Below are 118,050 nucleotides of genomic sequence, written 5' to 3'. Positions count from 1 at the left end.
AAGTCATCTCTTACGGGGGCTTGCTTCAGATCATTGCATGTTCAAGCTTCAGTGCTCTCATTAAATATAAATGAGAATAAACATATTTTAGTTGATGCCAAGCTCATATCATCTCTGATTAGGTTGTTTGCTCAACTGGAAAGAGAGTAGATAAGAAAATTTGGTGATTCCAAGTATCTTCCAACTTAATGATGCTATGATGTATGGTCTACGTCCCTAGCTTCTTAATAATATCACAGGTAAACATTTTTCATAATGATTCTGGATCTTCATCTTGATTATGGAAAGACTGTTCCTAATGTTAATAACAGCTGACAATTATTGAGCATTTTCCATATGGCAGGCTGTGTGTTAAGCGTGGCGCAAATATTACATATAATACCAATAACGGGTTGAAGCCCTCACCTATCTCCATTTTACAGTTGGAGAAACTGAGATTCATAGACATTAAGTTCTTCAAAGTGACTCAGCTAACGAGTGGCTGAGTTTCCACTGAAGGCAGGGCTGTTCTCTATCCTGGATGTAGGTCAGAATCACCTGGGGGCTTTCAAAACCATGCTGACATCCAGACCCCACCACAAAGGACTTAAATCAGAAAATCTAGAGATGGTGCCTGGGCAACAGTGTTTTCTAAAAGCTCTTCGGATGACAACCAGGATTGAGAAGCTCTGAATCCTGTACCATTGAATACTGTGCAATGATTTCTCTCACTTAACCAGCTTATGGACATTGGCTTAAATAGCTAATAACCCCTTTGAACATCAGTCTTGGCTGTAAAATAGGGGTTCTCTCATCCCCACGTCGTGAGAATTACATGAGACAGTTGCCTAAAGGGGTTAGTTCTGAACCTGGCACTTGCAGGCTCTCATCTCCTGGGAGTTCCCACCTGCCTCCCTAATCATCTGCTGTCAGTGGTTTCTGCTTACTGCTCTCTGTAGGCCTGGCCCCAGCAATCCCTTCACTCTCTTATTAGTTGGCCACTTCCAAGTCACTGTAGGCTGGAGAACCAGATAACCAGGAATATATATATATTTTCTGATTAAATGGAACATGTCACATAAAATGACAATATATTATTCATTCTAGTCATTTTGGGGACAGACCTATTTCTCATATAAATCCAGATCCAACTCTGTATTATCTAATCTATTTAAGCCTCAGTTTGCTCAACTGGAAACAGCATAGATAAGCTGGTAGTTCTAAGTATCTTCCAATTCAATATAAAACCTCTGTGTTAAAGGAAAACAGGCTCTGAGTCAGGGCTTATGAGTTTTTTCTAAAATAACCTGGCTTGTGTACAAGGATTTGGCTTATTGGAAGGCTCAGAGGCATTTCTCCCCTTCTGGGCCAGAGTACATAGTCACCAAATCCTAGAATGTCATAGAAAAGCAGAGATCTGGTGTAACTCCTACTATTAGAGATGAGAACACTGAGAGCCAGAGATAAAGTGTGACTGACTCAAGGTTGCACAGTGAGCATTATCAGAATCAGGGCTAAAAGCTACTCTTAGAAGTCTTCGTACTGTTACCGAGGTTTGTTTGTTCATCTGTCCATCCATCCAGCCGCCAGCCAGCCAGCCAGCCCTTCATTCATTCAACAAATGCTTATTGAAGGCCAACTATGTGCTGGGCACTCTGCTAGGCACTGCATTGCAGGGGTGCATAGGATAGTGTGCCTGCCCTCCTGGAGCATATGTTAAGGGTGATAAGACCAACTGCCATCATTGCCATCTGTTTTTTCCAGCAGTCTGCGTTTTACAGCCCTCGACTCTTGAACAGAACCATCTGACCTTCCTTGCTTACTCTTTCTCTTTACTTCTATCTATTCTTCTGCTTCTTTTCCTTTATTTCTTCATAGCCCTTCCAGGACTAATCAGGCTTGCTGGATTCCTCTAGCTTCCCAGCAGTAAGTGTCCAGACCCCTTCTAAGAATATTCCTACTCATGACTTTACAGGGCACATATTCTCCTGAAAGGTGGTTCCTTAATTGGGTCCCAGGGATTGGGCCAAATAGTTTACTGGGTAAGAAAAACATTAGAACTTTTGAAATAAAAATAAACCTTCTCCTCCTAAAAATTTAAAATTCTAATTTTAGCATGTATGTTATGTTACATTACTGAGATCACTGTAGAAATCAAAGAGGAAATCAAAAAATACCTAGAAACAAATGACAATGAAAACATGACGATCCAAAACCTGTGGGACGCAGCAAAAGCAGTTCTAAGAGGGAAGTTCATAACAATTCAAGGTCACCTCAATAAACAAGAAAAAGATCAAATAAACAATCTAACCTTACACCTAAAGCAACTAGAAAAAGAAGAGCAAAGAAAACCCACAATTAGTAGAAGGAAAGAAATCATAAAGATCAGGGCAGAAATAAATGAAATAGAAACAAAGAAAACAATAGCAAATATCGATAAAACTAAAAGCTGGTTCTTTGAGAAGATAAACAAAATTGATAAACCTTTAGCCAGACTCATCAAGAAAAGAAGGAGAGGTTGCAAATCAATAAAATTAGAAATGAAAAAGGAGAGATTACAATTGACACCGCAGAAATACAAAACATCATAAGAGACTACTACAAGCAACTCTATGCCAATAAAACCTGGAACCTGGAAGAAATGGACAAATTCTTAGAAAGGTATAACCTTCCAAGACTGAACCAGGAAGAAATAGAAAATATGAACCAAATGTAAAATAGATAGCTAGTGGGAAGCAGCTGCATAGCACAGGGAGATTAGCTCAGTGCTTTGTGACAACCTAAAGGGGTGGGATTGGGAGGGTGGGATAGGGAGGGTAGGAGGGAGACGCAAGAAGGAAGGGATATAGGGATATATGTATACGTATAGCTGATTCACTTTGTTATACAGCAGAAACCAAGACACCATTGTAAAGCAATTATACTCCAATAAAGATGTTAAGAAATAAAAAATAAAAACAAAAGTAACCAAAAAAATAGAAACTAACACAACATTGTAAAGCATTTATACTCCAATAAAGATGTGAAAAAAAATGAAAAGTGACGTAAAAAATGTACAGATAAACTGCAAAAAAAATTTTTTATGACATTCACTTTACCTCTTCCACATTGCATGTGCAAGGACATTATCTATCTGTCTATCTATCTATCATCTATCATCTATCTTTCTATTTTTATATAAGGACTAATGGACTCTTTTTAAATCCATGAACTTTAATACATTCCAATCATTATTCCTTTTGTAAATTTTAACAATTATGGCCAAAGAAAGCCCTTTTGAGCTGACTTCTTGTTCTTTTGATATATCCACATCAAACTTTGAGCACATCCTTAATTCCTGGCACAAAAAGATGTCCCAGATTCACTTTTTCTGCCTCTACCCTGAAATCAGGTACTTGGTTAATGTTAATAAAAAATTGTATTAAGAAACTAAGATCTTGGAGTGATCAGAAAGTCCCCAAGGACTTGAATGTATCTATGTATCCAGAAAATTCCTTATGGTCCCAATCTGTCCTGGGAAGATCACAATATGTTGAACAAATGACAAAGTTATTTTAGGCCAGTAAATGTTCATAGAGGGTAAGTCCAGAAAAATAGGACTAACTTATAGGATGGGATCCTCTTGACTCCTTTATCCTTTTGTTTGGTACTTTTTGTTTTAGTTAATTTTTGTTTTTATTTTTCAATATTATATTTCATTTGGTTTTCTTTTTACTTTTTAAATTTCTTATTTATTGCACAATTTTACTTTCCATTTACAGTTATTACAAAATATTGGCTTTATTCCTCATGTTGTACAATACATCCTTGCCTATCTTACACCCAACAGTTTGTACTTGCCACTTCCTCCCTATATTGCCCCTCCCACCTCCCACTGGTAACCACTAATTTGTGCTCTATATCTGTGAATCTGCTGCTTTTCTGTTATATTCACTAGTTTGTTGTATTTTTTAGATTCCAAATATAAGTGATATACAGTATTTGTCTTTGTCTGACTTATTTCACTTAGCATAATGCCCTCTAAGTCCATCTATGTTATTGCAAATAACCTACATGATGGATACTTAGGTTGCTTTCATTTCTTGGCAATTGTAAATAGTGCTGCTATGATCATTGAGGTGCATGTATGTTTTTGAATTAGTGTTTTTGTTTTTTTCAGGTATATACCCAGGAGTGGAATTGCTTGGTCATATGATAGTTCTATTTTTTTCAGAAACCTCCATACTGTTTTCCTCAGTGGCTGCACCAATTTACATTCCCACCAACAGTGTACAAGGGTTCCCTTTTCTCCACATCTTCGCCAATATTTGTTATTTGTGTTCTTTTTGATGATAGCCATTCTGGCAGGTATGAGGTAGTATCTCATTTTGGTTTTGATTTGCATTTCCCTGATGATTAGCAATGTTGAGCATCTTTTCATATGTCTGTTGGCCATCTGCATTTCCTCTTTGGAAAAATGTCTATTCAGTTCTTCTGCCCATATTTTAATTGGGCTGGTTTTTTTTTGGATGTTGAGTTGTTTGAGCTGTTTACATATGTTGGATATTAATCCCTTATCAGTCATATCATTTGCAAATATTTTCTTCCATTCAGTAAGTTGTCTTTTCATTTTGTTGATTGTTTCCTTTGCTGTTCAAAAGCTTTTAAGTTTAATTAGGTCCCATTTGTTTATTTTTGCTTTTATTTCCTTTAGGAGATGGATTCAAAAAAATATTGTTGCAATTTATGTCAAAGAGTGTTCTGCCTGTGTTTTCCTCTAGGAGTTTTATAGTATCCAGTCTTACAATTAGGTTTTTAATCCATTTAAAGTTTATTTTTATATATGGTGTTAGAGAATGTTCTAATATCATTGTTTTACAAGTAGCCATCCAGTTTTCCCAGCACCACTTTTTGAAGAGATTGTCTTTTCTCCATTGTATATTCTTGCCTCCTTTGTTGTAGATTAATTGACCATAAGAGTCTGGGTTTATTTCTGGGTTCTCTATCCTGTTCCATTGATCTGTGTCTGTTTTTGTGCCAGTACCATACTGTTTTGATGACTCTAGCTTTGTAGTATAGTCTGAAGTCAGGGAGCATGATTTCTCCAGTTCTCTTCTTTCTGAAGATTGTTTTGGCTATTCAGTGTCTGTTGTGTTTCCATACAAATTTTTATATTATTTGTTCTAGTTCTGTGAAAAATACCATTTTTGTTGTTGTTGTTTTTTAATAAATTTACTTATTTATTTATTTATTTATGGCTGTGTTGGGTCTTTGTTGCTGTGCACGGTCTTTCTGTAGTTGCAGCAAGCAGGGGCTATTCTTCGTTGTGATGCGCGTGCTTCTTATTGCAGTGGCTTCTCTTGTTATAGAGCACAGGCTCTAGGCATGCAGGCTTCAGTAGTTGTGGCATGCGAGCTCAGTAGTTGTGGTGCGCTGACTTAGTTGCTCTGTGGCATGCGGGATCTTCCCGGACAAGGGCTCGAACCCATGTCCCCTGCATTGGCAGGTGGATTCTTAACCACTGCGCCACCAGGGAAGTCCCCTGCCATTGGTATTTTGATAGGGATTGTATTGAGTCTGTAAATTGCCTTGTGTAGTATGGTCATTTTAACAATATTGATTCCTCCAATCCAAGAATATGGCATATCTTTCCATGTGTTTGTGCCATCTACAATTTCTCTTATCAGTGTCTTACATTTTTCAGAGTACAGGTCGTTTGTCTCCTTAGGTAAGTTTGTTCCCAAGTATTTTATTCTTTTTGATGCATCTTGTTTGGTATTTTTACATGTAATAAAGAGAAAGTCAAATGTCAGAGTTGGAAAAGCCACTTAAACTTTACAAGAGAAAACTGATAATCAAAGAAGATAAGAGACTAGCCCTAAGTTACATAGCAAGTGAGTGGGAAATCAGGGTACTCTGCACCTTTCTCATGGGTTTGTTATGAAGAGTAAGAAAGTGCATTTAGCTCAATGCATGACAAAGTGGAAGAATCAATAAATGTTGGCTGCTAAAAAATACTTTTGTGTAGCAGGACCATAAACAGTAATGAGGGTAATTACCACAAAATGAAGATAAGGCATCCTTTATTGTTTAATTTCTCTCAGTGTTAAGTAAAATCTGAGATTCTTATACTATATAAGGCAAGGGGTAGCACTAACAATGCCTGATTTGGGACATTCTGGCCAACATTTGGGGTCTGGAACTAGATTTAATACGAGCTAGAAAAAAAAGAATATATTCATTTAGCCTGTGGCAGAAGGTGAAGTTTTCAGGGAATTTAGAACAAAGAGAGGTGGGAGCAGATGAGAGACCTAGATGCAGCATCAAGGGAGAATAGGGGCGTTTTAGAGAGTTACTGCATAGAGTTTAAGACACACAAGCAAAAAAAACTTGAATGAAATCACAGTGCTATTTTGTGTCCTTTTTTATACAGTTAACATATTTTTTAAAACATTTCCTCTCTGTAAAACATTATTTGAAAAGCACAACTTTAAACAGGTGCAAATTTTCCATGCCAAGGAGGTGTCATCCTTTATTTAGCAATACCCCTGTCATTGGTTAGGTGATTCCCAAATTGTTTCTATTATTAATACAAAAGTAATGAAATCCTTTTAAATAAGTATTAATCTACTTTATTTCTGTGGGAAAATGCCTTGAATGGGAAATACAGGTCAAATAATTGGACTGTTTTTAGTTATGACACCTTTTATCAAATTGCCTTTGAGAATTTATGCTCATTAATTTTATTAAAAATTTAATGATTACAAAGTCAAAAGAGCGAATGAGAACTTTTCTAATATTCTTGATTCATATTTCCATACATCTGCTACTAGATTGCTTTGCAGAATTCACTAGATCTTACTAGCAGATTCAATGGCTGACAACAGCCTTTCCCAGAGTTTGTAATGGGGCTGAGTGTCTAGTAGGTGCTAATGGGGTGATTCTGGATTCATTTCTGTTGACAGCATCGATTCCTGAATCTGAGCAGATCTTAGAGAAATAAACAAAGAGGGCTTATCTGTTTATGTAGGTAGATACCTCCTGATCAACATTTCCTGTAGTATTGATACATTAATCAAATACTCAAAAAATACAGAACAATTTTAGATGAATATAGAAGAAACTGTGAGTGGGTCTTAAGGGTCTATGGGGAACCCCTTTTACTCTCTACTTTCTACCTTATTTTACTGTTTGAAAATTTATCAGTAGGAAGTGTTACTTTTATCACAATAATTTTAAAGAACAATTACAAAAAATACCCCCCAAAAACTAGGAGAACATGACGTTCTCACCTATCTGAAATCCTTATGGCCTTCAAAAGGATAAAGAATCCAAAGGCATTGAGCAAATAATCAGACAGGTTTAAAACTGGCCTTTTGCTCCTCCCCCATTTCCCTCCATATATATGCCCAGGAGTGGGATTGCTGGATAATATAATAGTTCTCTATCTAGTTTTTTAAGGACCTACTGTATAGCACAGGGAACTCTACTCAATACTCTGTAATGACCTACATGGGAAAAGAATCTAAAGAAGAGTGGATATATGTATATGTATAACTGATTCACTTTGCTGTACACCTAAAACTAACATAAAATTGTAAATCAACTATACTCCAATAAAAATTGTAAAAAAAACTGGCTTTTGAAACCACTCCCTTTTAATTCTATATTGTGGGTATCTCCTGGACAAGATGACAAATACATTCAGCTAACATGTATGGAGTTCCTGCTATTGGCTATCTGTTTTCCATGTGTTATTTTATTTCTTATTCACAACAGACAGGTAGATATTTTCATTCCCATCTTACAGATGAGGAAATTGAAGACCTGAGTGAGAGGTTAAGAAACTTATTCTGGATTATATAGTTAGCAAGAGACTGAGGTGGGATTTGATCCCTGGTCTGTATAAATCCACAGTGCTCTGCTAGCTTTACCATAAGTAATTTGGTATGGATAGTGTTAAATAATCATAGCTTGTGTGCTTAGGTGAGGTAGGGTCTGTCAATTATTTTAGTTGGTTGTAAGATACTTATTTTGCTCCTTCTTGGCCTTAGTATTTCCAACCTGGTAAAGGGAATTCCGCTCAGAAATTATGGAATAGTTTTTAAAAAATTTATTTTATATTGAAGTATTGTTGATTAACAATGTTGTGTTAGTTTCAGGTGTACAGAAAAGTGGTTCAGTTACACATATACATGTATCTATTCTTTTTCAAATTCTTTTCCCATTTAGGTTATTACAGAGTATTGAGCAGAGTTCCCTGTGCTATACTGTAGGTCGTTATTGGTTATCTATTTTAAATATAGCAGTGTGTACATGTCAATCCCAAACTCACAATCTATCCGTCCCTGCCTTTTTTAGAAAGACATTTTAAAATCCTGAAGGGAGAAATGTATAGACATAATGTTTATTTACTCAGTGAATATTTATCAAGCTTTTACAAGCTAGATGTTGGGGGTACCAATAAGAACAAAACACTAACTCTCAAATGTCTTGGTTCAGTGTGAGAAACATTGTAGGGTATTATGGGTGCACAGAAAAGATAGCATTCAAAAATGTCCTTGAGAATTCAAGGAAGCCTTGGTGGAGGTGACACAAAGCTGAGTTTTGAAGAATGTAAAGGCCCCAGAACAGACTTTTTGGAAATGGAGATTCTTAAATGAAAGATTTTCCCTGAAAAGCTAACACTGAGACACAGTTGCTGCCTTCTAGTTTGTATTCTAGGCTAATCTGTCTTCTTAGAGAAAGCCCCAAGGTCAGGGACTTCCCCCACATAGAGATGAAGGACAAGGAAATGCCTTTATCTTTTCACCATTCAGTATGTTAACATATGGTCTTTATTATGTTAAGGTATGTTCCCTCTATACCCACTTTGTTGAGATTTTTTACCATAAATAAATGTTGAATTTTGTCAAAAGCCTTTTCTGCATCTCTCGAGATGATCATATGATTTTTATCCTTCATTTTGTTAATGCAGTATATAACCTTGATTATTTTGCTGATTTGAACAACCCTTGCATCTATGGAATAAATTCTACTTGATCATGGTGTATTACCCTTGTAATGTATTATTGAATTGGGTTTGCTAATATTTTGTTGAGGATTTTTGCATCTATGTTCATCAGGGATATTGGCCTGGAATTTTCAATTTTTGTATTGTCTTTATCTGGTTTTGGTAACAGTGTAATGTTAGTAATAGAATGAGTTTGGAAGCATTCTTTCTTCAATTTTGGGGAATAGGTTAAAGATAGGCATTAACTCTTTTTTAAATGTTTGGTAGAATTTACCTGTGAAGCTGTCTGGTCCTGGACTTTTGATTTTTGGGAGTCTTTTGATTACTGATTCAATTTCATTACTGTTAATTGGTCTGTTCAGATTTTCTGTTTCTTCCTGATTCAGTATTGGGAGATTGTATGTTTCTAGGAATTCATCAGTTTCGTCTATGTTGCCCATTTTATTGGCATATGATTGTTTTTGGTAATCTCTTATGATCCTTTATATTTCTGTGGTGTCAGTTTTAATTTCTCCTCTTTCTCTTCTGATTTTACTTATTTGAGTTTTCTGTCTTTTTTTCCTTGGTGAGTCTTGCTAAAGGTTTATCAATTTTGTTTATATTTGCAAAGATCCAGCTCTTAGTTTCCTAGACCTTTTCTAATTTTTTATTGTTTATTTCATTTAGTTCATTCTGATCTTTATTATTTGCTTCTTTATACTAACTTCAGGTTTTGTTTGTTCTTCTTTTTCTAGTTTCTTTAGGTGTAAGGTTAGATTGCTCATTTAACATTTTCTTGTTTCCTCAGGTAGGCTTGTATTGCTGTAAACGTCCCTTTTGGAACTGCCTTTGCTGCATCCCATAGGTTTTGAAACCTCATGTTTCCATTTTCATTTGTCTTAAATTATTTTCGATTTCTTCAGTAATCAGTGGGTTGTTTAACAGCATGTTGTTAACCTCCACGTGTTTATGTTTTTTTTCAGTTTTTTATTTTAGTTGATTTCTAGTCTCATAGCATTGTGGTCTGAAAAGATGCTTGATATGGTTTCAGTTTTCTTAAATTCACCAAGTCTTGTTTTGTGGCCTAACACATTATCTATCCTGGAGAATGTTCCCTGTGCACTTGAAAAGAATATGTATTCTGCCACTTTTGGATGGAATGTTCTATGTATATCTATTGATTCCATCTGATGAAATGTGTCATCTAAGGCCAATCCTTCCTTATTGATTTTCTGTCTGAACTATCTGTCCATTGATGTAAGTGGGGTGTTAAAGTCCCTACTATTATTGTATTACTGTCAATTTCTCCCTTTATGTCTGTTAATATTTGCTTTATGTATTTAGGTGCTCCAATGTTGGGTGCATATATATTTCCAAGTGTTATATCTTTTTCTTGGATTTTCCCTTTATCATTATGTAGTGCTCTTCTTTGTCTCTTGTTATAGTCTTTATTTTTTATTTTATTTTTAAAAATATACTTTTAATGAAGTGAATTTTCTCACCTCTATCCCTCTAAGTCTTCCACCCAAGCAACCACTGGTAATAATTTGATATACATCTTTCTGAATTTTTCCATGGCTGCACAGATAGCTATACTTAATATCTATAAATATAAAATAGTTTTTGATTCACACATACAAGAAAGGGCTTATGTCCATATTTTTGGCTAGACACATTGTATTAGTTTCCAAGGCTGTCGTAACGAAGTACCAAAGGCCAGGTGGGTTAAAACAATAGAAATTAATTTTCTCACAGTTTTGGAGGCTAGAAGTCCAAAATCAAGGTGTTTTAGGGCTCTTCTCCTTCTCAAAGGCTCTAGGGAAGAATCCTTCTTTGCCTCTTCCAGGTTCTGGTGGCTGCCATCAATCCTTGGCATTCCTTAGCTGTGGTAGCATAACTCCAGTCCCCATCTCTGCAGGGCCATCTTCCCACTGTGTGTATAGTCTTTATTTTAAGGCTATTTGTCTGATATAAGTATTACTACCCCAGCTTTCTTTTCATTTCCACATGCATGTAATATCTTTTTCTATTCCCTCACTTTCCATCTGTGTGTGTCTTTAGATCTGAATTGAGTCTCTTGTAGGCAGCATATACATGAGGCTTGTTTTTTTATTCATTAAGCCCCTCTATGTCTTTTGATTGGAGCTGCAGGCATGCTAATATGTGTGGCTGACTCCCTGTGCAGCTGGCTGTAAGGCCCTACAGCAACTGTTGCAAGTGTTTTGCTGTATGGGGCCAGAAAATATGGCTAACACTGCTTTGGGGGTACAGTGGTGCCAGCCAAGGGTTCCTCCTGACACTGGGGGGGCTCAGGAGGCTGCTTTGAATGGGCTTCAGTGCCGGCCAAGGGTGCCCACCAGGTCTTGTGGGGTGGGGAGGGTGCTGCTTTATATGAGCACCATCTGAGTTGGGTCCTCAGGTGAACCCAGGGTGGGACAAGCAGTGCTAGTAAGTTAGATAAGGAGAGTGAAAAATGGTGCCTGCTAGCACCAGGTCAGTTAGGTAGACGGTGAGCCAAAAAAAAAGCTGGCATCCATCAGCTCCTCTGTACCCAGCGAAATTTCCAATAGGTCCCTGCCCTTTGGGCACACACCCTAAAATTACTTGATGAATCTTTTTTTCACATGTGACCAATTAGTTTTCAAACTGCTGCCTCTGCACTGGGACTTGAAGTAAGTGCGTTTTTGCATGCACACTTTAAGAATGGATTCTTGGTTTCCTACAGCCCTCCATTTTTCTCAGATGTAATCCCCACTCATTTTCAAAGCCAGACATTATGAAGGCTCACCTTCCTGATGCAGGTTCCTCGGGCTGGAGAGTCTGATGTGGGGTTTGGAGCCCTTGACCCTCAGGGAAGCCCTCTGAGGTTGTGATATCCCTCCTACCTATGAGTCACAGCATCCAGGGGTGTAGATCCCAGCCAGACCGAGTCTCTGCCCATTCTACCCGTCTCAGTGTGGCTTTTTCTTTTTATCTTTAGTTGTGGAAAATCTTTTCTGCTAGCCTTTGGGTCATTGTCAGAGATAGTTTCTCTAGGTGTAGTTGTAATTTTGGTGTGTCTGTGGGAGGAACTGAGGTCAGGATCTTCCTACTCTGTCATCTTGTTCTGCCCTCTTATATAACTTGTTTGTTATTCTTTAAATGAGAAATCTTCTGAGACCTGAGCCACAGATATAATAAAACGCTCTTTGGAGGAACTGAAAATGAAGGCTTAAGGAGTCTTTGAGTCTTTGAGTGAGAGTCAGACAATGGCATGGAAAGAGTAAAAGAGGTAACAGAAGATCATGCTGGTACCTTGATAAAGTCTGGATTTTATTTAAGGTACAACTGGTTACCCACCAGTGAAAAGTTTTAAGTAACTGAGCAGCATGATCTGATCTGAGAGTTTCAAAGATCATTCATCTGGATATTGTTTAGAAATAAATTAGAGAAGAATGAAATCAGAGAGACCAGTAAGGAAGCTTTTGCAGTAGTCCATGTGAACGGTGATGATGGATTGCATAAGAGGAGTAACAGTGGAAACGGAGAGATTGTGCAACTGAATTTATTTTTCAAGATTCTTCTCTGATATACTGCTTTTCTAACCAGGCAAAAAAAGTTGAATTTTAAAAAGCCAGGTCTTTGGTCCACGTAATCATTTCCCCATACTCCTACAATACCCAAAGCTTAATCCCATCAGAATCCTCATTAGGTTGTATCATATATAATTGCCATTTTTTTGGACGTCAAGCCAGTCAAATATAATTAGTTTTTTATGGCTCAGTGCAATAAATAAACTTAATTCAGTTGAACATGCACTTGTTGAGTGCCTATTCTGTGCAGCCTTATGCTGATTCCTACTATGTTGTATGTCTACTTTAATCATCTGACTTTCACACAGGGACACTTACTAAGGGGCAGAGACCACAACTTTTATATCTGCATTTCTAACCACCTGTACAGTGACTGGCAGATTTTATCAGGAAGAGCATTCTTTGTAGGAAAGAAGCAAGCCTGAAAAGGTTGGAGTCCTTGGCCAAGCCAGAAGAAAATGTGAAAGAATCAGCAAAGATAGTAGCTTTGGGATGGATTTTCTGGTTCAAAATGTTACTGTCCTCATGGTTGGTAATTGACTGAAGAGACAGAGAAAGGACTGGAAAGTTTAGAAATAATTCTCTAACTCCTACCAAAACCTAAGGGGGCATTGGTCTCATGCCTTGAGCCAAAGTCCTAAGAATATGCAGGAAATAGTTCTAAAGTTGGAATTTAGCTGTCCCAGTGGTGTGATGTTGTGTTTTTTAAGATTGGCTCATGCTTTGGAACATTATTCAGTAAGAATGAGGTTGGATTCTGGTTTACAGACTCCATGGTGGGGACTGGGCTGAATGACAGGTATAGCCAGTAAAAGTCTTTTATGGAACCAAATAGAATTGGTACCTCATAATGGGAGAATACAACTATGTATAAGCAGCATGCGGTTTTGTGGGGAATGGAATTCCTTCTGCTAATCCTATGATATCTACCATGACCTTGTCAGCAACCTAATGCATGGGATCTTTGAACTTACTCCTTTGCACCCTGGGCCAAGTCCAAATCACGATCTTTGTGGTATGATGATAAACAAAATGGGCTCTCCTCTCACAGGTAAAATAAACACATCCAGGAGTAACACATTTGTTTGAAATAATGGTGATAGTGATTTGATAATGGTAACAATAGTAAAACATTTATTAAGCACCCAAGGTGTGTCAGCACTATTCTAAACACTTCACATGCATTAGAAAAGTTAATCCTCACAACAATCCTATGAGACAAGTACAGAAAGCTTTAGTAACTTGCCCATATTTACATAGCTCATAGTGGTAGGGCTGGGAAATCACTTACTCAGTGACTAATCTTTTAGCCATAGTTACACTTCTCAACCGTGAAACTTCCTTCTCCTGCACAGATCTTAACTTTGTTTTTATAGTATGCTTTGTTTGGGAGTCTTTTCACTTTACTTACCCTGGAAACTTCTATGTATCCAGTAAGACCCATTGAAGGAAATATGTGACGATTTCTCTAACTCTCTTGTGTTTTCTTGGTACTTAGTATATTTTGTTATCACACTAATTTATCATTATGTGTCTATGTGTTTGCCTCCATCACTAAGCTCTGAGCTCCAAGAGGAACTACAGGATTCTGTCTTCTTCTTATCCTCAGGACCAGGACCAGGTCAATGCCTAATAAATATTTTATGAGTGAATAATGAAAGAATGACTATAATAGTTTCATTATCTGAGCAGAGCCAAAATTCAGACAGTAAGCAGCCCAGATGAATGGCACAGCATTCATGTGCTGAAGTGCATGAATTGTCCTCAGAGAAGTGTTGTCGAAATGTATCAGATTGTCTATCCATCATCTCTTTCTAATGGAATTGCCCCAACCTCTGATGATGTAGTTCTGTTGGAGCAACTATGTCTCTTTAATGTGACCTTTATCCTCTGAGCCATAGTGGCTGATTCAGGAGAGCCACCCAGCCCCAGCTGAGCCAGTGAACTTCTTTTGGCATTGGCTATTATCTTGAATGGAGGACATGTAAGTTTAAGAGCTGATGACAACTGTTACTTTCCACCATTTGGACCAGGAAACCCAAAGGCTTGTCTGTAGCAAGTGTGAAAAGTGAGGAAATACGAGGAAAAAAAGGTCAAGTTTATAAATTCAGGAAATTTTCCTGGATAGAACTCTTGTCATACTCCAGTGACTGAGAGCAATAGACTTCATGAGAAAATGGCTATTTATATTATGTTCACTATTATATTCTCAGGTCTAGCAGAGTAGGCATTTAAAAATTATTTGTTTAATGGACAAATAAGCTGGGTCCTGAGAAAATGAAATACCTGGAGGAAGGAAAGGAATAGCAGGTCCCAATTACCTTGATCCTGGAAGTTCTTATATCTCATGTAGGATTATAATTGATTGCCATAGCTGATTCCATCATCTTAACTTAGAATCTTCTGCTCTGAAAAATATTGCCAGAGTTTATTTGAGTGGATTAGATAATCATGAGTTACCTGGAGAGCTTTTGTAAATTCTGGGTATCAGCCTGTGGAATTTCTGATTCAGTTAGTCTGGGATGGGGTTCCAGATTGTGCATTTTCTGAAAGTTCCCCAGGTGATTCTACTGAACAACTTTAGAGTTTTTAGAGTTTCATGAATTCCCACACCATGTGGTTTTAGAGTTTCATGAATTCCCACACCATGTGGTTCACTCATCTCCCAGTTCTAGCTAGACTTCTTATTGCATTAAATGTATTTTAGATAACATGAATTTGCCATTCATTCAGGGGCCACTGGTTAAGTATTAAATATATGTAAAGGACAGCACAAACTGATTGCTTGCTCTACTTTTAAAATTTACTGGTAAAAAAGCAGTTACTACCTTCCTTCAATGGAGGAAAGAGCAATCCTTACTTTAGGTGCAGAAGTTTCATGGTACCATCTCATTAGAACGGAAGACAAATCCCTCCTTTATATGTGAAGTCGTGAATCTGTAATATGAGAAGGTCAGGGAATGTGGATTTTTTTTTAAAACTGTTTTTATTATCATAAGATGGAGTCATTTATCCTGACCCTTTTTGCTTGCTTTTCAGAGAGACAGGGCACAGACTTAATCCAAGATAAACTGGAAGCTGAAACTCTGACTGTAAAGGTAAATTGCACCATTGTGAATTATGAACTTGTGTCTGTATTTAGAGATCCTGAAAATCATGGGACTGGTGACTGCCTATTCAAATGGGTGATGGCTAAACTGTGATAAAGCAAATATTAATCCAGACATCTGGGGTTCTAATCCTCATTACTGATTAGCTGAATGCATCACAAAACCGTTTCCCTTTTCAGGGTCTCCGTAGCCTCGTCTCACACTGAGTGATTGCATTAAAGTTGTTCTCAAAAACAAGGACTTGGGTATCCCAAAGAATACTGAATTAGAAGTCAATAGCTATTATTTTGGCTGATCATTGGGAGTCAAGATGTTCAAAACCACAAACAAAAAACTTGAGTACCAAAATTGCATGGCAGAACTTGATAATAAGGTGGTCATCCTAATAGATATATGTAATATTTAAAAATATTTGAATGAAAAAATTTTTCATAGAGTAGTTGAGGACGCCAAGTTAAGAAATGCTGCATTAGATAATATCTGAGATTCCTTCCAGCTCCTAGATAGAAAGAAGCCATGTCTGTTTTCCTTGTTCTGATAAGTTAGTTCTTCAGTGTTCTTCCTTCTGATTCTGCTCTGTATCACATATGGGATTGAGTCTTCAGATAACATGAGGTTTCATAATAAACGCTCATCTCCTGAGAACATATGTGCCGAACATCCTACTGGGCATTCTTAGATGATACACAAGAAAGGGAGAGTGAGTGATCTCTGCTCACAGTTGTTTACCATCTGCTACCCTCTTGCATATTCTGCGCTAGACTATGTATGCAGTCACAAAGAGGTCACTGTGCCTTTGCTTGTGCACACCATCCTGCCTTTCTAGGCGACTCCTATTCATTCTTCAAAACTCAGTGTAAGCAGCACTTTTATTTTTTCATGCTCAACTTTGATAGAGCTGAAACTCCTTCTCTGTGTTCTCACTGTCCCTTCAGCACGGTGAGATTACTGCTATTGTCACATCTTTTTTGTGTTGTTGGCACCACCGTTGTCTCTTTCCTCCACTAGATCGTCAGTTGTTTAAAGGCAGGGATCATGTCTTTTTCACTTATGCATTTTTCAAACTGGGCACTAACTAGCGTTCAGTATTTGCTTACAGAGTAAATGCATGGTTCAATGGATAACTAAGACCCAGAGATGTTCAGACTCTACTCTGTCATATATTCTCTGTGATCGAGGGGCAGAGGGGATGGGTGCACGGCCCACTTAAAATAACCCCCAGCTCCCACCTCATCTGAGAAGTGCCAAGCCTTGTGACACATTTCAGTGTTACCCCTGATTGTTCTTTCATTCTTTCTCACCTTTATTAAAAGTGTCCTTAGGTCTTTAATTATAGGTGCACTCATTTTTTTTTTTTGATGTGCTGTTTACCTTCTTGTGTCATTTGCATAGTCTTTAAATCTGATGATAATTGCAAAGCCTGCTAAATAAATTCTCATGAAGGGCAAAAGGTGACTTCTGAAGGCCTAAGAAACTCTTCAGGTGACAAAATAAAGACCTAAACCTTGGTTTTCTAAGAAGCGTTTGCTGTTGCAAGTGGCGGTTTCATGCCTGTACATTCAGCACGGCAGTTGATTTTCTGATTCTTGTAGTTGTGGTTTTTACCTTTTATTGCATAACTACTCTGTTCCATAACGTTAATAGCAATTTCTTAATCAGTCTTAACATTTGACCCTTAGCCCCGTTTCACAGGCGAGATTCAGAATAGATAGCAACCTGCTCAAAGTCACACAGCTGGGAAGTGACTGGGTGAGGATTTGGACTTTGTTGTAGCTGGCTTCAGAGCTGAAGCTCTTTCTGTTTTGACGCAGTGTCATTGAACTATGCCTAATTTTATTAGATGTCAGTTTATTGTCAAGCGGCATCCTAATGACCCTCCATTTCCCCCCTCAGCTTGGGCAGAGCCATTGGATATTTTATAAAGGAATCTTTCTTCAATTTCTGACCTCTGTGGAAAACAATATGGAGGTTCCTCAAAAAAGTAAAAATAGAACTATCACACCAATCAGCAATTCTACTCCTGGGTATATATCCAAAGAAAACAAAAACGCTAATTCAAAGAAGATACATGCACCCCAATGCTCATTGCAGCATTATTTTTAATAGCCAAGATATGGAAGCAACCTACATGCCCACTGAGAGAGAGATGAATGGATAAAGATGTGGCATATATTGGGAGTTTTATAATCACAATTTCAATTTCAGTACTTGTGATTGGTCTGTTCATATTTTCTATTTCTTCCTGGTTCAGTCTTGGGAGATTGTACCTTTCTAAGAATTTGTCCAGTTCTTCCAGGTTGTCCATTTTATTGGCATAGAGTTGTTTGTAGTAGTCTCTTATGATTTCTGTGGTGCCCGTTGTAACTTCTCCTTTTTCATTTCTAATTTTATTGTTTGAGCCCTCTCCCTTTTTTTCTTGATGAGTCTGGCTAAATGTTTATCAATTTTGTTTATCTTCTCAAAGAACCACCTTTTAGTTTCATTGATCTTTTCTATTGTTTTCTTCGTTTCTATTTATTTCTGCTCTGATCTTTATGATTTCTTCTCTTCTGCTAACTTCGGGTTTTGTTAGTTTTTCTTTCTCTAGTTGCTTTGGGTGTAATGTTATGTTGTTTATTTGAGATTTTTCTTGTTTCCTGAGATAAGATATTGTATTGCTATAAACTTCCCTCTTAGAACTGCTTTTGCTGCATCCCATAGGTTTTGTATCATTGTGCTTTCGTTTTCATTTGTCTCTAGGTAATGTTTTTATTTCCTCTTTGATTTCTTCAGTGATCCATTGGTTGTTTAGTAACATATTATTTAGCCTCCATGTGTTTGTGTTTTTTACAGTTTTTTTCTTGTAGTTGATTTCTAATCTCACAGCATAGTGGTCAGAAAAGATGCTTGATATGATTTCAATTTTCTTAAATTTACTGAGGTTTGCTTTGTGACCCAGCATATGGTCAGTCCTGGAGAATGTTCCACGTGCACATGAGAAGAACGTACATTCTGCTGCTTTAGGATGGAATATTCTATAAACATCAATTAAGTCTATCTGGTCTAATATGTCATTTAAGGCCTGTGTTTCCTTATTGATTTTCTGTCTGGATAATCTGTCCATTGATGAGAGTGGGGTATTGAAGTCCCCCACTGTTATTGTGTTACTGTTGATTTCTCCTTTTATGACTGTTAGTATTTGCCTTATATATTGGGGTGTTCCTATGTTGGGTGCATATATATTTACAATTGTTATATCTTCGTCTTGGATTGATCCCTTGATCATTATGTAGTGTCCTTCTTTGTCTCTTTTAATAGTCTTTATTTTAAAGTCTATTTTGTCTGATATGAGAATTGCTACTCCAGCTTTCTTTTGATTTCCATTTGCATGGAATATCTTTTTCCATCCCCTCACTTTCAGTCTGCATGTGTCCCTAGATCTGAAGTGGGTCTCTTGTAGACAGCATATATATGGGTCTTGTTTTTGTATCCATTCAGCCAGTCTGTATCTTTTGGTTGGAGCATTTAATCGTTTACGTTTAAGGTAATTATTGATATGTATGTTCTTATTGCCATTGTGTTAATTGTTTTGGATTTGTTTTTGTAGGTCTTTTTTCTTCTCTTCCTCTTTTGTTCTCTTCTCTTGTGATTTGATGACTAACTTTAGTGTTGTGTTTGGATTCCTTTTTCTTTTTTGTGTATGTATCTGTTGTAGATTTTCAGTTTGCAGTTACCATGAGGTTTTGATATAGCAGTCTATATATAAACAAGATTGTTTTAAGTTGCTGGTCTTTTCATTTCAAATGCATTTCCAATATCCTGCATTTGTGCTCTCCTCTTCTCACAATTGCTGGTTCTGATATCATAGTTGTGTGCAGATGATTTCCTACATTTACTGTATGTTTGCCTTTACTGCTGAGCTTTTCCATTCATAATTTTCTTGTTTCTAGTTGTGACCTTTTCTTTTCCACTTAGAGAAGTTCTTTTAGCTTTTGTTGCAAAGCTGGTTTGGTGGTGCGGAATTCTCTTAGCTTTTGCTGGTCTGTAAAGCTTTTGATTTCTCTGTTGAATCTGAATGAGAGCCTTGCTGGGTAGAGTACTCTGGGTTGTAGGTTCTTCCTTTTCAACACTTTAAGTATATCGTGCAACTCCCTTCAGCCTGCAGAGTTTCTTCTGAGAAATCAGCTGGTAACCTTATGGGAGTTCCCTTGTATGTTATTTGTTGCTTTTCCCTTGTTGCTTTTAATATTATTTCTTTGTCTTTAATTTTTGTCAGTTTGGTTACTTTGTGTCTCAGCATTTTCCTCCTTGGGTTTATCCTGCCTGGTACTCTCTGTGCTTCCTAGACTTGGGTGACTGTTTCCTTTCCCATGTTAGGGAAGTTTTCAGCTATTATCTCTTCAAATATTTTCTCAGGTCCTTTCTCTCTTCTCCTCTGAGACCCCTATAATGCAAATATTGGTGTGTTTAATGTTGTCCCAGAGGTCTCTTAGACTGTCTTCATTTCTTTTCATTCTTTTTTCTTTATTCTCTTGCATCACAGTGATTTCCACCATTCTGTCTTCCAGGTCATTTATCTGTTCTGCCTCAGTTATTCTGCTGTTGATTCCTTCTAGTGTATTTTTCATTTCAATTATTGTATTATTCATCTCTGTTTGTTTGTTCTTTAGTTCTTCTAGGTTTTTGTGAAACATTTCTTGCATCCTCTCAATCCTTGCCTCCATTCTTTTTCTGAGCTCCTGGATCATCTTCAGTATCATTATTCTGAATTCTTTTTCTGGTAGGTTGCCTATCTCCACTTCACTTAGTTGTTCTTCTGGGGTTTTATCTTGTTCCTTCAACTGGAACATATTCTTCTGCCATCTCATTTTGTCTAATTTTCTGTGGTTGTGGTTTCTGTTCTGCAGGATTCTAGTTCTTCTTGCTTCTGCTCTCTGCCCTCTGGTGAATGATACTGTCTAAGAGGCTTGTGCAGGCTTCCTGGTGGGAGGGACTGGATCCTGCCTGCTGGTGGGTGGAGCTGGGTCTTGTCCCTCTGGTGGACAGGGCCATGCTCAGGAAGACTTTAAGCCACTTGCATGCTGATGGGTGGGGCTGTGTTCCCACCCTATTTGTTGTTTGGCCTGAGGCATTCCAGCACGGGCGCCTACAGACTGTTTGGTGGGCTAATGGTGGCCTCCAGAAGGGCTCATGTCAATGAGTACTTCCCAGAACTGCTGCTGCCACTGTCTTTGTCCCCACAGTGAGCTACAGCCACCCCCAGCCTCTGCAGGAGACCCTCCAATACTAGCAGGCATGTCTTGCCCAGTCCCTTATGGGGTCACTGCTTTTTTCCACTGGGTCCTGGTGCACATGAGACCTTCTGTGAGCCCTCCAAGAGTAGAGTTTCTGTTTCCCCCAGTCCTGTGGAATTCCTGCGATCAAACCCTGCTGACCTTCAAAGTCAGAGTCCCTGGGGGCTCCTCCTCCTTTTGTCAGACCCTCAGTTTGGGAAGCTTGACATGGGGCTCAGAATTTTCACTCCTGTGGGAGAACTTCTGTGGTATAATTATTTTCTAGTTTGTGGGTTGCCCACCCAGTGGGTATGGGATTTTATTTTATCATGATTGTGCCACTCCTACCATCTTGTTGTGGCTTCTTCTTTGCCTTTGGATGTAGGGCATCTTTTTTGGTAGGTTCCAATGTTTCTTTGTCTATAGTTGTCCAGTGGTTGGTTGTGATTATGGTGTTCTTGTAAGAAGGGGTGAGCTCATGTCATTCTACTCTGCCATCTTCGGCTAATCTCAGATTAGCATTGTAAAGTTCTTCATTGCCTTACAGTAATGCAATGGAAGAACTCTCAGACGTCTGAAATAAGGTCCCAGAGTGACACCCCACTGTATGCCTCATAATTTCTTATCATTAGCTAAACTCTAAGTTTTTTTTTTTTTTCTACTTACTTGTTTGACATTTTGTGTCTCCTTCATTATAAACACCAGGGGAAGAAGGCATTGTCTGATTCTATCACAGAATCCCAAGAACCCAGAAACATGCCTCATGTCTAAGACATATCTTTTGAATGAAATGGATGTACCCAATGAAACATGTGTAGAGGAAGCTCAGTTGAGTTTTAGCTGTTTTCATCATTGCCTACATAGCAGGGATCAGGCTATGTTGGGCGTTGTCTCCCCACTTCAATTATCCAAATACTAGTTTGCAAGCATCTATTTATTTTTTTAACTTTAACAGCAAGACTTACCTCATAGATAGCATTTGGAGTTAAGAATTAAATAAAATTAAAAGCCTTTCTAAAAGAAAGGCCACTTTCCTGCTCCCTAGATTGACCTTTCACATTTAGTTAGACTTTTGGTGTTTTTCCAGCCTCATTATGATCTCACTCTGATTTTGTTTCACAACAGACAGAAACCAAAGAACCATGCCCTCTCTAAGATACAGGCTCAGAGTGAAAGCAGCCCTGCAGCTGCTTGTACCTTGGTGTCAGATAATTGCTCATAATTCGTTTGCATATCTTATCAGAGAAGGAGCTAATTATTTTCTCCCTCTGCAAAGTCTCTGGAGAGAAAACTGTTTTCTTTTTTTTCCCCCTCCTGAAGAAAAGTAATATCTTTGAACTTGATTTCACCTTGGGGAAGCAGAAGAGAAAAAAAAAACCCATATATATTTTTTTTCTTTTTTTCATGAAAATAGTTTTTCTTTTTTTTTTTTAAACCCTGGTTTTCTGCTTTTATAGAGAAATATTTAGAGTGTCATAAGAGACTTAGACCCTAAACACAATATGTGTACCATGGTATAAGTTAAGTTTTCTCTAATTCATGTATTTTTCCTTTGGACTCCCTTTCTCCCCGTCCAAGCACAGTGGGGCCAGTGGGAGGCTTAACTTAAACTGTATATTATAATGTCATATTATGTAAGTATAACATTATATATACATATGTATGTGTATGTGTGTGTATAGTTTTAGCAAAATGAGATGGTGAGATGAGTTATTTTCCAACTACTTTGCCTAATGTCACCAGCTTATCTGACTAATTCCAGGCCCTGCAACAGCAAATTTTCAGGTGTTTGTTATTTGGTTGATTACTTCAATTTCCTACTACATGATGTAGATGGAATTAATGAGGTGAAAAAGCTGGGAAACTTATATACAATATTACAAACATTGTGGAAGGGAATCTTTAAAGATTCTGCTTTGCACTTAAGAGTTTGACAGATATGTCCAAGATGTGAGTTTGGAGGGTCATATGCTTTCTGTGAGATTCATTTCTGTTCCCCTGTGTGTGTGTGCCTGTGTTATATTTCTCATCTACCTGGTGTGTGAGGCAATAGGGTTTTGTGCAGGTGCTGCTTTCATGGGTTAGGGAATTGGAGATGATCAAGTGATTCATTTCAAGGTAAGACATTGGAATCAAACCTTGTGATTTTCCTCAGTTTGAACCTTCTTTCCTAGCATGAAGTAAAGTGATTTCTGACAAGCCAGAGCAGGATCCAGAGGGTAAACCAGGTGAACCTGGAGCATTACTGCATTAGATTGTAAAAGGCTCGAGGCAAGGAATGTGTCTTGTTCAAATGTGCACCCTCCAGTACCATATAGTGGGTAATCAACTGATGGTATTTCTTAATATCCATAGTAACAATGCCTTAAGTTTACAAAGCACCAATATCTTTTGAAATGCATCAATATCTTTTATATTTACTATTTTATTTAATGCAAATTCCAGTAGGTCAAAGCTGGGTATATGATCCTTATTTTACAGATAAGGAAACAGACTCAGATAAGTTAAGAAATTGCACCAAGTCACAAAGCAGGTATCTGTTAGTGCCTCTGAGGGCTGGCATCAGCTCTTCTATGTCTCAATTGACTCTTTTTAAAAAAAATTTATGTAATTTATTTATTTTTGGTTGTGTTGGGTCTTCATTGCTGTGTGCAGGCTTTCTCTTGTTGTGGTGAGTGGGGGCTACTCTTAGTTGTGGTGTGTGGGCTTCTCATTGAGGTGGCTTCTCTTGTTGTGGAGCATCGGCTCTAGGTGCACAGGCTTCAGTAGATGTGGCACGTGGGCTTAGTAGTTGTGGCTCACAGGCTCTAGAGCGCAGGCTCAGTAGTTGTGGTGCACGGGCTTAGTTGCTCTGCGGCATGTGGGATCTTCCTGGACAAGGGCTGGAACCCGTGCGCCCTGCATTGGCAGGCGGATTCTTAACCATTGCACCACCAGGGAAGCTTTCAATTGACTCTTCTTGCTATGCCTCAGCTGCCCTCATTTTTTTGGTAATGTTTGAAAGATATATAAGTGAATGAATGAATGTTGGCTGGGGTAATGTGCCATGCCTCCAGATTGGAGAGGGTATCCTGGCAAGAAGACCCAGACAGAACATCCATCAGGGCCCCCTTGAAAAATCCAGGAGTGGATTTTTGGTGTGGGATTGCACATTACAAATGTAGCAGGGAAAACTCCATTTATATTGTACTCCTATGTGCAAATAATCTGTATTTCAATTTTTTCTATAATTGATTTCATCTTATGGGTCCATAAGTAGCAGGAGCCACTACATTGATTTCAATCTGTTAAGTGCAATTGAACTGATCATCTCTTAAGAGTCCTGTCTTTCAGGTGCCTCTTTTTCAAGCTCCTCTCCAGGTTGGCCTTCAGAGGTATGGGGAAGGGCCTTTAAATGTGACTTTATGGAGAATGAAATGGGAGGAGTCTCTCAGATTCATGTCTGGGAAGCTGTATAGTCTTCTGGCTTCCCTGGTCTCTATGGTAACTTCCCTGTCAACCTAGCCATTTCTTACCCTGCTGTCTCCCTCAGTTAACAATCTCCTGGCTTCTTCTCCTTCAGCACAGGCAGGGCGCTGTGGTCTTCTCTGTTTTCAGGGCATCCCCCGGTCATGTTGGTTATGATGGCTTGGGTTACAGAAAGAAGTGCAGAGGTCTGGGAAGGGGCTGGGTGCCTATCAATTTAGTCCATGGATAGAGTCTGTACCCCTAAGTGTTCAAAGCAAGATAGACCTCAGACTGTTTCTACTGTCAGACCTAAGAGAGCACCCTCTACTCAACATCCCATCCCACCTTATCACGTCTCTTTCCAAACTAGCTTGCATTGAGTGTGCAGAGTTGAAGGGGAGGAGAAATGATGAAAATTCTTCTGGTTAGTTAAGGGATTTACAGGGAGTAGCCAGTTCTTCTTGAATCAGGATTTGATTAGCATCCTAAGAAGTCATCTTAAGGAGGCTGCAGTGTCAGTGGACTCAACCTTCTGCAAAAAGGAATATAAACCTCTCTGCACACCACTCAGCTTCTCAGAATGTGCCCTATATAGGTGAGGTGGTCTCTCTGAGTTAGGCAAGCAGTGAGGGCCTTTGTCTCAGGATAGTGGCTGGATATTGGCTGGGAAGGAACGTCTAGTTTTGACCCAGAGTTGTGAATCTCAAAGTCTCTTGACCTACCCCAGGGAAATGTTTTGCAAATTCAGAGGTAGAGTGAGTGTACTATGAGAAATTAGAGTAATTAAAATAAAAATGAATATTTATTGAAAATCTATGATATACTGACACCATTCTAGACACTGGGGAAAAAAAATCAATGGAATGGGAGTTGGGGGTGTTAGGAGAAGAAAAAATACAGACAAAAATATCCAACTCCATGAGGCTTATATTCAGAATGGGTGTCAGACAATAAATAAAATAACTAAATGAAATTTATAGTATGTTAACTGGTGACAAATGTTGCAGAAAAAATAAAACGGTAAAGGAGGATAGGAGGGCTTGCAATTTAAGTTGGTTTGGTCAGAAAACATCTCACTGAGGAGATGACATTTGAGCAAAAACTTGAAGGAGGTGAAGAAGTGAGCCACATGGATATCTGGAAGAGAATTCCAGGTAGAAGTTAGGGCTGTTTCAGGTATATGTTGAAGGAGCCGGAAGGAGGTCAGTGGGGCTCAAAAGTAATGAGTCAAGAGAATAAAAATGGAAAATTAAGTTAGAGGGATAAAGGGTTAGGGCCATGATCATGGAAAGGGCTTTTGGTTGTATTTCAGGTGAGAAGGAAGCCACTGAGGTCTTGAGCAGAAGAATGACTTGTTCTGATTTCTTTTCTTAAAGAATCAGCTGGTCACAGTGCTGAGATCCTACTCTACTACTCTAGGTGGGAAGGTGGAAGCAGAAAAACCAATTAGGAGGCTGTCCTAATAATCCTGGTGAGAGAGTTATTAGTATCTTGAACCAGAGTGATAGCAAGGAAAGGAGTGAGAAATAATTGGATATGAATGGAGTATTTTGTAGTAGAACCAATAGTATTGATGAATGGATTGGATGTGGGGTGAAAGAGAAGGAAGAAAATCAGGATGACTTCAACATTTTTGGCTTGAGTAACTAGAAAAATGAAAATACTGTTACTCTGTGGAAGGCTGTAGATGGATCAGGTTAAGAGGGAATGATCAAGAGTTTGTTTTGGGACATACTGATTTTGAGATGCCTATAAAATATCCAAGAATATTTGTTGAGTAGATGTTTGGAGTCTGTGTTTGAGAAGAGGTCTGCTTGACATATAAAGTTAGGAGTCATCTGCATATGATAATGAAATTAAGTGAGCTTATCAAGGGAGTGAGTGTAAACAGAAACAAAATTTAACACAGCAGAATCCTTCCCCAGCATTCCAGACCTTTAAATCCAACTTTCTACTGGATATCTCCACTTAGGTATCCTGCAGGCATCTCAGATTCAACACGTCCAAAACTCAATGCATGTTTTGAGCCCTCCCAAAGCTTGCTAAGTAATCGCAGTGCTAATACTTAGTTCAATTTTTTAAATAGCAATATTCTTGACCTCTTATTATGTGTCTGGCATTTTGCTAAGCACTTCACATGCATTATTTAATTTAACCTTCACAGTGTCATCTGGAGTAGATATTACTATTTTCTTTCTCTTAAAGATAAAGAAAAGTGAGGTTAGAAGGTTTGAATAAATTGCCCAGGGATACACAGCTACTTAAGTGGTGAAGTTTGGTGGAGATCCCAGCTGTCTTGAATCCAGAACTCATATTAATAACCACCAAGTCATATAGTATCTTAGTATTCAGGAAGAATAAATCTGTAGATTTTTATGAATCCTCAAATTCATGACTTATCACACTGTTTTGGATCATGGGGTCCTTTGAAAAATATAATGCAATCTATAAACAATTCCCTTAGAAATATGCACATATGCAAAGAGATCTAATATTTTGTATTCAGTTTCAAGATTTCAAAGGCACCTTAAAATCCATCTAAGAACTATCACCACTTAAGGATCAAAGACTTCTGAAAAAGAGTTTTTGCATTATGTCCCTCACATTTTCCCTTATAAACTGCAATAAACACTTATTGAAAAAATTGACTCTTAGACTTTGTTTTATTTATTTTATAGGGTATAGATTCATATAGGTCATAAATCAATACATATACCTTATTTCAAACCTCATTCCTACCTCTAGTCCTATCTACTCCTTCTCACCTGCCACTGCCTCATATTTGTAACAACTTCTCTTACTTTCTTGAGTCTCTATCCAGAGTCTCTTTAATATAAACATAACTATGAATGTATTTGTTAGTCCCCCACCCATCTCTTTCTTATATAAAGGTAACATAATTTGCCATTCGTTCTTCACTTTGCTTTCATTGATATATACTGGGCATCTTTCCAGATCATTACATAGAGAGCTTCTTCATGCATTTTTTATTGCAGTATATTCCATTATTCTCACACTGATGGACACTTGGGTAGTTTCTAATATTTTCTACTACAAACAGTACTTCAGCAAATAACTGACCAAAGTAATTTTATACACTTGCAGGAATATCTATCAGATAAAGTCGCAGAAGTGGAATACCAGAGTCAAAAAGTAAATGTATTTACAATTTTGATAGCTATTACAAAATTTCACTCCTTAGATACTGGAACATTCTGCATAGTCACCAGCAATGTAAGCACGTGTCTGCTTCTCCACAGCTTCTGCAGAAGCTGGTATTGTGTTAAACTTTTGAATTTTTGCCAGTTGAATAGGTGAGAAATGTTATTTCAATATAGTCTTAATTTGCATTTTTCATTTTATGAGAAGTATGAGAAACTTTCATATGTTTAGGGCTGCATTTATATTTCATTTTCTGAGAATTTTCTGTTCTCCATTTTTCAACTGGGGTTTGGTTCCCTTGGAAATTAATAATTGTATAAATATATGACTAAAGTGATCTGTAAAGTTACTAAGATAAATACTACTAAAATTCATTCTACATGACATTATTCAGGCTTCTTTTTCTTTCTTTCCTGTTTTTTTTTTTTTTTTTTGGTACAGCCAACATGCCTGCAGTAAGTTCTTATTGTTATCCCACAGTGCCCGGGGGGTTTTCTTGATGGTGGGACAAGTCCAGCTTAATAATAAAGCCTGCAGCGTAGCTCCCCAAAAGATGAGTTAGTCAACCCTAACCTGCTAACCCCAGAAGCTCATTTTTCCTTGGGTATCTTTGTGTGCCAAAGCATTTTCATCTAATACAGGTGTATTTTGTCTGTGTTGAGTGTTTATCCTGCTCCACACCTTTTCGACAATGAGCCTTTTTCAATTTAGAAAAAAATACAAACAATGTTCTTTCTTGGATTAAATTTGCATTAAGTAAGGAAAAACAATTCTTAAAATTCTTCCACCAACCTTGCTCAAGGGTAAACTTTGTTTCGGCAGGTTCACTAGTACCTTTACCATTTATAATTTAAGAATGTGTATTTGCACGGTGTTGACTTTGTCCTGAAGTACATTCTTACCAAGAGGCATTTGTTTCCTGTGTTTATCTTCTCATGACAAATTGACCACCTTTTCAGCTTTCACTATGGTTGTAACTCTCACTTGATGAGTAATTTTTTCCCTGGTGAAGTTATTTCACTTACTGAAATAGTTCTGTTAAATTCCTCTATTTCTGCCTGGAGAGTACTTGGACTCATTCACGGTGGAGATGTGACCTATTACTAAATTTGATATTCTGCTTTCGCATCCAAGCAGACTTTTGCTTTCAGTCTGAGAACTCTTACTTTCTCAGATTCTTCACTTCCATCTCCAATACTAGAAGTTGGCTTTCTTTATAGGGGCCTTTAAAAAAAAAATCACATCTATCTCTCCCCCAAAAAGAGGTTTATCTCTTTATGTGAGTTACATTATTCAAGATGAACATAAAACAACAGAGCTTCATAAATTATGCGCAGATGGCTAGGCTCTCTCAGGAGAACCCTCACACAGACAGTGTGATAAAAATTCACGGTATAAGACAATAAAGGTGGCCGCATAGAGTAAGGCTGGCAAAATTGCCTGAGGACCTTGATACCTGTGGGAAGTATGTGTCTGAAGGCCATAAACCTCAAAATACAATGGATTCATCCTCACAAACCCTCAAATGGCAACAGGTCTTTTACTTCTATAATCTTCCATCATTCCCGTACTGATACAAAGATGAATTTCATGTTAATCATTTAGGGTTTATACTTGTACCAGGAGAATCCCTGTCAGGATATTTCTAACTGGGAGGGTAGAAGCTGCAAATGAACCACAAATTCACACAGCAGAAAATTTTAATTGCAGTAATGAACCTCTTAGGGCTGGGATTGAGATCCAGAGGCGTGCTGCTCCTTCCTGAGTCTCCTGCTGCCATTTGCCATTTTGATAGGTCAATGATGCCTTTTTATTTTAATGCAATTTTGTTTTAACACCTTTTTCATGTGTTAATAGGCATTCATACATCTTTTGTGAACAGCTTGCTTTTTCTGTTTTTTTTTTTAACATCTTTATTGGAGTATAATTGCTTTACAATGGTGTGTTAGTTTCTGCTTTATAACAAAGTGAATCAGCTATACATATAAATATATCCCCATATCTCCTCCCTCTTGCGTCTCCCTCCCACCCTCACTACCCCACCCCTCTAGGCGGTCACAAAGCACCAAGCTGATCTCCCTGTGCTATGGGGCTGCTTCCCACTAGCTGTCTATTTTACATTTGGTAGTATATATAAGTCCATGCCTTTTATAAAAAAAATTTCAGATCTTCAAAGGAAGGAAGTGTGGTTTTCACATTTACCAATGGGCTATCAAATTCAAATTCAAAGTGAATATTCTCCCTCTGTCCTCTCTCTCATTTTCTAGCACTTACAACTTCCAGGAGCCGCTCAGTTTTCTACTTTAGAAGGATTTTGCTTTTCATTTCAGCCATCCCATCTCTGACCTCTTTTCTCCTTCCGTACCTCTCCTGTCTGATTCCTGCCTTCTTCATGATGAACTCCTTACAGGATGTATTATCTCTGGTCCCAGTTCCCTGGAAAGGGTAGTTCATCCTCCACTGTTTTTTTTTTTTTTTTTTTTTTTTTTTTTGGTTTCCGAGGATCTACTTACACCACTTCTGACTTTTCTTTTATATTTGCAAATAGGCTATGGCTAAATGCTTTGCCTGGGCTGGGGAGCTGAGGAGAGAAGGTTGTAAACCTACCTACAATGACTGTTTCTGTCTGTCAGACTCTCATCCTGATCAATCTTTGTATATTCCTGTGGAGTGATGTCCAATACCTAGCTTGCTTCTCTACATGCCCCTTATGGCTCCCTGTGTTCCACAGGGAGGGAGCCGGGGACATGCAGCCTCCAGCCTGCACCCCGGCTGGCTGTGGGGCGGTGGTGGTGTTTACTCATCTCCACTTGCTGGGGCCCTCCTTAAGTTTCATTCCTCACTTCTCCATCCTCTTCTGCATGAGATTTGCTTCCCTGTGTTCCCAAGTCATGTCTAGATTCAATTAACAATTGGGTCTTGACAATATGATAACTATAATCAGCACTGCTCTATGATATACAGGAAAATTGCTAAGAGAGTGAATCCTAAAAGTTCTCATCACAAGAAGAAATTTTTCTTTCTTTTTCCTTGTCTTCTTTCTTTTAATGCTACTGTATCTATGGGAGATGATGGCTGTTAGTTGAAACTATTGTGGCCACCATTTCACAGTATATGTAAATCAAATCATCAGGCTGTACGTCTTGAAGTTATACAGTGATTTATGCCAGTTATTTCTCAATAAAACTGGGGAAAAAAACAATTGGCTCTTGGTAGAGGGATAATTCTCAACATTATTTAACAAATCCTGACTGTATATTGTGCAATCAAAAAGTCAGGTCACTTGCCTATGAGCTTCTAAGCATTACTCTACTGTGGTTGGAGAAGGGCGGACTGTAGTGGTTTTTCAAGTCAGGACCTGAATTGCTAACTTGTCATTTGAATCCTACTTACTGTCCACCCTGATAAACACTGTTTCTAGGACAGAGAGTCAGTCTTTCAGAGAAGCAGCAGTTTTAATGGATTTGAATCCATCACCAGCCCTTAGGAGAGGGCCTTGCAAACAAACCACAGACAGAAACGTTTCTGGACATGTATATGTTTGTACTGTCTGCTTTATGTTCTACCCTTGACTCAAAATCCTTTCCATTTCAACCGCTGGTGAGTTCACCATGTGAAGTTCTTTAATCTGAGCAGAAAACAATTTATACCAGGGGCTCCAAAGCTTATATGTGGCTAACCCCAAGGGTATCCAGCCTCAACTTGATTGGCAGGAAGAAAGCATTGATTCTCCCTTTTGTGTCTGATAACGATGTCATTATCGAGGCTGGAGAGAAGATCTACCTCCAGCAACAGAGATGAGAATGTCAGCCAGGAGTTGGATGTACTCTTTGGATGTACTTAGTGGCAACCAAGTCTGGCCCCAGGAGGAAAAGCAGGTACCAGGTTCAAGTTGTATCCAGTGGCCAAGACTTCAGGGATCTTCTGAGCCCCAACGAGGGCTGAAAGGGAAATGTTTGAATAGGGAGAAGGTAGGGATGAGTCATGGGGATGGACCCAAAAGATGTTTCCTGTCATTATTTTAACACTTCATTTTTAATTGTCCTCTCCTGGTTTGAGGAAGTGCAGGTTATATACGTAAGTACAGAATTAATCTCAGCTGACCTGTTGCAACTGGATGCTTATTTCAGGGATACCTGGAGCCAAGGTGCTGATCCTGGCTAATCCAGAATGAAATCCACTAGCTAGTGATAAATATTCCTGTGCCAGGGTTTGAGAGAGACATGGTGGGCAGTCTGTGCTAGTTTATTAATGTTGTTCATAAAAAAAAAAAAAAACAGATAGATGGTTTGCACCCAGTTTCTGTTATGTTCTCTTGGTTTCTTCTATTGCTCTTGGTCATGCAGCCTAATTTTGGCCACCCAGCCTACTCCTTGGACAAGACTGCAGCTTTCCTGAGTCCAGGTTATCTTGTATGCATCTTGGTAGTTCATGATTCAAATACAAAGAGCATTCTATGCCCTTGAGGACCTTGGGAGCTGTGTCTGGAAGTCTTGGACCTCACTGTACTTTCTTTTTCCTCCTATATTGGAGTCTCATGAATCATTTCAATTATTCAACCCTGTGTAATTGAAGCTTTATGTTAGTTTTGTATTCACTCTGGAATATGATACAGTAAGTAGTCTATACATATTTTCAGCTCATGTCTCAAGCAAATCTTAGGTCTAACTGGATGAGGTCAGATGGTCAGCCTTTGAGTAGCCCAAATATCTGACTCTCTTCTCTCCTCTTCCTTTTATACTCCTTTCTCCTCATCCCCCTCAGAATATAATTCCCTCATATTTTTTCCTAACATTCTCCCATTGAAACCTTCAGTGGATTGTTCCTAGAAACCTTCTTAATTCTCCCCTAACCTGTCCCCACTAAATAAAACTAGTTTTCAGTCCTCTGCAGCAGCTAGAGCATGTTTTCATAAAACTGCTATGACACATCACATCCTTTTAATTCCCTGTTTCTCCTTATAGACTGTGAAATTTGTGAAGACAGCAATCCTTTCTTATTCATCTGCATGAATTCCACCGATTTAGCAAGTCTCTTATAGAAGTAAGCACTCATTGAATGCGTGATCAAAGAAATCGATGAATTAACAAATCACTCTTTAGAGAGAAAAGAGTTCTTTCACTTTGAAGAGTTACTGAGTGTTGACTGACGGGTAACTAATCTCCCAGGTGTATTTGCATTCCCAATGTAGCAGGTGAATAAAGCCTTAAGCTAAAGTAATGCTATTTAAGTCATGCCATATCAGATATCGCCAGACTGGAGGTGAGTCAACTGGGTGGGTGTTTGCATATCTTCTTAAGTGGGGTGGGGGGTGTGGGGGGGTGCCAGGAACTTTCACAGAGGCTTCAAATAATGCCATGTGGACTATTGTGACTGTGAATCCACCTTGGAACCTGGAAAGATCAGTGAACATTCATCTAGTTTAAGTTGGGGTCAATTTTACCCCCAGTAAAATCTCAATATTATTTTTACTGAGGTCATTTAGCATGGCACCAATGTCCCCTCTGGTCAGCCTGGAACTTTGCCACCAAATGGTTACATGATCATGAGTCACATTGCTTTTGTGAGACCTTCATTTCCTTATTTGTAAAATAAGAAGTTGCATTCTATAATCTCTGGAGTGCCCTTCCGCTAAATATTTTAGGTGACCATGGCTAAATCAATTACCCAAATACACTTGACTAGAAAGGCAAGTACTTTGTGTGAAATCAGTGAGATAATCACCTTTCATTGTCTTGACAAATGAAAGAAAGTAACTGTGTCATGGAGGGTTAACAAGTCACCTTTGAATTGGAAAAAATGTGTGATTATAACAGATTTTTAGTTGTCAGTTTATTTGGCCTAAAACCGTATTATACCAAATTTGCTTCTCTTTGGAATCAGCTTTACCAGTTGATACCATCTAATCGTCTGCCCAAATGGCTGGGAAAGAGACTAATTGGCAAGTTAATAGCCATCATTAAGTCTGTGATGTAGTCAGGTGACCATTTATTTCCATCTCTGCAGAGGATGAAAATAAGAGTATAAGTAAGTGCTGGATCTAGTTAGGTTGTCAAGTACAGAATCTTGGTGTCAAGGATAATTGGATTGATGGTTCTGACTTGAACCAAAGAATATCACAAGAGGATGATACCTAAAAGCCTCCCAAAACTCACAAAAGGATGATACATGAAAGTAGAGTACTCGTTTATGATTTTATCACTAGGTATGTAGTTTCCGCAGACAGCAAAAGTCACATGGCCTCATTCATTCAGGCTCCCTGGAGAATATCTACATTTGTGTGTGTGTGTGTGCACGTGTGTGTGGGGGGGAACATATGCTAGTTTGGAGTTTGCTTGGTGGATATGGAAATGGTTAAGGGAGTTGTAGCTAAAATTTGAATATTTAGTGGCATCTGGTTAAGCTGCCGTAAGAATGATAACCCTGAGTTCCTTACCCCATATAATACATTTGGATAGGAAATTTCACCTTTAGCCTCTGTGTTTAGAGGGTTTTGTGTGTGTGTGTGTGTGTGGTTGTATTACTGGCCAACTCCTCTCCTAATGAATGTACTCTCTCTTTAGATAAAGCAATCATTTAATCTTATTTCTGTCCAGTGTAACAGATTAGATTTTTCAAAAGTGACTTTGGATATTTTTTTTCCTTAATTGTTTTCCACTCACTTATAGTTTTACTCTCAGAATGGGCAACCCTAATTTCCTTCTATTGCCAATATTTTAGTTTTTGGAGGGGAGGATCTGTGGAGGTACAAGTGAGGAGTTTTAATGTTACCCCCATAAACTACTATAAAACACGTACTTTTTTACTTGATAAATACGAGAATAACTTAATGGCTAAACCTTAGAGGCAACGATGCTCTTTAAGTTCTTAAAGGGTTGTTTTTGTGTCGGCAAATCAATTAATTACCAATAAAGATTTTAGGAGCAAACTTGTGACAAATTCTGTTCTGAGTTGGTAGCAGAGCTCATAATTAGGGATATCTGAAGCTTAATCAGGCAAAGGAGAAACTGTGGTGTGGTCAGGATACTGATGGTGGAGTTTGGATGTTCTGTTGTGTTTTTGATTAGGGAGAGGAAAAACATTTCTTGAAAAGACTGGAAATGCAGCTGATCTCTTTGTATGTGGATATACTGCCACCTGTTGGTCTTTTCTTGTCATTGACCAGGTTTTGAAGGCTGTTTCAGTGGATTATTTTTTGTTGTTGAAGTATAATTGACCTACAATATTATATTAGCTTCTGATATACAACATAGTGATTTGACATTTAAATACATTAAATGATCACCATGCTAAGCCTACTTACCATCCGTCGCCATACAAAGTTATTACAATATTATATTGACTGTAGTCCCTATGGTGTACATTACAGCCCAGTGATATATTTATTTTATAACTGGAAGTTTGCACCTCTTAATACCCTTCAGCTATTTTGCCCAGTCGACCACCCTCCTCTTCTCTGGTAACCATGAGTTTGTTCTCTCTATATATGAGTCTGTTTTGGTTTTGTTATGCTTGTTTGTTTGTTTTTTTAGATTCCCCATATAAGTGAAAACACATGGTATTTGTCTTTCTCTGTTTGAATTATTTCATTTAGCATAAAACCTACTAGATCCATCCATGATGTTGCAAATGGCAAGATTTCATTATTTTTTATGACTGAGAAATATTCCATTATATATATATATATATATATATGTATATATATATGGTTTTCTCAATTGGAAATTAGCCAAAAAAATTGATCATGATAATCAAATATTCATTGTGTTTACAAAATGACATTTATTAAATATTTATTTTTATTGAAATATAGTTGATATACAATATTATGCTAGTTTCAGACATACTGCATATTGACTGACATTTGCATACTTTATGAAATGATCACCATGATAGTCTAGTAACCATCTGCCCCTATACAAAGTTATTTCAATATTATTGATCATACTCCTTATGCTGTATATTACATCCCATGGCCTATTTATTATAAAACTGGAGGTTTGTACCTCTTAATCTCCCTCACCTATTTCACTCACGTCCACCTTACCCCCCTCACTTCTGGAAACCACCTTTTTGTTCTCTATATTCATTTTGGTTTGTTCGTTTTGGTTAGATTCCACATATAAGTGAAATCATGCTGCATTTGTCTTTGTCTGTCTTATTTCACTTAGCATAATACCCTTTAGATCCATCCATGTTTTCACAAATGGCAGAATTTTGTTTTGTTGATTACTGTTTTGCTTACTGTAGCTTTGTAGTATAGTCTGAAGTCAGGGAGCCTGATTCCTCCAGTTCTGTTTTTCTTTCTCAAGGTTGTTTTGGCTATTTGGGGTCTTTTGTGTCTCCATACAAATTTTAAGATTTTTTGGTTCTAGTTCTGTGAAAAATGCCATTGGTAATTTGATAGAGATTGCACTGAATCTATAGATTGCCTTGGGTAGTATAGTCATTTTGACAATATTGATTCTTCCAATTCAAGAACATGGTATATGTGTGTAGCATTTCTGTAGAAACTCTTTTTTTGATTGATTTACAATCTGTGCTGTACAGCAAAGTAACTCAGTTATACACATATATACATTCTTTTTTTATATTCTTTTCCATTATGGTTTATCCCAGAATATTGAATATAGTTCCCTGTGGTATACAGTAGGGCCTTGTTGTTTATCCATTCTAAATGTAATAGTTTGCATCTACTAACCCCAAACGCCCAGTCCATCCCTCTCCCTCCCCCCTCCCCCTTAGCAACCACAAGTCTGTTCTCTATGAGTCTGTTTCTGTTTTGTAAATAGGTTCATTTGTGCCACATTTTAGATTCTACATGTAAGTGACATAATATGGTATTTGTCTTTCTCTTTCTGACTTACTTCACTTAGTATGATAATCTCTAGTTGCATCCATGTTGCTGCAAATGGCGTTATTTCATTCTTTTTTATGGCTGAGTAATATTCCATTGTATATATGTACCACATCTTCTTTATCCATTCATTTGTCAGTGGACGTTTAGGTTGTTTCCACGTTTTGGCTAATGTGAACAGTACTGCTATGAATATGGGGTGCATATTTTTTTGAGTTATATTTTTGTCTGGGTATATTCCCAGAAGTGGGATTGCTGGATCATATGGTAATTCTATGTTTATTTTTCTGAGGAACCTCCATACTGTTTTCCACAGTGGCTGTACCAGCTTACATTCCCACCAACAGTGTAGGAGTGTTCCCTTTTCTCCATACCCTCTCCAGCATTTGCTGTTTGTAGACTTTTTAATGATGGCCATTCTGACCAGTGTGAGGTGGTACCTCATTGTAGTTTTGATTTGCATTTCTCTAATAATTAGCAATATTGAACATATTTTCAGGTGCCTACTGGCCATCTGTATGTCTTCTTTGGAGAAATGTCTATTAAGGTCTTCTGCCCATTTTTTGATTGGGTTGTTTTTGTTGTTGTTGTTGAGTATTATGAGCTGTTTGTATATTTTGGAGACTAAGCCCTTGTCTGTCACATCACTTGCAAATATTTTCTCCCATTCCGTAGGTTGTCTTTTCTTTTTTTTTTTATGGTTTCCTTTGCTGTTCAAAAGCTTGTAACTTTGATTAGGTTCCATTTGTTTATTTTGTTTTTATTTCTAAGAACATGGTATATCTCTCCATCTGTTTGTATCATCTTTGATTTCTTTCATCAGTGTCTTATAGTTTTCTGAGTACAGGTCTTTTGCCTCCTTAAGTAGGTTTATTCCTGGGTATTTTATTCTTTTTTATGTGATGGTAAATGAGATTGTTTCTTTAATTTCTCTTTCTCATCTTTTGTTGTTAGTGTATAGAAATGCGACAGATTTCTGTGTACTTATTTTGTATCCTGCAACTTTACCAAATTAATTGATGAGCTCTAGTAGTTTTCTGGTAGTATTTTAAGGATTTTCTGTGTATAGCATCATGTCATCTGCAAACAGTGACAGTGTTTCTTCTTCCTTTTGAACTCAAATTCCTTTTATTTCTTTTTCTTCTCTGATTGCTGTGGCTAGGACTTCCAAAACTATGTTGAATAAAAGTGGTGAGAGTGGACATCCTTTTCTTGTTCCTGATCTTAGAAGAAATGCTTTCAGCTTTTCACCATTGAATATGTTGTTAGCTGTGGGTTTGTCATATATGGCCTTTATGTTGAGGTATGTTCCCTCTATGCCTGCTTTCTGGAGAGTTTTTATCATAAACAGATGTTAAATTTTACCAAAAGCTTTTTTCTGCATCAATTGAGATGATCATTTAGTTTTTAGTTTTCAATTTGTTAATGTGATGTGTCACATTTATTGATTTGCCGATGTTGAAAAATCCTTGCATCCCTGGGGTAAATTCCACTTGATCATGGTGTATGATCCTTTTAATGTATTGTTAGATTCAGTTTGCTAGTATTTTGTTGAGGACTTTTGCATCTATGTTCGTCAGTGATATTGGCCTGTAATTTTCTTTTTTTGTGATATCTTTGTCTGATTTTGGTACCAAGGTGGTGGTCAACTCATAGAATAAGATCGAAAGTGTTCCTTCCTCTGCAATTTTTTGGAATAGTTTCAGAAGGATAGGTGTTAACTCTTCTCTAAATGTTTGGTATAGTATAACTTTTTAATGCCCTATTTGTGTCTTCATATTTAAAGTAGGTTTTTCTTAGGAACTGTATTGTTGATCTTGGTTTATTCACAATAATAAAAATTTTACCTCTTAAATGGTGCTATTTAGAGCACTTACATTTAGAGTGTTTATTGATGTGCTTGGGCTTAAATCTACCATCTTACTTTTTGTGTTCTTTTTGTCCCATCTGTTCTTTGTTCATTTTTCCCTCATTTTCTCATTTCTTTGAGTCAGTATTTAATGAAAATCTACTCCTGAGGGGTGTTCCTTTTGTTTTGTTTTGGGTTTTTTTGGCACATCTGGCTTATTGGGTGGTGGAAAAGTAGTGGGAAGAGAAATCCTCAAATAAAGAGCAGGTAGTGGCAGTTAAAGTTGCCTGGTGTGTACTGAAATGATACAAGTGAGGCACAAGAAAGAGAGTCTGCCATGCTAACCAATGTAACAATGAGAAACAGTGTATGCACTACACTTTCTGTAGTGCCTGAAATTTAACTAAGATACGATTTTAAAGGCAATCTCATGATGTGGTAGGAGTGTCCAATGAGTGAGTGACTAAGGCTCCTTTTAAATTATTGTTTCAGTTCAGAAGAAACTACAAATATGACTCAAACAGCTGGGAATAATAGGATATGGCATTATAGTTTAATTTATCATGTCAGCAGCACCAGCTTTATAACTGCTACTTGGCTGCATACCAGATTAGATACTGGACAAAAACGGGATTACAGAGCAAAGACTTGAAGATGGTGATGTAATGTGGGAAATCGATAATCAGAAGCACTGCAAGCTAGGACCATCTCTACTAACACCTGTATTATTCCTGTTGAAATACATGTACATATTTAGAAAAGTAAATTTCTTGCTTTATGGCTGATAGCTTACATGTTACATTTATTTTTGGTAAAGCTGTAGGAAGAAAGTAAAATTATAAGGTTTAGAGTGAAGACATGGGTAAAATAGTAAATATGGATGTAATTCCTTAGTCAGATCATGCATATTATACATGCTATTCTTATTCTGCTTTTGCAATTAATAAATATATAAATATATTTTCATCTGATTAAATATTACTTCCAACATAATTTTTAGTGTTTGTTCTTTTCCAGTTATAAAGTATGATTGCACATAGTACAAACTTTAAATTGCATAACAGCAAATGTAAAAAAAAAATGTTAAGTTTCCCATCCACTTCAAACAGATTCTTATGAAGATATTTTTTATCAAGGGATTTTTCTCTGCATATAAAAGCAGGCTCATATGTACGTTTGTGTGCTTTTATAAATAACATAAATGAAAGCGTACCTTTTACACATATCTACTCCTTCCTTTTTTAAGTCAAATACTCTATAGGATATTGTGTCACATCAATACACATAGCTCTAACTCATTTTGAAAACTATTTAACCTGTCCCTTATTGATACTAAATTATTTCCATCTTTTGTTATTATAACTGATTAGGCTGCAACAGTAAATAAGTTTTGTTTTAGCTGTGCCATTTCATTTTAAAAGCTTTCTGCTTTTCATACTTCTTTTTAAAGATATTTTACTTTATGGTATGATTTTTTCATGTTTTGGGCATAGTAAAATATGTGAATTTCTTCTGATAATTTGAAAATTTTACAATTCATTTTTGTCCTTTCTGATATTAACCTTTAAAATTGCATGTTTTGAACTCCTATTTCTTGGATTATTACCTTAAGACCATATTGGTATGCAACATATTAATATTAGTACATTTACGTTTCTTCTTATTTTCTTTCCGTAGCCTGATTTTGATAGATTATATTATTCTGTAACATCTTACAGAAACCGGAATGAACTTTTTGGCCAACCCAATATTATCCTTAATGCCCCTAGTGGCAAATTTTCTATGTCTTAGAATATACTTACATATAAAATGGTATATGCCACACTTAAGCAATGTTTAATAATTCCCTACACCAAGAGGAGGAGATTCGTGGGCTAAGAGTATCTGTGAAGTCCCCTCTTCTTTTATTTCAAGTTTGTGAAGTTTGATTATATTACTTTAGTATTAGTCTTTATTGATTAAATTATTATTGTCATATCACCATTTCCTATAAACACAGAGTTTTCCAGTCTTGGTTCCATCTATAAGGGTATTCAATGCAATGAATGTAGTGTGGAATGATATTGTGGAGAATTCTGAGAACAGTTTGAGTTTTGTCCTCTACAATTAAGAAAAAAAAATGAAGTCCACACACTTTACCAGAAAAAAACATGAGTTATTCAATTCATACTTCTTTCTTAAAACATTTTGTGTACTTTTACTCCATAGAGCTCTTCTTATGTTTTGAAAGTTTTTTTACATGTTATATCTCTCTTCTTTAGAGATACCAATTATTTGTATGTTAGATCTTCCTTTATGCATATTAATCATTTTCTTTCTAAACTCTTTGAAGTTGTAGTTCATTTAAAATTAAAAAAATTTTTCTCAAATGTCTTCCATGATTATTTTCAGTAGGGTCTATGCTCCTATTTTTATTTTGTTTCATGTGACTGAAAATTCACATATAATTTTCTTTCTTGGGCACAGCCAGCTTACTTCCTATTACCTGATATAATTTTGCTATTTCTTTTTTCAACCTTGCTATTCCACAGAGTGGATGTTACTATTTTTTTTAAATGTGACAAACAAGAATTTTCCCATAATTTTTAATTAATTGATTACTTTATGTTATTTTTCTTATTCCTTTCTTTGGTAGGTTTAATGTACTGTCATTTTCTTTTTTAAAAAAACCTGTTTTCGTTGTGTTCTCATTGCTTTTAAATGGTTTTAAGAAGAATAACAGATAGAAATACTTTTCCCCTGGTATCTTTGATCAAAAGTATATGGCATAATTTTAATTGCTAAACATGAACCATTACGAATTATATAGATTTTATGGGTTTGTTTCCATGAATTCAACAAATATGTACACAACACAGTTATTGACAGCCTTCTGAGATAGATACTTAAGATGGGTCATAGATGAGCTAACAAGTGTTACGGGATTCATATCTGCCCTTCTTGTGGGGATAAATCATTAGAATGCTCAGAGAAGGTGGTGATTTAGAGAGTTCACCCAATCTCAGCACAGTCTACACTGTCTTCTCTCTCTTGCGACCCTTCTATCCGAAACAACCTCCTTGCCTTTGTTCCTGCATCCCTGCTTCTGTTCATCTCGTTGGCACTGCCTGGAATGCCTTTCCTCTTAACTTCAGCTTAGCTAAATTATACTTTAGCTAAATTGGTCTTTTCAGACCAATTTCTTCTTTGAAAATTTCCTCATTTACTCCAGCTTATAGTGATCTGTCCTTCCTTTGGAGTCCAGTGACTGTTTTTTTAATTTTTTCCTAGAGGTAAGCAAGTGCTACTTTGAACTGGTGTTTTATTTTTATATCAGATACTGTCTCCTCAACTGTGCTACAGATGCCTGATAATACTAAATAACATTAATGAACACTGATTCTATGCTGGACACTCTTCTGAATACTTTAAATGTATTACTTCATTAAATCCTTCCAACATCTTTGTGAGTTAGAAACCATTTTTCTTTATTTTAGAGATTAAGAGAATGAGGCACAGAGAGATTTAAAATTTTGCTCAAACTGACACAGCCAGTAGGTGATGGGATTGAGATTTACACCCAGGCAATGTGGTTCCAGAACTAGGCAGCAAACTACATCCTCCCAGTTGGTGCTGGGTTCTCAATGCACCACTCCCCACTGATAGAAAAGAGAGGTCCCTTCTGGCAAATAGAATCCCAAAGGCAGAAAAAAAACCACATTGTTTTCTTAGGAATCTTCTTTTTGAGGAAAGACACAGTTAGGAAAAAAACACTTGGTCCAAATGCCACCAAGATCATGTTAATTTTGTCCCTCCAGGTGTAAGCTCTTGGGGTTTTAGTTCTTTGGGGACCTGGCTCTAAACCACTGAAAACTCCCAAGAAAAAGTCCCTTATTCTGTGCAGTATGTGAATCAATGTTCAGGTCAGAGTATCTCTTTATGCCCAGGATGTTCAAGATGAGGGATTTGTCTTCTTCACCAAGTACCTAGAAAGTCATGCCTCTTAGAAAAGGTTGCCACCAAGAGGGAAGTTGAATGTTCCACCCTTATATATAGAAAATGATGATTTCCTTGAAGCAGTTAAAGGATCTACATAAAGAATACCCTTAAAGAAGTGAGTATATTGCATTTTGGATAATATGAAGTTTTTGAAATATGATGGAGAAACTTCAGGCTGAGTTTGAACTTTGGTAATATAACCCTTCCAGCCCAGGTTCTCTAAAGAGAGCAAACTAGTATTTTGTTCGCATTCTTATGAGACAAAGCAACTGTTTTTTGTGACTTTTTCCGAACTGATTTTCTTGTTTATTTTTTTATAATATAGAGGTACTGCAAAGTCCATAGGAATTCTAAGGTCACAGAATGTTAGCTATAGAAGTGGCATAGATACCATCTTCCTTGTTTTATAGAGGACTGAAAATTACTTACAGTCAAATAAATAAATAGTGTTTGAACTAAAACTTGAAGCAGTCTCTCCAGCCCCCTACATCTATACACTTATATTGGCATATTTGGATGGACATAAATAAAAACATTTATGCAATGGATAATGCTCCTAATCTAAGCCTAGAGTTGTCTTTGTGACTGCTGAAAATATACTCCACATAGCATTAGCAAATAATCATAATGATAATCACAAAGCAAAGGATAGTCACTTTCATTTTTCATTTATCAAGCTCCATATATAATGATTATATAATTCAAGAGTAGTATATTGCTTTTGTTTTACTGAAAGAGGACATTAATTGCAGTGACAATAAATGTTATTTAAAATAAGATATTTTTCATATAAATTATCCTACATAGTGATCTTCTCTTAGGAATTTTAAACAGCTTGGTTTCTAATTCCTTGATTAATGAGTTAGAAAGTAACATATTCTTGAATGTGTTCCCTGCAAAAAAGTGTTATGCATTTGATATTTTACATATATTATTACTATAATTTATATTGCCTGACAGATTTCAAGATAAGTGCCCTAAAAAGAAGTTTATATGAAATATGAGATATCATATAAAATAATTCTTCATTATTTTGGTGCAAAAGATGCTTACTTTTCTATACAATTTCCATGACAAGTTGCTGTCCGACATTTGCCAGATCACTTATCTTGTAAGCACAGCCTCCCCATTCCTTCCATGGCATCATATTCTTTTATATGAGTAACCTCTTTGTCATTTGTGTATATTATCCTTTTCACATCTTTTTATAAGTGGGAGTAGGGAATAGACTGATAAACACATATATGAATTGTATCTTAATAACATTAGGATGGTTCTGATCATTCAGTAAGATCAAGAACTCCCCTGTTTAGCCTTTCCCAGATGTCATATGTTAAGATCTGAGTATCTCATTGATTTTATAGTATTCCCAGTAAAGGTCCCCTAGCCAGGGTTTTAAATCCAGTTATTCAGTAAGATGAAACATGGGGAGTAATTCATATAAAAATTTATAACTTGAAAGAGTTGTCAATAATAGAGTTGGATTCTTTATGGGAGAAAGTAGAGATTAAGGATGAATTGCCCAAGTTTACACAGGAACTTTACACAAACTGCCCCAACCTAGTATCTAGGAATATTATTTTCTAGTTCCACAGTATTTCTATAATTGTCTCTTATAGACCTGTTTAAGATAATCTGTTATTGGCTTAAAATATTATTTGTAACTTTTTTTTAACATCTTTATTGGAGTATAATTGCTTTACAATGGTGTATTAGTTTCTGCTTTATAACAAAGTGAATCAGATATATATTCATATATCCCCATATCTCCTCCCTCTTGCATCTTCCTCCCACTCTCCCTATCCCACCCCTCTAGGTGGACACAAAGCACCGAGCTGATCTCCCTGTGCTACGCGGCTGCTTCCCACTAGCTATCTGTTTTACATTTGGTAGTGTATATATGTCCATGCCACTCTCTCACTTTGTTCCAGGTCTTAATGATAGTTTCTTCATCATAAAATTCTTTCTTTCTTATAACAGATTACAGATGACCAATGGAAGATCAGAATCAGTCAGCAGTGACTGACTTTCTTTTCTTGGGCCTCACAGATCATCTCTATCAGCAGATTGTCCTCTTTGTCATTCTTCTCTTTGTCTATCTTGCCACAGTGGGGGGCAATTTGGGGATGATCATTCTTATATGGATGGATCCCAGACTCCACACACCTATGTACTTTTTTCTTAGCCATTTGTCCTTTGTAGACATGTGTTCCTCTTCTTCCATTGCCCCCAAGATGCTGTGTGATATCTTTGCAGAGAAAAAGGGCATCTCTTTGATGGGTTGTGCCGCACAGATGTGGTTCTTTGGTCTTTTTGTGGCAACCGAATGTTTCCTCCTGGCTTCCATGGCCTATGATCGGTATATGGCCATCTGTAAGCCCTTGTTGTACACACTCGTTATGTCCCAGAGGGTCTGTGTGCAGCTGGTTATAGGCCCTTATGCTGTGGCTCTTATAAGCACCATGACTCATACAATTCTCACTTTTTGCTTGCCCTTCTGTGGTCCAAATATTATCAATCACTTTTTCTGTGATATTTCACCACTGCTTTCCCTAGCATGTGCAGACACCTGGACCAATAAGTTGGTGCTTTTCATCTTGGCTGGAGCAATAGGAGTACTCAGTGGCCTGATCATCACAGTCTCCTACGTTTGCATCCTGATGGCCATCCTGAGGATCCAGACGGCTGATGGGAGGAGGAAGGCTTTTTTTACTTGTTCTTCTCACCTGGCAGCTGTCTCCATCCTATATGGGACTCTTTTCTTCATTTATGTCCGACCTAGCTCAAGTTCCTCCCTACTCATTAATAAATTGATTTCTCTCTTTTACACTGTGGTGATCCCCATGTTGAACCCTCTCATCTACAGCTTGAGGAACAAGGAGGTGAAAAATGCATTCAGTAGGAAGTTTGAAAGGAAAAATTGTCTAGTAAGTAGGTAAAGTAGAACTCTACTTGTGTTGTACCATAGCTGTTGGTGCAGAATGTTTAGTAAAAGGAACACTAGACTAGAAATCAGAAGCTTCGTGTGAGTCTTGGCTCTGTCTGTTCAAGGTGATTTAAAACACAGAGCAGTTCTTAAATAATTTTCTCCTCCAGTCTTGTTCTCTGTGAATGAGAGGGGTTTCAAAATAATATAGAGATGGATTGAGGATATAAATGTGAAAATATACTAGAAGAAACTTAATATTTGTACAGTAGTGGATGTGTGAATACTGTTTAAACCGGACATGAAAACTAAAAGTTATAATGGAAAATTTAATGTACCACAATCAGTGTTAAAGGGCGAATAATAAAACAAGAGAAAATATTTATGCACATGTGCCAAGTGATGGGATAATATCCCTAATATTCAAAGAACAGGCTAAAATTCAGAATCAGAAAACAATAGATAAATAAGCAAACAAAGAAAGAGGCAATTCTCAAATATGGGAATGCAAATTGCCAAAATATGCGGAGAAAACATTCAACATCATGATTGTCCAAGTATATGAAATGAAATTAAAATGCCAATGCAGTGCCTTTCAATGCAGATGTAACATTGATTGTTTTAATGACAATGAAGTTCTTAGTTGGCTATGCCAGACTCATTATTTCTTGTTGGTAGTATGAATTGCTCCATTTCCACAAAGCAATTTGGTAGTTTCTATTTAAAATGATAAATTTATATGGCATTTGAGCTAGAAATCCCTCCATTAGAAATCTAGACTACAGAAATATAAATGCCAATACATAAGATTCCATATATTTCGGTGTTATGTGTAGTGGCAAAGAAAAATAAAATAAATAACCTGAATATCCATCATTGAGAGAAAAGTGAACTTTTTTCCATGTAATTATTGTGCAGCAAATGAAGACTGAATTAGGTATTGCTGGATTGAATTGGAGAGAACTATTCTACTGTTAGTTGAGGGAAAAAATCACATTGAAGATCAGTGTGTAGCATGGATCATTAAGAAAAAGGGCAAAACCTATATAATGAGTAAGATGTAAATGCAAGTGTAAATGAGCATCGAGAGAACTATAAAGGATATATATGTACCTGCTGACAATGATATTTCAATGGGAATGGCATTGGAGGTAGGAAAGGAGAGCTTTTATTCATACACATTTTAATTGTAGCTTATTCATGCTCTCTGGTCTTGCTTGGGCTTGATCTAGATGTACCGTTTTCATCTTTGAAATATTGTAAATTAATATTTTTGTTCATCTCACATGAATGTAAACTGTTTCAGATCATCTTTTCTAATCAGAATGGAAAAGAATTCATTCCTCAGATCACTGACTGTGTATCATGTACAGAACTGGAGATCCATTAAATGATCCCACAAAGGAATAAGACTGCTAGTGGGACTGCTTTTGGAATTTGAAACAGTCTACAGGCATTCTTTTTTTTAATTGAAGTATAGTTGATTTACAATGTTGTGTTAGTTTCAGGTGTACAGAAAAGTGATTCAGTTATATTTGTATATACATATACATATAGATGTAACTTTTTCAGATTCTTTTTCATTATAGGTTATTATGAGATATTGAATATAGTTCCCTGTGCTATACGGTAGGTCCTTGTTGTTTATCTGTTTTACATTTGGTAGTGTGTATATGTTAATCCCAAACTCCTAATTTATTCCCACCCCCCCATTTTCCCCTTTGGTAACCATAAGTTTATCTTCTATGTCTGTGAATCTGTTTCTGGTTTGTAAATACGTTCATTTATATCTTTTTATTTTTTTGGATTCCACATATAAGTGATATCATATGATATTTGTCTTTCTCTGTCTGACTTACTTCACTTCATATGATAATCTCTAGGTCCAACCATGTTGCTGCAAATGCAAAATTTCATTCTTTTTTATGGCTGAGTAATATTCTATTATATATATAAATACCACATCTTCTTTACCCATTCATCTGTCGATGGACATTTAGGTTGCTTCCATGTCTTGGCTATTGTAAACAGTGCTGCAATGAACATTGAAGTGCATGTATCTTTTTGAATTATGGTGTTCTCTGGGTATATGCCCAGGAGTGGGATTGCAGGATCTTATGGTAACTCTATTTTTAGTTTTTTAAGGAACCTCCATAATGTTCTCATAGTGGATGTACTAATTTATATTCCCACCAACAGTGTGTATGTGGGGGGTCCTTTTTCTCCACACCCCCTCCAACATTTATTATTTGTAGCCTTTTTAATGATGGCCATTCTGACTGGTGTGAGGTGACACGTCATTGCAGTTTTGACTTGCGTATCTCTGATAATTAGTGATGTTGAGAATTTTTTTCATGTGCCTGTTGGCCATGTGTATGTCTTCTTTGGGGAAATGTTTATTTAGGTCTTCTGCCCATTTTTTGACTGGGTTATTTGTTTTTCTTTATGTATTAAGCTGTATGAGATGTTTGTATATTTTGGAAATTAATTAATCCCTTGTCGGTCACATCATTTGCAAATATTTTCTCTCGTTCTGTAGGTGGTCTTTTCGTTTTGTTTATGGTTTCCTTTGCCATGCAAAATCTTTTAAGTGTAATTAGGGCCCAGTTGTTTATTTTTGCTTTTATTCCCATTACTCTAGGAGACAGATTGAAAAAAATATTGCAGCAATTTATGTCAAAGGGTGTTCTGCCTATGTTTTTCTCTAGGAGTTTTAGAATATCCGGTCTTACATTTAGGTCTGTAATTCATTTTGAGTTTATTTTTGTTTATGGTGTTAGAGAATGTTCTAATTTCATTCTTTTACATGTAGCTGTCCAGTTATAGGTATTCTTTAAAAGTCAACTGGTTTCTGGAGGGGCTAGACTGCTGAATTAAATGGATAAATAATGTGACTACTTTTTATGCATCCTTTATGTCTTTGGTGGAGGTATTTCTGGATTCAAGTGTCCTGGACTCCTATCATCTCCATTAACTCTAGGAAGGCTAGATCTATAATGGAACTTTATACCACTGAGCTTCTCATGAAACTAGAGTCCCTTCCACTAGTGCTTTTCTTTATTGCTTTAGTGGAAGGAGTATCCTCTCAGAAAACACAGTCACCTGATACCTTCTCTAGTCTTATATCCTTGAGTTAGAAACTGTCTGGCCTGAGTGTTGTTTTCTCATCCTTTAGCATATTAGTGGCATTTAACAACAACCAACTTCATCATCCAATAGTTACCACTGCTCCCCATATTTCTCACATGCTAGAGATAATTGCAGAAGCCAATGCACATTTTTAAACTGTACTCCACCCCAATTCACTGCAGGTGAGTTTTAGTAATTGCAATCCTAGGGCATGCTAATGGTTATGACCACCCCCTCCCACCAGCAATGTACTCTTGTTGCCGTCTGTCTGGTGAGTGGTCTGATTCCAGAATCCCAACCGAAGAATCTGCTGAATTCACTGGTCAAGCAAGTTACTAAGGTAAGCCTACATTCAAAGATGGGAAAAAAACTCAATCTTTCAATAGAGGAAGAGCATGCATTTATAAGAAAGGAGGTAATTAATTATGGTCATATACAAGATAATCTAACAAAAATTGTTAGAATTACAAAACCTAAATGAAATTTAGTACATATATTATAAACAAACAATTAATATGGTGTTTAATATGGTGAAAGCTTGGATTTTATAATAGTTAATTTGCCACCACTTTATCTGAATAATTTCAATAATCTGAATTAACTCAATCTATTTACATATATACTTCAATGAATTTATAATACAAAGAGATATGGGAAACAATTCCCAATAAAATTTTGGAAATCATATTTCAAAAAGATATCCTTTAGAAATGGCTTGCCCTAAGAAATTTTAACCCTCATTTACTTCTTGAAGTCAAGAGAGAACTCTTCTAAGAACAGATCCAACCTCACTAAGACTTGAACTTGTATACAGTCCAGTAGACTGGCTACTAGTCTAAAGGTCAATCCATTTAAGAAATCTTGACCTCAGCTATTCATCAGGGAAATGCAAATCACAACCACTATGAGATATCACCTCACATTTGTCAGAATGACTCTGATCAAAAAGACAACAAATAACAAGTGTTGGCAAGGATGTGGAGAAAGGGAAACACTTGTTTCCTGTTGGTGGGATTGTAGCATGGTGCAGTGCTATGGAAAACAGTATAGAGTTTCCTGAAAAAAATAGAACTGCCATATTATCCAACAGTTTCACTTCCGGGTATTTACCTGAAGAAAACAAAAACTCTAATATGAAAAGACATATGCACACCAGTATTTATTGCAGCATTATTTACAGTAGCCGACATATGAAAGCAACTTACCCATCAATAGATGAGTGGATAAAGAAGATGTGATATGCACATATATATGTGTATATACACAAGATGAAATATTACTCAGCCATAAAAAATGAAATTGTCACCATTTGTGACAACATGCATGGATTTGGAGGGTATTATGCTAAGTGAAATAAGTCAGAGAAAGAGAAATACTGCATGATCTCACTTATATGTGGAATCTAAAAAACAAAATGAGCTAACAATATGAAAACAGATTCAGAGATACAGAGAACAAATGGGTGGTTGCCAGAAGGGAGGGGGTTGGGGGGAGTGGGCAAAATAGATGAAGGGGATTAAGAGGTACAAACCCCCAGTTACATAATAAATTAGTCATGGGGATGTCATATACAGCATAAGGAATATGGTCAGTAATACTGTAATAACTTTGTATGGGACCAGATGGTTACTAGACTTATTATCATGATGATCATTTCATAATGTATGCAAATGTCAAATTACTATGTAGTACATCTGAACCTAACATAATATTGTATGTCAACTATATTTCAATTAAAAAGATCTTCAACTTCCTCATGAAAAAAAAGAATAAATTTTAGAGGCAAGTTCTTTTACAAAGGCAGAGAGTTAATGACCACCAATTTCTTATTTGCCAAGCCTGGTCTTCTCCTGGGAAGATAACAGAACCCTGAAGAAGCACTAGTGGGTCTGTGCCCTCAAAGCAAGGTTGACCCTTCAGTAGTCTGTAGTTTCACACCCTGAGTTTCTCTGAGCACTTCATTACTATTATTTTTTTTTAATTTTAATTTTATTTTGGAGGATATTGATTAACAATGTCGTGTTAGTTTCAAGTGTAGAGCAAAGCGATTCAGTTATACATATACATGTATCTATTTTTTTCAAACTCTTTTCCCATTTAGGTTATTACTGAATATTGTGCAGAGTTCCCTGTGTAATACAGTAGGTCCTTGTTGGTTATCTATTTTAAATATAACGGTGTGTACGTTTCAATCCCAGACTCCCAATCCATCCTTCCCCCCACCCCCCCTGGTAACCATAAGGTTGGTTCTCTAAGTCTGTGGGTCTATTTCTGTTTTGTAAATAAGTTCATTTGTATCTTTTCTTTTTTTAATTCCCCATGTAAATGATACCATATGATACTTGTCTTTCTCTTTCTGACTTACTTCATTTAGTATGACAGTCTCCAGGTTCATCCATGTTGCTGCAAATGGCATTATTTCATACTTTTTAATGACTGAGTAATATTCCATTGTATATATGTAACACATCTTCTTTATCCATTCATCCGATGATGGACATTTAGGTTGCTTCTGTGTCTTGGCTATTGTAAGCAGTGCTGCAATGAAAAAACGAATCCACTCTCTGAATCTAAGCATTCTATCAAAAATGTGAAAGTCCTTCATTTAACAATGCAAAACTTGGTGTCAAGGGACAAGACTACAAAATTTTAGACTTTCCTTGTAACAGTGAGAAAAAAATTTCTCTGTTATCATTTCTATCTTAATGTCATAAGCTTATATGGCAGAAAAAGACCTGGTTTGTTTCTAGAGGTTTAACATGGAAATTTCTAACAAGAAATCTGTAAAATTCATTCTCCTCAAAAATGTCTGTAAGGAATTTGGAGATGAGTATCAGAAAAGAAACAACGACCTAAAATCTGCAACACTGTGTGATATTACTAATGAAAATAATAATTTAAAATCTCCAAAGCAATCTGCTGTTTTATATTTCAATTTACTGCTGGAAGTGTTGCCCTCTTTTTGAACTTTGTCTATTTTCTAAAAGGTTCCTGTTTCATTGTGGTTGTTCTGAGTTGCTACACAATTATTTGCTATTCACCTTTCTTAGACTTCATTAGTATCATCATCATCATCATCCAATGAAATCAGGCTATCAATGTTGTTTTAATTATTAGCAGCAGCAGTATTACCACCATTTATGGAAGATCTGCTTTGAAGCCTATTCTGTGCTAAAGTATTTGCTTACATATTTTACATTTATGACAACTCTGAAAGAGGAGAAAAACAACCAAAAGATATTAATGCAAGCATTTATTAAAAGTGCTGAAATGTGGGGAGCAGCTTAAGATGGGTATTATGCAAGGAGCAAGTAGATGAAAGATTCTAGAAGGCTGATTGGTGAAGGCCACTTAAAGTTTAGTTTTGTTCTGAGAATTGTTCACTGTTCAGATTCTTGAAAAATATGGGAAAATGAGTTATGTTAATCATGGGACAGGATGTAGGAACAGGAAGATAGGACCCCAGATTAACAATTACTAGCTGCTTAATTTGCATTTAGGAATAAGGGGTGAGAGAAACATTTGGAAGCGAAGATTCTTGAGGGATAGCTAAGATTTGGTATTTTGATTTCCTATAAAGGTTGCAATTATCTCTTGAGTCATCAGTTACACAGAAGCATTTCAGACGTTTAGCAACATAAAATACGGGCCTACAATGCTAACAAACACATGAAATAGTATCATTAATAGACCTCGAAATATCTCCCTGGTCCTCACTTATCTTCCCTAGTCCTAACCAGGAAAACAAATTCAGTGAATGTAGCCATTTGTTTAAAGTGCATATGCAAATGTTCAAATGATCTTTATGCATTGGTTCTTATGTTCCACCTTTACAATTTTGTCAGGGTTATAAGCTTGACTGATGGAATATGTGCTAGAAATATTCTTAAAAATTTTAAGTGAAATTGCTCTACCAATGCTGATTTAAGATTTTAGTCAATTTGCCTTTATCATTTTGTTAGCCAGCAAAAAAGCTTTGAAAAGTATGGAATCTTATGTTGAGGGATAACACACAATTAATTCATAAAGATTTTAGTCAATGATTACCCTTGAGGTAATCATGTATTAAAAACCCGGAGAACAGTGACCAATCTCCAAGGCCTTTGATGTAACAATAAAACATACATAAACAATTGCCACTGATTATCCCTCTTTAAGATATTATTAATATTTAGAAAGAAAAATTTACTTGTCAACATTACTGTATGAGTTTGTTTACTTGAACATTGAGTATGCTTCTTTTAACCTGAGACGTATACAGTCATTGAAACCTATATATTGGCATATCTTACTTTCACATAATAAAAAATAGGAGACTGCATTTCTCTCATAGTTTGTTAGGTTTTTTTTTTTTTTTTCTTGTAAGTCTAGCAAAGATGGAGTTCTTAAGTAATCAAAGACCCGATAAAGCAACATGAAGCACAGGAAATTATTTTTATAAGACACAGATTCTTTGTTTCTAGGCACATTACTTAAAAGATAAAGAAAAACCTCTCACAATCTTATTAAGAATAGAACAATAGTCCAAGAAGACTTTGTCCTTTTAACAGATGAAAGAAAATTAAGTTTTAGTTGTACATACGGCAACCTTGTCTGCCATCCCCTAAGCTAGCAGAGTAGTAGACAACCGCACATCCTTCTCTAACCTCAGCTCTTCTGCCAACTTTATAACTCAAGCTTCAGCCTCCAGTTGGGCAACAGTGGCCAAACAGCCCACAGTAGAGACCAGCCCCCTGCGGCAGCCATTCTCTCCCTTCTTTGCCGCAGTGCATTCTCTGCAGTTCCTCAAATTAGCACCTTAGACCAGTCGGTGTTTTGGGGGCATCATTGTACTGATGCGATGTTGTACAACCATCTAACATACGGGTCACCCCTCCCCACACAGAGGTCAGTAGCCAGCTTGGGATTTCCCCCAGCTGATGAAAATCTGGCCATTTCACCTCCCTGCTCTACATCCTTCAGTGACTCCCCACTTGCTTAGAATAAAGCACAAACTCCTTAGGATGACAAAGGTAGCACTCAGAATTTGCAATCTGGCCCCTATCTACCTCCCAGTAATTCCTGCTCCCTTCCCCCACCCTTAGCTAATTGCAGTTTTCCAGATATGTCATGCTTGCCTCTTTCCCAAGGCCCATTTCTTTGGTCTCCTGGCTGGCTCACCAGTTGTTGGTTTGCAAACTCAGGAATTTCCCAGGTGAAATCTGGAACTGACCCCCCTACACAGAGGGCAAGGAGAGACTGAAGAAAGAGGTAGACCACTCCAGACAGGTAGGTGGCAGTTTAATAAGCAAGGGAACTTATAAGGCTTGTCTTGGGAAGCTGCAAGATGAGTGGATCTCTGCACCTGCCTGCCAGCATCTTAAAAGTTTATAAAGAGACCTTAACTGGGTTCAGTTACATATACCGTCCAGGTGACCTCAACAACACCTTACTCTCTCAAGGCTGTGTCCTTGAAAATGACTCTCACAGTGGGGATGGTGGGAAGAGAGTACATTCCAAGGACAAAGGAGAGAGTGAGGAGCCTCTGACTGTCCAGGGCCAGCTCGAGGGTCAATAGCAGTCATGTCCTTTCAATGACCGTGAGGAGCCTCATTGTCCGGGGCGAGCTTGAGGGTCAATCAGCAGTCATGTCTTCTCAATGACCTCCTCCAGCATGGAGTCAGCCATCTCACTGACCATCACCTCATGCACTTTTATCATACTTTTAAAAAAATGTTCATGTTAGAGGGAATTTATCTTGTAAATATAAAAGAGAAGCATGTTCCTATAATAGAATTTGCTTTATCATATTTTTTTCTTATTACTCCTTCCTCTTTAAGTTCAATAAAGTGTCATTTCATTTATTTATTTATTTTTGTTATTGTTTTCCTTATACTTTTGGCTGGTTTCAGGTAGAAGAAAAGGGTAGAACTGCCTTTGTCCTGCCTTCTTTAACCAGAAGTATATAATTTAAATTGCTACATTTAAACCATTATGGATTGTGGGATATCTTTAGTTTATTTTCCACTTCATTCAAAAATACTTATAGAATAGATCTTATTTGCAACTTTCTGAGATAGATACTTCATAGATTACAGACAATTATAAGCCCATGTCCTTGAACCCCAAAATATCAGATTATAGTCAAGATGAGCTATGCATAAAATACTATGGGGGTTGCAGGAGTGGGAGAACACATCCCTCTTAGGGGATCAAGAGAAGCGTTCAGAGAAAGTGGTGATTGTGGTCATCCAACCTGTCTGTATTACTTTCCCATTGCTGCCCTAACAAATTACTACAGACTTAGTGGCTAAAACAACACAAATTATTTTAGAGCTGTGGTTCAAAAAGTCCTATGCAGATATCACTGGGCTAAAATCACAGTGTTGGCAGGATTGCATTGCTCCTGGAAGTTTTGAGGGAAAATAAATTTCCTTGCTTTTTCCAGATTGTAGAAGCTGCCCACATTCCTCGGCTCATGGCCTCCTTCCTCCATCTTCAAAGCCAGCAAAGTTGAATATCTCTGACCATTTTTCCTTAGCTACATCTCTCTTTGACCACAGCCCAGAAAGGCCCACTAGATGTTCTCATCTCAAGGTTCTTAATTTGATTACATCTACAAAATCCCTTTTGCCATGTAAGGTAACATATTTATATATTTCTGGGACTAGAAGATGGACATTTTTGGAGACCATTATTCTGCCTACCATGCTATCTCCTCAGATACTATATTTTCTTCTCTCCTCTATGAACCTTCATTCCAACTACACTGAGTGTTCCCTCCTTCCTGCCTCTATTTATCTCCTTGCTCCTACCTGGAATGCCTTTCCTGTTAACTTCAGATAATCTCAGAATTGTTTGTCCTTCCAAACTAAATCCTTTCATGAAACTTTTCCCAACCATTTCAGCTCACAATTATCTTCCCTTATTCTAAAGTCCTGTGATATGTTTTGCCGTGAACCAAGCAAATGGTACTTTGAACTGTAGGTTTTCTTTTTATTCCTAGGTCTTGTTTCCACAACTAGGCTGTAGGTTCCTAAAAATAATAACTGACATTAATGAGCACTTACTTGGCGTGTACTCTTGTAAGTGCTTTGCATTTAATAATTCATCTAATTCTTCCAGTGTGAGCAAGGTATCATTATCATCCCCATCTTACAGGTGAGGATACTGAGGCACAGATAGTTAAGAACAAATAAAAAATAGACAAAAAAGCAAAAAAAACCACTTCCTCAAAGGGACAAGCCATGGAGCTGGGATTTGAACCTAGGCTTCAGGATCCAGGCAGAATACTACTTCATCCTAGCTGGTGCTCAGCTGTTTAGCACATCACTCTCTATGGATGGAAATGAGGGTCTGTTTTTGCAAGGAGGATCTCAAAGTGGAAAAAAGCATTATTTTTTCAGGAATCCTCTATTTGAGAAAAGACATTATTTTTGAAATAAATTTGGCACAAATGCCAATGATATCACTTTAATTTTGTCCCTTCAGTGTACATTTTTGAGTTTTTAGTTCTTCAGAGACCTGGCTTTAGAGTAGTTAAAACTATGAGGAACATGCGTTCCTTATTTGTGCTGGACCTGAGTTAGTGTTCAGGATAAGGTGCATCTCTTGACCATCAGCCTCATCAGCTTGAAGGCTTATCTTCTTTACCAAGTGCTTAAGGTATCATGCCTGTTGTGGAAGCTCACTACCAAGAAGGAAATTAAATCTTCCAAACTGACTTTCTGATAAAGACTGAAAATCCCTGGGTTTCGCTATTCATCTTGAAGCAGTGAATGGGGAAACAAAAAATTCTCTTAAAGAAGTGAGTATTCCATGGTTTGGATAAAAAGAAAATTTAAAATTTGGTGGAAAGACTTAAGATGAATTTGGCTTTTGGGAATATAAACTCACCACCCCAAGTACTCCAAAGAGAATGGTCTTTGGTGTTTAGTCCAGCTTTTCAGGACACCAAACAGCTAATTTTTTGACCTTTTTCACCTGAATTTGTTCTTTATTTTTTAATAATATAGAGGTAACGCAATGTCCAGGAAGAATTCTAGAGTCATAGATGCTAGAAATGGAAACGGCATAGAGATCATTCCCCTTATTTGCAGAAGAGGCTGTGTGTCCTATTCAGGTTCACGTGCTGAATAGTGGCAGGTGTAGCATGCTACCCTCACCACACACACTTACCTGGAATGTCCATAAACATCTACCACCATTTCCTGCAAGTTCCAATATAACTTTAGAACTGTTTCAGACATGAAATTAAAGCAATATTTTCACCAACCACTTCAGCTCACAGTGATCCTTCCTTCTGAAATCCTGTGGCATGTTTTGTCTTGGACCAAGGAATTACTACTTTGACATGTAGAGGTTTTTTTTTTTTTTCTTTCTAAGTCCTGTCTCTCCAACCAGGTGTAAATTCCTAAAAATAATAACTGACATTATTAGTTGACATTTAATAAGCAATTGCCTTGTGAAAAATGGATCCTATAGATATTTTCTCAAATTATAATAATAAAATAAAAAGACATGAACATTATTTTAACTACTGTTTTGTACTCTGCCATTTCAAGTTCCACATCTTAATTATTATATCTTCAAAATGTGGTATTTTTTGTCTTGTTTAAAGAGGGAACTGAGTTGATTATAAACATGATATGAAACTAGGATTTTTCTTATGGATATTCATACACCTTGTGCTTCTTACTGTAATTTTAAACAGCTTGATACCTTCTTCCTCAATTAATGAGTCAGAAAAATAATATTTACCTAAAAATTGTGCCTAAATAAAAATGTTAAGCATTTGACATTTTACACATTTTATTAATAAAATAGATGTTACCTGTTAAAATTTTGTCTTGAATATGTTTCTAAATATTATAAAATTAGGGGAAATAATTTTATTATTTGGATTGAGTATATTCATACATTTATAAAAATTATAAGTAGAAATCACCTAGAGATGAAGTCAGATGAGCTTATGGCAGATACTTATTTTTTACATCGTTTCCATAAAAAGTTGCTATGCAGTATTTGACAGGTAAATTAATCTCAAAGGAAGGACATCTCAGTCCCTCCCAAGGCATTATATTCCATTATTCAAATTATATGATTGGTGAAATTTTCTTCACACTATTTAACCTCAATCTTAAATCCTCTGTTCTTCCTTGTGCCACTTCTATCTTCAGAATGGTCAAAGAGTAAACAAATCCAATCTCTATTTGCAAGACAGTCCTCTATAAACATAAATATAATTGTCATGTGTTATAACATTATCTTCTTCATGCTAAATGACCCCTCTGGCATTTGTATACATTTCCTTTTCTAATCCTTTTATAAGGGGAATAGATTAATATACCCAGATATGAATGTTGTTTTCATAACATCTGAATGGTACTATTCATTCCATCAAGACAGGAACTGAAAGGGCTTTATTCCTGTTTTGTTTAGCTTATCCCAAATGTCTATTATCAGGATCTAAATTTTCATTTGTGTCTTACAATATCACTGGTAACTGTATTCCTAGGTGGTGTTCTTATCTGATCATGCAATAAAGATGAAATACGAAGACTGAATCTCATTTCAAATACAGTTTTAGAACCCAAAGGAGTTTTAGATATTATAGTTAGACTTTTGGTGGCAGAGGGTGCTGAATCCAAAAAGACCAAGTATGAATTCTCCAAGTTTACATGAGATCTGTGCATAACTGACAGGGTCTACTACCCAGAAATACTGTCAACCAGTCTAACACTATTTCCATAACTGCCTCCTATACAGATTTTTTTAAAAACCTGTAATTAGTTTAAACGACTATTTTATATGTGCTGATTGATTTTTTTTTAAATACAATATATTTTTTATTTCTTATAAAGGTTACAAATAACCAATGGAAGATCAGAATCAGACAGCAGTGACCAAATTTCTTTTCTTGGGCCTCACAGATCATCTCTATCAGCAGATTGTCCTCTTGTCATTCTCCTCCTTGTCTATCTTGCCACAGTGGGGGGTAACTGGGGATGATATAGATAGATCCCAGACTCCACATACCTATGTACTTTTTTCTTAACCATTTGTCCTTTGTAGACATGTGTTCCTCTTCTTCCATTGCCCCCAAGATGCTGTGTGATATCTTTGCAGAGAAAAAAGGCATCTGTTTCATGGGTTGTGCTGCACAGAGGTAGTTCCTTGGTTTTTTGTGGCAACTGAATGTTTCCTCCTGGCTTCTATGGCGTATGATCGGTATATGACCATCTGTAAGCCCTTGTTGTACACACTCGTTATGTCCCAGAGGGTCTGTGTGCAGCTGGTTATAGGCCCTTATGCTGTGGCTCTTATAAGCACCATGACCCATACCGCATTGACATTCTGCTTACCCTTCCGTGGTCCAAATATTATCAATCACTTTTTCTGTGATATTTCACCACTGCTTTCTCTAGCATGTGCAGACACCTCGATGACTAAATTTATGCTCTTCATCTTGGCTGGAGCAATAGGAGTACTCAGTGGCCTGATCATCACGGTCTCCTACGTTTGCATCCTGATGGCCATCCTGAGGATCCAGACGGCTGATGGGAGGAGGAAGGCTTTTTTTACTTGTTCTTCTCACCTGGCAGCTGTCTCCATCCTATATGGGACTCTTTTCTTCATTTATGTTTGACCTAGCTCAGGTACCTCCCTAAATCTCAATAAAGTGATTTCTCTCTTTTACACCATGGTGACCCCCAAGTTGAACCCCCTCATCTACAGCTTGAGGAACAAGGAGGTGAAAAATGCATTCAGTAGGAAGTTTGAAAGGAAAAAAAATTTTTTTTAAGGTAGATAAGATGGATTTCTAATTGTGGTGCACCACAGATGTTGATTCAATTATGTGTGGTAAAAAGAATGCCGGGCTGAGAATTAGAAAGTCTTTAATTCCTGAGTCTGCCAATTCTGAGGTCACTTATATACTGGAAATATTTTTATATTGTTTTTTCTTCAGTCTTCTCCTTTGCAAAATGATGGGGAATATAAAAATTTTACATATATATTGAAGGTAAAAATGTAATATATGCCATAAGAAAATCCAGGAGAACATTTATGCGTTCATTTTTTTTAACATCTTTATTGGAGTATAATTGCTTTACAGTGGTGTGTTAGTTTCTGCTTTATAGCAAAGTGAATCAGCTAGACATATACATATATCCCCATATCTTTTCCCTCTTGCGCCACCTTCCCATCCTCCCTATCCCACCCCTCTAGGTGGTCACAAAGCACCAAGCTGATCTCCCTGTGCTATGCAGCTGCTTCCCACTAGCTCTCTATTTTACATTTTGTAGTGTATATATGTCCATGCCACTCTCTCACTTCATCCCAACTTACCCTTCCTCCTCCCCGTGTCCTCAAGTCCATTCTCTACGTCTGCATCTTTATTCTTGTCCTACCCCTAGGTTCTTCAGAACCTTTTTTTTTTTTTTTTAGATTCTATATATATGTGTTAGTATACGGTATTTGTTTTTCTCTTTCTGACTTACTTCACTCTGTATGACAGACTCTAGGTCCATCCTCCTCACTACAAATAACTCAAGTTCGTTTCTTTTTATGGCTGAGTAATATTCCATTGTATATATGTGCCACATCTTCTTTATCCATTCATCTGTCGATGGACACTTAGGTTGCTTCCACGTCCTGGCTATTGTAAATAGAGCTGCAATGAACGTTGTGGTACATGACTCTTTTTGAATTATGGTTTACTCAGGGTACATGCCCAGTAGTGGGATTGCTGGGTCGTATGGTAGTTCTATTTTTAGTTTTTAAGGAACCTCCATACTGTTCTCCATAGTGGCTGTATCAACTTACATTCCCACCAGCAGTGCAAGAGGGTTCCTTTTCTCCACACCCTCTCCAGCATTTATTGTCTGTAGATTTTTTGATGATGGCCATTCTGACCGATGTGAGGTGACACCTCATTGTAGTTTTGATTTGCATTTCTCTAATGATTAGCGATGCTGAGCATTCTTTCATGTGTTTGTTGGCCATCTGTATATCTTCTTTGGAGAAATGTCTGTTTAGTCTTCTGCCCATTTTTGGATTGGGTTGTTTGGGGTTTTTTTGGTATTGAGCTGCATGAGCTGCTTGTAAATTTTGGAGATTAATGCTTTGTCAGTTGCTTCATTTGCAAATATTTTCTCCATTCTGAAGGTTGTCTTTTCATCCTGTTTATAGTTTCCTTTGCTGTGCAAAAGCTTAAGTTTCATTAGGTCCCATTTGTTTATTTTTGGTTTTATTTCCATTTCTCTAGGAGGTGGGTCAAAAAGGATCTTGCTGTGATTTATGTCATAGAGTGTTCTGCCTATGTTTTCCTCTAAGAGTTTTATAGTGTCTGGCCTTACATTTAGGTTTTTAATCCATTTTGAGTTTATTTTTGTGTATGGTGTAAGGGAGTGTTCTAATTTCATTCTTTTACATCATTTATGCATTCTTATATGTGGGAAGGCATTTTATTCCTACCCAGAAAAGCAAATGTTATAAGGGAAAGATCAACAGAGTTCATTAATAAAGGTTTCATAGACCTTGTTAAAAGCTGAACAATGGAAAGTGAGAGAACAATTGTAGAACAAGTGACTCACAATGAGTTAATGTCCCAGTAAGAACATATATATATATTTCCCAACATTTATATATATTATATACATTTTCTACATATATATATTTCTCTACTGTGTTTCATATATATATATTAACAAATGAATAGGCAATGACACAACTGGTAATGTAAATGGCCAAAAATACAAATATATATAAAACTTGCTCAACCACTCAATTGCTCAAGTAAATTAAATGAAAATGACAATGCAATCCTTTTTTCCATCTATCGGATTGGTGAACATTAAACTGATTATATGCACTGCCGGTAAGGTCACCATTTGAATATGGATAGCAATTCTATACTTAGTTCCTGTAGCTAAGTGTGAATAGCTACATTTTCAGAAAGTAATTTGATGATTTCTTTTAAACTGCATATGATCTTTGACCTAGCTATCTTACATTTGTAGATCTACGCTATAGAAATATAAATACCAGACACAAATATTGAGGCATCATTTGTAGGGAGATAAAAGGAGACAACCTGAATTTGTATCATTAGGAGAAACAAGTATTCTTTCTATGAAATGTTGTGCAGCTAATTATAAAAAGAATGATTTAGATATTCATGCTTTGGTTTGGAGGAAACTCCCTGATACAATCCTAGTTGGATGGAAAAAAATCAAGTCAAAGTATAACCTGCAGAACTGATTACACTTCGTCAAAAAAATGTGGGTGTAAAATGTACCTAATGTGTAAGATATATTGATATGTGCATATATACAAAATCATGGTGAGAAGTGTGGAAGGTCACAGACCAAACTGTTAACATTGGTTACTTCAGCGGCATGATACTGGAAGTAGGAGGGCGGGCTGGTGTTTCATACTCATCTAGGTTGAACTTGTTTTATAATAAATATGTTTAATTTTGTAATTAAGATTCACACTTGAAAAGCTGCAATCTGTGTCAAAACTGAATTAATGAATTTATCAGTAAATATACAAATTGAGGGCAATGGGCTCAATACCTTCTCTTAAGGCTGCTTCTATATTCTAATGTTCTCCATTTCATGAAACACTTCTAAACATCTGTGACTGAAATCTTTGTCAAAAACCAAAAAATATGGAAAGATTCTCAGCAACTCTATGCTTCAGTCTCTCACTTTTCCCCTCTAAAGATCTGCGTTTTCCCTCTAACCCCATATCCTGTAACTTTTATACATAGTGGTATGTTTTCTCCACTATTATTTTATAGTGGAGATTTATTAATTTATTAATAAATTAATATTAAATATTAATAATTATTAATAATTATTAATAAATATTAATAATTTATTAATATTTTCTCCATATTAAAACCTTTGAAGTGATAGCAAAGTACTAAGTTCAAAGTGACACAATGCAAATATGATGAAATTTGAAAAGTATACTAAATATTATTTTAAACATATCCATATAAAACTAACATCATTAATTGTCAGTCATAAAACTTTCCAACACCATTTTACTAAGAATTGTTAAAACTTGGAGTTAGGTGTGACAAAGGGAAATGTATTTTTCCTATTTTTATCAGTTTCTTTCCCAGTCAAATTTTGCCCTAAGATGCCTCTATTCTGTGTCTTTGTTATATAACATGTCTCAAATCACGTCACCTTTAAAGATTGTCTTTCCTAGTATGTCACCTGAAGTATTTTCTGTCTTTTTAATTGTTTCTTAAACATTTTTTTTTTCTTAAACATTTATGATGCAATATCTGTTGAAAGGGGATTGGGAAAAGAATAGCAGGAAGCAAGTGATAATTATAAATTTCCTCAGTGTCTCTGTGTCCCTTCCCCAAGTATATGCAAATATATTCAAAACCAGCTGTCCTCTTTAGCTCTATTTATTGCTGTTCTGATATCTTAATGTGTGTTCTGTCTAGAATACTCTTTGTACCGTATTTACATGGATAACTCTACTTGTTTTTCATGTACAAGCAAAGTGTGGCTTTCATTCAGAGAATAACCCTAACTCTTCAATCTCATTTGAGCCGCTCTGTATTTTTCTCTTACAGCATCATATTCTTTTCCTTCAGACTTTATAAGTATAACATGGTGCTCATTAAGGTAGTTTTTATTTTGTTTTGCTTTGTTTTTATTAGTGAGAAATGTTTGCAGCTGATTCTTCATATTAGGCAGTGACAGAAATTCACTTGGAGGTGCATTTTACACCCTGTTATTCTGTAAGTGGTTGTCCTTATTCTGTAGGAAAAAAAGGGTGATTTCCAATATCAGGAGCAGGGAAATTCTATGTCAATTAAGGCCCACACACACTGAAATCCCCCGATTTGTGGTATTGGTGCCTGGGAGGAGATCATCAATTTTCATAAGGTATGGTTTCTCAAGAGAACTGAGGTGTAATCCTTACCTTTGTTTCTCTGTAGGTGAGGTGTTTTTTGCCTCTGGCTTCTTTCAGAAATTTTTCTTTATCACTGATTTTCATAGTCTGAAAATTTTATATTTATGTATAGTTGTTTGTTTGTTTTGGGAATTTATCCTGCTTGGTGTTCTCTGAGCTTCCTGGATCTGTGGTTTTGTGTCTAAGATTAATGGGGAAATTCTCAGTCATTTTGTTTCAAATATTTCCTCTGTTCCTTTCTCTTTCTTCTTTGGATATTCCCATCATGCATGTTATACCCTTTGTAGTTATCCGAGAGTCCTTAGATATTCTGTTCTTTGTTTTTCACTCTTCATTCTCTTTGGTTTTCAGTTTTTGAAGTTTCTCTTGCTATATTCTCAAGCACACTGATTCTTTCCTCAGCCACATCCAGTCTACAAATAAGCCCATCAAAGGCGTTTTTATTTTTGTTACAGTGTTTTTTACCTCTAGCATTTTAATCATAGCTGACTTAAATTCCTGGTCGTATAATTCCTACATCCCTGCAATATCTGGTTCTGATGTGTGCTCTATCTCTTCCAATTGTGTTTTTGCCTTTTTGTATACTTTTAATTTGTTCTTGATAGTCAGACATGATGTGCTGGGTAAAAGGAACAGCTGTAAATAGGTCTCTAGTACTGTGGTGTGAAGTGTGCGTGGAGGGGAAGTGTTCTATGTCTTATGATTAGGTCTCTTCTTTAGAGAAATTATGCCTCTGGATTGTGAACTTCACAATTGTTTCTCAGGGTCCCCCCCCACCCCCATAAGTTGGGATAGGATGGCTAGAGTGGACTGAAGTTGGGTATTTCGCTTCCCACAGGTCAGTTGGGCTCTGATAATACCCCAGCCGCTTAGGCTTTGGTCAACTAGTTTCTCCTAGAAGTACAGAGTGCTGTGGTGTATTTGAAGATGGTACCTCTTCACCTCCCCCTGCTGGAAGCATAGGGGGATTTTGCCCAGATACTTACTGTGAGAACCTGGTTGATCTCCTGGAGGTAAATCTCACATATTGTCCATGGTTCTGATAAATGGAATATTGCCTGCCATATCAATAGTCAGAGGATGTCACAGTCATCAGTGATTGCAGCCACCACAGGAAGGTGAGCTGGTGAGCCCCGACGGAATTTAGGAAGGAAAAAGAACACCTGCCATCTGGCAGCCATCAGACTGCAGCCACTCCCTCTGGGGAGTCCTGAGGAAACTCAGGATATAAAAACACAGGATACTGGCCCCAGACAGCTGAGATACATATCAAAGGAATAATTTCAGTGAGCCCAGACTCTTGCATCTTCCCATACATAGAAAAACAGTAAATTCCTTAACTTGAGATATCTATTTTTCTCTTATTAACAGTAATCTTTTGTTCTTACTACCTGCCCTTTGTTGCAAAACTCCTATATATCCTAGCTCCTCCCTCGCCCCCTTGGAGCAGTTTTCTCAGGGTTACTTGAGATGCTGCCTCCTGGGCTTGAAGTCCTAAAAATTCCCTCTGAATAAAACATAACTCTCAACTTTTAGGTTGTGAATATACCTTTTTTAGTCTACAGTTCCCACAGTGATTTCCTCTTGTGAGTCTACTCTGGTCAGCTGTGACTCCTTGCATTCACCTGTTGGTCTCTCCAGTCTTGGGGGCAATGGTTTACTCTGTGTCCTCTCCTCTCTTAAGGATCCAAGAAGTGTTGTTGATTTTTTCAGTCTTTTCAGTTTTAGGGCAGAATGGTGACTTCCAAGCTCCTCACATGCAGACCTATAAACCAAAAGTGCCCTCATGGTTTTTGTAATAATATTCCTTCTGCCTGAGATCACTCCTCCTCCAATTGGAAGTACAATATTGTTAAGCACCTGGTCCTCCTGATATTTAGGGCAATTACTCTTTGTAGGGTACCATGATATCTGCTCATTAAAAAAAGGGAGGAAAGAAGGAAGGAAGGAAGGGGGAAAGGAGGGAAGGAAAGAAGAAAAGAAAACTCAAATAGCTAATCACACTGAAAGGGAATATGAAACATTTTATGATTAACTCATGACTATTCCCAAAGGACCTTCTATTAAAAAAGGACAATTATGTTCTTGTGGAATTTTAGAAATATGTGATAGAGTAGTAAAGGAGAATTTTTTGAAAAGAAAGTCAGTGCTTCCTGGTACTTTCTGATGAAGCCAGTAAGGTGAAGGAGATAGTTTTGAGCACTCAGGGAAATAATGACACTTGCTCTCAATTGCCTCTACTTTGTTCTCTTTTATAGTCAACTTTGTTAAAAATTGGATCTTTCTTCTGAGAGATATTTAACTGATATAGTCTTCTGAATGGATAGAGCAAATATATCTTATATATTTTTAATATATGTAAACTTTGTATGTGTCTACATATACACACACATACTGTACACACACACACAAACACACGCAATACAGCAAATATATAACGGAGCAAACATTATACTAGCTTAGGGGGAGGTCCTGAAATGATGAAATGATCAGTTTAAATAGGTATTACAATACTAAATTTTAAGATAAAAGTGAGAGGTTGCAATAAAAAGGCATGTGTAATTATGCAAAAAGAAATACGGGTGGGATCCTGGTTTTACAGCATATGCAATAGTTGACTCAAAATAGATTAAAGACTTAAATGTGAGACCTTAAACTGTAAAAACTAGAAGAAATCATAGGGGGAAAGATCCTTGACGTTGGCGTTGGCAATGATGTTTTGAATGTGGCACAAAAGCCCAGAAAAAGCAAAAATAAACAAGTGGACTATATCAAATTAAAATGCTTCTGCACAGCAAAGAAAACAATCGTCATAATGAAAAGACAAATTGTGCATTGGGAAAAATATTTGCAAACCATAGATCTGATAAGGAGTTAATATCCGAAATATGCAAGGAACTCAAACATCTCAGTAGTAAAAAAACAAACAACCTTATTTGAAAAATGGGCAAAGGACTTGAATAGACATTTTTTCCAAGGAAGACCTACAAATGAGTAATAGGTATATAAAAATATGCTCAACATCACTAGTCATCAGGAAAATGCAAATTAAAACCACAGTGAGATATCATCTCACACCTGTTGGGATGACTATTATCAAAAAGACAAAAGATAACAAGTGTAGTCAAGGATGTGGAGAAAAGCAAACCCTTGTACATTTTTGATGGGAATGTAAATTTTTACAGACATTATGGAAAAGAGTTTGGAGGTTCCACTAAAAATAAAACTACCATATGATACAGCAATCCCACTTCTACATATATATCCAAAGAAAATGAAATCAGTACCTTGAATAATCTGAATGTCCACTGATGGATGAATGCATAACGAAACTGTGATACATCTATGTCTATGTCTGTCTATGTCTATGTCTATATGTCTATGTCTGTCTATGTCTATATCTATATCTATATCCATATCTATATCTATCTATATCTATCTATTCACTTTAAAAATGAAGGAGATCCTGCATTTGGCAACAACATGAATGAATCTGGAGGATATTATCCTAAGTGAATAAGCCAGACATAGAAAGACAAATACGGCGTGATCTCACTTACATGTGAAGTCTAAAATAGTCAAATTCATAGAAATAGAGAGTAGAACAGTGGTTATCAGGGACAGGGAGGTATGGGAAATAGGGAGATATTGGTCAAATGGTGCGAAGTTTCAATTACGTGGGATGAACAAGCTCGAGAAATCTAATGTACAGCATGGTGACCACAGTTAATAATTACTTTATATTATACTGGAAACTTGCTAAGAGAGTAAATCTCAGGTGCTCTCACCACACACAAAAAATGATAATGATGTGAGAAGATGAATGTATTAATTAGCTTGGTTGTATTAATTATTTCACTATGTGTATATGAAACATCATGTCGTACTTCTTAAATATATACAATTAAAAAATAAAATTTAAAAAAAGCATGTAGAATTTTACTTTCTCCCTTTATAGCATGAAAAATACAAGTAATTTGCTGTCTACATTTGGCAATAACTAGACCGTTTATTGTTTGGTTTATGCATTTATATTAAAAATAATATATGTTCATGGTAAATAAGATTCCAATAAGATATGCAAGTGAGTACACAATAAGAAATGATCATCCCAGCCCAGATCTCCAGCTTCGCTCTCTAACATGGATCAGTATTAATAGTTCCTGGGTTTCCTTCTGGAGGATTTTTATCCATTTACAAGAATGTATATATGAGTATATCTTTCTACTCTCAGGCAAATGGGAAGATATTGTACACACTTATGAGCATTTCTTTTTTTCTAATTTAAAGAATAGCTCAGAGATAAATATGTTTCAGTATTTTAATTAACTAACTAACTCAACATATACTTATCAAGTGCTACTGTGCTAGGTGCTATATGGGGTCTATGCTAGGGCAGGGACATAATACACTGGTGAGCAAAAATAGTGTCCTTGGGGGTTTGTGGTTTAGGGAAGAGACAAGGAAATATATTACTGCAAATATATGTACACTGTTCAGCATAACAAGGCCTGCAAAGTTGGTGTTCTTGGTCATGGACACTTGGAAGGGTATGGATTTTCTAAGTAATTAGAGCAGCAGAGACTGGCTAATGGAAGATGCTTCTTGTTGAGCACATGTGTGGATACTTTAAACACGGTATTATTTTTATACACCACAAGGTGGCAGAACTTCTCCAAGAAAAGCGTCTTTCCTTGCTTTGCTGGAGTTGGAATGTATTTTTTGACTGTACACATATGGACATAAATAATTATATAGAAAAATAAACATTTAAAATATATCATTCATAAACAATGTCATTAATTGTATTTAATACATTTATAAATAAAGGAAAATAATTCTTTTTTATTTCTGTTACGTAGGTTACATTAATGCATGCCTGTTACTAAGAAGAGTCAAAATCCCTAAAGTATATAGAAGAAAAATGAAAGCTCCCTTCAACCTTCCCCTTTATGTTTAGCCTGCTTCAAACTCAAATTTATTTTTTTTTAAGATTAATTTTAGTTTCATGGCAAAATGTTTTGGAGAGTACAGAAGATAACTCCTTTGAACAGATTTTTTTCCCTTTACATTTGCCCACAAAGATACAATATTAAAATATTTTGCTTGCTGTTATATTTCCATGATTAAGTTATCTTTCCTGAAGGTAGGGACTACATGTTTGTTTGCTTTTGATTTTTAACAATTGCAATGCCTATTTGTCTCACCTCTCATATATCTCTCACAGTCTTGTCAGAGCACCACTGGGTAGAAAGTTATGAAAAATTAGATAGGAATTTCACATTACCAGAAAAGCTGCAGTTTCTGAGATTTTATGCCGTCTCCTCCCAAGGATATGAAGAGCACCTCAGTGTTCAAAATAGAGAAGTTAAACAACAACAATATTAATATTAATTCTAAATTTATATATTATATATTTTAAACAAGGTTCTGAATGCTTTACGTGTATTAACTTATTTTACAAATTATTCATAGAATTTTAAACACAGTTGCTGTGCATTTACAGTTTTTAAAAACAATTTTATTTCTTAGAGAAATGTTACATTTTATACATTTTTATTTTAGTTGTGTGATGTTTAGGAAAGTTCTCCACTGCTCTAGGCAGGTTTTATCTCTTTGAATTGTTTGAGGTTTGAATGAGATAATATCCATAAAATGTTCAACCCTGTGCCTGGCATTTAGCAAGCACTTAGAATTTTAAAATATTCCTTCTATTAAGTATTGAAATTTAGGGACAGGTGTGGAGGGAACCCTGAGTTATTGGTGTTAGTAGTGCTTAGTACAAAGTACACCTGGTTGGGGATTACCTGGTACAAAGTGCAGTGAGTGATTGAGACAGTTTATGCGGGAAAGTAGGGAATGCCAAATGTTTTAGGTTAATTCTTGAATTGTGTGGCATGAGTAGAAGCATGCAAGGTGGAGTAGCTTGCAAGAGCATTGCAGGCACAAGGAACAGCATATTCAGATCCAAGGAGAGGCTTTCCCATGTAATAACATGGAGTTCTAAGGGTCTGCCCCATAGAGAGCATGGTGCTGGTGAGTAGCAGAAGATGTGGCTGGAAGGGGAGGCTGTAATTTATGAGCCTTTTTATGTCATGTAGAGGAGCTTGACCCATTATCTTGTCAAGTTCCCATGTTGGTCCAAGGTTGTCTAGAGGGGCTGGTGATTTACAGTAGGGTCACAAGCAGTAACATTTTTCTTTAATTTAGGTTCTATTTATAGAAGTGCAAATGACTCAGCCTTAATCTGTCCAGTCTTTTTTTATTTTTTAAAGGTAAAAAAAAATATTTTAATGCAAAAGACACTGTAAACAAAGTCAGAGGCAAACAGCAGACTGACAAAACATATACTGTGAGATATTATCTGTCACAGTTATAAAATAGAAGGTTTTTTATAATTGTCTACTTAGTAACACAAAAGAAAGAACTCGGTAGAAATTTTGGGCATTTTATATGCTATACTACAGAAGAATAAATACAAATAGCCAATAAATATATGACTACTTATACAGCAGAAACTAACACAACAATGTAAAGCAATTATACTCCAATAAAGATGTTGAAAAAAAAAAGGCTGTCCAGTCTTTTTGTGGGGGAACTACCCTATTATGTAAGAGTCTCTCATAAATTGAAGAACACAGTCACTGAATATGATCTTGTTCCTTTATTCTATCCTTCCAAAAAATGGCCTCTGGCCCCTGTGTATGACATAGTTGCACTAAGCAGCTTTGTCCTCTTGCATTCCCTGAGTGGTCCTTAGCAATCCTAGGTGCTCTGATGTTTTCTGCCCTTGCTTTACCTTAGTTCCCCCTCCATTCTTTGCTTCAAGATTGGGCATGCTTGGATGAGCACTGGGGATGTTGTTTAGATGGAGGAAGTGCTCTCCTGTCCCACCTGTAGTGGTGAAAGACTCTCTCTAAGTCACAGTATAGGAGTGACTTGTAGGTTTTACAGGGACTCTAAGACACAGCACTTTGCCTGACAAAGTATTGTTTCCTCCTTTTCTTTCCAGGACTCAGATATGAATACTTGAGTACATCAAAAGGCAATCTTTTTAAATTGACAAACAAAAAATTTTATATATTTAAGATGTACAATATGATGTTTTGATATACATATACATTGGGAAATGATTATCACTATTAAACTAATTAACACATTCATTACTTTGCATAGTTACCATATTTTTGTGAGTGATAAGAGCTCTTGAGATTTACTCTCTCAGCAGATTTCAAGTATACGATACACTATTATTTACTATAATCACCATGATCTGGATCTCCAGAACTTCTGAATCTTAAAACTGGGGAAGTGAAAGTAAATGTAGTTCCATTTTTAACTTTTTTATATTTTATTACAAACTGTTATTGAAATTATGAAAGCAATCTCCAGCAAGATTTTATTTTCTTTTATTTGGAGTGTCTACAGAGAGAGTGCCTAATTTAAATCCCCAGTTCTGCCTCTTACCATCTGGATATTTTGTGTAACTGATTTAAACTTCCTAAACCAAAGTTTCCTCACCTAAAAATTGGAGATAATAAAACGGGATTTCAAGTGAGGAATAAATGAGATTAGGAGTGCTTATTACTGTGCCTCCCTCAAGTTAGGGCTTAATGAATATAAGTTGTGTGGTAGCCAATCAGGGGAATAAAAGGCATAATGTGCTAATAACTTTTATAAAGGAGAATAGATTTTTTTAAAAAATTCTCTCTCTAATAAACTTTATTTTGAGGATAATGATGGTATTATAATTCACTCATTCATGACTTAATTTTTTTCATACTTCCAAGTCTTTGCATTTATGGTTTTCTTTGGAAGAAATCTTCTTTGCTTCAGCTAGGTTCTGGCCAGGAAACGGAAATCCCAGCAATTATTTTTACAGAGAAAATTTAAATGTAAAAATTGCTAACTGGTTGTTGAAGAATTGAAAAGACCAAAAGGAAAAACTTGAGTATAAAAGAAGTAGCAACTTTAGGAAGCAGCTATAACATTTAGGGTTGGGGCAAAAAAAGGAAAAGGTTGAAATTATTAAAATTTATAGATCCTGAAAAGCTAAACTCAGACCTCAGAGAAAGTGTTGCTCTTCAGCAAAGTTCAGAGACCCACACCTATCATGTGGTGTTGAGACCCACATATTTGAGGCTTGTGTCTTTGAGGTGCTGTAATAAGGCTGGTTCAACCAATGTTGGAAAAGCTGCCTGCTGGAATCAAACACGAAACCACTGGAATACAATTGCTATATTTAGGTGAAGAAGCATTTCTAAGGTGACACTGGTAGGGACCGGAAGTGAAAACAGAAAGGAGCAAGTCTTTTACCCTCTTCCAGCTCACCAGCCTCCTTCACCTTTTGTAGTTAAAATCAAGCAGGAGACCAGTTGTCAAGGAAGAAATGCACTGTCCCAGCCAAAGCATCCTAAAGCAGAGTATAAGAGTGGGTTTGAAGCTGAGAAGCCATAGCTTAATAACTGATCCAATTTTACTATATTTCAGCACAGAGTAATATTTCTTCCATTGTACAAATTTTGTCAGACTATTATACAATTTCCTTATTTCCCCTAATATATCAAATGCTCACTTCTTTTTCCTCTCCCTGTACCTTCTACATAAATCTATAATTACATCTCTTACATATTTTATTGCACTTATTTGATGACAGATGCTTGTTTCCCCTATTATGCTATTCTTTCCTTGAGGAAAGGGCCTATACCTTTTCTATCATTTGTTCCCATTGACCGGCATATTCCCTAATACTTGCATGTTCCTGCAAGATGTTGAGGATATTATAGCAGTTGAGAGAATATGTTTTGGAGTTGGGAAGAGCTGGATTTGAATCTTGTTTATTTCTGCATGTCACTAGCTCTATGATATAGCACAGTTGATGCATAATCATTTCTATTCTTCAGTTACTGCAACTGAAAATATTCCTGTGGCTCTTCTAGTAATTATATCAATTTATCTCTGATGATTGCAGGCTTTCTCTTAACTGCAACTCTCCAGGATTCTATTATTCTCATTCAAATCCAGAGGAATGGATAAAGAAGATGTGGTACATATATATAATGAAATATCACTCAGTCATAAAAACAGAAACCTAATTTTGTGGCAGCATCTCTTCCTGTCATCTCCAGCTTATTAGTCACAGATTTTTTGATGATCTTCTCACTAATGCATTTCCTTTTGCTGTGCTAAAGGAATGTCCTTTGGACTCTTTCAAGGGATACATTTAGACCAGTGGTTCTCACAGTGCCATCTAGGGAATTTTGGGGGATTCTTGACACTTACATGGGGTCCGTAAGCTCAATATTTCCATAATAGCCCAAGATATTATAGATATTGGCTTTATATTTCATATTGAAATTAAAAATAATACTTGTGTTTGTTATACTATCAGAGAAGAGTATCATAATTATCTGAAGATTATTTAAATATTCTTGCCTTTTCTAACTGCATATGTTTTTAAGGCTATGTGCATATATGTTTTCTTCATGTGGTACAACCAAAACAACATATCTCAATATAGTTAACCCTTGAACAGCAAGTGTTTGAACTGCATGAGTCCACTTACACATGGATTTGTTTTTCAATAATAAATAGTACAGTATGACCCCCTGTTGTTTGAATCTACAGATGGGAAACCATGAGTACAAAGGAACCATGTATATAGGGGCTGACTATAAATTATATGTGAATTTTAGACTCCATGGAAGGTTGGTGTCCCTAACACCTGCATTGTTCAAGGGCCAACTGTATGCTGAATTCAGAACACATGTTGTAAGAATTCAGCTGTCTTGTTAAAGCCAGAAATTTATAAAAACTTCAAAAACATAAAAATCTGCTCACTATATATTTTTTATTAGGGAAAAGTAGTTATAGGTATTTATTAATCTATTTTTTTGTTGACATGTATGGGTGTATTATTATTAATATATTTTTTGTGTTAACATGTAATGGGTTTATTATTTACTTTAAAAGAATTAATAAAACCTTTAACATTTCTTATTTTTTACACCTGAAATGGTAAATATTGATAGATATAGCCCACATAAACAAAGTCTCTTTGGGGTCTCCAATAATTTTTGAGTGTAAAGTGTTGCTAAGATCAAAGGATTTGAGAACCACAGTTTTAGTTCATGGTTGAATAAGTTGCACCTAATTGATCTACACCAGCATTCCTGTCTCCCCAAGCTTTAGACTCCTTACTTTACAGTATGTAAAGGCTGGTCTTGCATCTCAATTGTACTGATTGTGGACCTCTGTTGCTGTTATTTCATGGTTTATCCATCTTTGTTCAACTTCCCTGATATACCTTCCTGGCAAGCTTCCCAGACCTTACTATGAAAATTAGCACAGTCTCACTACTTCTCAGGTGTATACATGTGTCCTTCCAGCACCGTCCTTGTACTCTCCATCTGGGTTCTGTTTGGACATAACTCTGTCTTGGATCTGGAGGCAAAGAGAGATGTTGTATAGTCGTTATCATTATTATTGTCATTATCGTTATGGACTGCAAATAATTCTTGAGCATCTATTGTGTGCTGACTATTCTGCTGGCTATTCCTTTCTGCCGAATTCTCTTTTATCACAAATGCACGATGAAACTCACAAAGCCAAAGGGTCTTACAGATGAATTGGACCAATTATATTCATGATGAATGATCTCTCCCTACTTCATTCCAGAAACATAACTGAGCATTATAATTGGTCACTTGGCACCAGGATAGCACGTGAAGATCTTTGCTTTTAGCAACGTATCCCAAAGGGATGGTCAGGCTTATATTTTCTCCCAGTATTGTTACCTTTGGAAATAGGACTCCTGTGGAGTGAATAGAAGGCACTTTTTACTCTAAGGTAATGTGAGAAAATCTGGACTTGAGTTGAAATTCAAATGAAGTAACTATTTATTTTCACAAGGCAAGTATTATGTTTAATTAGTCAAGTGAAAAAGGTCAGTAAATCACTGTATGGGCAAAAACAAAAACTTCTTAATATAACCAAAGCATAACATAATTCTACTTCATGAAATACAATAAGGTTTTCTTTCCTAAAATTATATTTGATGAAGTAAGCTGAAATGTCTCCAAATGTGTTTCCTTCCATTCTTATTCTCCTTTTCAGTGAAACAGACAATTAGATATGTACTTGATGGATGTTTTCATTCTCGTAAACCCTCTGTAGTAGTGTGTAGCTCTGTGTGGTCCACTGTTGTCCCTCCTTTTATCTTTCAGCAAACTTATCAGTCCTTAGAGTTGGTCAGAGTATAGAGATATTAATATGGGTCAATATGTTCATGACTTTGAAATATTTCTTTTTCTATGTTACGAAGTACATGGGAGAGAAGCTCTTTAAGAGAAAGAGTACAATTTTATCTCTCTCTCTCTATCTTTCTATCCATCTATCCATTCATCCATCTATCTCTATGTCTATCTCTATCTCTATATCTATCTCTATCTCTATATCTGTTTATATATTTATTTATATTTATGTCTATTTACATATATATCTGTATTTATAGTTCTATATATATTTCACTTTTCTTTCTTAGCATCTAAGATTTATATATAAAATATAGATATAGATAAATATATTTTATATATAAATATAGATATATCTTCAGGATCATACTGTACTATTATAATTAATATCTAATTCAAGAAATATCTAATAAAAGTCACAAAAATTATCTGATTAAAATATCAAACTGAATGACACAGATGGCAGGTACGTTAAGCTTGGAGAGGACTGGGAAATCACGAAGAAATCAGCTTCTTTTGGATGACCACTCCCAGAAGCATCTACCTCTTAGAAAGGTCTCCTGGTGATGGGAGATGTTTGAAAGATGAGGAGGAGAGATGTTTTGTGGGAAGAAGGTTTCTGAGTGTCCCTCTAACAAGGCATGCAGCCAACTTTAAGTCTATGAATGAATGACAAGTAAAGGTAGCTCAGAAAAGCTCTTTTGTGTGTGTGTCTACATATATACGACTATTATTCAATATATTATATTATGCATTATATTTTACTCATTCTCTTTACAAGGACTTGGGAGAAGTGATTTCAAAGTTACTATCAAGAATGGTAATGTTGTGTCCAATCTTTTGGTTGATTTACTTGTCTTTCGAATGCTAATTGTATATATGGGCTGCTAGAAAGTTTTGAGTCAAATTTGTGGTCTGCACAGAGCAGTGGGTAGGACCTGTTGATGTGCAGCAGGTTTTATCCTTGCCTCCATACCATGTCCAGGGCTTTTTTTTTTTTACATTTTCTCAATTTATGCTATTTACCTGTATCCTATGTCTCATACAACACCTTCAACCCTTTTTATTTGTAAAAGCATTGGTTTATGCGTCATATATGTAGACATTCACACGTATGCCTATTTTATGTTTTTTAAAACTATAGAGGAAAATAAGAGAGATTAGAGAAGAAATGCCTTTTAGAGTTTACATTCCCAATTGTAATTCTACAAACAAGCTCAACAACTTCCCAGCTTGCATATAAGCCATACATTAAAGAAGGAGAAGTTTCCACATGAGAACACATGAAACTCTAGGGAGACATATCACAGGTGCAATTGGAAGGTAAAGCAAATATAGCCGAAGGGCGAGTTACAGAGATGAAGAAATCATGATGTTATAGAGAATGCAATACATAGTTTTCACTTCTAGTTTTCAAAGTATGTAGTCACATTTGTGATCTTTTAAAAGTCTCACTGAATTAAGAAAGGTAGGGGAAAAATAGTTTTAGAGGTTATCATTTTATTTAAAATGGCAGTAGCCACCTCAGATCAGAACCCTGGTCTGTTGATTCTTGATGTTAAGTTGCTTCCAGGAATATGCCTTGTTAAAAATGAACTTAGCTCCTGACAGCCTAGAAATTCTGAGAAAATTGAAATGTTACTTATTCCAATCCTCTTTTGCTTATTATGAATAATTTCTACTTTGACAATAAATGTAGCATTAACGTTTATTTTAAAGTTAAAAATTATGGATTCCATCTATCAAAAAGATACAGTTCCAAGAGAGAAGTTCTTTATTTTTCTAGCTTAATTAAGTCCATCACTTAAAAAAAATATTTTATTTTTTCTCAAGCATAAGAGATTTTGAAAGACTTGGATCTAACAGCAGAAATATTATATCCTTGCCTGAACAAATCACCATCTCTCAAAAGGAGGACAGCTAGATTAAAAAATATAAGGTGACACACACTATGTTATGTACATAATATTAGATCTTTCAATGCAGCATAGAATGATTTCCCAGTTTTCCAGCAAGAGTAATACCCAGTTCAGCATAAACATTTTTTTAAATGAACAAGGTATTTGAATCAGTTGGGTTTTCAATGATCTAAAATGGCATCTGGAGAGCTGATATACAAATATCTTTTTTTTTTTAACATCTTTATTGGAGTATAATTGCTTTACAATGGTGTGTTAGTTTCTGCTTTATAACAAAGTGAATCAGCCATACATATACATATATCCCCATATCTCCTCCCTCTTGCCTCTCCCTCCCACCCTCCCTATCCCACCCTTCCAGGTGGTCACAAAGCACCAAGCTGACCTCCCTGTGCTATGCGGCTGCTTCCCACTAGCTATCTATTTTATATTTGGTAGTATATATAAGTGCATGCCTTTTATAAAAAGACAGCATATATACGGGTCTTGTTTTTGTATCCATTCAGCCAGTCTATGTCTTTTGGTTGGAGCATTTAATCCATTTACATTTAAGGTAATTGTCGATATGTATGTTCCTATTACCATTTTCTTAATTGTTTTGGGTTTGTTATTGTAGGTCTTCTCCTTCTCTTGTGTTTCCTGACTAGAGAAGTTCCTTTAGCATTTGTTGTAAAGCTGGTTTGGTGGTGCTGAATTCTCTTAGCTTTTGCTTGTCTGTAAAGGTTTTAATTTCTCTGTCAAATCTGAATGACATTCTTGCTGGGTAGAGTAATCTTGGTTGTAGGTTTTTCCCTTTCATCACCTTAAATATGTCCTGCCACTCCCTTCTGGCTTGTATCGTTTCTGCTGAAAGATCAGCTGTTAACCTTATGGGGATTCCCTTATATGTTATTTGTTGCTTTTCCCTTGCTGCTTTTAATAATTTTTCTTTGTATTTAATTTTTGATAGTTTGATTAATATGTGTCTTGGTGTGTTTCACCTTGGATTTATCCTTTATGGGACTCTCTCTGCTTCCTGGACTTGACTGACTATTTCCTTTCCCATATTAGGGAGTTATCAACTATAATCTCTTCAAATATTTTCTCAGTCCCTTTCTTTTTCTCTTCTTCTTCTGGGACCCCTATCATTCGAATGTTGGTGCATTTAGTGTTGTTCCAGAGGTCTCTGAGACTGTCCTCAATTCTTTTCATTCTTTTTTCTTTTTTCTGGTTTGCCATAGTTATTTCCATTATTTTATCTTCCAGGTCACTTATCCGTTCTTCTGCCTCAGTTATTCTGCTATTGATTCCTTCTAGAGAATTTTTAATTTCATTTACTGTGTTGTTCATCATTGTTTGTTTGCTCTTTAGTTCTTCTAGGTCCTTGTTAAATGTTTCTTGTATTTTCTCCATTCTATTTCCAAGATTTTGGTTCATCTTTACTATCATTACTCTGAATTGTTTTTCAGGTAGACTGCCTATTTCCTCTTCATTTGTTTGGTCTGGTGTATCTTTACCTTGCTCCTTCATCTGCTGTGTGTTTCTCTTTCTTCTCATTTTGCTTAACTTACGTGTTTGGGGTCTCCTTTTCGCAGGCTGCAGGTTTGTAGTTCCCGTTGTTTTTGGTGTCTGCCTCCAGTGGCTAAGTTTGGTTCAGTGGGTTGTGTAGGCTTCCTGGTGGAGGGGACTGGTGCCTGTGTTCTGGTGGATGAGGCTGGATCTTGTCTTTCTGGTGGGCAGGACTGTGTCCAGTGGCATGTTTTGGGGTGTATATGACCTTATTATGATTTTAGGCAGCCTCTCTGCTAATGGGTGGGGTTGTGTTCCTGTCTGCTAGTTGTTTGGCATAGGGTGTCCAGCACTGGAGCTTGCTGGTCGTTGAGTGGAGCTGGGTCTTAACGTTGAGATGGAGATCACTGGGAGAGCTTTGGCCGTTTGATATTACGTGGAGCTGGGAGGTGTGTGGTGGACCAATGTCCTGAACTCGGCTCTCCCACCTCAGAGGCACAGGCCTGACACCTGGTCGAGCACCAAGACCCTGTCAGCCACACGGCTCTGAAGAAAAGGGAGAAAAAGAGAAAGAGAGACAGAAAAAATAAAATAAAATAAAGTTATTAAAACAAAAAATAAAAACAAATTATTAAAAAAAAAATTAAAAAGTAATAAAAAAAAGAAAGGAAGCAGAGTGCAACCAAACCAAAAAACAAATCCACCAATGATAACAAGTGCTAAAAACTATACTTAAAAAAAAAAAAATGGACGGAGAGAACCCTAGGACAAATGGTAAAAGCAAAGCTATACAGACAAAACCACACACAGAAGCATACACATACACACTCACAAAAAGAGAAAAAGGGGAAAAAATATATATATCGTTGCTCCCAAAGTCCACCTCCTCAATTTGGGATGGTTCGTTGTCTATTCAGGTATTCCACAGATGCAGGGTACATCAAGTTGACTGTGGATATTTAATCCGCTGCTTCTGAGGCTGCTGGGAGAGATTTCCCTTTCTCTTCTCTGTTTGCACAGCTCCCGGGGTTCAGCTTTGGATTTGGACCCGCCTCTGCGTGCAGGTCGCCTGAGGGCGTCTGTTCCCCGCCCAGACAGAACGGGGTTAAAGGAGCAGCTGCCTCGGGGGCTCTGGCTCGCCCAGGCCGGGGGAGGGAGCGGTACAGAGGAGGCGGGGCGAGCCTGCGGCGGCAGAGGCGTCGTGACGTTGCAGCAGCCCGAGGCGCGCCGTGCGTTCTCCCGGGGAGGTTGTTCCCGGATCACGGGACCCTGGCCGTGGCGGGCTGCACGGGCTCCCGGGAGGGAGGGGAGGTGTGGTGAGTTTCCTGTGCTCGCACACAGGCTTCTTGGTGGCGGCAGCAGCAGCCTTAGCGTCTCATGCCCGTCTCTGGGGTCCGCGCTGATAACTGCGGCTCGCGCCCGTCTCTGGAGCTCCTTTAAGCGGCACTCTGAATCCCCTCTCCTCGCGCACCAGGAAACAAAGAGGCAAGAAAAAGTCTCTTGCCTCTTCGGCAGCTGCAGACTTTTTCCCAGACCCCCTCCCGGCGAGCTGTGGTGCGCTAACCCCTTCAGGCTGTGTTCACGCCGCCAACCCCAGTCCTCTCCCTGCGATCCGACCGAAGCCCGAGCCTCAGCTCCCAGCCCCGCCCGCCCCGGCGGGGGAGCAGACAAGCCTCTCGGGCTGGTGAGTGCTGCTCGGCGCCGAGCCTCCGTGCGGGAACCTCTCCGCTCTGCCCTCCGCACCCCTGTGGCTGCGCTCTCCTCCGTGGCTCCGAAGCTCCCCTCCTCCGCCACCTGCAGTTTCCACCCGAGAAGGGGCTTCCTAGTGTGTGGAAACCTTTCCTCCTTCACAGCTCCCTCCCTAGCTTAGAGTTTTGATAAGGTTTCCATTGGTAGAGATGTGGGGTTTTGAAGAATTGTTAAAGGAAACATTGAATCAACATCAAGGATTGTTGGTGAGGGAGTGACATTTAATTGAGATCTAAAATATGAGGATTAATTTGGCTGAATATAAGGGAGACAATCTATTTGTGCATTTTAATTAGCCTTTGCTCTGGAGCCAAAAAGAATGCAACTACATTTATTAGAAATATTATTAAGTGACAGTTGCCTTTATGATAGTTTATTTAAACAATATTTCATATTGGATGCTAGGTACAAAGTTTGCATTTATTCTTAAAAACCCTGTGGAAGGCATTTTTTACTTCTTTGTTTCTTAAGCTGTAGATCAAGGGATTAAGCATGGGGTTCACTATGAAGTATAAAACACGGAGGCCATTTTATCGGTATCAAAGGAGCGAGTGAAGTTGGACTGCATGTACATAAATAGTAGAGACCCATAGAACACAACCACCACCATCAGATGAGAACCACATGTGGAGAAGGCTTTTTTCCTGCCCTCTGCAGAATGCATTCGGAATACTGCTACGAGAATCAGTATGTAGGACACCAGGACCACCAGAAGGGAAGAGATCAAATTAAATGCTGAAAATAGTATGATCAATAATTCTATTTTTTGTACATTTGAGCCCAGCATGAGTAACAAGGGAACATCATCACAGTAGAAATGACTAATGGCACAAAAAGTCAGTATAACAATCTTAATAGTGAACATTAATGTCTGAAAGGTACTGTAGAGGTATGGAATGCCTACCAGCACATGACAAAGTCTCTGGGACACGATAACATTGTAGAGCAGAGGGTTACAGATGGCCAAATAGCGGTCATAGGCCATGACCGACAAGACAAAAAATTCACAGATAATTAACATAAGGAAGAAAGCCAACGGTGTGGCACATGCATAATAGGAAATGGAATTTTGATCCGCAGTGAAATTTACCAGCATCTTGGGACAAATGACAGTAGAATTACCAAGATCCATGAAAGCCAGGTGTTTGATAAAAAAAGTACATAGGTGTGTGTAGACGGGCATCCACTTGGGTCAAGGTGATCATGCCCAGATTTCCCACTACTATGATTGCGTAGATGATGAGGAAGACTCCGAAAAGGGGGGCCTGCAGCTCAGGCTGCCTTGTGACTCCCATCAGAATGAATTCAGTCAGCGATGATAGATTCTGTTGGCCAATTTAGTCCAGTTGGCTTTTCTGGAAAGAAACAGGTTGTTATTAGCTTTCATGTGGTGTCATCTAAATAAAGTATAATATGTATAGACAGAGTGGATTTTTATTTTATAATAGGGGATAGAAAAGTAATTTCTGATATCTGATTTTGAAACTAAAATAAATGATAGAATCTTCTACTTCTCAAGAAGGCGGATTCGTGTGAAACTACATGCACTGTTACTACAGGTTAAACTCTAAATAGAGTCAGCAATATTTGGAACATATCCATTGATTAAAAAACACCATATAAATATTAATATAGAAATATAGACTTCATTCATTTATACAAGGGTATCACAATTTTCTTTAGTACACTTCCACTTTTGTCTGAAAATTCTTGTGGAGTTCTCAAATAGTACAATGCAGTATATACAGTAATTTTAAAAATATTTCAGTGTTAAGTGCCACCCTCTGCATTTCATAAAATTTACATGGGAAGTCAGTAAAACCAAGTAGAACTGCTCTGATTGAAGATAATGAACCTACTTTAGCTTAATCCACCTGGATTCCCTTCCTTTCACATTCAGTTTGTCCTCCATGAAAATCTGGAATTCTGTAAGCAATACTTTCAATTGGAGGAGTAATTGGAGTTCAAAAAACTCAATCAGATAAAATGCCAGATAGAATTATTATAATGTAATAGAATGCTCAGCTTTAGCCTGCACAGTCCAAATGGGCCAAGGCAGAAACTTTTCCCTATCAGGTGAAATTTCTGGGAGCTGTCGACAAAAAAAATAATCAGTTGATCTAAGAAAGAAATGCAAGATTTTATTTGAACCAAATAAAGAATTGTAACCCAGGAACAGCCTCTCAGAAAGCTCCGAGAACTGTTCCGCTTATTAAAGGTCAAAGTATAGTTGTATAATTTTTTGAGACAGAGGGCTGATATCAGATTTATATTCATACAGGATTCAGATGGAAAATGCAACTGAAGTCACTGTGTTTATATTGATGGGCTTCACAGATGATTTTAATGTGCAAATCTTCCTATTTTTACTTTTCTAGCAATCTATCTTTCTACACTGGTAGGAAATTTAGGATTGGTTTTATTGGTCATTGTGGATTCTCTGCTCCACAACCTTATGTACTATTTTCTGAGTGTGTTATTATTCTTGGATGCCTGCTATTCCTCTGTTGTCACTCCAAAAATGTTGGTCAATTTCCTGTTAGAGAATAAAACCATTTCCTATCTTAGATGTGCAACCCAGATGTTTCTCGCTGTTACTTTTGGGACCACAGAAAGATTTCTCTTGGCTGCAATGGCACATGATTGCTATGTAACCAGCTGCAACCCTCTCCTGTATTCAGTTAGCATGGCACCCAGAGTCTATGTGTCCCTTATCATTGCTCCCTATGTTGGCGGCATCTTGCATGCCTCTCTGTACACGCAGTGGCCACATTTAGTCTATCCTTCTGTGCATCCCATGAAATCAGACGTGTCTTTTGTGACCTCCCTCCCCTCCTCACCATTTCTTGCTCTGACACTCACACAAACCAGCTTGTGCTCTTCTACTTTGTGGGCTCTGTTGAGACAGTCACTGCCCTGATTGTCCTGATCTCCTGTGGCTTCATGCTGTTGGCCATTCTGAGGATGCATTCTGCTGAGGGGAGAAGGAAAGTCTTTTCTACATGTGGCTCTCACCTAACTGGAGTGTCAATTTACCACGGAACCATCCTCTTCATGTATGTGAGACCAAGTTCCAGCTATGCTTTGGACCATGACATGATCACATGATCATGTTGACAGTTTACACCGTTGTGATTCCCATGCTGAATCCCATCACTTATACAGTTTTAGGAATAAAGATGTCAAAGAGGCAATGAAGAGAGTGTTTGGTAAAAATGGATGTATCAATAAAGTATATTTTTCACACTAACCATTAAATTGAAGCAAATGAAGAATGTTGTTCATTGTCTCCATATCAACTTATGATAAAATATTAATAAATTTAATAATATTAAAGTTTATTAGTGTGTTTCTATTCTCTTTGGATGTTTTTATATAAAGATCAAAATCATACCTCCACCTGTGCCGTTTCCACATGTGCAGAAAAAATGTGTCATCTATTTGCTTCTTACTTCACTCTTAGATACACATACATACATAAATACACACATATATACACATACGTACATACATGCTGATACTGATTGTAGTAGTTTCAGTGTTGCCACAACAAAGTACCACAGACTAGTGTCTTAAACAACTGACACTTAGTTCTCACTCTTCTAGATTCTAGAAGTCTGAGATCAAGGTGAAGTCGGGATGATTTCTTCTAAGGACTTTGTCCTTGGCTTGTAGATGGCCGTCCCTCCTCTATGTCTTCAAGTGTTCTTTTCTCTCTGTGTGTCTGCGTCCTAATGTCTTTTGGTTATAAATATACCTATCATATTGGATTAGGGCCCCCTGAAGGAATCATTTTAATTTATTTACTTTCACAATAATCTTATCACTACATACAGTCACATTCTGCATAAAGGAGTTAGGATTTCAACATACGAATATTGGTATATATTATATGTATATTTACACACATACAGAGTCACACAAGCATGAAATATTTACTTTAAAATGTATAGTATTAACTTTTATCTCAATACAACTCATATTGCATAGAATCCCAACTTGCAATTGCAAGGAACTTTATAATTATATATGACAAGCTTGAGCAAATACCATCTAATTGATAGCAAAACTATAGCTGACATGCCCCCATACCACTTTCCATGGAGTTATTGGTACTGGGCTGCAGTTCAAAGCACTCTGCGGCATCCTTTGATCTACGCATTGGCAGCAGTCTAATCCCGGCCTGCGAGTCAGGGGTCACAGATATGTGCTCCAATCCCTGGCGTAACAACCATGCTATTTGTGACAGTTTATTTCACCCCCTTTAATTATTTCATCCAGAGCATGTACATTCAAATCATTTTATAATTCCTCAGGGAATACAGAGACTAGGCATTAGCATTTATCAAGATTATATTTAAACTCAAGAAGGACAAACACAAGCACAATTTAGAGGGTAAGGTACATCTGGCTGACAGATTTGGCTCTTTCTGAACTAATCCCACACCCCTCTTTATGGGCTTCCCTGCAGGCCTGGTCCTGACTCAGCTTTGCTCTGTTTTCCTTTGACCCCTCCCACTCTGTGAGGCCCTTGTCGATGCCACCAATCCTCAGTGCCCAGGCCCAAGAACCAAGGTACAGGAAAACATCCCTGCTCCCAACGCACCTCATTTTTATTGTAAGGAAATGTGTCCTTCAAAGTCAATTGTTAATGGCAGTGGTCTTCCTTCCTGCCTTCCTTCTTTTTTCTTTCCTTTATTATTATTATTATTATTTCTATTTGTATTTTGTGAAAACTCTTTTGATTTCAACCAAAAAAATCTGCTTGGAACATGGAGTACAATCTAAGTATATTTCCCTAAAGTGGGATTATTAAGTTTAATAACACCTCAACAGTATGAACACAGGATATTTCTTATTGAAACATATTTCCCTCACAATTTTTCTGCCATTCTTTTCTCCTGTTTGGAAGACTCTCCCCACTGCTGTTCACATGATTTCTTCCTTTAAATGCTTTTTTCTTAGTAAAGTCTCATTGTCTACATTATAATAATGCAATTTACCACCTTTTCATCTCCTCATATTCCTCGTTTACTGAATGGAACCATTCTGTTTGTCATTATTTTATATAATATGCATTTAATTTATATCTGATTTATTGTCTAATCTATTTTCCAGAGTCTAGAACAATGTCTGACACATACTGTTCCTCATAGGTATTCCCTTAATGAATGAATATTATAGGTTGGAAACTATGAAAACCATTTTATTTAATTAAATTAAGGGACACAAGTAAAACAGAGACAGCATTTTCTGTGTCAAAATTATTGTTTAGATTTTCTAGTTTATTATTCCTTTAAATATTTTTCTTCTTTCTATTAGTCTCTCTTGCTATTCTTTTCTAGTTTTCTTAATTCGATATGGATTTTCCAATGTACCCTGTGTCAGTGGCATCCCATATTTTTAATATGTCATATTTTCATTATCATATTAAATATGTCATATTTTCTTATTTCTCTATGACTTGGGAGTAGTTTAGTAGCTTTTTTTTTTAAAACATCTTTATTGAAGTATAATTGCTTTACAATGGTGTGTTAGTTTCTGCTTTATAACAAAGTGAATCAGTTATACGTATGCATATGTTCCCATACCTCTCCCCTCTTGCATCTCCCTCCCTCCCACCCTCCCTATCCCACCCCTCTAGGTGGTCACAAAGCACCGAGCTGATCTCCCTGTGCTATGCGGTTGCTTCCCACTAGCTGTCTATTTTACGTTTGGTAGTGTATATATGTCCATGCCACTCTCTCACTTTGTCACAGCTTACCTTTCCCCCTCCCCATATCTTCAAGTCCATTCTCTAGTAGGTCTGTGTCTTTATTCCCGTCTTGCCACTAGGTTCTTCATAACCTTTATTTTTTTCCCTTAGATTCCATATATATGTGCTAGCATACTGTATTTGTTTTTCTCTTTCTGACTTACTTCACTCTGTATGACAGACTCTAACTCCATCCACCTCACTACAAATAACTCAAATGCCTAAATGTAATATTTTGAGATTTTTATTTGTCATTCATTTCTAAACAGAATGAAACTTTTAGATATTTTCAATCCAGATCATTCTTTTCACTATTATATGGCAGTTTTTATAACACTGAAAATATACTTGAAAAGGAAGTGAATACTCTCTTATTTGTAGTCAAAGCTTAATACATACTTACCTATAAAAGTAATCAGATTAAATGACTGCCTTAAGCATTTATGTCCTCTTCAATGTTTTCTTGACTAAACTTTTTAAAATAGAAGCATATTATGTTTTGCTAATATTTGTATGATTCTGTGTATTGCATTCCCTGTATTAGAAGCTCCATGTTTTAGATATCTGTTGCTATATTACTATTTGCACAGATAATACTTACTTTTCAGTCTTCATTGTGAATTAAAATCCATCAGTACAAAGTATTCTTTTTTGTTTATTTTGATCATCTTCCCTGCATTCTGTATTTTTTACATTAAAATTACAACCAGTGGTTTCTTTGAATATGTATTGCCTAAATGTGTGCCCATACTTTTATTTTTAACTTTCTGAAACAATTTGTAATATATTTCGCTTAAAAAAAAGCTATATGGAAAGTCTTCTCATTTTAAAGCCATGTTAGGTGCCTTTACAATTATAATTTGGTAAACATACGTTTGGTTTAGCTTTGACGTAATGTTCGTGTTACAAACATGTAGTATACACACACAGATTTATTCAGGCATATATACATAGTCATACACAAACAAACATGAAGTTTTTCCCTTTGTGGTCTGTCTTCATTACCCACTGTGCTGTTATTTGTTTACTTTTAGAATGTTTTTGTATCTTAAAAATAGTGTTAAAAATTTCTGCTATATTATCCCTGTTACCCCTATTTTTTTTAGGTTTCATCTCTTGGATTCCTACTTTGAGAAATATTGGCATTAGGAAGTAGCTGAAGTTCAGTTGGACTACTTAATTATATTCATATTCGCCTTTTGTTCTGCCCTTGTTCTCATTTTATCCTGCAATTAAGTACTGTTGAAGCATGATATGGATATTTTGCTAGCCCTTAAAAGTAACAAGATCTTTTGGTCTGGTTCTGTGTAAAGAAATGCTAACTTTAATAAAAAATTTAATACTGATCATTCTTCATTGACTTACTTAGAACACATCATATCCTTTCAATAGGAAGTTCCAATTCTTCTCTCATTTCAGAGGAAAAAATCTTGATTATGTCTTGTGATATCTTTTCTGTTTCTCTGGCTTAGTTTTCTTCTTTGGAGGATCAAAATATATACATGTTCTCCTTTCTTCATCTATATATTCCTCCTTTCTTCTATTTTCCTGATTGTATTTTTGTGGCATTTATTCATTTTGAAAAAAATCTCCCATGACCTTTTTTCCCTTATCTCATGTAAATAATATTTAGAGGTATATAAAGATAGGAACTTTCTTAAGAAATAATTTACATACCATACATTTCACCTGTGTTATATACTCAAAATGTATAACTCATGATGTGTAATCTGTTTAAAGGGTTATATGTATGTTCATCACTCCTAAAAGAAACCTTGCATCAGCTAACAGTTGTTCCCCATTGTCTCATCCTGCACTCATTAAGAATCCTGCACTCATTAAGCTTACATGATAGTGTGGTGGGGGGAGGGGTGCGGGTGGCAGACAAGACACAAAATGCACTAGCAAAATCTGTAAAGGTTAGCTGGAGATAATTTCTGTGGAAAACAGACGAGGCATGAAAAGGGGTATAGTTTTACATAAGTTGGTAAGGATGATTTTATTAAGAATAGAATAAGAAAAAAAGCATGCAGTTGTCTATGAAAAGGAAGTTTTGGAATGAAGAACAGAAAATGGAAAAATTCCAGGAAGTATCAGGACTAATGTGTACAGAAGAGTTAGGATGTCATGTGGTCTAATTAAAGTGAGTATGACTGATAGAATAGGAAGGAATGAGTTCATAGAGGTAAGGAGTGGGGACAAAGTCATTGTGGACCAGTGGGCTCTTATGAAGGTTTTCATTTTTCCTGTTAGTGTGATGAGAAGTCTTGTAGGATTTGTGAAGAAAGTGATATAATCCGTTTTTTAACATTTTAAATATTGTTTTTTTAATATTGTTTAACAGTATTACTCTGGCCCCTACGTTGACATTTAGATTCAAGAGAGATAAGGCTACACAGAGACAAGCCAGGAGGCTGCAGCAATAATTCTAAGACTGAGAGATGGTGGTTCTTTGGGCCAGGGTGGTAGCAGAAAAAAAATGTTGAGAAGTAGTCAGACTCCAAATATATCCTGTATTTTAAATCAACATAATATGCTGTAGACTGGATGTGAGATGTGTGAGATAAAGACAAAATTTCATGATTCCTTTTAAGTCTTTGCCTGAACAAGCAGAAAGACCTGAGAAAACATGTAGATTTTGCTGGTACCTACCTGGAAGTTACCTCGTGAAGATAAACTGTTTTCACTATATATCTAAAGCTCTTTGAATGTTGACTGGCACATGGTAAGTGCTTAGTAAAATATGTTATCACCATTGTATCTATCAATTATTTGGAAGTAAACACAGCTGTTTGTGTTTTTGGCATGTTCTATTCTTGTATTATTTTCTCTATCATATTTCCATTAAACAGCATTTTGTCACGGCACCATAAAAAAGCATAGTATGTTTTGAATTACTTCAGACCATATTTTACATAAAATATGAGTGCTCTAATACAGCAAGGAATGTTCAGAGCAAATGCAAATAGTCTAAATCTTTCATATGGTCCATAGATTATATTACACATGTGTAATGAAATTATATAAAGGGTTTCCAAACTGCATTGTGAAAAAAATAGGGTTGTCTTAATTTAATTAGAGTCTAGTTTACTTTCATTATAACTTTCCTAACTTAAGTGCTGTCCACAAAATCATACAATCTGTTGACAGTATTTGCCAGCATAAAACAACAGGATACATTTCCTAATCACAGAAATAGAAATGAAAGAGAGGAAAAAACATAGTTTATAAAAGAGACTAGAAAACTGAAAAGAGCCTGTAAATATAGGAAATGACATTATGCTTATAAAAGATGAAAAAGGAGCCAAAAATGTATACTGTTAAACAAATGCAAGCAAAACCACATAACAATAGCTGTAAATATAGAGTCTAAAAACATGGAAATCAGAGCAAAACAGTCATAATAATTTCAAATGGCATGCATATAAGATAAGGAATTTTTAAAAATAACTTAAGTATGGAAACATAATGCATATTTAAAAGACTTGAATAAATTTTTTGACAACTTTGAATTAGTAAAAATAATTTAAACTTTTAACTCCTAGAAGAGAATTGCACTTTTGCATTTTATTTTTAACACTTAAAAAGTATGGAAGAGAGGCTTCCCTGGTGGCACAGTGGTTGAGAATCTGCCTGCCAATGCAGGGGACACGGGTTCGAGCCCTGGTCTGGGAAGATCCCACATGCCGCGGAGCAATTAAGCCCGTGAGCCACAATTACTGAGCCTGCGCGTCTGGAGCCTGTGCTCCACAACAAGAGAGGCCACGATAGTGAGAGGCCCGCGCACCGCAATGAAGAGTGGCCCCCACTTGCCACAACTAGAGAAAGCCCTCACACAGAAACGAAGACCCAATGCAGCCAAAAATAAATAAATAAATAATAAAAATTTTAAAAAAAGATCCTACCCAGTCTTTAAAAAAAAAAAAAAAGTATGGAAGAAAAATAATCAAATATAGTTTTACTGAGAAAACAATCTAAATTTCAAAAAATAAAATTTTTATAATCATTATTGTTTGAATAAAAACCATCTGGTTTTGAAAGTTTAAACAAAAAATATGAAATACTTGGGAAATGAAAAGTACATTCTTAACCTTTAAATAGCAGAGAAAATTAAAATGGCAATTCAAGATTATGTACAAGAATTTTAAAATAAAATTTTAAAATAGAAGAATTTTAAAATAAAATTTTAAAATAAAAGAAAATTTAGCACTCTACTTGATAAAGTTAATGGGTTATCATGACATCTGAAATCATTGAAAATTAGTAGCTACACAATTTGTATCTGTTAAAAAATTTAAAACAAATGAGTCAAGCATTTAATTCAAGAATTTATTTTTAATGATCATAACAAACCTGATCATAACAAACCTATAGAAATCAAGAGAATGACGATGATGTTTTAAAATACACAGAATTTGGACTTTCCTGGTGACACAGTGGTTAAGAATCCACCTGCCAATGCAGGGCACATGGGTCTGATCCCTGGTCAGGGAAGATCCCACTTGCCACAGAGCAGCTAAGCCCGTGTGCCACAACTACTGAGCCTGCGTGATGCAACTACTAAGTGCACCTCAACAAAGAGTAGCCCCTGCTCACCGCAACTAGAGAAAGCCCACGTGCAGCAACAAAGACCCAATGCAGCCAAAAAACATTGTATAGCAATTATACTCCAATAAAGATGCTTAAAAAAAAAAAAGTACATTCAGGAGTTACACTGATTGGATTCAACTCCACACACAAAAAAATAATAATAAAATAAAATAAAATACATAGAATTTCAACAAAGAAGCAGTTTACTGAAGCTTGTTGACACATCACAGAAAGGTAGGGGTTTTAAATGTTTTCAGAGAGCCACCAAAGAGATATCACTGCATGCAGATTTTTAACATGATGAATTTACAAACATTTCATGTCCAAAGCATTGCAAAATGAGAGTCTCAATTTTTCCCATGCACCAAAAACACATTCACCTTAGATTTCAATGACAAAGACATACTCAAAGGTTAATCTTGTTAGTGTACACAAAAAGCTGAAAAAAAGTACATAGGAAATGACAGAAATATTGCTCATGTATATAATATATTCACATACATACATAACTATCAATCTAGAAGAAATTTACAAAGTTGCTAATTTTTAGGGCATTTCTATTTCCTTACATTTTTCAATATTTTTCAAATTTTCTCCAGTGTTAGAATATATCACTCTAAATCCAAAATTGTGAAGTGCTGAGTTTTTCCTTAGCTGTTTGTGTGTTTCTCCTTTAAATCAACCAATAGTAATTTATAAAACACAAGCGAATATTCTTTAAGAAAAAGCCATTGTATATTAAAAATACTGCAGGAATGTGAGTGATCTAACGATAATGGCCAGCATTTATTAGGACCACCTTAAATGCTTTACATCCATTATCTGATTTAATCTTTACAATAACTCTATGGACCTAAAATTATTATTTATTTTGTGCAGTTGAGGAAACATGAGGCTTAAAGTTTCAGTGTTTTTTAAGTGTTACACAGCTAAAAGGGTTGCAGATCTAAAATCTACATCCTGGAATATTTGGTTCCAAAGCAAGTGCTCATAGTCTCTCTGCTATATTGCTTCTCCATAAAGTAAATGAAATAATTGCTAAAACTGTTGTCATTGTTCCCAAAATGTAGCTCTTTTCCATCATAAAATTATCTGAATTTCTATGATATAGTTTAAAAAGTGATAACTATAGTTCTTCATTTGGCAAATCAGTTGCCCTTAAAAACATATATATTTAGATCAGGGATTTAACATGTTTCATGGTTTCCAATCACAATGTGGATTTCTAAAGGCATATTCCAGGAAATGCCCAAGATCATATTTGGTCAAGCAAAGAATGTTTTGAAAGAAAGACAAGAAAAGAAGGAAGGAAGGAAGAAAGAAAGAAAGAGAGAGAGAGAGAGAGAGAGAGAGAGAGAGGGAGGAATGGAGGAAGGAAGAAAGAAAAAGAAAGAAAAAAAGGAAGAAAGAAAGAAAAGAAAGGAAGAAGGAAAGAAAGAAAGAGCAAGGAAGGAAGGGAGAAAGAAAGAAAAAGAAAGAGAAAAAGAAAGAAAGAAAGTTCAATTTGTTTCTGGAGAGAGAGCAAGGAAATACACTACAGGAAAGAAAAAACAGGTGAGCGTAAAAGTTTAGTGTCACTGTTATTTTAATTGCTTGGAGCATTTTCTCTTCTGCATGACTCTAATTAGAGCATTTTTAACTTCTTTGTTTCGAAGACTATATATGAATGGATTCAACATAGGGATAACAATGGTATAGAAAACAGAAGCCACTTGATCCTGTCCCAAGCAGTAGGACTTACCTGGTTTTAAGTAAGTAAAATGAGTAGTGCCATAAAAGATGGTGATTCCCAGGAGATGGGAGGCACAAATAGAGAAGGCTTTTCACTTCCCTGAATTGGAAGTAATTTTCAGGCTAGTAGACACGATGGACACATAGTACACAGATATTGTGATAAGAGACACCACTAGGGTGGAGCCAGCAAAAATGGATATTGTGATTTCAGTGTCGTGTGTGCCAGTGCAGGACAGGGCTAATATTGGGGGTGCTTCACAGAAAAGGTGATGGATTACATTGGAGTCGCAGAAATCCAATCTGCTCATGCAAAGCACATTGACAAAGGAGTCCATGAAGCCAATCAAATAGGATCCAAACACAAGGGAGGAGCAGCGTCTTGTGGCCATAACTGGGTAATGCAGAGGATTGCAGATAGCTACATAGCGATCATACGCCATTGAGGAGAGAAAAGAACCTTCAGTGGCACTGAAGAGGACAAAGAAATGCATTTGGGTGGAGCAGTTCAGGTATGAAATATACTTGGTGGAAGTCAGTAAGTTTTCTAAGGTTTTAGGGGTGATGATGGTTGAGTAACTGAGGTCAAGAAATGACAGATGACTGAGGAAAAAATACATGGGGGTTTGAAGCTGGAGATACAGGCGGATTATCAACATCATCCCTGCATCCCCCAACACGGTGATCAGGTATATCAGGAGAAATAGCCTAAAGAGGACCAGCTGGATCTCTTCAGAATATGTCAATCCCATGAGGATGAAGTCAGACATATTCCTTCTACCCATAGTGTTCAAATGCTGTAAACTGTTGAGAAATCAAATTTAATACTGAGTAGGAATTACTTCAAAAAGATTTGTGTTTCTATGAATGACGTGACATTTATATTAGTTTAGTGTTTCTGGAATGTGATAATAATGAGGGCTGTACAGTGTATGAAGAGAAAAATCTTAATTTGATTGCCAAATATAGAAATAGGTATAAATTGATATTTGGATATAATATAATAAAAGCTAGTATATTAAATAATTAGAATAAGCCTGACACTGTTCTAAATGCTTCCTGTTATTAATGCATTTAATCCCCATGAGATTATTATACCATAGGTAGAACTATTAGCCACATTTTTTTAGATGAAAAAAAGGGCACAGAGAATTTAGGTAAGTTATCCTGGGTCAGAGCTATTAAATATTGGCTCCGTAATTCTACCAAGATAGACTCCAGAGAGTATGTCCATAATACTATATTCCTATTTGTATTAATTTCAGCAAAACTGAGGAAAAAACTGATAGATATACAATAAACAATGATAGAAGAAGAGTTTTAATGCACCATGTACTGTTTTTTTTTTCCCCAATATGATTTAATACTAATGAAAAATAAATTTCAACCTTAGTGGACTTTAGTAGGGTGTATTAAAATTATAGACCATATATTAGTATTAATTTCCAAAAGATATGTTTTCTCAACTTGACCATTCAAAATTAAATTTCTTCTAAAATTATATTGCTAAAACATGCACGTTGATTGCAGGCCCTGAAAATATCAACTCTATATATCAGGTTTCACAAATCCTGGCTTTACTTAGAGTAGGTTCTAAATGATATCTGTAAGCATATTCTTCTGATAATGTACCGTTTTATTGGATCCTAACTAATACCTTCTAATTATGAGAATAATAGTTACCGGTAGACAAAGTTGGTGAAAAAACCACTTTCTTCCAATATTATTTGTTTGGAAGTATGTCAACCTCAAATTTTGTTCACAGATAAAATATGTAGACCATTTCTGTAATATATTTCTGTAGTATAGTATTTTTTCTTTGAAATAAGTTCTTTTTAAATCTTAGTGCACTCATTTTGTTTTATTCTGAGGGAAAAATAAATCGACATAGAAATTTTCTTCAGCTCCTGATCAACTGTAAAATTAGCCAGGAAGTTATGTCTAAAAAGAGTTTCAGGGATCTTCCGTGTACATATGTAAGCAGAGCAGAGTATGGCTTGCCTTTCACCCTGATAATTTGAGAACCTCATATACTGGGGATTGATAATAACGCAACATTTGGTCATCCCTGTGGACCAGTTTCCAAGGAGGATTGCTTAGCATGTCTTCAAGGAAAAAAGTTCAGGGACCAAATGCAGCTATGCTAGGTTTTGAGAAGCTAGTTGTCTTTTCCCTTAGATGCCACACAATGAAGAGCCTAATAGTTTGGTCTTCCTTTGTGTTGCTCTAAATTGATGCCTGGGGTGGTAGAGAAACTATTTCTAGAGAAATACTTAATTAGTCTATGATTGAAACCATCAGGGATGGAATGACACATTTTTCACAATGAAACTTTTGTATTTAAATGTGTGACACTATTATAGGAGTAAACATGTTCATTAGAAAGAAAATTAAAATATAACAAAATTCAAAAAATGATACAAAAACAATTCAAAACTCTTGTAACATTTAAATGAATTTCTCTTTTTTGTTCATAGAATGCTTGTTTGTAGGCCTCTAGGTTTGCATAATTATTATCATACAGTATATTCAGTATCCATTCTCATTTTATAACAATAATTTCATAATGTAATATGACCAATGTTATACTATCCTTTCATAAAACCCATAATTTCATGTATTACACGTTGACTGATACCCCATAACCAACCTCCCTCTAGAAGTGTTCATCAGATGTTAAGTATTATATTGAGGCTTGTTTATCCAAGATGAGGAACCAAAGGAAGTCTCTAAAAAGGGACTGACTTCGAATCAGTTTAAAACATTCCTGTGAATCTTTCATTAATTCATGATCATTAAACCAATTTTCCTGTAGATTTAAAAGTGACTCTTCCAGGAAAGTCTGCTCATACTCCAGAATTTCAGGAGATAATTTGTTGGTGTGGATAATGGAGTTACTTTTGTATGTATTGTATGAACTTTGGAAGGGCAGATCGACTCATCAAAACTAAGTGCTGCTAAAACTGATGTGTATTAAAATTCATGTTTTATGGCAAGACAAGAAAAATTTAAACAAAAAAAATTTTTCTCTGGCCTTTGGCCTCCTCTCTCCCCTTTCCTCTGTATTGTGTATCTGCATTACGCATTGACAAAACCTCCCCCATCAGCAGAAATACCTGCTCAACTCTAAAGGGCAACATTCTCCCAGTTTCAAAAAGAAAACTCCTTACAATATAGCATTCCTTATTGATCTCATATGGGGCCACGATGACCCACTACCTATTCTTGCTTAGATCTGGGTTGTGTCCACTGTCAATAATACATCATTTAGTGTTCAGGCCTCTGTGTCCAAAACTTATATAACTGTCCTTTGACCTCTAAGGGGAAGTTCTTGAAGCTTTCTGAGACGCTGTTCCCAGGTTATAATCCTCAACTTGCCTTGAATAAAATTTTCTATTTCTTTCTTAGAGTGACCAATTATTTTTTTCATCGACACAGGCTTATGAGATAATTAAAAAGCACGCATAAACCTATTTGAGAATTGGTAACTTTAGGAGTTAAGCCAAATAAGAGACTAATGGTAATTTTTAATGTAAATGCCCCTCAAAAACCATGGTGGTTGCAAAATTAGCAGGAGCAAGTTTTTCTTGCTTAATATTCTCCCAACATTGAAATCCATTTTGTTCATGTTCAGTGTTACTTACGATTTCCGGCTATTCTTATACTATTTGTTGTGTCATAGCAGAAATCAAAGCCTGATCAGAGATTTTTAAAATCTCTTTTGATTTAATGATGATATAGTTTCATTCCCTAATTCATTACAGTTTTAATTATGCAATATACATATTTTTTTTTCTTTCTCTCCTGGTTATTCTAGTTATTTTCTTTTTTCTTTGATGAAAGAATTTTTTTTTTGGATAAATGCTATTAAATTTTTCTTTTGCTTTCTAATTCATTAAATGTTATCTAAGTTCTATCACTTTTTCCCCTACTTTATGAGATTTGTGGGGGACAACAGATAATTTTCCCTCTACTCTTCTAGGCTTTTGGCTGAGATTCACACCCCCTGTAATAGAAGGCAGATTAACAGGAGAAAACAAACAGAAATTTAATAATATGTATACACCCTGTATACATGGGAGATACCCAGGAAAACTGAGTAACTCCTCTAAAAGGCTTCAAACCACTACCTTGATAACCATCTCCAGCAAAAGACAAAATAAGTTGTGAGGAGTGGGAAGGGAGCCAAGAAACTATAGTAAACAAGGGTATGTTTGTTAATGCCGATTCAAGTCCATGCCTTATTCATTGAATAGAGATTTAGTCATCTTTCTCTTCATGGTACAGAGAGGGAGACATACTTGCAAATGGAGATTTCCTTTTAAACGTAAATGCCTCTTGCCAAAGAGTAACCTCTACTAGTTTTTAGAACTTCTCCTATGTCTGCTGCTTTTTAAAAATAACCAGCTCATGATAATCCTTATGCCAAGTAGGCATATTTTGGTACTGAAAATTCTGCTCCCCTTCAGGTTGAATTTATTGTTTTTTCTCTAGCACCTAGTAATAGGAAAGATATGTATTACAGGTTTAGAGGGAAGGTACAGAAAGAGGAGTTAGAAGAGAGAATGATGAAAGTACACCAGGGATAAATATGAGGTGTATATTGAAATATATACGGACATTTAATCATAACTCTGGACACATAAAATATATTTCTACTTCTTATGATTAATAAGAATAGCGTGGCATGTTTCTGCTCTTAGAAACTAGCAAGGAAACATTAAAACATAAAAATAACAATTAGATATATAATCTTACTAATACTAAATGAAGTCCTGAAATGATCTACAGAAGAATACACATTCAGTGCAAGTGAAAATAAGAATAATACGTATAATTAGAACCATGGTAAACACAAGTAAGTTTCAACAGCTGAGATGTTTCACACAATTATAAAAATTTGTGCATTGTAGTTATAATGCATGAATGAAAATCCATGGTGGAAAAAGAAAGAAAGGGAAATATATCAGTTTAATGATTCTCAGTGATGATGATGAAATATCTTGAGAGCAACCAATCAGAATCAGACACTCTTCTTGGAAGGAAAAAATTCATGTAGGCTTAATAAAGGGAATGAGTGATGAGTTCAGACAGTAACCTCAATAAGTCCCTAAAATAATGCATAGTATATTTCATAAGTTGTCACTTACAATACTTTACAATGTAAAATACATTGTAAAATGAAGTCTGCGGGAGTCAGACACAAGTAATATAGATCAGAGAAGAAAATTGAAAATTTAAAACCAAATATTTACATGTCCACACACAGATCCCTTCACATGAATTATCTTCAGCTGCTCCCAAGACTGAAGGCTGATTATCTTTATTGGAGGTTTGTATGTGATGTATGATTCTTGAGAAGGCCTAACTAGTTGACTCCGATGATTTAAAATCACATAAACAAAGTATAAACCTGTGTACACTCATTTCCATATCTTAACCATTAAGGAAAAAAATCATTTCAAAAGAAATCTGTTAATCACTATGCCTTTTTTAATATATAAATAAGGGGTGATTTTTAAAGATTTCCAGAAATAGAATTTTCAACTAAACTAATGTTTGTTGACTGCTAATATTCACCAGACTGTCCAAATACCAAAGAAAAATATAAACTTGAGTAAGGAGAATCCTTGACCTTAATGAATTCATCACTGCGCTTTCACCAGCAAACAAAAAGCAAAGAAAACATTTACTTACATATTGCATATGTTGCACATTTGCTACATGCTGTGGAGAGCAAAAATATGACTAAGCCAACTCTACTCTCACAAAGTTTACAATCTTGTTGGAGAGAGAGAAACAATAAAAACACACATTTTTCTTAAAAGCACCTTATCAAATTAATCTTCAATTCCTTTCAATATACATTGAAATATGATTGCCCAACTCCTTTGACTACTACTCAATGATTCAAGCACAGGGAAGGCAGTACTGAGAGCTTCTTCTTTTCCAGGGGTCATTTTGTAATAATGTCTCGAAGAGTTGGTTAAATGAGGTTTACATTGTCTCTTTTCAAGGGAAAAATTTTAAAAACCCAGTTCCTCCTTTTAATTCTATAGACTTAAAGTTTTTCTGCCTGATGTGGAGAATTGAGAATCTCTCGACACCTCCAAAATACCTCAGGAATTGTGTTACAGCTAGTGTTTCATTAATCTACACACACACACACACACACACACACACACACACACACACACAGAGATTCAAAAGTTTATATGAAGTCTTTGAACTTAGGGAGGCACATTATGGTGATTAAGAAATTCAACTCTGTTGTTTTTGATGGATTCCATACTCCATTGCATAAATGCATCTCTTTTCTGCGTAATCAAAGATCATTTTTTGCAGATAAATGATCAAACTTTTAGCTGTTATGGCAAAATGAATCCACATTACTAAGAGATTTCTGTATATTACACAATGTCTCTTGTAATCGCTAGTCATTACTGAAATAACTTCAACCATTTGCCCCTCCAACCCGGGACTTATATTTGCTTTTGTTAATTCTGCACTCTTTCCTTTGCTCTCCAGTTATCAGCTATCATTTCTTGTTAATAATATTTGAGTCATCATCACTTAATCTACTAATTTTCTACTCTCACTTTGTCAATGACTGAGAAAACAGGATGTCAAAGCATATGAAAAGTCAATTTAATAATGGTTTAACATGTAGTGTGATAACATGCTCACACAAGAATGATCATGGAGGAATTTAGTCACCATTCAGAAGCTTTCTTTACTAATTTATGCAGGTCTATATCTGAATAATCTGTGTACTGAAATGAACTCCCTACATGGTGATTCAGTATTCCATATGAACAGAAAGATGATAATTCACCTCCCATGTGTTATTATTTAGTTTGTGTCATGTGTTTGGGGGTTACTCTACTATTTTCCTAATTGCTGTAGCAATTGAATGCCTGAAGCCATGCAGATTTGCTTTAACTGCAACATGCAGAGATTTGTCATGGAAACAGTTTTCTATGTATGACTCTCAGGAGAGTATTTTTTATGTCTTTGTTCCTCACACTACAGATGCGTGGATTCAGCATTGGAATGACAGTGGTATAGAATACAGTTGCCACCTGTGTCTGGGTCAGGGATGATGTGTTATCAGGCTGCAAATATGTGAAAATCAGGGACCCATAGAAGATGGTCACCCCCATGAGGTGGGAGGCACAGGTGGAAAAGGCTTTCTGTCTGCCTGCTGCAGACTGGAGCTTCAGGATGGCTGAGATGATGGCAATGTAGGTGATCGTGGTGAGGAAGAGAGAACTAAGCAGGGTGAACCCGGCTAAAACGAAGATCACCATTTCTGTGCTGAATGCATGCACGCAGGAAAGCGCCAAAAGAGCTGTGGTGTCACAGAAAAATGATTGATGCTGACATAACAGAATGCCAAACTGATCATCACACAGATGTATACCAGAGAACTGGTGAAGCCTACCTTCTGCAATTTGTGACTGCCCTATTTTCTTTCCTTCTCTTTCATGACTGTGATACTTTTCAAGATTACTAGCCAGGTATTTTACAGGATGTCTCTCAATTTAAGTTAGCCTGGTGTTTGCTCCTGATTAACTTGAAGTTATTCATTACGGGAAAAAGTACCAGCGAGACGATACATATGCCCTTTTCATATTATCAGAGGACACATGATGTTGTTAAGTGATATTATTAGTGATGTTAAATTTGGTAACTTAATTAGTGTCTGCCAGACTTCTTTCTTTCTTTCTTTCTTTCCTTCATTATTTTTGGCTGTGTTGGGTCTTCGTTTCTGTGCGAGGGCTTTCTCTAGTTGCGGCGAGCGAGGGCCACTCTTCATCGCGGTGCGCGGGCCTCTCACTGTCGCGGCCTCTCTTGTTGCGGAGCACAGGCTCCAGACGCGCAGGCTCAGTAATTGTGGCTCACGGGCCCAGCTGCTCCACGGCATGTGGGATCTTCCCAGACCAGGGCTTGAACCCGTGTCCCCTGCGTTGGCAGGCAGATTCTCAACCACTGCGCCACCAGGGAAGCCCCCAGACTTCTTTACTGTAAAGTTACAATTTTTACTTCATCGTAAATATATATTATTTTCTTCCATATACATAATATACACATATGTGTACCTATGTATATTACATATATATGTATACATATATATGTTTATTATGAATATGGAAGAAAATTTAGATTTTGTATATATTTCATTTATACTTTTTGGCTTCCATCAATATGTTGCCTCTACTGATGACTGCTATGTTGTTTTCTAAATTTCCATTTCCCTTTATTCTTTCAATATATTTTAATTGTAGTTATTCTGTAACGAACAATTCTTTCTTCCTCATGTAGTTAGTTAGCTAGTTACTTATACTAATATGCACACATTGATACTTATTTCTTTCTTTGGGATTATTATTTGATTAGTTGCTCAAGTTATTCTAGTTTTGCTAACAAAACCATCATTCAGTTAGCTCCTGGTGCTTTGCTTTTTGACATGCTCTTGTCCTTTTTTTGCCATGCTCTTGTCCTTTTTTGCCTGTTTGTTTTGTTTTCACTTCTTACATCCTGGCAGCACAATGTACTCCAGCTTCATCTTATACTTTCATGGACTCAGCTCTAGAAACAACCACTTCTCCAAGGATCCCTGCTATATTTTATGAGAGGGTGGCATTTGGGAACCAGGATCTGGACATCATATTCTATTTTCATGTGTGCATTTGTATTTTGCACTTAAGAATATGTCACAAATCTTTAACATTTTAATGCTTTTAAATTTTAAGTCTTTGTCATTATAACTTTTCAAATGAAGACTCTATGCTGTGGTTAAAAATGTTTAGATTTGGGAGCCATAATTTTGAGTTGGTTTCCAGAAATATCATTTACTAGCTTTATGACCATCTGAAAATGTCTTAATCTCTTTGATCCTCAGTGTCCTTGTCTGCAAAGTGACAATAGTGGTACCTGCCTCATGCGTTTGTGAAGATGAAATTAAATAACACATATAAAATATCTTGCATGATAATGAGATTATACTAGGTATTCAGTCAATATTCCCTGCTCTCAATATAAATGGCCTTATAATAATCTATTAAATCAATACATCCACATTTATTAAACTGTTTCTTCCACTGTTGGGCTTTCACATTAATCACAATTTTCTTTTATTTTTAAAAAGTAATGCAGAATACACATTGATTTCTATTCTTTTTTTTTTTTTTTTAAATTAATAGCTATTCTATTTATTTATTTATTTATTTATTTATTTATTTTTAGCTGTGTTGGGTCTTCGTTTCGTGCGAGGGCTTTCTCTAGTTGCGGCAAGCGGGGACCACTCTTCATCGTGGTGCGGGGGCCACTCTTCATCGCGGTGCGCGGGCCTCTCACTATCGCGGCCCCTCCCGTTGCGGGGCACAGGCTCCAGACGCGCAGGCTCAGCAGTTGTGGCTCACGGGCCCAGTTGCTCCGCGGCATGTGGGATCTTCCCAGACCAGGGCTCGAACCCATGTCCCCTGCATTAGCAGGCAGATTCTCAACCACTGCGCCACCAGGGAAGCCCGATTTCTATTCTTTAGATAAATAACCAGAGGTCGTACTGGGAGGACAAAACTACACCTTTCTGCTACATATTAGTGTGAGGCCTTCTGGACCAGTCTGCCAAATTTTAACTTCCATGAGCATTGTCCTTGACCATCAGTTTCAACATAACCTTGCCTACGCTGACCATTTACATCTTATCAAGCTTCATATTTAACAGAGCATGATCAATCAAAGGTTATCTTATTAGATGTTTATTTCATCACTATGTGTGAAGAACACTTCTTTATATCATTGTTTACTATTTATATGACCATCACTTTAAATATTATTGAAAATCTGACTCCAATAAGTGGCTGTAATTTTTGTTTGTTTGTTTGTTTTTTAATTGTACTAAATAGAAAAACTTCTAATTTTTAAATTATTTTCAAAATTTACTTACTCTTCAATATCAAATATGCTAGGACATAAAGGTAAGAAAACAATCCTTTGAGATAATTAACTCACCAATTTATTAAATTAGTAAATATTGAGCACCTAATAAGCACTTTTCCAGTTATCCTAGAACTACGAAGTTAAATATGAGGCAGTCTTTTCCTTATAGGAATAAACAGCCCAGAAGAGGAATTAGAAGTAAAAACAAATATTTACAGTTAATTTTCACAATGCAATGTGCAATGATAGAACAATGCAGGAAATAATCCAATTTTCTCAAGAAAGTTATCAAGAACATCTCTGGAGTGGTAGGAATTCTTGCCCTTGGTTTTCGAGAATCATTACTGCACTGTAGAGAAAAGATTCTAAACAAAATGACAGATGTTTGCAAGGGCAAGGAGAAAAGAATTTACATCATAGTAATTTGAAGAAATAAGACATTTACTATATATGATCTATAGTATGGGGTTGGGGAATGAAGAGGCAATAGAGGAAATGTAAAATCTAAAGATAAGTGTAAACAGGCTAAGCAATTTGGACTTCTTATTGAAAGAGGAGAAAATATATGGCACTAGGAAAAGAATTATGACCACAACCTTTGTTCTAGGATAAAAGTGAAGATATATTAAATGGAAACTAGGCAAATTGCAATGGAATAAGTCAGAAATCTACTTCAATAGTTAGGATCCGAGAACATGGGGACTTGAACAGAGACAGCACCAATGATGATTAATAAAGAAGGGGAAACTTATTTTAAGGGCATTTGGGGACAGAGCGACAACACTTAATCCAATAAATATTTGGATAAAGTAAGAGTGATGAACCTAAGCTGGCAATTAGGGATTTAGCTGGTGTGACTGATTGGAAACATATTTAATCAGAAAAAAATAATATAAGAATAGAAATTGGGTGCAGGGACATTGCTAAGATTATTTTAAAATGCTGGGTTTGAGATACTTGAAGGACATTCAGAAACAAAGCTATTTTTCTTGGGTGAGATATAAAATGATCAAACATCTAGTAAAAGTACAAATATATCTCTTACTCAGACGTTCTTAGTTATCTTAGCTTGTAAGACAAATTGCATTGTAACATTATGTGTAATAAAAGGAGAACTGGCCTGAAATTCAGAATGCCACTATTCCAGAGTCTAGAACAATATCTCACCCATATTGTGCCTCATATATATTCCCTTGATGAATAAATATTATAGGTTGGAAACTGTGAAAACCATTTTACTTAATTCAATTAAGGGACGCATAAACAGAGATAGCATTTTCTGTGTAAATATTAGTTACTGTTTAGATTTTCTAGTCTATTACTTCCTTTAAATATTTTTCCTCTTCTTTCTATTAGTCTATTTTGCTATTCTTTTCTAGTTTGTTTATTTGTTTACTAAAATGTTTTTGTACTTTGGAAATATATTTAGTTTTAAAAATTCCTGCTATATTAACCCTGTTATCCCCACATTTTAGGTGCTATCTCTTAATTTCCTATTATGAGAAATATTGGATTAACAAGTAGTTGAAGTTCTGTTGGACTGCCTTTAAACTTATATTCATATTTTTCTTTTGTTCGTTGCTTGTTTCCATTTATCCTGCCATGAAGTACTGTTGATAAGCTTGATATGGGTGCTTGGCTAACCTTTAAAAGAAACAAGATCTTTCGGTCTGGATCTGCATAAAGAAATATTAACTTTAATAAATAATTTAATGCTGATCTTTCTTTGTTAACTTAGAACACATTATATGTTTCCTATGGGAAGTTTCAAATCACCTTTCATTTCAGGAGAAAAAATCTTGAGTATAGTTTGTGATAACTCTTCTGTTTCTTTGGCTTGGTTTTCATCTTTGGAGAATTAAAATATATGCATGTTCTGCTTTCTTCATCTATATATTCTGCCTTTCTTATATTTTTCTGACTGTATTTTTCTTTTTTTGGATGTGTTCACTTTTGAAAAAATTTTCCTATGACCTTTTCCCCCTTATTTCATGTAAATAACATTTAGAGGTATATAAAGGTAGGAACTCTCTTGAGAAATAATATACACACCATAAATTTCACCTGCATTATATTATATATTCAAAATGTATAATTCATGATGTGTAATATGTTTAAAGGTTATATATGTTCATCACTCCTAAAAGAATCCTTGCAGCAGCTAGCAGTTATTCTCCATACTCTCCCCCCCAAAACTAGGAACTACTATCAACTTTCTGTATATCAGTTTGCCTATTCTGGATATTTCATGTGAGTTGCATCATATAGTATGTTGTGTTTTGTAACTAAGGTATTTCCTTAAAATAAAGTTTTTAAAGTTCACCCACCCATGGTGTAGGATGTATAAGTATTTCATTTCTTCTTTATTGCCATACTATACTCCATTGCATGGATATATCACATTTCATTTATTCATTCATCATCTGATGGCCATTTGGGTTGTTTCTACTCTTTGGCTATCATTCATAATGCTTATGAACATTTTCAGGCAAGTGCTTAAGTGAATTTATGCTTTCAGTGAACTTGGTTGATACTGAAGAGTAGGCCCAAGCCCAGATGGTTTCACTGGTGTATTGTACCAGGCATTAAAAAGAAAAATCAATTCTTTCAACAATGCAGAAAAGGACAACATGTGGTAGACAACAGATCAACAACACAGAAGAAACCTATTTTCCAGGATTACTCTGAAAAAGAACCATCCTCACACCCTAGTCAGCTAACCTCTGCGAGGTTATAACCAAGGACGCTTCTTTTGTCTTCGTTGAGCCACTCTGTTTCTGAATCCCATTGTTACATCAGGATAGCCTGTACCCTGACTATTACAAACTCTCTTCTGAGAACAATATCATCAACAGATAAACTCTTCTTTCTTTTGTGGAGTTTTCCTTCTGTGAATAGGACTGTGCCTGTATGTTGGAGAAGATTTAGCTAGTAGTGCCCAAATCACGTTGCCTTCTATCAGCACTTCTAGAGAATATCTGCCAGAAATATACACCTTTCCACAATCCCCGGTATTTTATTTAAAGCTTTCTTTAATATAGTAATGAATTCTATTTTTTTCATCTCTGATGATCATAGTATAATTAGGTAGAAAATGTTGTATCAGAGAGTCTGATGAAGAATATGAACACTAGGGTTAGACTATCTGGGCTCAAATGTGAACTTGTTCTTTAACTAGTGAAGTGACCATGAACCCAGTTATTTAATCTGTGTGGTCTCCAGTTTCAAGATCTGTAAATTGCAACCTTCAGATACATTTATTGAGGTATATATCTAGGCGCTGGGGATACAATGTTGGACAAAGTAAGCGAGAATCCTGCGCTCATTAAGCTTATATGATAGTGTGTGGGGGGAGGCAGACAAGACACAAAATGCTTTAGCAAAACATATAAAATGTTAGCTAGACATAACTGCTATGGAAAACAGAGGAGGCATAAAAGGGGGGAGGGAACAGGTACAGTTTTTAAATCCGATGGTAAGGATGTTTTTATTAAGAATAGAATAAGAAAAAAGCATGCAGCTGTCTATGAAAAGGAAGTTTCAGAATGAGGAAATAGAAAAATTCCAGGTAGTGTCAGGACTAATGTGTACAGAAGAGTTAGGATGTCATGTGGTCTAATCAAAGTGAGTATGAGTGATAGAATAGGAAGGAATGAGTTCATAGAGGTAGGAGTGGGGACAAAGTCATTGTGGACCAGTGGGCCCTTATGAAGGTTTTCATTTTCACTGTTAGTATGATGAGAAGTCTTGTAGGATTTGTGAAGAAAGTGATATAATCCAACTTATTGTTTAACAGTATTGCTCTGGCTCTTATATTGACACTTAGATTCAAGAGGGATATGGCCAACCAGAGAAAAGCCAGGAGGCTGCAGCAATAATTTTAAGACTGAGATGATGGATTTTTGGGTCAGGATGGTAGCAGAAAAAATGTTGAGAAGTAGTCAGACTCCAAACATATTCTGTATTTTGAATCAACATAATATGCTGATAGATTGGATGTAAGGTATGTGAGATAAAGAGAAAATTTCAGGATTCCTTTTAAGACTTTGTCTGAATAGGTAGAAAGACTTGAGAAAACATGTAGATATTGCTGGTACCTACCTGAAAGTTACCTTGTGAAGATCAATTGTTTTCGTTCTATATCTAAAGCTCCTTAAATGTTGACTGGCACATGGTAAGTGCTTAGCAAAATATGTTATCACCATTATAGCAATCAATTATTGGGAAGTAAACACAGCTGTTTATGTTTTGGGCATGTTCTATTCTTGTGTTATTTCCTCTATCATGAGTTGATAAGTAGCATTTTGGCATGGCATCATAATAAAGCATATTACGTTTTAAATTACTTCAGACCACATTTTACATAAAGTACAATATGGACTAATATAACAAGGAATGTTCAGGGCAAATGCAAAAGTCTAAATCTTTTATATTCCCCGTAGATTATATTACACATGTGTAATGATAGTACATAAATGGTTTCTAAACTGTATTGTAGAAGAATAGGTAGCCTTAATTTAATTAGAGTTTAGTTTACTTTAATTATAATTTTTCCAAGTTAAGTGTTGTCCACAAAAAACATAGAACCTGTTGACCATATTTGCCAACACAAACCAACAGGGTACATTTACTAATCATAGAACTAGAAATGAAAGAATGGTAAAAACAAAGTTTGTAAAAAAGACTAGAAAAATGAAAAGAGCCCATTAATATAGGAAATGACATATGCTTATAAAAGATGAGAGAGGAGCCAAAAAAAGTATATTATTGGGCTTCCCTGGTGGCGCAGTGGTTCAGAATCCGCCTGCCAATTCAGGGGACACGGGTTTGAGCCCTGGTCCGGCAAGATCCCACATGCTGTGGAGCAACTAAACCCGTGCGCCACAACTACTGAGCCTGTGCTCTAGAGCCCGTGCTCCGCAACAAGAGAAGCCACTGCAATAAGCCTGCGCACTAGAGTGAAGAGTAAACCCAGCTCGCCGCAACTAGAGAAAGACGGCGCACAGCAACGAAGACCCAACACAGACAAAAATAAATAAAATTTTTAAAAAAAAAGTTGACACATTTTTAAAAAACGTATATTATTAAACCACTGGAAGCAAAAACATATAGCAATAGCTGTAAATATAGATTGTAGGAAACATGGATATCAGAATAAAAAATCATAATAATTTCAAATGGCATTCATATATGATAAGGGAATTTTTTAAATAAATGAAGTATTGGAAAATAATGCTTATTTTAAAAACTTGAGTAAATTTGTTGACAATTTTGAATAGGTAAAAATAATTTCAACTTTTAACTCCTAAAAGAAAGTCTGCACTTCTGCATCTAATTTTTAACATTTAAAACATTTGTAAGAAAAATAATCATACATAGTTTTGCAGAGAAAACAATCTAAATTTCAAAAAATAAATTTTTTTATAATCATTATTTTTTGAATAAAAACTACCTAGTTACTAAAGTTTAAACAAAAATATGAAATAGTTGGAAAATGAAAAATATATTCTTAAATGACCTTTAAATAGCAGAGAAAATTAAAATTGCAAACTAAGATTATGTACAAGAATAATTTTAAAATAAATTTTAGCTCTCTACCTGACTAAAGTTTGTGGATTGCCACATCTGAATTCATTGTAAGGTAGTAGCTGAACAACTTGTCTCTGTTAAACCCTTTAAAACAAATGAGTCAAGCAATTAATTCAAGAGTTTATTTTTAATGATCATAACAAACCTATAGAAATCAGGAGAACGGTAATGATGTTCTGAAATACACAGAATTTCAACAATAAGGCAGTTTACTGAAGGTTCCTGACACATCACAGAAAGGTAGGGTTTTAAAATGTTTTCAGAGAGCCCCCAGGAGCTATCACTGCATGCAGATTTTTAACCTGATGAATTTACAAACATTTCATGTTCAAAGCATGGCAAAATGAGAGTCTCAATTTTCCCCATGTACCAAAAGCACATTCACCTTAAATTTCAATGACAAAGGAATAATCAAATGTTAAACTTGTAAGTGTACACAGAAAGCTGCAAAAAAGGACATAGGAAATGACAGAAATATTGCTCATGTATATAATATATACATAAATACATAACTATCAATCTGGAAGGACACATACAAAGCTGTTAATAACTTTTAGGGCATTTGTATTTTCTTAAATTTTTCCATGTTTTCAAACTTTCTCCAATATAAACATATTCCATTCTAAACCAAAATTGTGAAGTGCTGACTTTTTCCTTAGCTGTTTGTGTGTTTGTCCTTTAAATCAACCAAAAGAAATTTATAAATCACAAGTGAATATTCTTTAATAAAAAGCCGTCATACACTAAAACTACTGCAGGAATGTGAATCTTCTAACGATAATGGCCAGCTTTTATTAGGACTGCCTTAAATGCTTCACGTCCATTATCTGATTTAATCTTTACAATAACACTATGGACCTGCAACTGTTATTTATCTTGTGCAGTTGAAGAAACTTGAGGCTTAAAGTTTCAGTGATTTTTTAAAGGGTTATGCAGCTAAAAGGGTAGCTAGGGTCCAAATCCTGGAATGTTTGATTCCAAAGTAAGTGCTCTTAAATCACTCTGCTATGTTGCTTCTCCACAAATTAAATGAAATGGTTTCTGAAACTGGTATCATTGTTCCCAAAATGGAGCTCTTTTCAAGCATAACAATTTCTGAAGTTAGATTATGCATGGGATTTAGTACGATATAGTTTTAAATGTGACAACTGTACCTTTGCATTTTGCAAATCAGTTGCCTTTAAAAACATATATATTTGGACCATGGATTTAACATATTTCATGGATTACAATTACAATGTGTATTTCTAAAGGCATAGTCTTTGAAATGCCAAAGATCATATTTGGTCAAGCAAAGGATGGTTTAAGAGAATAAATAAATAAATAAATAAATAAATAAATTTGTTTCTGGAGAAAGAGCAAGGAAATACACTATAGGGAAGAAAAAAAGAAAAGATGAGCTTAAAAGTTTAGCTTCAGTCTTATTTTATGCTTGGAGCTCTTTCCCTTCTGCGTGACTCTAATGAGAGCCTTTTTTACTTCTTTGTTTCGAAGGCTATATAAAAGTGGATTCAGCATGGGGATGACAATAGTATAAAAAACAGAAGCCACTTGATCCTTTCTCAAGGAGTAGTACTTACTTGGTTTTAAATAAGTAAAAATCAAAGTGCTATAAAAGATGGTAACTCCCAGGAGATGGGAGGCACAAGTAGAGAAGGCTTTTCGCTTCCCTGAAGTGGAAGTAATTTTCAGGATAGTAGACAGGATGGACACATAGGACACAGATATTGTGATAAGAGACACCACTAGGGTGGAGCCAGCGAAAGTGGATATTGTGATTTCAATGTCCTGTGTGTCAGTGCAGGACAGGGCTAAAATTGGGGGTGTTTCACAGAAAAAGTGATGGATTATATTGGAGTCGCAGAAATCCAATCTGCTCATGCAAAGCACATTGACAAAGGAGTCCATGAAGCCAATCAAATAGGATCCAAAGACTAGGGAGCAGCAGCGTCTTGTGGACATAACCACTGGGTAATGCAGAGGATTGCAGATGGCTACGTAGCGATCATAGGCCATTGAGGAGAGAAGAAAACATTCAGTGGCACCCAAGAAGATAAAGCAATTCATCTGGGTGAAGCAGTTCAGGTATGAAATATACTTGGTGGAAGTCAGTAAGTTTTGTAAGGTTTTAGGGGTGATGACGGTTGAGTAACTGAGGTCAAGAAATGACAGGTGACTGAGGAAAAAATACATGGGGGTGTGAAGCTGGAGATCCAGGTGGATTATCAACATCATCCCTGCATTCAGCAACACAGTGATCAGGTATATCAGGAGAAATAGCGTAAAGAGGACCAGCTGGATCTCTTCAGAATCTGTCAGTCCCATGAGGATGAAGTCAGACACATGTGTGCTATTCCTTCTACCCATAGTGTTCAAATGCTCTAAACTGTTGAGAAATCAAAGTTGATACTTAGCAGGAATTACTTCAAGAAGATTTGTGTTTCTATGCCTGACATGACATATTTATATTAGTTTATGTTTCTAGAAAGTGATAATAATGAAGTGTGTATACTGTATGAAGAGAAAAATCTTAATTTGATTGCCAAATATAGAAATAGGTACAAGTTGACATTTGGATATAACAAAAGCTAATATAATGAAGAATTAGAATAAGCCTGACACTGTTCTAAATGCTTCCCGTTTTTAATGCATTTAATACCCATGAGATTATTATACCATAATTAGTACTATTAGCCACATTTTTCATATGTGAAAAAGGGCACAGAGAATTTAGGTAACTTATCCAGTGTTAGACCTACTAAATACTGGCTCTGTAATTCTACCAAGATAGATTGACTCCAGAGAGCATGTCCATAATACTATATTCCTATTTATAATTAATTTCAACAAACCTGAGGAAAAAAATACTAGATATATAAAAAACAATGATAGAAGAATAGTTTTAGTGCACCATGTGCTGTTCTTTCATTTCTAATAGTATATAATACTAATGACAAATAAATTTCAACAAGTGGACTTTAGTAGGGTGTATTAAAATGATAGACCACATGTTAGTACTAATTTTAAAAAGATATGCTTTCCTAACTTGACCATTCAAAATCAGATTTCTTCCAAAATTATTTTTCTAAAATATGCACATTGCTTGTAGACCCTGATTACATCAACTCTGTATTTCTGTTTCCACAAATCCTGGCATTACTTAGGGTAAGGTCTAAATGATACCTGTATGCATATTTTTCTGATAATGTCCCCATTTTATTTGATCCTAACTAAAACCTTCTAATTTTGAGAATAATACTTACCAGGAGCCAAAGTTGGTGAAAAAACACTTTCTACCAATATAATGTGTCTAGAAGTATGTCAATCTCAAATTTTGCTCACAAATAAAATATGAAGACCATTTCAGTCGAAAATTTCTGTGATATAATATTTTTCTTTGGCATAAGTTCTCTTTAAATTTTAGAGTATTCATTTTGTTTTATTCTGAGGGAAAAATAAATCAACTTAGAAATTTTGTTCAGCTCCCAATCAAATGTAAAATTTGCCAGGAAGTTTTGTCTTAGAAGAGTATCAGGGATCCACTGTGTACACACTTAAGCGGAGCCGAGTATGCCTTGCCTCTCATCCTGATAATTTCAGGGTACTTCATATACTGGGGATTGATGATAATACAACATTTTGTCATCCCAGTGGACTAATTTCCAAGGAAGATTACTTGGCTTGTCTCCAAGAACAAGAGTTCAAGGACTAATTGCAGCTATACTAGGTTTTGAGAAGCTAGTCATCTTTTCCCCTAGAAGCCACACAATGAAGAGCCTAATGGTTTGGTGTTCCTTTGTGATGCTTTAAATTGATGCCTGGAGTGGTAGAGAAACTATTTCTAGAGAAATACTTAGTCTGTGACTGAAACCATCAGGGATGGAATCAGACATGCTTCACAATGAAACTTTTATTTTTAAATGTGTGACACTATTATAGGAGTAAATATGTTCATTAGAAAGAAAATGAAAATATAATAAAATTCAAAGAACAATGTAAAAATAATCAAAACTGTTGTAACATTTTGATAAGTTTCTCCTAATTATTTGTTGTTTATAGAATGCTTATTTTTATACATCTAGATTTGCATAATTAGTATCATACTGCATATTCAGCATCCACCCTCATTTTATAACCACAATTTCATGACACACTGACCAATGTGATACTAGCCTTTCATAAAACCCATAATTCATGTGTTGTGCATTGACTGATACCCCATGAACATCTTCATTCTAATGAAATCTTCCTCAGATGTTAAGAATTTTATTGAATATTATTTATCCAAGATGAGGAAACAAAGGAAAACTCTTAAAAAGGGATAGACTGAGAATCAGATTAAAATATTCTTGTGAATCTTTCATTAATTCATGATAATTAAACCAATTTTCATGTACATTTAAAAGTGACTCTTACAGGAAAGTCTGCTCATACACCAGAATTTCAGGAGATAATTTGTTGGTTTGTGTAAAGGAGCTACTTTTATATTAATATTTATAGTATCTTTGATGAAATTTAAAAGGGCAATTCTACTCATCAAAAATTAATGCTGCTAAAACAGGTGTGAAATAAAGTGCATATATTATCATATTTTATGGCAAGATAAGAAAAAACATACATCTTAAAGAAATTTGTTTCTTTAAATTGTATAAAGAAACTTTAACTTTAATAAATAAAGAAATATTGACTTTAATAAATACTTTAATACTCATCATTCTTTGTTGACTTAGAACATATTATATCCATTTATTAGGAAGTTTCAAATCTTTCATTTCAGGGGAAAAAATCTTGATTATGACATGATATCTTTTCTGTTTCTTTGGCTTAGTTTTCGTGTTTGGAGGATCAAAACATATGAATGTTCTGCTTTCTTCATCTATATATTCCTCCTTTCTTCAGTTTTCCTGCCTGTATTTTCTATGGGATGTATTCACTTTTCAAAAATTTTTATTGGAGTATAGTTGCTTTACAATGTTGTGTTAGTTTCTACAGTACAGCAAAGTGAATCAGCTATACATATAAATATATCCCCTCATTTTTGAATTTCCTTCCCATTTAGGTCACCACAGAGCATTGAGTAGAGTTCCCTGTGCTATACAGCAGGTTCTCATTAGTTATCTATTTTATACATATTAGTGTATATATGTCAATCCCAATCTCCCAATTCTTTCCACCCCCCCTTTTCCCCCTTGGTGTCCGTACATTTGTTCTCTACATCTGTGTCTCTATTTCTGCCTTGCAAACAAGTTTTTCTGTACCATTTTTCTAGATTCCCGATATACGCGTTAATATACGATATCTGTTTTTCTCTTTCTGACTTAACTTCACTCTGAATGACAGTCTCTCAGCCCATCCACGTCTCTACAAATGACCCAATTTCATTCCCTTTTATGGCTGAGTAATATTCCATTGTATATATGTACCACATCTTCTTTATCCATTCCTCTGTCGATGGACATTTAGGTTGCTTCCATGACCTGGCTATTGTAAATAGTGCTGCAATGAACATTGGGGTGCATGTGTCTTTTTGCAGCTCAATATCAAAAAAACGACTCAATCAAAAAATGGGTGGAAGATATAGACATTTCTCCAAAGAAGACATACAGATGGCCAAGAGGCACATGAAAATATGCTCAACATCACTAATTATTAGAGAAATGCAAGTCAAAACCACAATGAGGTATCACCTCACACCGGTCAGAATGGCTGTCATGAAAAAATCTACAAATAATAAATGCTGGAGAGGGTGTGGAGAAAAGGGAACCCTCTTGTACTGTTGGTGGGAATGTAAACTGATACAGCCACTATGGAGACCAGTATGGAGGTTCCTTAAAAAACTAAAAATAGAATTATCATAAGACCCAGCAATCCCACCATGGGCATATACACTGAGAAAACCATAATTCAGAAAGACACATGGATTCATGTTCTTTATCACATAGCTGTCTAAGCAAATATTTTGTATAAGTCTGTGGTTTGCTCATTCTCTCAACAGTGTCTCTCATGAAGCAGATTTTAAATGTGATAAAGTACAATTTATCATTTCCCCCCTATGGTTCATGAGTTTTGTGTTTTATACAAAAGTTTGTGACTAACCCATAGTCGAAGAAGCGTTGTCCTATTTCTTCTCTAGAAATATTATTATAGTAGGTTTTCTTCTAAGGCCTAAGAATTATTTTGAGAAAACTTTTATATATGATGCAAAGAATGACTCATGTCTCTTTTTTTGTGACATAAGGTTAGTCTACCTATTCAGTGTCACTAAAAAAATTACTATCCTTCTTCCATGGATATTCCTTAGCAACTTTGTTAAAAATCAATTGACTATGTTGTGTGGATCTATTGTTGAAGACTCTGTGCTTTTCCATTGATCTAGATATCTATATTTTCACCAACACCACACTCTCTTGATTATTTTAGTTTTGTGGCAAATCTTGAAATTAGATTATGTAAATCTTACTTTATTCTTCTTTTTCAAAATCGCCCCGACTCCCTTAGTTTCTCTCTCTTTTTATTTTTTTGTAAATTGTAGAATTACCTTATCAATTTTTTCAGAAATTCTTGTTTATTTTTAATTAAGGTTGCATTGAATATATGGATCATTTGGGATTACATTTAATTAATAGATCCTTTGTTCACAATTAGGCTGAGTATCAGTATCATCTTTCTTTCTTTCCTCCCTTCCTTCTTTTCTGCTTTCCTTCTATCTTTCTTTTAAAACTCAGATTCCACGGCCATCATTGCCTATCTACTAATTTAGAATCTCTGGGTGTGAGCTTAAGCATCTATGTATTTTTCACAATTTTTTGAAGAATTTCTTTAAGTACATAGCCTAATACTAGTCTATAGATTAGTATTGGGTGGGTCGAAAAGTTCGTTTGGGTTTTCTGGTAACATCATAGAGAAAAACCCGAACAAACTTATTGGCCAACCCAATATAAAGGGTCCTCAGACAAGACGCTATACAACTCAAATTCTGACCTTTATCTTTGACAGAGCTCTAATTCTAATGTTATATTACATAGAATAACAATTATCTGTATACTCTCCCATTTCTGTTGTCAATACTTTCTATTCATCTATCTATATCTTATTTCTTCTATTAACTACTCAATGAGTTTTAAAATATCTTTCATACTACTTAGAAGGGTAGCATCTTTAAAGTTAAATGAGTATTGTAATCTCTATTAAGTGATTTTGAATTCTGCCATAGCTTATGCTTTTATTATTATTTCTTCATGTCCATGTTGATAAGGTTTTGAGAGAAGTAAACAGGTTATATCCCCAGGAAAAAGAAACTGGATTTCAGAGAATTTAAGCTGTCTCTTAGTGTCAGAGCTAGGACTATGTCTCATATCATTAAATTTCTTTTCCAGTCCTATGCATATTCTTTTTCCACTGAAGGATCATTTTGTACCAGAAGCCAAAGTTCATTCATGTAGTCATTTTTATCATGTAGTTCATTGCTCCAGAACCATTCTCTTGTTTACCATGGGAAAAAAATCCTCTTGTTACTTTTTGGTCCCAGAAGAGAATTTGTGTGTTTTCCCTTGGGGCATTCCTGTAGATTTCAAGAAGAGCTTGAGAACCTGGTATAAGAGTCCAAACATTTGGTATCCATAGCACACCTTAATAAAATGAGCAGTGCATTTCCACAGGTAAGAAGAAATATTTTACATCACCTACAAAATATTGATATACCAGAAGTTATAACCATGAATCTCAAACTAGATTATAATCTTTAGTATGTAAATCTGAGATAGAAATTTCTAGTTAACTCAGAGTTGAATAAAAATTAAATGAGAGAATTCACAGGAACATAACAGGGAAAACAGTAAAGACTCTTTGCATGTTTAGGTCAATAGATTTGTAAATTAGAAATTTTATTTAATTTCCTTGATGGAATATAACTTAAGTCATTATGAGGTAGTGGAAATAAGGTGTTATATTTAAAATTCAGGAAAACTACTAAATGGAGATAAAATTATCAACTGAGCATTGAATATATGACATTTGGAAATCATAATTTTTTTCCTTATAGAGGGATAAAAATTTTTTCTTTAATTTATTGTACTAATTAGCTAATTCATCTAGAATCCACTATTGGGTTTTTTGTTTGTTTTTATTGTTTTGTTTTGTTTAATATAATGGTCTGCTTAAGCTTGTGGCTTTACAAAAGAATTAAAATACATGAAGCTGTTGTATTGTTTCCAGAGGATAACATTTCCAGAACTATGGCATATCACAATGAGTCTGTAATATGGTCAAGTGGAAGTAGCTTAAAGTTTGGAGACAGAGAAACCTAGACATGAATCCTGGCTTTGTTGGTAACTGACTGTGTGACTTGATCAAGTTACAGGTCAGGTGGTTCTCAGTTTTCTCATCTATAAAAGGATGCTGAGTTAGTTTGCAATTTGCTATGTACGTTACATAAGATAATGTACACAAAGTTTCTAACACCTAGTGGCCACATAATGACTTGCAGTAGTTGCTACTATAGCTGTAGCTTTCCTTCTTCTCAAGCTTAGTGTTTGTAGTACTCTTCCCTTGATATATGGCACTTTGTTTTCTGACTATATGAGGGTTGAAGAACTGATTTGATTTTAGTTATCCAGAGTGACCATGTTTTCTTAATTTGAGATCTCTATTTTTGTCTGTCTAGCTTATATCTCTTAAAGTAAAATCAGCAAGACAAAACACAATCAGTTCCAATATCCTTAAGTATTAGTTGACAGAAATGCCTGTTTGAAGAACATCTTCAATGGGTAGATAAACCTTATACTTTTTGACTATTATTCCTCCAGTTCCTTAGAGTGAAGTAGACAATTAATTACTCTAATGGAATATAATCTGTACTAAAATATACTTTCATTCATAAGCCACCATCTTACACTACAGATAAAATCAGAGAAGTCGAGAGTTATGAGAAAATTATTATGGGCAAAGTTACCAGGGGAATTTAAGCAAACACACTATTATTTTACTGTAATGCCCAAAGTCAGAATGCAGTAACAGAAATGTATTTTTAAGGTGACTGATAACATAGAATATTCAGATTCTCTGGATTTAATCTCATAAGAAAAGTACTTTAGTATATCTTAATATCGTATAACAAACATACATAAGTAAAAGAAGCAATACTTACTTTCTGGTTTGGTGACCATTCATTGTTCAATGCTTTGATGAACTGATTTTAATTCCCTATTAATATTTCATAAGTAAATAAAATTTAGAAGTCATATTTCACATGTATGCATACTCCACATATAAGGAAAACATTTTAATTTTATAAAACATATTTAACGTATTTCATAACTAAGCACTCTGCAATCACACCGTGTCCATGTATTGATAGTTGAACAAGACATGCACAAAAATTTTGGCCAATCTTAGTTACTTTTTGATTTGAAGCTTAAGGTTACGTTTCCAATGTCACACTAGGTGCTAAATCTGATGTTTTAATATAAGGTTTTAGAGTCCAAATACAATGTTCTTCATCTTCCACAATTGTGCTACATCAGACGCATCAGTTAAATAAAGGTTAGAATTGTACTAAAAGTAAAATTTCCCTTGTGTATGTCAGTCAACATGTATTTTGTGATGAATACCTTTAGTAGACTACTTATTTATATATTTTTCCAAAACCTCTTACGTATATTTGTTTTCTTTTTTAAATTTTTATTGGAGTATAGTTTATTTACAATGTTGTGTTAGTTTCAGGTATACAACAAAGTGAATCAGTTATACGTATACATATATCCACTCTTTTTAAGATCTTTTTCCATATAGATCATTACGGAGTATTGAGTGGAGAGTGCTATGCAGTAGGTCGTTATTAGTTATTTATTTTATATATAATAGTGTTTATATGTCAATCCCAATCTCCCAATTTATCCCTCCCTCTGCTTCCCCACCGGTAACCGTAAGTTTGTTTTCTACATCTGTGACTCTATTTCTGTTTTGTAAATAAGTTCATTTGTACCATATTTTTAGATTCCACATATAAGCAATATTATATTATATTTGTCTTTTTATGTCTGACTTACTTCACTCAGTATGACGATCTCTAGGTTCATCCATGTTGCTGCAAATGGCATTATTTCGTTCTTTTTTATGGCAAAATATACAAATAGCTCATGCAGTTCAATATCAAAAAAAACAAACAACCCAATCAAAAAATGGGCAGAAGATCTAAATAGACATTTCTCCAAAGAAGGCATACAGGTGACCAAAAAGCACATGAAAAGACGCTCAACATCACTAATTATTAGAGAAATGCAGATCAAAACTACAATGAGGTATTACTTCACACCAGTCAGAATGGCCATCATCAAAAAATCTACAAACAGTAAGTGCTGGAGAGGGTGTGGAGAAAGGGAACCCTCCTATACTGTTGGTGAGAAAGTAAATTGGTACAACCATTATCGAGAACAGTATGGAAGTTCCTTAAAAAACAAAATATAGCCCTATGATATGATCCAGCAACCCACTCCTGGACATGTATCTGGAGAAAACCATAATTTGAAAAGATACATGCGCCCCATTGTTCATTGCGGCACCATTTACAATCACTAAGACATGGAGGCAACCTAAATGTCCAGTAACAGAGGAGTGGATAAAGAAGATGTGGTACATATATTTTCATTTATTTTCACTGTGCTTATTCCTATATGCTTAATTTCTGTTTTGTTCCCAACTCTCTTTCATGCATATCTTTGTATATAACCTAGAGATGAGAGAGAGAGAGCGAGAGAGGGAACGAGAAATGGAGGGACAAAAAGAGAGAGAAATTTTTTTAACAGATTTGAATTATCTGTTATTTGAAAATCTGTTCAGATTTGATTTGAACAGATTTGATACCAAAATAACAAA

The 118,050-nt window shown here is 36.0% G+C and overlaps 5 protein-coding genes and 2 pseudogenes across 5 annotated transcripts; 3 read left to right on the top strand and 4 right to left on the bottom strand.

Moving 5' to 3' along the window:
- The first annotated feature begins 44,171 nt into the window (after positions 1 to 44,171).
- LOC132369971 (olfactory receptor 5G3-like) lies at positions 44,172 to 45,116 on the top strand. The gene has a single exon (XM_059929691.1). The coding sequence runs from the start codon at positions 44,172 to 44,174 to the stop codon at positions 45,114 to 45,116; it is 945 nt and encodes a 314-aa protein (XP_059785674.1).
- A 12,972-nt stretch (positions 45,117 to 58,088) lies between these two features.
- Positions 58,089 to 59,015, top strand: LOC132370221 (olfactory receptor 5G3-like; annotated as a pseudogene).
- A 20,954-nt stretch (positions 59,016 to 79,969) lies between these two features.
- Positions 79,970 to 80,905, bottom strand: LOC132370220 (olfactory receptor 8K5-like; the record flags this gene model as incomplete). Its single annotated transcript, XM_059929949.1, is given in 3 exon segments — positions 79,970 to 80,074; positions 80,077 to 80,712; positions 80,714 to 80,905. Coding segments are annotated over 3 exon segments (933 nt in total), but the record flags the coding sequence as incomplete, so codon positions are not given.
- A 921-nt stretch (positions 80,906 to 81,826) lies between these two features.
- LOC132370219 (olfactory receptor 5T9-like) lies at positions 81,827 to 82,818 on the top strand (annotated as a pseudogene).
- An 8,675-nt stretch (positions 82,819 to 91,493) lies between these two features.
- LOC132369970 (olfactory receptor 8H1-like) lies at positions 91,494 to 92,429 on the bottom strand. Its single transcript, XM_059929690.1, is given in 1 exon segment — positions 91,494 to 92,429. A coding segment is annotated over 1 exon segment (936 nt).
- Positions 92,430 to 98,606: 6,177 nt separating this feature from the next.
- On the bottom strand, positions 98,607 to 100,590 carry LOC132370218 (olfactory receptor 8I2-like). The gene is given in 3 exon segments (XM_059929948.1): positions 98,607 to 99,013; positions 99,016 to 99,091; positions 100,582 to 100,590. Coding segments are annotated over 3 exon segments (492 nt in total).
- Positions 100,591 to 108,579: 7,989 nt separating this feature from the next.
- On the bottom strand, positions 108,580 to 109,545 carry LOC132370216 (olfactory receptor 8H1-like). The gene has a single exon (XM_059929947.1). The coding sequence runs from the start codon at positions 109,543 to 109,545 to the stop codon at positions 108,580 to 108,582; it is 966 nt and encodes a 321-aa protein (XP_059785930.1).
- Between the last annotated feature and the right edge of the window lie 8,505 nt (positions 109,546 to 118,050).

Source organism: Balaenoptera ricei, chromosome 8 (genome assembly GCF_028023285.1).
Source record: "Balaenoptera ricei isolate mBalRic1 chromosome 8, mBalRic1.hap2, whole genome shotgun sequence".
Classification (NCBI taxonomy): domain Eukaryota; kingdom Metazoa; phylum Chordata; class Mammalia; order Artiodactyla; family Balaenopteridae; genus Balaenoptera; species Balaenoptera ricei.
This window is presented reverse-complemented; position numbering and strand designations above follow the sequence as displayed.

Bases quoted from the DNA above. Each gene is read 5' to 3' on its own strand.
- LOC132369971 (XM_059929691.1), top strand. From the start codon at position 44,172: ATGGAAGATCAGAATCAGTCAGCAGTGACTGACTTTCTTTTCTTGGGC.
- LOC132370216 (XM_059929947.1), bottom strand. From the start codon at position 109,545: ATGGGTAGAAGGAATAGCACACATGTGTCTGACTTCATCCTCATGGGA.